At 39.8% G+C, this 144,179-nt stretch overlaps 6 protein-coding genes across 10 annotated transcripts in view; 3 read left to right on the forward strand and 3 right to left on the reverse strand.

Moving 5' to 3' along the window:
- Positions 1–21,280: 21,280 nt before the first annotated feature.
- Positions 21,281–33,471, forward strand: adad2 (adenosine deaminase domain containing 2). 3 transcript variants are annotated; one of them, XM_047378312.1, is made up of 11 exons: positions 21,283–21,707; positions 23,455–23,629; positions 24,860–25,001; positions 26,500–26,635; positions 26,891–27,019; positions 27,093–27,243; positions 27,717–27,887; positions 28,070–28,284; positions 29,913–30,147; positions 31,748–31,880; positions 33,166–33,471. In XM_047378312.1, exons 2-11 carry the CDS (start codon positions 23,475–23,477, stop codon positions 33,274–33,276), a joined length of 1,578 nt encoding a protein of 525 aa, XP_047234268.1. In that variant the 5' UTR covers positions 21,283–21,707; positions 23,455–23,474; the 3' UTR covers positions 33,277–33,471. The 3 variants fall into 3 exon arrangements, with proteins under 3 accessions (XP_047234270.1, XP_047234268.1, XP_047234269.1); XM_047378313.1 differs by lacking the exon at positions 21,283–21,707 and adding an exon at positions 21,751–21,882; XM_047378314.1 differs by lacking the exon at positions 31,748–31,880 and having other exon boundaries at positions 21,281–21,707.
- A 1,298-nt stretch (positions 33,472–34,769) lies between these two features.
- On the reverse strand, positions 34,770–58,580 carry LOC124875897 (adhesion G-protein coupled receptor G4). Of its 2 annotated transcripts, XM_047378310.1 has the most exons (22): positions 58,397–58,580; positions 58,239–58,312; positions 58,045–58,112; positions 57,915–57,954; positions 54,546–54,568; positions 54,139–54,284; positions 53,921–54,050; positions 50,815–50,915; positions 49,008–49,212; positions 48,754–48,919; positions 47,301–47,447; positions 45,442–45,567; positions 45,317–45,362; positions 45,130–45,230; positions 43,360–43,481; positions 42,910–43,178; positions 42,685–42,799; positions 42,251–42,329; positions 41,824–42,025; positions 37,820–37,921; positions 36,064–36,228; positions 34,770–35,739 (listed from the first exon to the last, which is right to left on the reverse strand). In XM_047378310.1, the coding sequence occupies exons 1-22, from the start codon at positions 58,578–58,580 to the stop codon at positions 35,639–35,641; spliced, it is 2,712 nt and encodes a 903-aa protein (XP_047234266.1). In that variant the 3' UTR covers positions 34,770–35,638. The 2 variants fall into 2 exon arrangements, with proteins under 2 accessions (XP_047234266.1, XP_047234267.1); XM_047378311.1 differs by lacking the exons at positions 54,546–54,568; positions 58,239–58,312; positions 58,397–58,580 and having other exon boundaries at positions 58,045–58,128.
- A 17,299-nt stretch (positions 58,581–75,879) lies between these two features.
- LOC124875922 (four and a half LIM domains protein 1-like) lies at positions 75,880–94,654 on the reverse strand. Of its 2 annotated transcripts, none has more exons than XM_047378346.1 (6): positions 94,499–94,654; positions 81,972–82,151; positions 81,711–81,885; positions 78,736–78,905; positions 78,023–78,209; positions 75,880–76,644 (listed from the first exon to the last, which is right to left on the reverse strand). In XM_047378346.1, exons 2-6 carry the CDS (start codon positions 82,125–82,127, stop codon positions 76,490–76,492), a joined length of 843 nt encoding a protein of 280 aa, XP_047234302.1. In that variant the 5' UTR covers positions 82,128–82,151; positions 94,499–94,654; the 3' UTR covers positions 75,880–76,489. The 2 variants fall into 2 exon arrangements, with proteins under 2 accessions (XP_047234302.1, XP_047234304.1); XM_047378348.1 differs by having other exon boundaries at positions 94,434–94,634.
- A 209-nt stretch (positions 94,655–94,863) lies between these two features.
- Positions 94,864–112,348, reverse strand: LOC124876500 (sodium/hydrogen exchanger 6-like). Its single transcript, XM_047379334.1, has 16 exons — positions 111,827–112,348; positions 108,172–108,371; positions 107,532–107,609; positions 106,504–106,580; positions 106,228–106,340; positions 105,899–106,004; positions 104,896–105,037; positions 104,026–104,131; positions 102,771–102,859; positions 101,774–101,887; positions 101,374–101,485; positions 100,902–101,055; positions 100,788–100,818; positions 99,074–99,162; positions 98,505–98,610; positions 94,864–97,775 (listed from the first exon to the last, which is right to left on the reverse strand). Exons 1-16 carry the CDS (start codon positions 112,104–112,106, stop codon positions 97,467–97,469), a joined length of 2,106 nt encoding a protein of 701 aa, XP_047235290.1. The 5' UTR covers positions 112,107–112,348; the 3' UTR covers positions 94,864–97,466.
- A 5,416-nt stretch (positions 112,349–117,764) lies between these two features.
- Positions 117,765–124,078, forward strand: LOC124876950 (cytokine receptor common subunit gamma-like). The gene is made up of 8 exons (XM_047380015.1): positions 117,765–117,921; positions 118,911–119,001; positions 119,351–119,517; positions 121,608–121,741; positions 121,838–122,000; positions 122,080–122,185; positions 122,840–122,900; positions 123,684–124,078. The coding sequence occupies exons 1-8, from the start codon at positions 117,786–117,788 to the stop codon at positions 123,936–123,938; spliced, it is 1,113 nt and encodes a 370-aa protein (XP_047235971.1). The 5' UTR covers positions 117,765–117,785; the 3' UTR covers positions 123,939–124,078.
- Positions 124,079–138,144: 14,066 nt separating this feature from the next.
- The window catches only part of LOC124875956 (cytokine receptor common subunit gamma-like), a 12,577-nt gene continuing 6,542 nt past the window's right edge, over positions 138,145–144,179 (forward strand). The window contains exons 1-3 of the mRNA XM_047378397.1: positions 138,145–138,212; positions 142,220–142,310; positions 142,660–142,826. Coding sequence (XP_047234353.1) covers positions 138,146–138,212; positions 142,220–142,310; positions 142,660–142,826 — 325 coding nt within the window. The 5' untranslated portion in view covers position 138,145. The remainder of the gene's footprint in view (positions 138,213–142,219; positions 142,311–142,659; positions 142,827–144,179) is intronic.

A 144,179-nucleotide genomic window follows, 5' to 3' on the forward strand; every position in this document is an offset into this window, starting at 1 on the left:
GATGTCTCTGGTATTTATTTCGAAAGCAATGATCCGCCTCAGTGTAAAAGCTGCATCAGATAAACTTGTGAAACAAAGTGAGGGGGAGAGAGGAAGAAGAAAAAAGGGATTATGATTCAGAGTGGATGAGAGAAAACTCTGTGTGCTTTACCTTCTTTACTGCAGGTGTGCCTAGAGAATATGAAGGAGAAAACATTAATCATTAAAGCATGTCATCTTTATTGAAAAACATTCAAGTTTGTATTTTGCAAATTTTGTCAAATAACCATCACAAACTTTGTTGGGCTTTTGTGTGATCCAAGAGCATAACAGAAGTGGAAAAATTTTTTACATTTTCTACTTTATTTCACAAATAAAACTCAAACAAGTGTTGTGTGCGCTGATATCGAAATAAGAAATCCACTTCTGGAAAAGCCACAGCTTTCCAAAGAACATAAAGGGAACACAGCAAACCTGTGGTAAAAAGTGTTCGTAGCATATCAGAAAGGTGGTCAAAGTTATAGAAAGGTGGATGGAGCAAATTAAATGGGGAATACTAAGAAACAAACCCTGCTTGTGCAGTGATTCTCAATCCTGGTCCTCAGGGTCCGCTGTAATTCATTTTTAGGTGTTTTCCTGGTGCCACACACCTGTCTTAAAGGGTTGAGTGATTAACAGGCCTCTGCAGCACTTGATGGCATCCTGAGGAGTTAGTGCTATCATTTGAATTAGGTGAGCTGGAGCACAGACTAATCTAAAACATGAAGGAGAGTATGACCTGAGGACCAGGATTGAGAACCAGCTTTTTGAAAGCTGCAAAAGACTCGAGACTGGGACAAAAGTTCTCTGTCCAGCAGGAAAAAACCCTAAGCTTACAACCATGGCTGCAATGGAAGGGTTTAAATAGTGTCCAACTCAAGTCCAAGAGCTTGTTGTCCCGCTCCAGCAGATCTTAATTAACTATGCAGGCTACTACCAAATCTGATGACATGCTCAGGAGGTAATACTGCCACTTAAAACACTTTTGTTGGAACAGGGGACATTTAAAACATTCAGGACATGCATTCTTGAGGACTGTAGTTAGAAACCACTGGTTTAGATCAAAGCATGTTCGTGTCAAAATGGGCTAGCCAAAGTCCAGAACAAATGTAGAGAATTATTCTCTACATGTGTTGTTATTAACCCAGTAAAACTTCAGAAAGAAAAGCTTTTATGTCTACTAACTATTGATACAATGCAAAGTGCATGTTTTTGCTTTTTGTTTTTGATCAAATTTGAAAACTGTCTACAATTTTTCTTTCCATCCCCCTAGGTATGCTGTAGCATGCTATGCTCTGGTTTCTGCTTACAGCATGACACAATGTAAAAAGGCTCAAGGGGTATAAATATTTCTTCAAGGTACTTTATGACAATGATTGCTATTTTTGACCTTTACTGGGTGTCCTCCATTGTAACCTTAGCAGCTCATTGTCTACAGAAAGATTTCATTGTGGTTAATCTGTGTCACTGTCTTACACTGAAAATAATGTTGGTGATAAGCCAAAAGGGAGACTATTCTTTGAGAACACAATGTAACAGGCTCTTTCAATACCTCAGACGTCATCTTAAACTGTCCTGTTATTTTATCTAATATTATAAATAAAAATGACAACAAAGTCCTGAGGGCCAAATCTGTCACCCGGCCCTCATTGATCTCAAGTAATGAAATACTGGAAGAGGTCACCACAAGGTCACTGTGGCCGTAATTAGAATGAGGAATGGTCCAATTAAATAAGAGGTGGGAAGAAAGGAAGATATTTTCACCACATAACATGACAATACTGTAAGAAAATGGGTGAAAATTTAGCTTCCATCCATCCATCCATCCATCCATCCAAACAGTCTGTCTCTCTGTCTGCCCTGTATATTAAATTCTAAACCAATGTCAGCTAGCTAATTCATTTTATACACTTTAAAGCCACAACCTTATTGGTTTTTTTTGGGGTAGACTAAAACAAAGTAGTGCATAGCTGCTAAGGGGAAGAACAAATTTTGAAAAGTGTGCATTCAGCCTGGCATACTACACCCTACAACCCCTAAATAAATTTCAGTGCAACCAATTGTTTCTGGAAGTCATACAATTTGTTAATAGAGCCAACCTGTGTGTAATATTATGTCAGTATAAATACAGCAGTTTTGTGCAGTTCCCAGGTGTTTGCTAGAGGACATTAGTTGAACCTTTTGTTTTACAAGCAAAACACAGCACATCACCCTGAAGAAACCATCCCACAGTGAAGCATGGTGGTGGCAGTATCGTGCTGCGGGGATGTCTTTCTTTAGTAAGGACTGGATAGTGTTGATGGGAAGATGGATAGAGCTAAATATGGTGTAATTTTGAAAGATAACCTTCTAAACGCTGCAAGCCTTGAGACTTTGCCAAGTTTCACCATCCAGCAAGACAATGCATATAAAGCTATAATGGAAAGGTTTGGATCAAAGCATACAAATGTGTTAGAATGGCCAAACAAAAGCTAAATGCAGCTCCTAAAATGTGACAACAATTGGAAGTAACAGTTCACAGATACTCTCCATTCATTTGACTGAGCTCAGGCTATTTTGCAAAGAAGAATGGGTGAAATGGTCTGTCTCCAGATGTGAAACGTTGGTACAGACATACCCAAAGAGACTTGCACTATAACTGCAGTGAAAGGTGGTTCTACAAAGGATTGACTCATTGGGGATGAATAGGTTTTTCTTCTGCTTCACAGTAATGCAGTATACACTGAAGCTTTGTGGTTTTAGACAAATTTGTGGGAACTCCAACACTTATATTTCTTTACATGGTTCCATCTCTCAAAACGCTTCAAAAAAAGATGCATACTGCATTCATCACATGGCGAGGATGCTCCTATCAAACTACAATGTTCACATTGACAAGATGGTGAATTTACATCAGAGCCACCATCTCCTGAGAGTCATTAGCTCCAGAGATTACTTTGCACAACATTAAGAAGAAAATGGGATTGTGTTACAGCAGCAACATAATTGAGTTATTTTTGCAAGCTTTTTCTTTGTGCCCTGTGATTAATGTCAACATTAAAAAATAGTACTTGCCACATTCTATATTTACTTTTTATGTTCACAGTGTGTACACTCAGCTGCATGTTGAGAAAAAGCAAAAAGCAAAATAACAATAGAACTGTTTTTGTCGTCATTATCGTCTTGTAACATCGTCTTGCTTTTAGTTATTACCAATAATCAAGATTTCATTTACATAATTTACATTAAAGCCAAGATTTCAACAAACATGTTACAAACAATATTGAAATTAAGAATAAATACATTAGGTGATCCAGTGTGTTTAAATATTTCCTCAATTATCAGCTCATTATTCAGATACTGAGCTAAAAATTACACATACAACTTTTGACTCTGCAGTAGGGATTTTATTTTTTTATTTTTCCACAGATTTGTGGCACATCAGATGAACAGGATGTGGCAGAGCAGGGAGGCTTGTAAGTGGGCGCGGTGGGAGGTGGTCAGGCTCTTCAACTATTGGAACTGAAGAGAAGGAAAAAAAGGATCCCAACTCTCAAGTAGGCAGAAAAAACATGGAGGCAAGAAGGCAGGAAACATATTGGTCTGCACTCATTACCCCGTCACCAGGAGCACCCTATCTGGGACTAGTTGGCATGAGTAATCTGGTCCAGCCCGAATATGTGAAGTTTGTGTGTATGATAATTCATTTTTGTCAATGGAAAGCAAGTTAATTCGCACTTGGGCTAACATCATTTCAAGGATTATACCAGAATAATGCTGCAGGATCGAGTCATGTGACCATTTCAGTGTCCAGTTCTTCGGTCGCTCTGTGTGTGGCCATGAATCTGCCACATGCACGCACTGTGACTGCTCATGTGATCTCTTGGTCATGCTGGTGCATATGCAGGCACATTCTGTATGTTCGTCCCTCTGCTCCTCCGTGGGTGCTTGATGAAACTATGCTCAGCCATGTTTATGCATGTGTGTGGAGCATCAAGCTCTTGCAGATCGAGGCTGCCATTTGTTTTCGTTTGGCCCAGAGAAGAGTAGCCATTGCCAAATCCTGGCTCAAGTAGAAAAGGGGTGTGGATGATGTGAAGGATCAAGTGAAAGAAACAAAAGATAAAAGTGTTTTTATTTACGCTGTCTTTTAGTATGAATAATAGCTTGAATTCTTATTTTCTATTTAGATTACAAAGATGCTAAATAAAATATTGGCTTTATTGCAACAGTGTGTTCCAACCTTTACATATATGAAGGCAACAATAAATCATTTAGCTTTTGAAAATGCACAAATGAATTCAGACTGCATTGATCTGCAAACGCCTCGAACCATTTATTAAAAGTGGTATTAATTGACAAAACATGCCACACTTTGAATACTGCAAAAACAAAGTATTTTCAGCATTAGCTTAGCAATATAGTACTATATGAAATACTTTCAGGAAGTAATTTGTTCGGAAATGCAACACAGCAGATATAAATGTGTAGACCAACTTGAAACATTGATAAATGTTGAAATAAATATATTTGCTCATTGAGGGTCATTGTATTAAAACACTTTTCATAAGTCAATACGAACAGAACAAACCTACCCAAGATAACCTAACTTACCATCTTACACCAGTCAGGTGTAACATTATGAAGCTTTATAGTATGTTGGTCCCCCGCTGTGCTGTCATAAGTTAAAGGGGGTATATTTCAGTTAAAGGGTGGACATTGTCTCCAACAATGTTTTTTCTAGGTTGTAAATGTCAAAGTGACGCTTACATGGACGGCAGAACCCAAGATCGTCCCAGCAGAACATGCCCCAAGTCATGACATTGCCTCCACCAGCTTGCCTTCCTCCAACTTCATGGTCCAGTTCTGAGGCTCACATGTCCATTGTTGGTGCTTTCAGTGGTGGACAGGGCTCAGCATGGACACCCTGGCTGGTATGTGCCTATGCAGCCCTGTAGGCAACAAACTTGCATTTAACTGTTTGTTCTGACATCTCTTTATCAGCACCCACATTCACTTATTCTGTGGTTAGATGAACCATAACCCATCTGTTAGAGGTTCACTCCTATTCCTTCCTTGGATCACGCTTGATAATACCGACCACTGCAGACTGGGAACAGTCCATAGGAGATGTGACTTGGGAGAGGCTCTGATCCAGGCTCTGATCCGTTTCAAACGCGTCAACTTTTAGAAACAGAATCAGAATCAGCTTTATTGCCAAGTTTGGACAGACAAACAAGGAATTTGACTTCGGTGCACTTTGCTCTCAATAATACAGATTTTCTATTTTAAATGTACATATATACACATTAATAGGAATATATACTACCCATTATCAGGTGCTATGATGGAGAGATATGTAACTAATTGTATTTTATTAATTGTATTTTATGACACATTTATACTTTTTTCTTCCCCAATTTTGCTATGTACATCTTAATAGTGAACTATTTTGCACCTTATTATTATTATTAGTGCTAAAAACTAGCAAAAATTCTCATTCTATTTATTATTTTTAGTTTTGAATTACTTTATTGTATATATTAATATAACATTTATATTTTATTCATATAATCTATACTTTATTCATGTAACAATATGTTATATAACACATAGTAGATTAAATATCACAGAAAGAATGAGGGTGAAGGGAAGACAGTTGGCCCACAGTGTGGTACAGACCTTGATCACTTATTCATTTAAACCTGAGGAGAGAGCCAGTAGGATCAGGTTGCCTAATGACTGTAAGACACACACATATAACTGCAGGCTGTGAATCCCATAGGCCAGGGCTCCCCTGCTCAATTGAATTACTGTTATCATACACCAAGGACTGAGACTGGGACCCTGTCTGCCCACCAGCCACACCCTCTCTGTTTTCTCTGTACTGAAGGACACACACCCGCACACACATAATGGATCAAATACCAGAGCTACACACACTCACACAGATGCCATCCATGTCAGTATTCTGCCACAGTTCCTTGCAAATGCATTCATACCTCTTGAACTTGCTAGATTTTGCAGAACTTTTGTTCTTTTATTCATATAATCTTCATCTGCATTATAATCCTACTTGGTGTCCTGTCTGCATTTCGGTTCTTCAACGTTAACAAACATGGCATCAATGGGTTCTTCCAGGATTGTCCAGCATTTAGCTTCATCCATGATCCCATCAAGTATGACCATCTTCCCCCTGCTAAAATAAAACACATCCCCACAGCATGATGCTGCCACCACTGTGTTTCACTGAAGGTGTGTTCCGGGTGATGCAGAGCATGTGTTTTCTTCCATTAAAACCTTTTACATGCAACCCAAGCTTTCTCTCTTCTGACCAGAACCCCTTCAATCACATGTTCACCATGTCCCCTGCAGGGACACCTACGCACTGGATTGTATGCAGGGGTAGCACAGTAGAATAGTTGAATACAAATACACTGCACACTTTTTAGATTTTTATTTGTGAAAATCTTTGAAAACCATCTATACTTTTCTTTCCACTTTATTAATGCGCTACTTTGTTTTGGTATGTTACAAAAATCCCCAAATATAAGTGGAAGTTTGTGGATGCAGCATCACAAATTCTGATAAAGTTCTAAGGTATTTCTAAGGCACTGTAGGTCCAACAACTTAGTGGTCTTTTTTGTTACAGCTGCACTGAAATTTGGCATAAATAAAAAATACAATAAATCTGGGTGACACACAAGATATTTAAACAAACACCAGAGTAAATATAATGCATCAACACACACATCGAGTCTGCACTCACTTTACCCAGATGCTGATTTCTACAGGGAATGTCAATCCCTACTCATCATCACACTGCTTCTGTTCTCTTTATCTTGGTTCTGATGAATGTTGATTTAGTGTGCAAAGTAGATGGAGAAGTCAAGATGCACAGATGAGGGGAAATATGCAAACCAATGTTTTGCTTCACTGAATCAAAGGAAACTGCAGCAAGAGTAAGTTACATTGAAACCACTGCAGTTGAGTGCCATATGCATGTATGCACAACAAATGAATAAAATTAAGGTTTCAATGAAAAAATACACAGGATATAAAACATGTATCATTAAACTGTAACACAACAGTCCCGGGGGAGAGGGGAGAGTCTCATTCTGAATGAAAATGCAGAAATTACCTCATATTTACAGAGAATTTGCTGATATTGTGGTGATTTGTATAACCTTTCCATAATTTCCACCTACAGTATATCTCCTTGCCAGAAATGAGGAGAGCATGGATCCGGACCAACTGTGCCGTGGTGCAAAGAATGCCTGGTGGCCTGCTTACTGTGCTGTGGGATGGAGGCTGCACAGAAAGAGGGAGCATGTGGGGAAATGAAGAGCACAGAGCGAGTAAAAGACAGGGGGGATAAATAAGTAGAAGAGTAAGAAGAAGAGGGAGAGATTCAGAGCTGGTGTTGCTGCCATGGTAACTGGCATCACCTTGGAGAAGAGCGGAACAGAACCGCTCTGGGGAAAGACCCAAAGAGCGCAATCGTACATGAAACTCACCAAACAATCATGGCCTGATTCATGTTTAAGCAACGCAGCTCTATTTTTGGGCTTGAGGCTCGGCTTAACATAAGAATTTTTGTGGGATTTAAATATAGGTTCAGCTCAGCCCAAGTGATCCCCTATTGGCCATTTATGTTTAATTAATGGGTCTTTGCCATACAATGTCATGTCGATGCCCCTACTTTCATGTCTCACTGTAACTAACTGCTCTTTTGTGTGCTGTACAAACCCAGTTTTATATGGATCATGGCTACATTTAATTTGCATGCTTGCAGACTCACACACTGTGAACATTTGGATTTTACATTCTATACAGTTCTGCACCTGCCCTTGAAACGTCTTGGTGCAATGTCCTGAACCTTATGTTGTCTTTACAATATGAATTTGAGCACAGCTCCCCGGCTGTGGTGGTTAGGAGGAGACCCCATCCCCCAATTTCATCTGAAGTGTAATGTAAATGTGTTCTAATTTTGCATGAAAGATTCCCTCATTGTGTAATGATATCAACCATTTGATTGATTTTGCACTTACAGGTCCTTCTCAAAATATTAGCATATTGTGATAAAGTTCCTTATTTTCCATAATAGCATGATTAAAATTTTACATTAATATATTTTAGATTCATTGCACACTAACTGAAATACTTCAGGTCTTTTATTGTCTTAATACAGATGATTTTGGCATACAGCTCATGAAAACCCAAAATTCCTATCTCACAAAATTAGCATATCATTAAAAAGGTCTCTAAACGAGCGATGAACCTAATCATCTGAATCAACGAGTTAACTCTAAACACCTGCAAAAGATTCCTGAGGCCTTTAAAACTCCCAGCCTGGTTCATCACTCAAAACCCCAATCATGGGTAAGACTGCCGACCTGACTGCTGTCCAGAAGGCCACTATTGACACCCTCAAGCAAGAGGGTAAGACACAGAAAGAAATTTCTGAACGAATAGGCTGTTCCCAGAATGCTGTATCAAGGCACCTTAGTGGGAAGTCTGTGGGAAGGAAAAAGTGTGGCAGAAAACGCTGCACAACGAGAAGAGATGACCGGACCCTGAGGAAGATTGTGGAGAAGGGCCGATTCCAGACCTTGGGGGTCCTGCGGAAGCAGTGGACTGAGTCTGGAGTAGAAACATCCAGAGCCACCGTGCACAGGCGTGTGCAGGAAATGGGCTACAGGTGCCGCATTCCCCAGGTCAAGCCACTTTTGAACCAGAAACAGCGGCAGAAGCGCCTGATCTGGGCTACAGAGAAGCAGCACTGGACTGTTGCTCAGTGGTCCAAAGTACTTTTTTCGGATGAAAGCAAATTCTGCATGTCATTCGGAAATCAAGGTGCCAGAATCTGGAGGAAGACTGGGGAGAAGGAAATGCCAAAATGCCAGAAGTCCAGTGTCAAGTACCCACAGTCAGTGATGGTCTGGGGTGTCGTGTCAGCTGCTGGTGTTGGTCCACTGTGTTTTATCAAGGGCAGGGTAAATGCAGCTAGCTATCAGGAGATTTTGGAGCACTTCGTGCTTCCATCTGCTGAAAAGCTTTATGGAGATGAAGATTTTATTTTTCACCACAACCTGGCACCTGCTCACAGTGCCAAAACCACTGGTAAATGGTTTACTGACCATGGTATCACTGTGCTCAATTGGCCTGCCAACTCTCCTGACCTGAACCCCATAGAGAATCTGTGGGATATTGTGAAGAGAACGTTGAGAGACTCAAGACCCAACACTCTGGATGAGCTAAAGGCCGCTATCGAAGCATCCTGGGCCTCCATAAAACCTCAGCAGTGCCACAGGCTGATTGCCTCCATGCCACGCCGCATTGAAGCAGTCATTTCTGCAAAAGGATTCCCAACCTAGTATTGAGTGCATAGCTGTACATGATTATTTGAAGGTTGACATTTTTTGTATTAAAAACACTTTTCTTTTATTGGTCGGATGAAATATGCTAATTTTGTGAGATAGGAATTTTGGGTTTTCATGAGCTGTATGCCAAAATCATCCGTATTAAGACAATAAAAGACCTGAAATATTTCAGTTAGTGTGCAATGAATCTAAAATATATGAATGTTAAATTTTCATCATTACATTATGGAAAATAATGAACTTTATCACAATATGCTAATATTTTGAGAAGGACCTGTATATAATTAGATGTTTGATTAGCTGTGGCTCACATTATCCAAATCTTGTATGTCTCTATTTGCTCTATCTTTTCTTGATTTTTCTATGCTTTAATGCTGTTTTCCCTAATATATATGCAGCATCTAAGAATGCACGTATGGTTTTTCGTTATATTGATGGCTATGGGATTGTCTCAGTAGTGAATTGCAATTCTTTAGGTCCATTAAAGCTCAGTTTCTTGCTAAAGTGATCTGAAGCCATTTTCCCACTTTGTTACTATATAACATTTTTTTGGCATACATGCAAAACACTGGGCATCAAGGAAAAGTAACACATAACCCAGAACATTCAATCACTACCTTGATACATGGTGGTGGCAGCATCATGTTGCAGGGATCCCTTTATTTTAGTAGGGACAGGGAAGCTCGCCACAATTGATAGGTAGATGGATGAAGCTAACTACAAGGAAATACTGGAAGAAAATCTGTTAGAGGCTGCAAAAGACATTCAGACTGAGGACGAAATTCACCTTCCAGCAGGACAGCGACCCTAAACATACAGCCAGAGCTACAATGATATGGTTTAAATCAAAGTAGGTTCAACTGTCAGTGACACTCCATCAAATCTGACTGAGCTATTTTCACACAGGAATGAGGAGAAACAAAGTATTTATATAGGTGCAACAACTTGCAGCTCTAATGGCAGCAAAAGGTGGATCTACACTTTCTGACAAAGAGCCTGCAGACTGGAAGAAGTGGGCTTCTTCAGTGGCTCTGCCTTTTTGAGTCTTGTTTTTATGGGAATGAGTATTTAAATTCTGACGGCAACTTGTTTTTTATTGACAGAATTTTGAACAATTATGTAATTGATTTATTGCTAAATCTAGTTTAGCATATTTTGTTCTGATGTTAAAGCTATCTTAGGCCCATACTCTTTAACCAAGAATGTGTTTAAGACCCCTTTGTTGCTTTGCTGTTGTTTAAACTAAGCATACAAGAAGAATAAAGTAATTACGGGGCTCATTTTGCTATTTAAAGATTTAGTCTGTGCTTAAGAAATGTGTTAGTAGATGGGTGTAAAATTAGCATAACGGCAAGATGTGAAGGTAAAGACGATAATGCTTCAGGATATAGGCAGAAGCTTTTATAGAGGCCTTATTATTATTTGCTGCTGTGCATGACTTAGAGACACATAGGGTGAAAAAAAATCAAACAATTAACAAGACCCACATTCAACTAGAGAAGGTTTATCTTTATTCAACAGTGCTTTGAGCTATATGCTAACAACATGACAATGACCAGAACATGCTGTGTTACATACCCCTCCTATCGCCACAACTGTAACTTACTGTTAATTAATTTCACTGAAAACTGAACAGCATGTTGGATCTGAAACTGTATTTAGCTGCAATTACAAAAGTCTATGTGCATGAAACATTTTCGCAGGGAAATGCTGAAATGTCCCTGCAACAATATTGTATTCAGGTTAAATGTTGGTATGGTGAACGTTTTGAATAAAAAAAAAAGTTAAAGTTGAGCTGATTGCAACATTTATTAGAAGATATTGGGATAGTTATATCATTAGGCGTGTTTGTAGCAACGAAAACAGGGCTAAAATCAACAAAAAAGCAAATACAAGTATCCAACATTTGCAGCTGTTTCATATATTTCAACTTTGTCCTCATCTGACAGCAGAAAGTTACATGCAGGCGCCAATACATCTCCCTTTTCAAGATGCCAACGCATGGCTGGTACCTATCTAAAGCCAATAAAAGCACATTTCAAATGAGTGAGTCATACTGATACAATTTCCAGCGGTGCCTGAGGTTAGCTATGTGTTGGCCCTATCTTCACACACATATTTATTATCTTAAATGTGATAATATGACGTCAGCATCTGTAGACCACATGCTTTGTGGAATGCAGTGGGATCTTGTGATAGGTGCCCGTACACATCTCTGCTTCAGTATTGATTGCATTAGGACATTTAAGGGAATATATGAGAGGTTTAACAGTGGTGGTAATAGTCTCGGAACCTCATAACACACTCCTGCCTGGATTCAGCAGGATGTGGAGTGGTCATCTTGTAGGAGCTGAATGTGTTTTCAGAACAATGATTTACAATCTATGACTAATAATGGGCACATAGTTGAATTAGGGTTGCTTCAGATCAGATACAGAATGCAAAGGTTTTCATTCAATGTTTTCACATTTTTTCTTGCTAAATCTACAAACTTTGATGTATTTTACAAAGACTTTTACCAAGAATTGTAAAACTGAAGGAACATTCTATTGTTTTTTCTTTCTAACTAATAAAAAGTGTGGTGTTTATATTTATTTATCTCTATTTATGTTAGTACTTGCGAAATGGAGGACCCCGGAATGCAAACTAGCAGGCAGCATGACGGTAAGGGAAAAAGGCTTTAATTAACAAAAAACTCCCTCATAAGAAGAGGCAGGAACAAAACAATAAACGGGAAGGCAAGACAGGCTTGGCAGGATCCAAAAAACTAGACATGAGCATGATCTAGAAAATCTTTCCGCGAGGAATAAACAGAACAGGTGTGTATATATGGAGTGTGAACCAGATGAAGCAAGACAGATTAACTAGGTGCAGGTGAACCGAATAAAGTTGATCAACAGAAAGGAGAGAACAAAACGTGACTGGAGCAAAACAGACTCTTGAATACAAACTAACAGAAACTAGAAAAACATGAAACTAAAGCATAACCAGATCCAAAAACCAAACTTGACAAAACATGAACAAGACTAAAACATGACCAGAAAAATAAACAGAAACATGATTCAAAACTTCAACTGTGAAATAAGACCCACAAATCATAACAATTTAGTCATCACCTGTAAAGTCCTCGAGTGTATAGCTCAATCATGGTGTTAATGCACCTGTTCTGTAAAGGTCCCTGGGGTTTGTTGGAGAACATCAGTGAGCAAACAGCATCATGAAAACCAAGGAACACAACAGACAGGTTGAGATAAGGTTGGAAAGAAGCTTAAAACAGGGTTAGGTTATAAACAGTATTTCAGGATTTGAATATCTCACAGAGCACTGTTCAATCTGTCATCCAGAAGATGACTGCTAAAGATGGAGCTAAATGCAGGACAATCCTGGAAGAAAACCTGGGAGAGGCCGAAAATGACTTAATGCTTGGGCGGCAGTTCAGCTTCCAACAGGGCCACAACCCAAAACATACAACCAGAGCTGCCACGAAAGACGTTATATCTTAGAAAATTCATGTGTTAGAATTGCACAGCCAAGGTCCTGACCTAAAGGCAATTGAGAAGCTGATTCAACTTGACTTATTTTACAAAGAAGGACAACCAAATGACTGGGCAAATTTTCAGTCATCCGGGTCATAGCAACTACAACAGGGTTAAATTAAAGGCATATTACAATATATGACCGAGGAATAAATACTTTTACAAGGTACTTTAGTTATTCTTGCTTCCTCAGAGGCTGAATACACGAGGAGTTGCAAACTTTTATTTGAAGAAAGCTTTGCAAACCATGTATCAATTTTACTTTTCACAGTAATGTAGTACTTTGTGTTGATAAAATCTCAATACAATATTGAGAGGTTTGTGGTTTTCTTTTGACAAAATGTGAGAAAGGCTAGGGGGATAATTACTTTTACAAGGTATTGCAGTTATTCTTGCTTCCTTGGATCGGTTAGACATCATGTCCCCACTGTGGAGCAGGTAAGGAATCCGAAATTGTTTGTATGACCTGATAAAATGTAAATGTGATTTTGTCATAAGGACATATTTTACATTTGTTTCCTTTTTTCCCTACTTGTTCCATTTATTCATTTATACTGAATATTTTAAGAATTCACAAAAACCAGTAAATGGGAGAGATGTTCTAGATAACAAGTAAAAGACTTGAGGAAGAGAGGGATGCATAGAAGACAAGACAGGTGAAGCTAGGAAAGGAAGCAAATGCAGTGGGTAGGCGAGGGGGAAGGGAGGATGTGGGGGAGGTAGGGGAGGTCAACAGAAGGAGAGGCAGATGCTCGTGCTTGGGATGCCTGTGCACGAATAATTGTCCTGATGAGATTCACAGAGAGCGACACAAAATGCGGAGGAATAGGAGGCAGGATCTGGGGAATGGGACCTCACGTTGAAGAAATAACAGAGCTGGAGAGAAACAAAGGATGATTCTTTCTTTTTTTTTACATAAATGCATTCTAGTAAGGTGATTGGAAGTATCTTTGTTGGTTTGCTGTCTTGCTACCTATTGTTTCTGCTTCATCCGTCTCGTGTTCTCTTCCATCTCGCCATGAATGTGCGCGAGAAAGTGGAGCCTCCCTCTCATCTTTTAAAAGATGCATAAGGCAGCTTCTACATTGAGTGGGCAGGAGACTCAGGGATAAAGAAAAAAGCAGCACAGGGCGTACTGGTCTTCTAACCAAAATTAACATATGCAGTTCCATTTAAACTCTCAATTTTTATTAGATCAGAGATTTAAAATAAATGCATAAACCATCATTTTTTCACGTTTTGAATATTACACCATCCAATATTAAAATTACTAAATGCATCCTATATTCAGCAGCTACCCATTGGCACTGTTGGATGGCACAAAGATGGCGATCTCACGCTTTGATCAAACAGTGGGATTTGTGTCTCTTTGTATCCCGGCCCCTATTCCGAGCATAAAAGCCAGCACAGGTGTTTCATGGCGTGCACCACAATACTATCTCCCTTTCTCTTCATGCATTCAGGTAGATGAGACACACACACACACCCTTAGAGCACCAGCACACACACTATATATCATGGTTTTTATCTGAATGGACTGTATTACAGATATGTCAGTAGTACAGTATTACATTGCCATACTGATAGCCTATCATGTCTGGTACGTTTTAATCTTTTTACATCCTGAGTAAAAAGCAAATTAAGTTAGAGCCCACCACTTAAAGAGTCTAACAGCAGCGAGTTATCTCCTCTGACACTTGTGTCTTCACAGTCATTTATGTGCAGCTAGAATAAACAGTTGTGATGCAGAGCTGGGGTTAGCAAAATTTACACTTTATATATTTTTGTATCGGAATGGAGTCACAAACCCATCACAGCATTGAGTAAATTGATCACTTTTATAATGACCTTTTTATCTCTATGCCTTGCAAAAGTATTCATGCAGCCTGGACTGGTCTACATTTTGTCATTTTACAGTCACTAACTTCTATGTAGTTTATTTGAACACAACTTATTGCATAATTGTCAACTGGAAGTAAAAGGAAACATTTGTGCATTTGTCAGGAGTCCATATTTTGCAATGAGTCAGTATTTTGTAGAACCACCATTTGCAGTTTTCTTGGGGTTATGTTTTTACTATCATTGCAGATCTAGAAATTTTTGGACATTCTATCTTGCAAAATAACTCAAGTTCAGTCAGATGAAGATCAGTTCAAGTATTACAACAGACTCTAAACTGGATAAAGGTCTGGGCTTTGACTATATTTGTTGTTTTAGCTTTGTCCACCTTCCCATCAACTCTGACCACCTTTCCTGTCTTTGCTGAGGGAAGCGACCCAACTGCATGATGTTGCCACCACCATGTTTCATGGCGGTAATGGTTTGTTCTGGGTGGAGTGAATGTGCATCATTTGAATAAAACCTTCTGGCATGATTCGTGGCACACTGCAAACAGGAACCAAACCCTGCTTAAAACCTCTCTACAATTTTATCTCAAAAAACCTCTGGTGTGTTACATGGTCTTCATGATGCACCTCATTTGCTGCAGTAGGTATGATATTTATTCTGCAGGATTGTGGCGTTACACCCTTCTATTCTCAGGTTGAGAAGATTTAAAGAGAGCAGAGCTGGATTATATAGACACGTGCACTGTCCATCCCTCTGCTCTCTCTCTCTCTCTGTTGACTGGTGATTTGTAGGTCATGAGTGAGCATCAGAAATAAACTCAAATTAAGGGCAAAGGAAAGGACTTTTACCCTCTAGTGGTGAACCTGGGGAATGATGTGTGAAATTGAAGGCGAAGGAAATAAAATAAAATAAATTACAAACGTTCGGTTATCCCTGATCAGTTGAGCATGGCGACAGTGACCCAGTTGGGAATTTGTTTCAAAATGTAGTTTTACAGATTTCATATTTTAGTCAACAGCATGTCTGATGTAGTTAAAGCAGAAGACAGGAATTTTGTAGAATAAGGTAAAATTTTATTTATAACATAATGCACAATTACCTGATCTTCTGTGACAGAATATAACATTTAATGAAGGTGAATAAATTAATAATCTCTTTTAACATGCATTTAAAGTCTTTAACCCCAAATTTGAGTTCGCTTGTGACTAATTAAAAATAAAAGTCACAATATGATGAGCATAATCTTTGCCTAGCCCATTTGCTTGTGGTTTAGTCAAAGGTTATACACACTCATTGTGGGCAGGAATGTTGTGTTCATTTCTGTCTTTTAATGATTCATGTGAGCTCTTCTTTTCGGGGGCAGATTAATTATTCGAATATGGGCTTAAGGTCACAAACTGAAAGCCGGATATTGTCCTTCAGGATTTTCTAACAGAAAGCAGAATTTATGTTTCAATTAAATTACTACAAGTCATTCATCGCTTGAAGTAGCAGTACATTTTTTGATTATACCGGGCAAGTAGTATAAAGGACTGGGTGTGGTTAGTAAAAGAAAATTAATAAATGCCAGTTATTCCACCACCAGTGAGCAGAGAACGAACAAATTGTTTTAAATTCAAGCTTCCAAATCAAGTGTTAATTAGCAGAATAGTGTTATCCCTGACAACCAGCCATCAATAGCAACCTTCATCGACAGCTCACTCACAAACACATACATACATACAAGTGCTTTGGCACAATCACAGCCACGCAATGACATATGCTAAGAGAAATTATCAAACAGGCTCAGGGTTTCACAGTTTTGCTTGTCCATAGTCCAACACTAAAACTGTGACAATGTATTCGGGAAGCAGTGTCCCCAAGCAGGAAAAAAAAAGAAAGAATAATAAATCAGGCACAGTGCTTCTCTATGTGTACTTCTTTTTTATGTTAAAAAATAAACAGGGACATTTCAGCCAACAAGTGAGAGTGTGGGTGTGAATGGAAAAAAAGGAGTGAAACAGAGGCACAGAAAGAGGGAAAGCAAGAAATAGAAAGATACAAAAGAGCAAGATCAGGGAGGGAATATTTGGTAGTTAAAGTGAAGATGACACATGGGGCCGTTACCGTCGCGAATCAGCAGGATCTCCTGAGATGGGCTTTGACTTTGTGCTACAACAGTCTTGTGTGAAACAGTCGCATTGAAAGCCTCCTCAGAACAAACCCTCATTTGGCTGGAAAGACATGCGAAGGCTTTCCTCCGAGGTGAGAAGGCAAACAGTGCTCAGTGTCGCGTTTTATGGCAATCAAGAAGATGTTTCTCTACAGCAAATGCACACTTGAGTAAAATAAGTGTGAGCAAGAGAGACAGAGAGGGGTCTAATTTTAACTCCAGTGTAATCATTACATCAAGAGAGATGCAGCATGATTGTTTCTAAAGTGTGAATGAGCAGGCATTTCTGTGTGTGAGCAGAGTTACATATTTAAAATTCATAGAAATTACCAAACCATTCTGTATTTATTTGCTTTATTGTTTATACATAAAACACGAGAGATCTGTGCTTTCTTTTTTCTTTTTACTGTTTTTGCAGCACTAGTGGCCTTTATTTTATCATTTTTTATAATAAGCAGGTGGAAAGTGGGAGGGGAAGGGTGTGCAGAGGTCGCCAGGGCTGTGATTCGATCCTGCAACAGCCTGCGTCAAGGACCAAGGCCTCCATACATGGGTCGCACACCTAAACCCCTACACCTACGGCGCTGCGCCCGGTGCACAGAGCAACTCAAAGTTGCTCCTAATTGTAAAGTAGTAGGAAAAGGAGACATGATTTAAAACAAATTGTATAAGTCAAATCTGAAAAGTGTGCTTGCATTCAACCCCTTTTACTCTGACAGACTCTGAATAATATACAGTGCAACCACAAGTCTCCAAATACAGTTCGCCTATGTGTGATTTAACCACAGTATAAATACAACTGTTCCATGAAGGCGTCAGAGCTTTGTCAGAGAACATTACAAAACAAACAGCATCATTAAGACCAAGAAACACAGCAGACAGTTCAGGAACAGGAAACATACCAAGACACTGTCATAAACTGACAGGCTGAGCAAGGAGAGCATACATTATGCAAGCAGCCAAGAGGACTAAGGTAACTCTGAAGGAGGTGCAGAGTTCAACAGTTCAGGTGGCAAAATCTGTTAGGACACATGTTAGGTGTGCACTCCACGAATCTTCTCTTTTTGGAATAATGGCAAGATGAAACCCAAATGTAGTCCTCTTTGAATTTTTTCCACAAGTCAGAGCACACATGTTGAAGATGGTGTTTTGGTAAGATGACACAACATTTTTATATTTTGGTCTGTAAAGCGCACACATCATTCTTAACACACAATTCTCTCAGTGACATACAGTATGGTGGTGGCAGCATTATGCAGTGGGAAAGCTTTTCTTCACCAGACACAGGGAAGCCAGTAAGATGGATGGAGCTAAATAGAGGAAAGTTAAGAGGCTCACGTGGGCTGTAAAGGACATAAGACTGGATAGAAGGTTCATCTTCTAGCAGGACAACAGCCCTCCCAGAGGTTCACTTTTTAACCAGGACAGTGACCCTGAACACAAAGTTAGACCATCGGTTTACATGTCCTTCTCAAAATATTAGCATATTGTGATAAAGTTAATTATTTTCCATAATGTCATGATGAAAATTTAACATTCATATAGTTTAGATTCATTGCACACTAACTGAAATATTTCAGGTCTTTTATTGTCTTAATACGGATGATTTTGGCATACAGCTCATGAAAACCCAAAATTCCTATCTCACAAAATTAGCATATTTCATCCGACCAATAAAAGAAAAGTGTTTTTAATACAAAAAACGTCAACCTTCAAATAATCATGTACTGTTATGCATTCAATACTTGGTCGGGAATCCTTTGGCAGAAATGACTGCTTTAATGCAGCGTGGCATGGAGGCAATCAGCCTGTGGCACTGCTGAGGTCTTATGGAGGCCCAGGATGCTTCGATAGCGGCCTTTAGCTCATCCAGAGTGTTGGGTCTTGAGTCTCTCAACGTTCTCTTCACAATATCCCACAGATTCTCTATGGGGTTCAGGTCAGGAGAGTTGGCAGGCCAATTGAGCACAGTGATACCATGGTCAGTAAACCATTTACCAGTGGTTTTGGCACTGTGAGCAGGTGCCAGGTCGTGCTGAAAAATGAAGTCTTCATCTCCATCTTCAGCAGATGGAAGCATGAAGTGCTCCAAAATCTCCTGATAGCTAGCTGCATTGACCCTGCCCTTGATAAAACACAGTGGACCAACATCAGCAGCTGACACGGCACCCCAGACCATCACTGACTGTGGGTACTTGACACTGGACTTCTGGCATTTTGGCATTTCCTTCTCCCCAGTCTTCCTCCAGACTCTGGCACCTTGATTTCCGAATGACATGCAGAATTTGCTTTCATCCGAAAAAAGTACTTTGGACCACTGAGCAACAGTCCAGTGCTGCTTCTCTGTAGCCCAGGTCAGGCGCTTCTGCCGCTGTTTCTGGTTCAAAAGTGGCTTGACCTGGGGAATGCAGCACCTGTAGCCCATTTCCTGCACATGCCTGTGCACGGTGGCTCTGGATATTTCTACTTCAGACTCAGTCCACTGCTTCCGCAGGTCCCCCAAGGTCTGGAATCGGCCCTTCTCCACAATCTTCCTCAGGGTCCGGTCACCTCTTCTCATTGTGCAGCGTTTTCTGCCACACTTTTTCCTTCCCACAGACTTCCCACTGAGGTGCCTTGATACAGCACTCTGGGAACAGCCTATTCGTTCAGAAATTTCTTTCTGTGTCTTACCCTCTTGCTTGAGGGTGTCAATAGTGGCCTTCTGGACAGCAGTCAGGTCGGCAGTGTTACCCATGATTGGGGTTTTGAGTGATGAACCAGGCTGGGAGTTTTAAAGGCCTCAGGAATCTTTTGCAGGTGTTTAGAGTTAACTCGTTGATTCAGATGATTAGGTTCATAGCTCGTTTAGAGACCCTTTTAATGATATGCTAATTTTGTGAGATAGGAATTTTGGGTTTTTATGAGCTGTATGCCAAAATCATCCGTGTTAAGACAATAAAAGACCTGAAATATTTCAGTTAGTGTGCAATGAATCTAAAATATATGAATGTTAAATTTTCATCATGACATTATGGAAAATAATGAACTTTATCACAATATGCTAATATTTTGAGAAGGACCTGTATATCAAAACATATTCAAGTGTTGGAAGGGCCTAGTCAAAGTCCTGGCTTAAATTCCATTAAAAATCTGTTAAAGATTTTAAAATTGCTGTTTATAGTCACTTCCAAAACCAAACTGACTTTTGTAAAAACAAAGGGAAAAAATTATTATTCTCTATCTTTTAACCAGTACATGCAAACACAAACATATCTCACCTGTTCTGTCATCTCTCCCGTGGCTGCCTGTGTGCCAAAGACGTGAATTTAAAATCCATCTCTTGGCTTTTAAATGAGTTAATGGTCTTGCTCCTCTGTACCTCTCTGACTTGCTTCCTCTTTATGTTTCAGCAAGGGCCCTTAGATCAGCTGGCCAGTTTCTGCTGGTTGTATTAAAAACGAGGCTGAAGCTCAGAGGAGATCGGGCCTTTTACAGAACAAATTGCCATTAAATATTAGAAGGGCTAATTTCCTTGCTGTTTTTAAGTGGTTTTTGACACTGTGTGAATAGGTTTGTTGTGTCTGTTTGTATATTACTTTTTGTTCTATTGTGTCTTGGTTTGACCTGTTATAGTACTGTACAGCACTTTGTTTATACAAATAGTTTTTTAAATGTGCATTATAAATAAAATGGTTTTGGATTCTGGTAAAGCCATAAATGACTTGAGGTTGTAATTGCAGTTTAAGGTGGTTCTGCAATTAATTGACTCAGGAAGGCTGAATACAAAGGCATCCCTAACTTCTCTGTTGCACCTTCACGACTGCTCTACTTTGTGATGATCTAACACATAAAATCTCAATGTGCGGCCATGCAGGCGCATACCAAAGGCACAAACATATATTACTTGTGCTGGGTTTCAAAATGCTACAGAAACTTACGTTTTAGGGTAAAAGTGACAGATGAAGGTATCAGAAAGCTGCATTTCCTCGTGCATAATTTGGTTTCAGTCTTTGATTTTTTACAGGAAAAAAAAGTTAAACCTAAAAATACCTTATTAAAAAAGCTTAATATGGTATTTCTATTGACCACGTACAAGCTGGCAACCATACAAACGTGCATTGCAAACATGTTGACTTTGAAATAACAACTGGACAAAATACTTTGTTCATTGGAGACAATAAATGTCCACTTTGACATTTATTTAGTATTACTGACATGTTGGGCGAATCCAAAGTATTTTGATTGTACTTTCTGTTAAGGCTTTTATATATATTTATGCTTACAGGGGTGAGTTATGTTGAAGGTCTCTTCCTGTTAAAAAAGGGATTTCTTCCTCTCCACTAGTGCCACATGCTTGTTCAGGAGGATTGCTGTGAAGTCAATAACTTCATACAATTGGCTGAGCTTCCTTAGATTTATCACAAAAATTTACTGCATTATTATGTAGCTAGAGTACAATTAAAATTTATTTAAATTAGTTTGAACGTGCAACATGATCAGATTGTATTTGTTTAATCTGATTATGTATTTCTGAATATAAATTGGACCAGTTTGTGTTGTATAGAGCATTTATGTCATTTTCTGTAAATGTATCACGTTGAGCTAAATTTAATATCTTGAATTTAAAGGTTGAAGGCGTTTTTAAATCATTTTAAATGTATCTTGAATACACATTTAAACGTGCGAACCGTTTCCTCCTCCTTTGCTTGAGGAAAGCTGCCATTTTGACCTTCAATACCAGCTCTGCCATTAACCTCGCAGAAATACAACTCCGTCTTTCAGTGAAGAGGAACCCGTGTTTTTGTTAAGGTAAAATTTGAGCTGTGTTACTGGTAGTTTAAATGTTTGCGGAAATCGTAGAGACATTAAGAGTTTAAACAACCGTGTAAAGTTTTAATGGAAGAGATGACCCCACGTCTGTGGGGGGAAAACAGTTAGCTTTTTACGTTAGCATCATCAGGAAGCAGTTTCAACGCTGTTACCGGTGGGAAACAAAATATATATATATTTTAATGATAAAAAAAAAAAAAAAAGTTATTATTTTGGTTTACCATATGTGAAGCGGTGAAATAATTATGTGAATATTTGAAATCTTTATCCTAACGTTTATCCTTGCATTAAACACGGCTTGTTTTTGGCTAGCTAACGTTAAAGCAAGCTAGCTAGGTGCACATTTACGATCAAGTTGATCAAAAACAGCTTCAATTAAGAACTGTTTTTATTTGCTGGTGTATGCTTAAAACATTTTAACGTTCTCTTTGATAAAATCGTGTTTGATTAATTTAACTGTCTCCTTATAAATTAGTTTGGGTTTACCCTTCATTTTAATGCGCTAGTTTCTTTAAATGATTGTTTAAAATGCTGGTAAAAAACATTATTTCCATCTGTTTTTTACTTTCCCTTTCTTTATTTCTTCCTTCATGTCTTTCTGTCTATGTTTGTAGTTGCGGGTACCATGTTTAAAACCTGGCAATATATTTACCGTTTTACATTTTAAATTGGTTAAATGACTGAGATCCCTGGAAATTGGGAGTCTAGAAAAGTATACATTTTAACATGGAAAAATATGTAGGATTCCTGTTTGTTTTAAAACGCAAACGAGTAAAGCTAATTACATGTGAAGTATTCACCCAGAAACTGACCAGTTTGTAGGTGTATACATATGTTAGCAACATTTTAAAAGGGTTTGAATCTCAAAACAGATTATTTCAGTTATGAACAAATTATTTCAGTTATGAAATAATCAGTATTTAAAACAATTGATGATTCTGAGGTAAATAATATCCTAAATTCTATAAAACAGGTAAAATGTTTTAACTTGGAAGAGAAGATTTGACACAAAAACTGGCCTAATTTCCGCTGTTGTTTTTATACATGTAAGCAAAGGTATTTTAAGTGATTTAAGATAAATATTCAATTCGTTTTTTGTGAATCATGTTAAAAGCATTTGGGGAAAATGCAGTTTGAAAGGTTAAAATTTAGCTTTGCTACCCCGTGGAGAGTAATTTGTAAATGGATAACTGGTAAAAACATGTGTTCATGTATGATCAACTCTAAAACTGGAGCTAAGCAAGCATTAGGCTGTTTTAAAAATCCTATTACAGGAAAATCCAGCAGGTTTTTGTTGAACTAAAATGTTATTTTGGTGCTGCAATCTTGCAAATTGGAACAGAAAATTGGAATTTGGAGAGCTTTTCCTCCATCTTGTCAACAGTGATTTTGAAAATCCAACTTGCTATTTCCAATAAAATGTTATTTTGGAGGAATAGCTCTGTCATTATGCAAATTCTCAAATCCATCACTGAAACTATAATGGCACCAGCATATGACTAATAGTAAAATGCTTATTTATGTGCTGGTTATGCAAGTAGTTCAAAAACAGAGTTTTGTTTTCTGCTGTACAGTGAAAAATACACAATGAAGGTTTGTCATTTATGACCATTTTGATATGTAAAGAATGTAAGCTTGGCATTGATGCTAGATTATGAGTCTTCTATCATTTATACTGTTATTCTGGCTGTTAAAATGTGTAACCCTAACACTTAACGTTAATCAGTTTCCTGCAGGTTCCTTGACATGGCAGATCAGGAATTATTTAAATTCAGTCCTAGAGGGGGCGCTGCAACTTTGAAAAACCTGAAACCTGTCGTTGAGCCAGATTTGCCCCATCATCATCCTGAAGTCCACCTAGAAGGGGATGCAGCTGTTTATGGCAGCAAGATGGGGCAGAGGTAAGAAATGAAAAGTACATTTTTATTTGGTACTTCATAGAAGTGCAGCTATTTGTCGACAGTTAATGTTAACGATTTTTGCTATATTTAATTACATTTATTTTTTTACACCAGTTTACTGGAGTACATTCTTTCTCTTGGGTTTTTCACCATAGTCTAGACCATGGGTTCCCTAACTTTCAGTCTGTGACCCCCAAAATAACACTGCCAGAGACTGGTGACCCCCTGAAAAATATTATTTAACTAAGTTAAATAATTACGGTATATGTATTTGTAAAAGAATTTCCTTTTAAAAAAAATTTACATTTGATTATTTGATTTCATCATATATTTAATTAATTAATGGGAAATTTTATGGTACATTTATGTATTTCATGATAAATACATTTTTTTAATTTGTGCTTTTTTTGCCCTTCATACTTCTCAGCGTTCACATCAATGATTGTGAAAATCATTTCGCGACCCCCCACTTGGTGTCTCGCAGACCCCCGGGGGGTCTCGACCCCTACTTTGGGAAACCCTGGTCTAGCTTGCCATCTGTATACATTTATTCAGAATGAAAAACACTGTGTTGAATCTATTAGGTTTTGTCTGTGCTTCATCTATTGTTCGTACCCGTTTTGCAGAGTTGCAGGGGGGCTAGTGCCTATCCCCAGCGGTCATTGGGGTACACCCTGGACAGATATCCAGTCCATTACAGGGCGACACACAGGGCAAACGACAATGCACCTCATGCTCATACCTGAGGGCAATTTAGAGTAACCAGTTAACTTTACAGTCATGTTTTTGGACTGTGGGAGGAAGCCAGAGGACCTGGAAAGAACCCATGCATGCAAAGAGAACATGCAAACTCCATGCAGAAAGGATTTGAACCCAAGACCTTCTTGCTACAAAGCAAAAGTGCTGCCAACTGTGTCACTATGCACCGCTGTATCTATGCTGATCAGCTTATATAAACATGGAGATTCATCTTAGAATCGAGTCATTGGCATACTTTTACTTTAACATGGAAAGTGCATCGGATTGGCAGCTATTGTTGCCAAAATGCTATTTAATTTCTAATTCAACTGTTACAAGTTGCATTAAGGAAGCAATCTGAATTTGAAAGCAATGATAGATTATTTAACCCAGTTGTGATTTTATGGAAGATTCATGTTTTTATTGTTTTATAAAAATAAAAAAAAAGGGGGGGGTTCAACATTGAATTTACTTCTTTTTGTTCACCTGTAGAAACTATGCACATGCTGCTGGAGACTCTGACCACAAACGGGAAGCTTTACTTTGTGAAGGTGGTGACGGATCATGCAGGACGTCTTCCATCCTTGTCAGAAAAGACCTGCTTGATTCTGATGACGTGCTTTTAGAAAACGAGGTAAATTAATAAACCCGACAACAAATCAGATGGATTGCTTTAACAGCTAGGGTCTGACAAAATTGGTCCACATCATTAAATGAAAGAAGAAAACACAAAGACACAAGAAAATCAATAGCAGACAGAACTATCTCAAAATATATAGACACTTGTTCCAATGTTTGTAGAAGTTAATGTATACCTTATGTCACCATCCGTTACAACAGTCAAGGCTCTTGCTATTAACTTCTTGACTTATTCAAATGGCGCATAAATTTATGCACATAGTTCCTTAGTAAGGCATGAAAAGTTGGAACATTTCTGACAAACGTTTGACCTGCAGATGTCCATCTTGGAAGGCTAAGCCTGATTCTAAATGCATCCTATAAAAAGCTTTTTCTTGATATCTTTAATGTAATTATCCCACAAGTGAGCAGTATAAAAAGTGCTACAAAAGACTTGAAATAGGGGCCACTTTTAAAATCATGTGTGCACATTTATAATTTATCTGCTAAAATAATAGCTTGCAGCACCGTCGCTTCACATCATCATCACAAAGATCACTTAAGATACGACCTAAGTATTTCACTCTGCTCACCACATCCACTACTTGGTCTGCTAAATAAAAAGAAGGAAATTGTAGCTTCTCCTGCTCCTTAGTAGTAGCAATCACATCGACACTCTTTTTAGGGTTAAAGAAAATGTCACACTGGACACCACAATTGGCACACAACGCCTCAAACCAGCTTCATTGTTTTGGGGATTTTGGTGCTTTGGATATCTTTTAAATTTGGAACATTAGCGGGAATGTTTTTTTTTTTTTATTTCTTCACTGAAAGCAAAGTGGAACCAAAGTCAAATTCCTTGTTTGTGTGCATAAACACAAGCCGATTGTGAATAAAAACATGATCTTTTCTGCTTGTTGTAAAAGCTGCTGCCAGCTTCATAAACGGTTGATTTCTACAGCAATGCTAGAAACAGAGTTCCTACACAGTCTGGAAATGAAAGGAATTTTCAAAAATAAGATTATGGAAAACATTTGGATTCCCACTCTTTATGCTGTATTCATTGTCAAAAAGTTTTATCAGTCTATCCGTCCTACCCTTTTTCCGTCCATCCATCCGTCTTTTTCTCCCTCCTCCTCTCTGTCCATTCATCTGTCATGTTTTTGAAGGCTCCACATATAAAGCCTGATCACTTTAGTAAAATCCTCCAGGAATTCAAAGGGAACAGTTAAGCTTCTGCTTTAAAAAAAAAAAAAAAAAGTATAAATGTGTGAGAACTTCAGCCATGAAGGAGAAAACATTACACATAAAATTTTATCTTTTCTGCAGATGAAGATGTTGCTTTAAACCTACTTTAATGTACCTCAAGTAATACACAGGAGAAGTACATCTTGAGTTTTTTATTATCGAGTACATATGGTCATTATTAACCTGCTGCAAAAGCAATGGACTCTAGAGAAAGAAGTAGGATAAAGACTGATATGAGAGCTTTTTGCTTGGATTTTTGGTTCCAGGAGGAAGGCTTTAAGGAAGCAGCTGTTCTCTCTCTTCGTGGTATGTCAACTACTAAGAAAATTACCTCAGATGAAGAGTTTCTAATGGACCAGATAAAGGACTTCAAAACTACAGATGAAAGCACAAAGACTCAAGGTGCACTGCTGTCCTTGTAGAAACGAATCTGAGGTGTCAGTCTGACCTGTTCAATGTTATCCACCAGAGATCTGCAGCCCGTCTAGAGTACTGTTGCCTCTCTTTGTCCTTTTTTCTTTTTTCTAGAACATATTTTAGTGTTTTTTTTATGTACTAACTGCTGCAAACAAGCTGTACATTACTTTTACCTGTACAGCCAAACTCATATTTAACAGTAATGATGTCTTACAGTTTTTACTTTGGTGTTTCTCATAGTTTGGCAAACTGAGTGGCACCAGAGTCACGTTGCGGCTTTAAGCAGCGAGAAATTTGACGTCCTCCTGAGAATGTGTCCAGATTTGTATGGCTGTAAAAGCCACATGGCCGCATTTGTCTTGATAAGAGGTGAGCTTCCCGAGCGCCATGGATTCAACCCTAAGAATGTCCTATTTATTTCAATTTTTTCATTTCCCCACAGAGGTCTTGGATACAGCAGGGCGTCAGTGTGAACAGTATAAGGTTGTGGCGATGGGAGCTGGCCGCTCATGCTGCAGCAGTTGTCTTTGCTACAGTGGGATGATGGTCCACGACGGCCACGCCATCATCATCGCCAGAAGGGCTCTCCTGAGGTGCTAAAAGCCCTTTATTAAATGAATAAGCACCTTATGTAAATCTTTGGAGTGCTTATTGTTAAATGTTGAATTTATAAAGTGCTCAAGAGGAAAACCGCCTTCTCTTAATGTACCAGGCCTCAACGCAGAGTTCCTACATTGTCTGGAAAAGTATTGGATTTGTTTTCAGTCCTTCTTCCCTATCCTGTTATCTGACAGATTTATCCATCCTTCTATCATTTATTTGTCCTCCGATCATCTATGTGCATTTAGTTCTCTATGATCCATCCATTCATTCATCCACCCATTCATCGGTTTGGCTGTTTCATCCAGCCAGCCATGCTTTCTGTCATCCTGAGATGTTTAATATATTTCTTTAATATTCAGAATGAATCCCAGACTGGCAGACTAGATCAAAATCCTCATTTTGGTACTGATAAGTGCATTGAAGACACTGTTGTGGAGAAATATTTTTTCTGGCTTTTGTTCAGGTTTCTGTACAAACAGCTTTTGCTGTTCTTTGAAGCTGATCCAACGGCCAAGGAGAGTTGTATATTTGAGGGTAGTGCCGACAGTCACCAGCTGCAGCTCAAACCCAAAATCAGCCTCCATCTCTACACCAATCAGTGCCCTGAGGGAGCTGCGAAGAACTTCTACTTCAAGTAAAGCTGAACATTTTGTCTTTTATATGTTTTATCATACTTGTAGCATTTTGAGCTATTGGAGCTGAATAACTAACATGTCTTTGTTATGAGACAGTAAGCACTCCTATGATTCAGAAAATCCTTAGCTCTTGTTTTGAACAGGCTCTGAATGACTATAATATGTCATTTCATATGTGTAGGAGCTCAGCTGACAACTGTTGGAGCAATTTGAAGCTACAGTATCACGCCAAGGGTCTGCTTGTACCTGTGGCTTACCTTGACCCAGGCTTGTGGGGCGCCAAAGTGTGCTGCATGTCTGGCAGCGACAAGCTGTGTTGCTGGACCATCACTGGAGTCCAGGGTGCATTATTGAGCCGCTTCATTCAGCCGCTTTACATCACCACCATGGTGCTAGGTAAAGTAAACAGGCACTTTGTATTTTACAGTTTTTAAACGGGTTATTATTTGTGCATTTTGCAAGTAGAGGTTTATGAACATGTTTTACTGTTTGCTAAATCTAAAGGCTTTATACTCAGGCACTTCAAAAGTATTCACAACCCTTGGATTTTCCCACCCTTAGGTGCATTACAGCCTCAAACTTCAGTTGATTTTATTGGATCTTATGTGACGGATGAACACAATTAGTAGGTTATCGGTGTTAACCCGTACAATAATAATTGTCAGTAAATTCTGAAACTAAACTGTTTATTGTTTTTGACAAAAAATCAATCTAAATTTGATATTACATTTTAAACATTTTGTTCTAATTTCATATTTTAAATTTGGTGTTTAACGCCAACAAATTGACTGAGTCATCCATGTGTTTTGCTCTCTGTCACAAATAGAAGCCATTCTAGTCGATGCGGTAAATCACACTGGCTCCGATGGCGCTGCTGCATGACGGAGAGCCCTCCTCCGTCGTTCGTCAGAAATGCAGATCCAGTCTATTTTGGACGGATGATGGAGCACAAACACGTGATTTTCATTAGGGGTGAAATTCACGGATGACAGAGCTGTTGACGGATGCATGAACGGATCCTAAAACGCATCCAGTGTAAATAGCAGCACATGGAATATAGTGTGAATCAGGTAAAACCTGCACTTACCCCCTGTAGTACTCAGATAGTCCACCAGAGGGAATAAGGCAAGTGTCCATCTCCGAAATATGAATATCAAATATGATAGACTTGGCATAAAAGGCAACGTCAAAACCTGCAAGGAGACCCATGCTAACTGCAGCTCAATTGGGATAATGTGTAGAAACCACAGATCTCTCCTTTTTGAAAGAGTGACAAGAAGAAAGCCATAGTTTTCTGTTTGTTTTTATAAGAGTTGTTTTTGGCACTGATGGCCTTTCAGCAGTGATGAGAGGAAAGAGTGTGGAGAGAGATAAGTAAGACTTCAAATAAATGGGTTTAGATAAGGAGTTGAACTCAGGGTCAAGGACTACAGTTTTGGCCTACATGCAAAATGCTGTGTGGCAGAAAGAGAGCACTGAACAAACCAAGCCCAAGGTGATGGGCATGGTGGTGGCAGCATCTTCTTGTGAGAAGGCTTTCCTTCAGCAGGGACAGAGAGCCTGGTTGGAACTGATGGGAAGAAGGACGGAGCTAAATATTCCAAGAAAAAAAACCCTTGGTGGCTGCAAAAGACTTGAGACTGGGATTCATCTTCCTGCAGCACAATGACCCTAAACATACAGCCAGAGCTACAATGGAAGGGCTTACATTAATGGATAGTCATGTATTAACAGCAAGTAATTACCCAAGTTTGCTTTGTAACAAAATTGTAAACATTTCATCTTTCCACTTCACAACCATGGAGTTTGTGTTGGTCTCCCACAAAGAATCCCAATAAAATATCCTGGGTTTGTGTATGCAATGTCACAAAACAAGGAAAAGTTGTAGAGTACGAGTCATTTTCAACGTAAAATACAGACAGTAAATTTAATTGGTAATCAAGCTACTTGGTGTATTTGAAAAATATTTACGCATTGATTAGATTACCGTTCTTTCCATTTATTCCTAAACCGCTGTTGTTTAGGAGGTCAGAAGATCTTTAATGAAGAAATGTCTGACATGACCAACAAGAGACTGGGTGATGGATGGGAAAGAGTTCTACCTCCATCCTACAAGAAACAAGACATCATCTTTCTTTCTGCCGACTGCGTGGGCCCTGCCGAGACATCCCGAATGCATGACCATCTCAGCATCAACTGGTGTTTTGGAGATAAAGACATAGAAGTTCTGGACAGCAGCAAAGGAATCATCGTTGAAGGGTAAGTAACTTCTACCTACGTTTGAAATGACCTGAGTACTTTCCTGCTTTCCTCACTTACATCCCTGAAGTTATTACCATCTATAAAGTGGAGCTGTTGACTGGTCCTGTACAGCCTGGGGCTCCTGCCATCTTTCAAGCTTGATGTCCACTGACTGGATGGGGGACATCCATGTCCTGCTCTTCTCTCACAATATTCTGCTGCCTGTCCAGCTTTTTTCCATTAGGTTGTTCAATTAACCTTTAGATGACACCATTAGGATGTGCTAGAAATCCCATGAAATTTCATACTATAAAAGCTTTTTTTTTTTTTTTTTGGTAATGCAACAATCAATTGACCAGTTATGGAAATCAGCCAATTTGCTCTTTATTGGTTTGAACTGGTGTTCGGCAGGTCAAATTCTGAAAAAGATTCTTTTTGTTAGGCTCACAGCATCAAACTGCTTGCTCTGTGATGTATTTTTGTTTAAGAGTTTCATAATTAGATGAAGGTTTGGTGCATTTATGGGGATACCGTCCAAGTGAATGTTGTTTTGAATTTAGCCACCATCTCTATCTAAAAACCTGCCCCACAGTTTCTCTTTAGTTTGTCTAAATTTAATTATTTGTGTTATGGGCCTTGGGGACTAGCACCAGTCGAAGTTGAAATTCAGATTCACTTGCAGCAAATAGGGACAAGATATCTAGTCGTTGATCCTGTTTTAAGTCAAGCTCCACAGGGTTCACTGCATACTCCTGTGGAAAGCTTTCTGCATGGGGCATTCGGTCTGAAAGCCACATTATGTTCCACTAGAATTGGCAACTCGGGCCTAAAAAAAAAGGAAAACCACATCAGTGTCAACAGGTAAATGCCTGATTGGTGTATCTCTAGGTTTTAGTGGGAAGGCTGTTAGTTGTTAATTTAAAATTTGGACTGATCTCCACATTTCATGGATTCCTGTATAAAGACTATATTGTATTTCAATACACCAGTTTAGATTTGAATATAAATAACAATGTATTAACTCTAAATGTAATAAAAAGGAAAATGCAAATACATGATGCATTAATAATAGTAATTATGACTACCATGAATAATTTAGAGTAATACACAGAAAAAAACAGGACCAAGCACTGGCATGTTCTTGAAACATTCTGCAATCTTCAGCATTTGTTACTTCCAATATATAGATGAGGTTTCTTCATGTTATTTATGTTGATAAAATACTGGTCTGCTCATAGGGTTCCATGTCATTTCTTCCATCTTTAAACAGCCCTAGTAAGTTCTTCCTGCACGAATTTTCCTTTTTTCTTATTTAGCTGGAAAGACGCTGCATGGTGCTTTAACACTGCAAAAACAAAAACACTCCGATGTGCTGAAGTAGAGGCAATTTTCTCTCAGTTGGAGGTAAAAAACATGCAAGAATTGTGTCCCAAATGTGGCTTTGCATTTCATGCAGCTATGATTGCAGACTTCAGGCAAGATCCAGCTATCATTTTTTTCATTGGGGCTTTCTATGCCAACAGCATTCAGTACAAGCTTATTAGAGGTATACACTACTACCCTGTGCCACTACCTGACTGGAAATATTAATATTTCTTATGCTGTAATTGTTTCCAAGCTCTCCTTCTGTGAGTGGGCCCAGCTTCTCCAGCAGACTTTGCAAGAGAGCCCTCTACAGTTATTTCCAGCAGGTTGCACTGTTGGGTGGACACAGCTACCTAGTGGAGCTTCCCACCTACCACAGTGTCAAGGTTCGTGGGCTCTGCTGTTAAAGTCGCAGTGTTGTGCCAGTTCATCTTTAGTAAGAGCTAGTTTTAACCAGGTTAAAATCAATGAATTCATGTTCATAGTTCACCACCTAAATATTTTTTAAACTAAGTTCACAGCTCCAGCATAAACTAGTTCTTGTTCATTGTTCATATTGTGTCTGAAATAAAGTAAAAAAATGATATGTAGGTTATGATGTCATTTACAAATTAGCATACGGATTATCCTGTTGTCTCTGCATAAATGAACTGCATTTTATAAAGGTTGAATTCTCTGAATAGCTGCCCTCACACGTTTTAATAGTTTCATGAACAGAAAATATATTGTAATTTTGACTGAAAAGTACTGCCTTCAGACTACATTTGTAACGGTCATCTATTTTAACTCTCTTATTAGCATTTGGCTAGTTTTATTTTTATTGTTGCCCTTTAAACTATTATTGCACAGTTCCAAACCAAGTGTAATACAGAATAAATGCCTACTACTAAAAGGCGAAGTTGTCAATGAGCAAAACATTAAAAACAAAATTTTAAAGCCATAAAACAACAAATCTTAGCTTGACTTTAGATAATTTTCTTCAATTGGGATCTAACCCACCCCACCTTTCCAGTTTAATAAAAGCACATTAGCAGATAAAAATCTTCAATCATGTACATTAAATACATCTCTGCTGTTCTTTCAGGTACTTACCTGCAGGATGGTCGGGGAGTGGAGTTCAAAGCTACACATCTTTGCTCCATCAACAAAAAGCACAAAACTCCTCTGTGTAACCTGATAGTTTCAAGGGTTGGCTTCAGTTAATGTCTACATATAAAGCAAAGTTAAAGGCGACGTAGTCAAATTTGAAGTGAGAGGAAACAAATAGGCCTGAATTACCAATATAGGTCGCCACAAAGCTGCCCGCAGGTGAACACAGTTACTCAGCAGACACTGAGGACACGCCTTGAGGGGAAACGCTTCAGCTATTTCTCTGTGAAATATCTAAAGTTGGCCCCTTTTTTAAAAAAAACAAAAACAAAGTCCATCTTTACTTCCTCCCTCAAACAGAACCTCATTAAATGACGGCAAGACTAGCTGCATTCCCTTGACTTTCTTCACCTAAAGAAACAGCTCTGTTTAGTTCAAAGTTCTCAGAAATGTGAGCTCTACTCTCACAGCACTGCAAACTGGTACTATTACTCCATAAATTCTGCATCTGCTTGAGTATTTTCTTATGCCTCCCAGCAGATATTTGCAACACCACTGAATGATTTCTGTTTTGTTTTACAGGTGGAAGCTAGCATGTACCAGACAGTCAAAGATCTGGTCAAACAGCACTTCCTGGTCCACCAAGCAGGGCCCTGGAATTCAAAAAAGCTTGTGGATTGCTTCAGTGCTTAACAGCTTTTCCACAAAAGTGGTTATGTAAAAGTTTAAGCTCCTCCTGAGATTTAAGTTACTGTTTTTTTGGGTTTTTTTGTGCTTTTACTCGCATGTTAATTTGAAAAGTAATTCCGTTTTGTTTATGGCACCGGAGCTTTCAGTTTGTGTAGGTGTTCGAGGAAAATAAACAAGAACCGACTGTTGCAGAAAAAATACGTTTGGATGATTTGTGGGTGGAAATGCTAAGCTTTAAAGGCTTGGAGACTTAAAATGGGGAACGTTTTCTCAGTCACGTCAAGGGGAATGAAACATTCCTCTGTAGATCTGCAAAAAAAAGCTTACATTAACAGCACAGCACATTGTCTCAGGATGACCAAGGTGTTCAGTCAGGGAAACTTGAGGAAGGAGATATAGTTAATTATTTCAAGTTTTGATGTAATATCCAAGACATTAAAACACAAGTTCAAGTATTTCAATGTTGTGGTTGTGAAATCAGTTCAACCATAAATATGGAAAACCAGTTGCAGCTCAATATATGAAAGTAAACACTTTTAGATGCATTACACAAACTGAAATATTTCAATATATTGCATAAGACCAGTAAAAGGATTTGGCCTATTGAAAACTATGTCCATGTAATGTACAGTTTATGCACTCAGGACCTTTGCATGGATTACTGCATCAGTGCAGCGTGGCTATTGGTGCATTTGAAGATAAGAACAGGAGCCAGGTTCTCCTGGAAAATGAAACCAGCCTTGTCATTAAATTTGTAAGTGGCGAAAAGCATGAATTGCTCAAATATTTCCTGGTAGATGGCTGTACAGACTTTGGACTTTATTAAACACATTAGACTAACACTAGTTGATGTCATGGTACCCCAAATTATCACCAGCTGGAAACTTCACACCGGACCTGAAGCAGCTTGTAGTCTGTGGCTCTCCAATCTTCATCCAGAATCTGGGATCTTGATTTCTATATAATTACTATCAATTGAAAAGAAGAAGTTGGAACTCTATGCAGCAATCAAGTCCTTTTCTCTGTAGCCCAGGTAAGACACTTCTGACTTACCTAATTCAGGAAAACCTTAACACAAGGGATGCAACAGTTGTAGTCCATGTCCTGGATATATCTGTGTGTGTGTTGGGCCACAACTCACACCTTGTGAATCTCACCTTAACTCCTGAATGATCTTTGCTTAACAGTGCAGTCATACATGTTGCTTATGCGCCTTTTTCTATTGCATTTTTTCCTTCCACTGAACTTCTCAGTGAAGTCAGCATTCTCTCCCATGATTGTGTGGGCCATAATATACTTGTGTTTTTAAAATGCTTTTCTTGGTCCTATGTAATGAAAATGTTATTTAAAAAAAAAAATTTAGGTTCGTTTGCTGTAAGTCATAATGATACAAATTAACAGAAATAAACACCTAACTCATGTCCCTCTGGCTGTAAATGGGTTTAGTTTCGCCATTTGAATTACCATTACTTAAAAAGAATTCAAGTATAATCAGGTTAACCTTTAAGCAATGATTTTATTTGAAGCTGAGATCGAAGGTATGTCAGATATTACACATTTACAAAGTGTGTTGATTACATAGCCACATGTCTTCCAGTTTGTATTCAATAAATGGAGATTGGTCTTTATAACATGCCAAAACTAAGCTGTTGCTCGCTTTTGTAGTACAAAATGGGCGAGACAATAGAAAGCAGAAATGAAGAGCTCTAGTCTGATTTTATGGTGCTTTAATTTCATTTGTCGCAGCTTGCAGATTGGTCTGTGAATAAACATCACTGAATTCTAACAGCATACAAACACATACATATTAACATATATTGGCAGACAGCTGTAGAAATACCTTTTAGGGGTGAAATCAAAGTGAGCAGCAGAGGTGGCCTCATTCTGAGAAGTGACTGAAAACCATCATATCCTGATCAAACAAAAGGTGTCCAAGAACAAAGTGGCACTAAAATCTGCCCTAACTGAGAAATGATCAAAACGTTTTACATAAATAAGAGCTTAACCTGTCACCTTAAATTTGGCATTTTATTATTATTTTTCCTTTTACTCAAAATGTTGCACAGTTCATTCTCACCATTGCTCCACTCACCAGTTGCTTGGCAACCAACTCCTCCTTGTTACTGATGCAATTGCTCGTCTCTTTGAAATTACAGGCTCTTTACCAATATTTAACGGAAACAAAACTGACAATAGAACTGTGTGGAAAAAATGTGCTGATGAAGCCAATGCTGTGTGCACTGCTTTTAACTAGGAAATCTGACAGCCTTGTTCTAAAACGCAGTAAGATTAAGATGCTGGTGGTAAGTAATGGGATGTGTGCAGGTCAGCACATTGTAATTGTTTCATTGTCGTGGCTGGTCGTTTAGGCAGATGTCAGGTTCATCCCCCTGTGGGAAGACGAAGTTTCTGTGTCTGGGGATCCAGTCTGGGCTCGAGGAAGAACCAGGCCGTTCACAAAAAGATCTATAAGATAGTTAAACATCTGTAAGCCATTTGAAGGTGTAAGGAACAAATTATTTTTATGTCGACCAGAAGGTTTGGAGTTTGGTTTAAATTGAACTGTTTGATGGAGAAGGAAATAAGGGGGTGTAATTATTTAATGTCAGCGCAGGGTCGATAATTTAAGCAGTGACCTTCAACGTGATTCCAGCTACAGGAGTATCATGACATCAAAGAAGATCTTGTGGCACGTCGATGCTTATCCTACATGTTTAAAATCAAATCTACTTTGTAAGTTTACTAAAACTGTAGCCGCATACTGTGTGAGATGCTGCTTTGTTTTCTCACCCAGGTTTGGCCTCCTGCAGGATGAGTCTCTCTGGCTGGAGTCAGAAGAAGCCGAAGTGCTGTCCGTGGAGTTGGACTTGACAGAACGGACCGATGGAATCGCTGTTCTTAAAACATGTTCTTTGGGCTTTGCGAGGACTCCAACTGATGCTGAATTGCTGCACTCTAGAAAAAGATGGCAGTGAGAGGTAAGGAAGTCAAGCCTGGCGTCTTGTTTTTGTTTTAATTCAGAGTTCCCATCCAGACTTGAAAATGATAGAATTTATATGCATGGATTTCCAAGTGTGGGTAAGTGTAAAAAAAAAAAAAAAGGCTAAGCGAAGATTAAAAAAGGTTTGATTATCCCAACTTTATTCATTATCTAAAAGACAAAAAAAAAAACATTTTTGAAATATAAAGGGTTTTTTAACGTTATCTATACTTGGAACAAAAAGTTAAATTTGTGTTTGTTCAACAATGTCTTTGTGGAAAGGATGCTTCTAGGCAATAAATCCTCTAGAAAGCCTGATCAATGTTCTTTAAATGGTGTCACATTTGTGGGTTGAGTATGCGGGTTTTGGCCATGAGAAACTCGCCAAATCCTCTGGGGATGTCAAACGGCTTATTCTGATACCGACTCTTGTTGGATCGGACCAGAGTTTGAGGAAACCAGCCTTATTGGTGGTTTAACAATTTATTCATTCAACAAACAGGGGCCTCAGTAGTGTGTGGAAGCATTGTGCACTACCACAAAAGCCTGGCACCTCCTACTCACGCTGGTCACCAGCTTGGTCACACACTGCTGTGGGATGGCATCTGATTCTTACGTGGCACGAACAGCACGCCCAAGCTAATCCCACCAGTGTTCACTGGGGTTAAAGTCAGGTAGTCTCTGAAAAACTCCACTCTGTGGAGGCGAGTGTTGACATCTTAGAGGATAGCATTCAGTCGCTAAGAGTAGAGGTAATGGTATTGCCACTGGTTGCATAATCTCATCTTCATATCTGTCTGCATTGAGATTGCTGCCATGAAGTTTTTCATGACAGCTCTTTCACTCTTTATTTTTCCTTTTGGCAGCATTTAAAGATAAATGGAACAGGTTTTCCAGTTGTATAAGATTTATTGCCAAGAAGTATTGTTGCAACAAAGAAATAATCAACCAAACACAAATTCCTCAGTTCTTAAGATAGTTCTTTGTCTCAGTCATTGACCATAGGAGAATGCACACTCATTCAAATGTCTAAAGGGAGATTTCACACCTTCCCTGTCCTCTAGACCCTCTTAGGTCAGGGTTTTTTAACTGGACCTTGGGTCTAATTGTAGATGCCAACAAAGTGTTTTCCTAACAAAATATAGGTAAAATGAATCACAAACTGTGGTTTAAAGAATCTGTATATAATGTAGAATAATACAAGCCAGATTATACATGCCTGAATATTATATTATACATTTTGAAAAAGAGCTTACCTAAGTTTGTACAGAAACAGACCTTTACCACACAGATCTGAAGTGTTTTCATGACACACAGAAGATGGAGATGAGTCCCAAATAGGTAGATTTGTTTTGTACTTACATGGCCAGAATTATATCAAAAAATCATCTGAATAATGTGCACATTTGACTTATGCAAGATACAAAACTGTTATTCTTAAAATAGTAAATTTGTAGGAACAGGGTTCAGTACGGGTAGGCACAAACCAATTGAGGCAAATAAAATTAGAACCAGTGTAGTTGAGTTGTTAGAACAAAAGTTAGTTGTTATGTTGAGTGCTAATACCAGAGTGCTCCTCAAGTCGAAATCGTCCAAAGCAAAGATGAATCCTCCACTGTTTTCTCACATTCTCCTTCATCAGACAGTGAAACAGGAAGACAAAAAGTCCTGGAAGGAACAACGTTTTGGGAAAGCGAAACATGAATCATGTACTGTCACCAGGTGGAAAAATGGACATGGTTTCAGCAGTTCACTGAACAATTGGATGGAGGTAACAATTTGTATATTCTGTAATGCAAAAACAGAACAAAAGAGCAAAGTGTACCAGAGTCAAATTCCTTGTTTGTATGCATGAACTTGGCAATAAAGCTGATTCTGATTTTAACATACACTATATATAAACTTTTTACCTCTTGGTGTAAACGTAGTTGCATATTGCTCGGATAACCAAATGATAACCAAGATGGGCCTTTGTGTTTTTTTTTGTTTTTTTTTTTCTTAATCAGTGGTGAACCTTTATGTTTATATAGATTTGAGAAAATAAAATATTCCAATTTTGAAGTTGTTTTGTTTTTATCTCTTCAACCACAAAGAAAGATCTGCTCAAATAAATAATCAAAAGCCAAAACTATTAAGATATTCACCCTGATCACCTGTATGTAAACCTCTGACCAGAACCTTTATACAGAGGATTATAAAGCATTGAAACATCAACATTTTTCTCCGTTTCAATATTTCTAACGAGGCCATTGACATAAAATTTTAATCAGATATTGGCAACAACCCGAGTAATCCACACGTGAAGAAATCCAAGCAAATTTAGTAATGGGTAAAACAATTGAAATGACACGGAATAAATTCATAAATATTAAACATACTGCTAGAAATGTATTGAATACTTTGTGGAAAAATGGACTTGTGTCTGTACTTGTCCTCTTAGATCTCAGTGCTGCATTTGAAAGATACAACAATACACATCATAGCTTCGTGTTGCTGTCACTTGAATCGGGAACAGCGCTAGGCTGGTTTAAATCTTATTTGTCTGACAGATTCCAGTTTATCATGTAAATAATAAATCATCTTTAAACTCCAGGGTTAATTGTGGAGTACCACAGGGTTCAGTACTTGGGCCAATTTACTTTACTATATATATGCTTCCAATAGGTCAAATTATCAGGCAGCATAAGATAAATTTTCACTGTTACGCTGATGGTACTCATCTTTACTTATCCATAAATCCTGATGAACCCAACCAGTTAGATAGACTACAAGCATGTCTTGAAGACATAAAAACTTGGATGACTTGAAATTTTTTGCTTCTAAATTCAGACAAGATAGAAGTTGTCGTCTTTGGACCGGAGTCTTTAAAAAAAGAAACTGCTTTGTCAATCATTTAACCTGGATGGCATTAAATTGACCTCTGATAATAAAGTAAAAAACCTTGGTGTTATTTTTGACCAGGACATGTCATTTAAATCCCATATTAAACAGGTTTCTAGGATTTCCTTCTTTCACCTCCGGAACATTGCCAAAATTAGAAATATCCTGTCCAGGAGTGACGCTGAAAAATTCAAATTGCAGCAGCAAGAGTTCTGATGAAAATTAAAAAGAGAGATCATATTTCTCCTATTTTAGCTTCCCTTCATTGGCTCTCTGTTAAATCCAGAATAGAATTAAAAATTATCCTCCTCACATATAAAGCCCTTAATGATCTAGCTCCATCATACAACAGAGATCTGATTGTTCCATACGTTCCTAACAGAGCACTTCGTTCTCAGACTGCAGGTTTACTGGTGGTTCCTAAAGTCTCTAGAAGTAGAATGGGAGGCAGATCCTTTAGTTATCAGGCTCCTCTCCTGTGGAACCAGCTCTCAGTTTTAGCCCGTGAGGCAGACACCCTGTCTACTTTTAAGGCTAGGCTTAAAACTTTCCTTTTTGATAGAGCTTATAGTTAGAGTGGCTTAGGTTATCCTGAGCTATCTTCCTTATTTTTTTTTACCCCCATCTTCTTCCCTCCCTGTTGGATGGAGTAAGGGGGAGTCAGGTTTAGCCTAAACCAGCTCAGTTATGGTTGAGGTGCAAACACACCCTCCATTTCTGGTACCTGTATGACCCCCTCTCTTTTCCAATAGTTAAGGTCAATCTGACAGAGAGAGGTATCCCAATCGTTGTGGTTTTTATTATAACAATGGCCATCAGTGGGCTCTAGATGGACACCCTGTCTACTTTTAAGGCTATGCTTAAAACTTTCCTTTTTAATAAAGCTTATAGATGGAGTGGCTTAGGTTATCCTGATCTATCTCTGTAGTTATGCTGCTATAGGCTTAGGCTGCTGGAGGACATAATGACCACTTTCACCCTCTTCGCTACATTCTCAAACTATTCTCTAATTCTGCATTATTTGCTGTTATTTCAGTTTTTAACTTTATGTTCTCTCTCTATTCTCTTCCTAGAAGCTACACCTGGCCTGACTTTGTGTCTACCTGTGACACCTTTCTGGAGAGGGGAATCGTCCAAGCTTCTGCTGGCAACAACTTAATGCTCACCCTCTACCGATGATCCACATGTCCCTGTCTTTTAGTGTTTAACCCTTTCTCTCTCCTAGACATGGCGATTGACTGAGCTTAACTAACAAACTCTATGTGCTCTCTTTCAGACTCTAACCTTGAAAACTGGCTCAGAGTTTATCTGTTCTTTCTTTCTAGGTGAAACGACTAAAGAGCTACATCCATTAACATTTACTTTTCCTTCCCATAGAAAGTACTCCTGGATCAGTGCTTCTTTGTTCTCTTTGTGTCTCTGCAGATGGCCGCTCACACTGAGCCTGGTTCTGCTGGAGGTTTCTTTCTGTTAAAAGGGAGTTTTTCCTTTCCGCTGTCGCTACATGCATGCTCAGTATGAGTGAATGCTGCAAGTCACTGACTGGATGCAATCTGCTGGGTTTCCTTAGACAGAAAAACTTTTAATCTAATTTGAATAAATAACTAACTTTGGCTGCACTGTTCAATGTTTAGGATTAATTGGAATGTATGAACCTGACTGTTGTGAAGAGCCTTGAGACAACATGTGTTGTGAATTGGTGCTATATAAATAAACTGAATTGAATTGAAAAACTTACTACAGGTCAGGTTTACTTAAAGTGTTCAGAAATAGCTGGGACTGTTTTTCCGATTAAAAAAAAGTAATGCACTTAACTTCAGTGACCCCTTTCCACAGTCATTGCACAAGACTCTACTGCTGAAGAAAATGGTGAAGTGTGTTTAAAGTTTGCTGCAGAGGATTTGGACAAGTCATTTGAAATACCGGCAGAATTTAGTCCAGTGAGATGAGGCCAAAGCTGCACTGTTTGGTTGTCAATGAACACTCCAGGTCCGGATGGTTCTGCAAATCCCTCCAAAAACACCAAGGCCCATGTATAGTTTGCTGGTGGGAATAATATAGTGTGGGCTGTCTTAACAGCAATTGATACTGACACGCTTAATATAAATAAAGAAAGGATGAATGGAGAAATGGACCAGGACATTTTTGATAAGAATCTGAAGATGATTGTTGGTTTCCAAGCAAGACAAGTCCCAAACACACAGCCAAATAAGCTTTTTTATTGCTTTTAGAGACAGAAAGAAAGAACTGGTGGAATGGCCCAGTCACCTGTTTCCCATGGAACATCAGTGGAAAGAACTGAGGATCAGATTCCATAGAAAGGACCCACAGAACCTTCAAGATTTGAAGACGGTTTATGTTGAAGAATGGGTCAAAATCACACCTTAGCAATATATGTGACCAGACTCTTCATACAGATGTGTTAAGACTCTTAAATATCCAATATTTTTCTGGGAGTGTGTTTAATATTAATTCCCTATGTAATTTCAATGTTTTTACCCATAACATAATTTGTGTACTAATTTGGTTAGATTTATTTGTATGTGTGGATTACTTGGGTTGTTGCTGATATCTTGTGTAAAATTCATGTCAAAGCTCCTGTAAGAAATATGTAAACAAAGAAAAATGTTGACGTCTTCAGTATTTATTTTACCACTGCATAAACTTCTCTGTGCTAAACAAAAACGCACCTTGCAGGGTGTTCAGTCCGGAGAACAAGTACAGCAGAACTACCCTTGCCGGTCCCCAGGTAAAGAAACCTACAGTCCATGTTAGTCCAAGTAAAAAGGTAAGACTGGCAACTCCCTTCAGGTCCTGCAGAAGCCCTCTCCGGGTCCCTGCGGGGCTGTTGAATCGCATGTGGCGAATTTGAATCAGAACCACCACAAAGACCTAAGGGAAGATCCATAAACATGTGTAAAGGGGTTACATTTCAGAAGAACATGCATGTATTTAAACACTGAAATATTCTATTTTAATTGGTAATTTGTTGTAGAATAGGCTCTGTTGGTTTTTGTGATCATTTAAAATGTAAACCTTCTGATAGTTTTATATAATTAAGGGTTTCTCGAATTAAAAGGCACCACAAAAATGGTCTGTTTTTAATATACAACCTACCCCGATGTTGAAGAGAAAGATCAACCCAGCATAGGCAACCACAGACACAAAAAATGTCAGATCATCCTTAAGCCAGCAGCTGTTAGAGCATGGAACATGGTGAGAAATTGGTCATTATGCCCTTTTAGTCCCACAATTTACTGTACATGTAAAAAAACTATTAGTATTTCTATTTACTTTGTGGCCTTTTTAAAGCTGGACTACAAACAGTGTCACGTTACTTAAATATAGTCATAGTAGTAGGATAAAGTAGCTGTCATAGTTGCAGTATGCACAGAAACATTTATCTTTTCTGCACCATTGATTGGTGAGTATATTTTTGCAGCTATGTTGCAGCTTTGTAACTCTGACAAGTTTTCTGATTAACTGCAACTTTAATGTTCTTAAAAATCTATCAAAACATGAAAGTTAGAAACAAAGCAAACTTGTCTTACAAGTTGTAAGAGATGTCCAAAGGCTCTAAAGTGTACTTGGCATCTGTGTAGAGGAGACTGCCATAGGCATCTCGATTCACCATGAGAACCGTGATGCAGATTACCAGAGGAATCCCTGAGAAAGAGATACAACGTTAATACGTGACATTTAAAACCCTTTACAACTGGATTTATAACTTATTTAGCTACTAATTTAAAGCCAGGCATGCTTTAATTCTAGCTTACCCCACCCGAGAGCACAGAACTTGAGGATATACGAGGGAACATAGACGTTGAAGACTTTAACAAGAGCAAAATACATGTTGACAGCCTCTAATCCCATCCATGTGAAGGATGCCAGGAGGAAGTAGTGCAACATGGATGCTGCTGCCACACAGAGGCCGTAGAGACCCCAGGAGGACAACCAGGAGTTGACCAGAAACATCAGGTTCAAACCCAGCATGGCCAGAGAGAGGTTTATGAGGATCTTGGAGGGGTAGTCTCTACGAAGCTTCCTAAATCGGACATGGAGATGAGCATTACAGAAGAAGAAGGATTATACACATGTAACTCTGCAGATTAGAGATTTGAACAATTTCTGCCCTAACCCTGTCTACATTGTAGGAAATGTTCATACTTTGATATGCAGTGATGAGATAAACTCACTTATATTTTATTTATCTTGAGACAACTTACTCAAAGGCTATATATGTGAGAACGCTGATTCCTAAGAACAGGGATGAGACTCCGCAACCAACATAGGTGATAATGGTCAGGATATGCTCATGGGCCGGGTCCAGCTGAGTCCTGGAGACATCCTAGGAGTAAAAATAGATGTATCAACATGATTGATTTTTACTACTTAGCGAATTAGAGGATTCTTGTGCAAAAATAAATATACAATGTTCTTCACACTTACTGACACCCCTGGTAAATATGTGTAAGTAGCCTTGACATCACCTTTTCTCTCAGGAGCAATCTTCCTCCTCTTATGCACTCCTTAGCTCCCCCTACAGGTTTTCTATAGAACTCAAGTCTGTGGACTGAGCTGGTTCTGAAAAATTGAGGTTTTATGTCTCCTGACCATTTGTTTTTTTTGTTTTTATTTAACCATATGTTTTAGATCAGTTTCTGCTATGAGGCCACCAGACTTTTATGTACAGTGTCCTGGTATAAGAGTTGATTATGACATGTATGCTAACAAGGTTCCAAAAGCCAATTGAAGAGAAGCAGCTCCACAGCATCACAGATCCACCACCATACAGTGGGTACGAGATGCTTTTCCACCTGTACCCGTTTTATGCGGGACTGACCCATGTGGTTTGTTGTTGGAAAGCTCCGTCTTCATTTGATGTTTTAAAAGTACTGGCATGAAGATGAACACATCTACCTTATTATAATGAAATGTTCTCTTGTCTTTCCTATTTTGAACCATGGCTAATAGAGAGGCTTCTGTTTCACATCATCTTGATACCACTGGAAAACCGATGTCATAAAATGCCAATTAAAGGTTTACAAGATATAGTTATCAATTAAACAAGGTAAGTATAAATCAGGAAATAGTTTAGTTACATGCATATATATTGTGAAGGGTGTCAGTAAATTTGTTAAAAACTATTGTTTGTTATTACGGGTGTTTTCTCCACACTGAATAAATACATACAAAGGTAAGACGTTTCCTTATTTTTAAGTGTGAGATTATGCTAAGGTATAAACAATGAATTAATTTTAAGGCTTATATACATCTATGCTGCTAATAACATCTCAGCTCATGACATCCAGTTTCTTGCCATTACAATTCACAAAGTTCTTATGTGGCTCTCATGAATCTCTGTCGTAGTGTTTTCCAGCAGCAGATTTTTTTTTTTCAGTCTAGCATTTAGTTCCACTCTTCTTCCTATTAACAATGGCCAGAAAAAAAAAAAAATGTTTCGCGCAGCATGATGCTGCCACCACTTTGATTTACAGTGGGAAAAGTGCCTTCAGGGTTACGCTTAGTGTTAGTTTTTCTCTTCACGTAGTGTTCTGCACTCAGCTCAAAAAGCAGATATCACTCATAAATTCCCAGAACAATATATTTAAGCCAGTGGTTGTTATGGGGTAAAACATTAGAAAAGGTTAAAGGGGTGTGAATGCATTTGCCAGGCACCACATATATCCCACAGAATATGAACTGCATAATAAACACTGTATTTGGCAGTTTTGGCGGTGAACAAAAATATGTCAAAGTTGTGTCCATTTAAACAAAAACTGGCTTTTGTTTTCCACAAACTGTACTCTGAGTGCCCTCTGCTGCCCAAATCTTTTGCTGCCTTACTTGGTTTTCATAACTACAATTATTAGAAAAATACCTTTATTCAAATCATTGATACTTAGTAAAATGTTACAAATGTTTAGCTCTGTCTCCCAAATCTGAGTGTCAGAGCTTTCCAGAAATAAAAATATCTGCACCAAAAGGATTTGTACCAGAAGAACTCCAAAGTGTGTGAGATGATCGCAGAGGCACGTTGTGTAGTAAGGAGTGCTATTGTATTTTCGGCAGCCATGATCATCCCAGCCTCCGTGTCCTAGATGTGGACAGATAAACAAAACACTATTTTGTTATCAGCTTCTGTTAAATACAAAGAACTGTGCCTTTTGAATAAGGACCTACCATTTTTACTGAAGTTCCAGTAGACGCAATGCACTTCTTTATCATGCTGGGAAATATAAGTAACTCATGTTGATCTACAGTGTTACTGGTAGGTGTAACGTTACTTTAATAAAAGTCTCCCCTACCGTGTTTGGCTGTAGATGGTGGAGCATGACTTTAACGTCTTCATTAAGGTCTTTGATCGGTGAGCTGGCGTTGGTCACACTGGCCGATACCACAAAGGTGTTGAGGACGGGCTTCTTTTGCTTGCTCTGAATTCAGAGACAATAAACATGAACCACTTTCTCTGCAAAGATCCATACAAGGCCAGTTTGAACCAAAATACAGGTCCTTCTCAAAATATTAGCATATTGTGATAAAGTTCATTATTTTCCATAATGTAATGATGAAAATTTAACATTCATATATTTTAGATTCATTGCACACTAACTGAAATATTTCAGGTCTTTTATTGTCTTAATACGGATGATTTTGGCATACAGCTCATGAAAACCCAAAATTCCTATCTCACAAAATTAGCATATTTCATCCGACCAATAAAATAAAAGTGTTTTTAATACAAAAAACGTCAACCTTCAAATAATCATGTACAGTTATGCACTCAATACTTGGTCGGGAATCCTTTTGCAGAAATGACTGCTTCAATGCGGCGTGGCATGGAGGCAATCAGCCTGTGGCACTGCTGAGGTCTTATGGAGGCCCAGGATGCTTCGATAGTGGCCTTTAGCTCATCCAGAGTGTTGGGTCTTGAGTCTCTCAACGTTCTCTTCACAATATCCCACAGATTCTCTATGGGGTTCAGGTCAGGAGAGTTGGCAGGCCAATTGAGCACAGTGAAACCAAGGTCAGTAAACCATTTACCAGTGGTTTTGGCAGTGTGAGCAGGTGCCAGGTCGTGCTGAAAAATGAAATCTTCATCTCCATAAAGCTTTTCAGCAGATGGAAGCATGAAGTGCTCCAAAATCTCCTGATAGCTAGCTGCATTGACCCTGCCCTTGATAAAACACAGTGGACCAACACCAGCAGCTGACACGGCACCCCAGACCATCACTGACTGTGGGTACTTGACACTGGACTTCTGGCATTTTGGCATTTCCTTCTCCCCAGTCTTCCTCCAGACTCTGGCACCTTGATTTCCGAATGACATGCAGAATTTGCTTTCATCCGAAAAAAGTACTTTGGACCACTGAGCAACAGTCCAGTGCTGCTTCTCTGTAGCCCAGGTCAGGCGCTTCTGCCGCTGTTTCTGGTTCAAAAGTGGCTTGACCTGGGGAATGCAGCACCTGTAGCCCATTTCCTGCACACGCCTGTGCATGATGGCTCTGGATGTTTCTACTTCAGACTCAGTCCACTGCTTCCGCAGGTCCCCCAAGGTCTGGAATCGGCCCTTCTCCACAATCTTCCTCAGGGCCCGGTCACCTCTTCTTGTTGTGCAGCATTTTCTGCCACACTTTTTCCTTCCCACAGACTTCCCACTGAGGTGCCTTGATACAGCACTCTGGGAACAACCTATTCGTTCAGAAATTTCTTTCTGTGTCTTACCCTCTTGCTTGAGGGTGTCAATAGTGGCCTTCTGGACAGCAGTCAGGTCGACAGTCTTACCCATGATTGGGGTTTTGAGTGATGAACCAGGCTGGGAGTTTTAAAGGCCTCAGGAATCTTTTGCAGGTGTTTAGAGTTAACTCGTTGATTCAGATGATTAGGTTCATAGCTCGTTTAGAGACCCTTTTAATGATATGCTAATTTTGTGAGATAGGAATTTTGGGTTTTCATGAGCTGTATGCCAAAATCATCCGTATTAAGACAATAAAAGACCTGAAATATTTCAGTTAGTGTGCAATGAATCTAAAATATATGAATGTTAAATTTTCATCATGACATTATGGAAAATAATGAACTTTATCACAATATGCTAATATTTTGAGAAGGACCTGTATTTCTGATTTTGTAAGCAGTCTGTTTTCTACTTCATATAAAATAATACCTTAAAGATCAGTTGGTTGGCGTAGAACTGAAACTGGATTCTAGGTTGGTTCTGGTCCAGCCTTTGTTGTGACAAGTTGTTCTGCAGGACAGATGGCAGGGAAATGAAAGCCACCGTGTCTTCTGAAGGATACCTGTTAATAAAAATCTACACCACAGAGAAAGAAAAAACTTAACCTTACATTGCATGTATAAATATATTCACAGTTATTGCTTATTTTGCACAGCAGGAGATTGTTAGAATAAATCAGGCTGCATAATGTTAAATGTCGTTCTAAAAAATCTTTAAAAACGCTTTGTCTTGGTTATTAAACATGGACTCTGTTTTATTATAATATCCTTTCTTTATTGCATGTTATTTTTGATTCTGATGCATCAATACCAAAGTATAATGGACATTTGGTGAATCTTATATGTAGTGTGTACTGTAGTATAAATAAAGTTAATAGAGTAAATAAATTGAATTAGGTTGTGTGCATTTGGGTTTACACTAGACTCATCTACCTTTTTGTTTGGATTTAGATTTTTGATGAATAAATACTGCACCTTTGATAATTGTTGGGACCCTTGTAAATCCATATGAAATCCAGTGAAATAAAAATATTTTAAGTGCGATAACCTCAAATGCCGCTTTTCAAAACGGGAAAGACAAGATGGTGTATTTGTCTAAACTTTTCTGGGACTTTAACTGAAACCACCTGGGATGATAAAACCTTTGAAACGTGAAGGTGTTTTAAGTAAAAATCTGTTCAACCCTGACAAAAAAACTGAAAACGGGTCTTTGCGTAAACTTTAGGCAGGCTAAATATGTGGCCAAATCATCAGAAACTGTAGATCAGACACAAAATCAACCTTATTTTGTGGAAATCTTAACCTGTTAAGACCAACCCACCAGCAGGTTGAGCTGTGTGTGGTGTGTTTGATTTCTTTGTTTGTTTTTTTTTTGTTTTAATCACAAGTAAATCAGACAGTAACAGTTGCAACAGTGCTTCCAATTGAAAAAAATATTCTGTCATGTCTTACCTTTACACAGGTACCAAAGGTTTGCATGTAGACCTTATAACTGTGGAGCTATACTTGATTTATTTCAGATACGTAATTTCAGACGGAAATTGCTTCTTAAATCCTTAGGGCTTAACGGGTTAAGTTCCCAGACATAAATCCTAGATATATTGGTTGAGTTGTAGAGAAAAGAACATAAGAGAGGACCCAGGACTCAAGATCCTCTAGAGGTTCCACCATACGCAACAAGGGGCATGAGACGCTTTTCCACCTAATAATCCTTTTTTTTTTTATCCCAGACCTACCAGGAGTGTTTATTATAGAAAAAGAAATCCCATAATTATTTCATATCATTGGCTTTTTACAATTTTTTACCAGTGGTCTCAATAACTATAGAAGGTGCTGTAAGTTAAACTGTACTAAATGTTCAGATAAGAAAGGTATTTGGCAACCTCAGCTTTGTTGCCGGTCCAATCAGACATAACTCCAAAGCTTAAGCTGCTAAACTGTCCAGGGACTACATCCACCACTGAGATAGCAACTGCTGGAGCAGATAGCGTGCAGGAGCCCTCGTAGCCCACCATCTTGTCTCCCACCTCCTCTGTGATGTTTAAAATACTGTAGATGAAGACAGATAAGGCGTTCACACACATTTGAGCTTAGCTGCAGATTAACTTGGATCTTTGAATCTACTTTAGATCCATACGTGTTTGTAAAAGGTCCCAGGTTGCTGTCTGATTCCAAAATGTTTGAGATGATGTTGATCAGAGCTTGGCCAAGATATGGTGTGACCATACTGACACTGATGATGTCCTTCAGCATGTTGAGGACTGTGACCAGCTCTTTGTAGATGAGAGTGGATTGATTTTTCAGTAATTCCTCGATCATCTCAACCACATCAAATGCGTTCCCTGGAGATAAATGACACAACAGGAAGTTATGTGTGACTATCAATGAATATAGGGCTTTGAAAAAGCATGTGTCAAAACTTATCTTAATATCAAAGACATCATATGTAAATATAAAATGCAGAATTTAAATGATAGTTTCATTTAAGAGGAAAAAAGCTATCCAAATCACTATCTTAGGTAGAAAAGTAATTACCCTCCATACCTAATAACTGTGCATCCCATGGCAAGGTTTTAAAGCATGAGCAGTTTAAGGAACTGGGTTTATGTCTAATCTTTGACTAGATCACAACAAAGCAATCTATTTTTTTTTTTTTTTTTTTTTTTTAGCATTTCTGTGGTGGATCGTTGCCGTGCTTCAGGTCATTGTCCTCCTCTGTAACCCAAGTGTGGACCTCCTCCCAGTGGGACATGCCATGAAACACCTCCCAAGGGAGGCGTCCAGGGGGCATTGGAAACAATTGCCCGAGCTACCTCAGCTGACTCCTCTTGATGTGGAGGACCTATTCCAAGCCCCTCCAGGACGGCCAAGCTCCTCTCACTATCTCTAAGGGAGTGCCAGACCACCCTGCGGAGGAAGCTCATTTCGCCTTTTGGCTGTGCTCTTTCTTCATCAAAACAGACCAGCACATTGTCCGCATTACCGCGGCAGCCGAACCGATCTATCTGTCGATCTCCCACTCCATTCTCCCCTCACCTGTGAATGAGAACCCGAGATACTTAAACTACTCCACTTGAGGCAGGAATTCTCCCCTGGCCTGGAGAGGGCAAGCCACCCTTTTCCGGTAGAGAACCATGGCTTTGGACCTGGAGAAGGTGATTCTCATCTCTGCCGTTTCATACTCTGCTGTGAACCACCCTAGTGCATGCTATAGGTCTTGGCTTGAGGAAGCCAACCCTAACCCTAACCCTAACCCTAGAACCAAATCGCCTTCAAAAAGTAGAGAGAAAGTCCACTGGTCCCCAAACTGGAGCCCCTCCGGCCTTTGGCTGCCCCTAGAAATCTTGTCCATGAACAGAACTGTTATGAACAGCACCAGTGACTAAGGGCAGCCCTGCCAAAGTCCAACATGCACTGGGAACAGGTCTGACTTAATGTTGGCAATGCGAACCAGACTCCTGCTTTACTTGTACAGAGACTGAATGGCACCAAATTAAGGGGCTGGGACTACGTATTCCTCGAGCACCCCACAGGGTATCACGAGGGACACGGTCAAATGCCTTCTCCAAGTCCACAAAGCACATGTGGACCGGTTGGGCAAACTCCCATGAACCCTCAAGCACCTTATAAAGAGTGTAGAGCTGGTCCAGTGTTCCACAGCCTTCTCTGCTCACCACCAGGTGATGATAGGTAGACAGCGTTCAGTGTCTCAGACATGCAACTAGAGGTCAGAAGACACAACTGCAAAGTCGATCGACCCCCGGCCTAGGGTGTTCTGGTGCCAAGTGCACTGATAAACACCCTTACATGGTGTTAGTTATGGACAATTTGACTGGTACAGCAGTCCAATAAGGAAACACCGGGTTCAGATCGTAAATATGTTTTTAAATGTATTCTAAACAATGAGGAATACACACAGAAATGTAAAAAAAAGGTGAACAGACCAGGAGTGACTTCAACATGATCCAGATCAGGAATAGTTTCTATCACTGGAGGGCAGTCTTCAAGGTTTGGCTTCTTCCAGTGGGTCCACTGGGACAGTTTGCTGCCAAATAAGAAATGAATAGAAAAATATGATGTATTAAGGCAGCTGATTTCTAGCTTCTCAGGCTAGGCCCAGCTTTAGAGGGACGGTCAGTTTTCATTTTAATTAAACAAAAAGAAGACATTCAAAATGTCCAATATTATTTGACCTTTTTCCATTTTCTTATAGAAGCAGTAAAGTTGTAACTGCACTTTCATATAAGAAAAATAAATACAGGGGTTGGACAATGAAACTGAAACACCTGTCATTTTAGTGTGGGAGGTTTCATGGCTAAATTGGACCAGCCTGGTAGCCAGTCTTTATTGATTGCACATTGCACCAGTAAGAGCAGAGTGTGAAGGTTCAATTAGCAGGGTAAGAGCACAGTTTTGCTCAAAATATTGAAATGCACAAAACATTATGGGTGACATACCAGAGTTCAAAAGAGGACAAATTGTTGGTGCACATCTTGCTGGCGCATCTGTGACCAAGACAGCAAGTCTTTGTGATGTATCAAGAGCCACGGTATCCAGGGTAATGTCAGCATACCACCAAGAAGGACGAACCACATCCAACAGGATTAACTCTGGACGCAAGAGGAAGCTGTCTGAAAGGGATGTTCGGGTGCTAACCTGGATTGTATCCAAAAAACATAAAACCACGGCTGCCCAAATCACGGCAGAATTGAATGTGCACCTCAACTCTCCTGTTTCGACCAGAACTGTCAGGAGCTCCACAGGGTCAATATACACGACTGGGCTGCTATAGCCAAACCTTTGGTCACTCATGCCAATGCCAAACGTCGGTTTCAATGGTGCAAGGAGCGCAAATCTTGGGCTGTGGACAATGTGAAACATGTATTGTTCTCTGATGAGTCCACCTTTACTGTTTTCCCCACATCCAGGAGAGTTACGGTGTGGAGAAGCCCCAAAGAAGCGTACCACCCAGACTGTTGCATGCCCAGAGTGATGGTTTGGGCTGCCATATCATGGCATTCCCTTGGCACAATACTTGTGCTAGATGGGCGCGTCACTGCCAAGGACTACCGAACCATTCTTGAGGACCATGTGCATCCAATGGTTCAAACATTGTATCCTCAAGGCGGTGCCGTGTATCAGGATGACAATGCACCAATACACACAGCAAGACTGGTGAAAGATTGGTTTGATGAACATGAAAGTGAAGTTGAACATCTCCCATGGCCTGCACGGTCACCAGATCTAAATATTATTGAGCCAGTTTGAGGTGTTTTGGAGGAGCGAGTCAGGAAACGTTTTCCTCCACCAGTATCACGTAGTGACCTGGCCACTATCCTGCAAGAAGAATGGCTTAAAATCCCTCTGACCACTGTGCAGGACTTGTATATGTCATTTCCAAGACGAATTGACGCTGTATTGGCCGCAAAATGAGGCCCTACACCATACTAATAAATTATTGTGGTCGAAAACCAGGTGTTTCAGTTTCATTGTCCAACCACTGTAGCTCCATCAGCAAATCCCAGCCTGGCATATTTCTGCATGGAATTGGCATCTTCTGCTCATTTGTGGGCTTTCTCCGGGTACTCCAGCTTCCTCCCACAGATCACATGACTTAGCTTAGCTGGTCTCTCTAAATTGACCTTAGGTATGTTCGTGTGTGTGCATGTTCATTTATCCTGTGTTTTGCGTGTTGCCCTGTGATGGGGTGGCGACCTGTCCCTGGTCTGCCCTGCCTCTCGCACAGTGACTGCTGAAGACGGCATTATAACCTCAGCAAGGTAAGGATCCTCATATTCTGCTTAATCCCTTTTTGTGTCCCCATCTCTGTGGGTTCACAACATTTATAGTGCATCAAATAAAGCAAAACACAATCGTTGTTTCTCTGACAGCTCCTGCACCTGACTTAAGGGAACCTTTCCTTTTCACAACCACTATTGAGGAAACAGTCTTCCACACCGGTAGTAGCATAAGGACTGGGCTGGATGGACTCGCCTAGTTAGAGCCAGCCAGCTGTGCTCTACCCGTTGCGCTGTCTACAGCTCTTGTGTGCCTGTTCATGCATTGTCCTGTCACCATGGCAATCCTAATGTGCTGCATGTGTTCTGCAGAAACAAGTCTGGATTGCAGCAATGACAACCATGCATTAGAATCAGATTACAACAGAAACAATAAACAAATGATTAATAGGAAGGTTTTTAGCCCACCCACCCCCCATTTTAAAACAGCAGCACCAGGAGGGGCTTCAAGCCACGCTTTGCGAATCTCTGACTTAAACAAAATATGTTGCTTAATATTGTATACCTATGTTGGCTTTTTTTAAAAAAAGATTAAGGTCCTCACATTTAATCTACAAACTCTGTTTCCAACCATCTTAATTTGACCAGCAAATGCTGTTCAAAATGAGTCATAGATTGATGTCATTAAAATAGGCGGCCTAATCTGGAAATCATTTAACTTATTCCCTTTATTACCTTTTACAACAGAGCCATTAGTAAAATGTCTGACAGTGAATCAACAGAAAGACTCTGGAACATATGGACTAAACAGAGCAAATATGTACAAATAAAAATAATCAATACTCAGGACCATACTTGTTGGTGCATATTAATGTTGATTGTTGTTCAGCTAAATGAATGATAAATGAATGAGTCAACTTAATATCATCTCTACATATTAGAGGAAGACGTTTTTTTATGTTTGAAGATTGTTTCCAGTGTAAATCAAAGGCTGGAAATGTTTCTGTTAATATTATTGGTTTCTCTAAAGTGATACCCACTGATTTTATTGATGTCATGATTTTTGTGGTCAACTAAGAATAATGTTGATGTTGCTGGATGGTTTTCTGATTCTAAGTAATACTCAGTTTTAATAACAATCAGAAGGACCTTTCAAGTTAAGACTTTTAACACGCCGTTTCTTTTGAACCCACGTGTGATTTGGATTTTATCCTCCATCCAAAGGTTACTGATGATGACTGAACACATGTGATCCCTGAGCTGCATGGGATCAGTTTTTTAAACATAAGAGCTTCCTATTCAGAGGTCTTACCAAGGTCGGATAGCAGAGTGCCGAGGGTTTTTTGGGCATGCACATGTAGCATTTGTGCCTCCTGTAGTGTTAGGCCACAAGAACAGGCCTTTTAGAGTCTGCTGGGCTTCAGCATCACACTGAAGAACCACTGAGATGGGAACACAAGTTGAAAAAGAGAAGACGCACTTTTCAGTGTTTCAACTTTTCAACTTTCAGAGAACCTCAGCCGTACTTACATATTGGACTTATCTGTACATCCTCCGTTGCTATGGAGACTGACCCATTGTCAAAGGGCATCAGCAGACAGTGCCGTATTTGGTTTCCTATTTCCTGCATGTCTGACTGTTGCATTGACACTTGGACCTGGAAAATGAACCTCTCTCTGCAGACAGTAACAGTTAATTATGAGTTGTGAAAATCTGAGGAATTGACATAAAAAGTATATCAGAATGTATAAGTGCTTATGAAATATCCCATATAAATGCATAGGTTTATCCATAAAAAAGGAATACATTTCATGTAAAACTGAATGAAAACGATCTAATATACACAAATGAAGCCCTGTGCATTTTTGTCCTGCCTTTATGTAGTTACATGTGAAACATTTTATTGTATTATAGCATTTCTTTCAAACAATCCATACCTTAAAACTCCATCTTTGAACACCTAGTGAAACAATGAGAAAAGAAAAAAACGCAGCATGTTCTTTCAAGATTTTCTTTTCTGTAGGGTTATTAATCTAGTGTTCAATTTCCATCTCACACAGTTTGCCATCTCAGATGTTTGCATGCAGTCATCATAGGAATCAATGTCACGTTCATTCCTGGCTTCTAATGATTTATTTGAACTGCTCTCTTTCCAGAGTGGAATGATTACACGACATACAACTGCTGGGATTTTTAATCAAGAGATTTTGGGGCTTGGGTATTAAATTATTGTGAATTTTCTCTAAACCAATTATGGTAAAATGTATAAATTTATACAGGCAACCCCACCATTATTAGTTTAATTGTCCCTTTAGGAGGTTGCACCTCAACTACATGCATTTTCTTTAGCCATCAACCACGTACTGGCACAATTCTGGCTGGATATTTGACCGATCTTATAAGTATTGGCATTGTTTAAGTGCTTGGATGACACAGACCCAGCTTTTTGGTATTGTCCAACATTTTTCTGTAGTATTGGAGTTGGGCTTTTGAAAGGCAGTTTCAGAAGGTCAGTCTTAGAATGTGCATGTTTGGGATCAATGTTCTGTGGGAACACAGAATTGTGTTCAAACTTGGATAAAGGTAAATTATTGATGAATTGCTTAGGGACATAGAATGGATGGACTGAACTAAGACTCAAGCTGGTGATGAACTAAAAGATGCACGAACACCAGTGTCACCGTCTACAGTGAAGTTTTGAAGCAGTAAAGAAGATGACACGAGCTAGGTTCACTCACCTCGTTTACTGAACTCCAACAATGAACTGCTTACCACAACAAAAACACGCCAAGAAACACACATCTGTAAATGTTAACATACTGTGGTCTGGGTGTGAGTGGAGCCCTCTAGTGGTCTGCTACAAGGTAAGTTTAATTTTGCTAGGGCCTGAGATGGTTACCACCAAGAAAGAAGCAACATTTTCAGAGTTTGTACCTTAAGGTACAACTGAAATTTGTAGCTGCCCACCTTCAAAAGCCAAATGCCTTCTGGAGCAAAATTTTACGGTTAGACCAGATATAAATGGGCCATAGTGTCAAGATTAGGCTTATAGACAAGAACACTATCATATGCCAAGCATGGTTGTGGCAGTATCATGATGTGAGGCTGTTTTCCTGTAAGGGGTACTGGTGCATTGCACAAAGGGGATAAAATCATAAAGGCAAAGGATTTTCTTCAACTTAAAGCCCAAAATTATTCATCCCCCCGGAGAAATTAGATTTGAAATTATTTGCATACAACCAAAACGTTTGGTTCTGATAAGAAAAGTGACAGGAATTTCTCAAAACATAATATTATAGAAGTATCGCTAGTATGATTTATCAGTTTATATTTACATTTTAATATAAAAAAAATAAAACATTTCAAGATGTATTTATGCCCAACTCAATAATCAAAGAAAATGCCTTTATTGGCATTCCAGCAATCAAACCCTTCTTATGATTGCTGGCCATGGACCACATCTAAACATTAATATTACTTCTAGTGAGAAGAAACATGTTGCTTAAACTGAAAGCTAATATGAAACCAAATTAATTAATTCACCAACCAGTTCTGCCAGAACTGTGGTTGAACATCCATCCAACATTTTAAACCAGGAGCTTGTTAATTGCAACTAAAGTTTTTGGTGTTTTTCCAAGTTGCTGACAGACTTTTAGCTAAATACTGATGTACACTCACCGGCCACTTTATTAGGTACACCTTGCTAGTACCGGGTTGGACCCCCTTTTGCCTTCAGAACTGCCTTAATCCTTCGTGGCATAGATTCAACAAGGTACTGGAAACATTCCTCAGAGAGTTTGGTTCATATTGACATGATAGCATCACACAGATGCTGCAGATTTGTCGGCTGCACATCCAGGATGCGAATCTCCCATCACATCCCAAAGGTGCTCTACTGGATTGAGATCTGGTGACTGTGGAAGCAATTTGAGTCCAGTGAACTCATTGTCATGTTTAAGAAACCAGTCTGAGATGATTAGTGCTTTATGACATGGTGCGTTATCCTGCTGGAAGTAACCATCAGAAGATGGGTACACTGTGGTCATAAAGGGATGGACATGGTCAGCAACAATACTCAGTTAGACTGTGCTCAATTGGTACTAAGGGGCCCAAAGTGTGCCAAGAAAATATCCCCCAGATCATTGCACCACCACCACCAGCCTGAACCGTTGATACAAGGCAGGATGGATCCATGCTTTCTTGCTGTTGATGCCAAATTCTGACCCTACAATCCGAATGTCGCAGCAGAAATCGAGACTCATCAGACCAGGCAACATTTTTCCAATTTTCTGTTGTCCAAGTTTGGTGAGCCTGTGCGAATTTTAGCCTCAGTTTCCTGTTCTTAGCTGACAGGAGTGGCACCCGGTGTGGTCTTCTCCTGCTTCTCCTGGTAGCCCATCTGCCTCAAGGTTCGATGTGTTGTACTTCAGAGATGCTCTTCTGCATGCCTTGGTTGTAACAAGGGGTTATTTGAGTTACTGTTGCCTTTCTATCAGCTTGAACCAGTCTGGCCATTCTCCTCTGACCTCTGGCATCAAGAAAGCATTTGCGCCCGCAGAACTGCCGCTCAATGGATATTTTCTCCTTTTCGGACCATTCTCTGTAAACCCTAGAGATGGTAGTGTGTGAAAATCCCAGTAGATCAGCAGATTCTGAAATACTCAGACCAGCCCGTCTGGCACCAACAACCATGCCACGTTCAAAGTCACTTAAATCACCTTTCTTCCCCATTCTGATGAACTGCAGCAGATCGTCTTGACCATGTCTACATGCCTAAATGCATTGAGTTTCTGCCATGTGATTGGCTGATTAGAAATTTGCATTAACGAGCAGTTGGACAGGTGTACCTAATAAAGTGGCCGGTGAGTGTAAGTCTGTGTTTCAACTCTTCAGTATAATTATGATCCTGTCTGTGTTAGACATAACCTACAAAAATATCTAACTTTTTAAAAAAAATCCTTGTATTTGTTCCCTCTGTTATCAGTCCAACCCTGAAACAACTGTTCAAATAAATCTTTTGAGGCTCCAAATTTATACCGGTGACAAGCAGAACTGTATGTACTCATGCTGAAGGTGGAACACACCAATCCCATGCTTTCCTGAGCCTTTAAAGACATTGAGAACTTTCAGGTAGGTTGTAAAAGTTTTCATTATCCCTTGATTTTGTTCATAACATTTTTTGTTTGTTTTGTTGTGTGAAGCCAATAAACAAAGAAATATGTTAAAGTTTTAGAAATTGGGCAAATGTCTATCCAGGATTACTCAAACTTTGGATTCTTAATCTTTATAAAGTTTTGTTTACTTACTTGGTTTAAAGTAGAGTGATATTGCGTTTCAGGATGACACCTGAAACAAAGACAGATTTTTGCTTATTTCTGAAAGGTGTTTTTTTTTAATGTATTTGAACAGTGTTGTATTAGCTTCCTCATAGCACACCTTCCTGCGTTGGGGAGCAGCTGCAGGTCCAGCACTCTCATTAGGTCATCAGGGAGGCTCATGTTAAGCTGAAATGAATTGATATATGCTTTAATTTAGCATTTATTTTCACATTCTTCTAGAACGTTTTTTTCCAGACTAATTTTAATTTTAGAGATTGTATTTGTTTAAATAAAACCTTGGCTGAGACATACCCAGATGGGGAGAATCTGTTGTGGGTCACACTCTCCTGTTATGGTAACATTCACCTTGACTTCAAAATAAAGTTCTGTTAGGCAGATTGAGAGAAGTCAGAAGCTTTTCTCAGGGTTTCAGTTAAAAACTGAACTGTAGAACATGTTACCAGACTGACTGGAGATATTTGCAGGGGTTCTGGTAATGGAGTGGGTAGTGGCTCCTCTGGCAGTAGAAGCTGAACTGATGGTCGATGTTTTCATAGTTAACTGGGTGAAAGTAGAGGCTGATGTGGTTTTAAAGGTCGGGGTTGTGACAGGAAGGGATCCGGTTGTGACAACCTGAGGGCTGATGGTTGTCATGGAAAAACGTTCTGGAAAAGGACAGTTTATCAGGTAATTTTTATGTTTCCCATACATATATATACATCCTATTACTAGTGAGTGTTCTTTCCTACCAACAGGGGTGGTGTAGATGGTGCTAGTGTCAGCTAGCAGCAGCAGCAGACCACTGGGGTCATTGTAGGTGATTGAAAGGTCAGTGTTCATCTCTTTCTGCACAGCTGCAACGTCGCACTTTGGGATGACGTTGGTATAAACCAGGCAGCGGAACCTGCACGGCAAGGAAAAAAGAGTTCCTACACAGGAACTTAAATATTTTTATGGTCTCTATGGCTCTATTTAATTGAAAACAGTAAAAACCTTCTTCCTGAGTTTAGTAATGTGTATTCAGAGTGCAGAACATGAAAAGGATCTGATGAGGTGCATGTCTGCCTGGCGGAGGATCAACTGCTCAAAAAGTTCTTGGGGAGTAAGAGGAGCTTTGTAGCTATAATCTTTCCTGCTGCCTTGATCGATCTTAAAATCGGAGCCTTAAAAATGACTTATTTATGTTACTGGTGTTCCAAGGAAGCCTATTATTTATGGGGATGTTTTTTTAATAGCTCTATTTGTGTTTGTGGGGCTTTGACTGCATGTTAGAATAAAAAAATAATAATCCTTCCCTTCTGTTCACCCATCTATCCCTTTATCCATCCATCTATCCATGAGTACACAATGTAACACTTATAAAATAATTGTTTTAGTTTGAGGGACAGTATCTGCTCATATGTAATAGCTCTTATAATTATGTGGTCAGAATATTCATATCAATGTAATAACAGGATCTATAATCCTTGTCAATTTGTTGCCTAGCTGCCAAAATTGAACATTTATAACATTAAATAAAGTTGCATTTTACCTGCCAATATTTCCAGAAGCCCAACGTGCCTACAGCAGGAAAGACACAAATAATTTTTCTAAAATTTCAAACACTGCTGTAAAATGTACTTTACTTAAAGCAGTACTGCCATAATGTAGGTTTGTGAAGTATCTCGAAAAGCCATTTGACATTTATGTCACCTGTTTTATATGTAGTTATATTTGCTTTAAGCAATCTTCCAGTGGTGGCTCCTGTGTGCTTACCAGCCTGTCTTCAGATGGTGTTTTCATATGTTCCTCACTGTTGGATCTGCATGAGAGATCACAGAAACTTAGCATATGGTTCATTGGTTCTGCTGTAAAATAGGGTTTAATTGACATAAACCAATTGGTTTTTTGCAAATATGCGCATTGTTGTAGTTGTAAACTCAGATCTTTTATCCCTTACCTGGTTACTTCAAACACAGACACTCTGTGTAAATACATGCCAGTCGGTAAAACCTTTCTGAGCTGCAAGAACAACAAATATCACAAGAATATAGTATTACCTTGTGATTGTCTTTGCAGTTGAACAAAGACAAAATATAAAAAATAAAAAAAAACACAAAACCCTCAATTGATCATTTAATTTGTATCTAAATTTGTTAATACTAATATTTATTAAAACCACTGGCTGTATTGTGTGACCCAGGGGTGAATCACTCTCTTTCTACTTCTGTTTGTGTATCTATTCTGTAACACATTTAGGCTTTAAGGAAACCAGTGGTTACATCCTGAAATGGTAAGTTTAGATTTGCTTGCATTAATCTATAATGTATAATGTATAAACGTGTAAAGACAAAGATATTTGTTCATTTTACCCAGTGATGTGCGATGTCTCTGGCTGTGTAGAGCTCAGTTGTGTTTTTGTCGTAACGCATGATCACAAACTGGAAATTGACCTCATAAAAGGACCATTCTGCCAAAATGTAAACCTCCAGTTATTTGAAATTATGAATTTGATATAAAAGCACACCTACATTTAACATAGTTTCATATCCCAAACTTCATACATACGGGTGTAAATCCTGGAAGCTTACTAGCGTTTTGTTTAACATCCTCCAGATTTATTTTATTACCTTTTTTTATGATAAACGTGTGTTTGTGCTGTGTAAAAGACAGGAAATCAAGCTACAAACTGTATAACTAGCTGTTTCTTCTCTCCATGTTGAACATCAGAGCTATAAAGCTTGAGTCAGTGTGACACACTAAAACGGGAGAGGCACTGAAACACGTCCAAGACCATCCACTACCATTACCATTACCAGTTTTCTTTATTTTCATGACTATGAATATTGTAGCTTCACACTGAAGGCATCAAAACTATGAATTAACACATGGAATTACAGGGGTTGGACAATGGAACTGAAACACCTGGTTTTAGACCACAATAATTTATTAGTATGGTGTAGGACTTCCTTTTGCAGCCAATACAGCGTCAATTTGTCTCGGGAATGACATATACAAGTCCTGCAGAGTGGTCAGAGGGATTTTAAGCCATTCTTCTTGCAGGATAGTGGCCAGGTCACTACGTGATACTGGTGGAGGAAAACGTTTCCTGACTCGCTCCTCCAAAACACCCCAAAGTGGCTCACTAATATTTAGATCTGGTGACTGTGCAGGCCATGGAAGATGTTCAACTTCACTTTCATGTTCATCAAACCAATCTTTCACCAGTCTTGCTGTGTGTATTGGTGCATTGTCATCCTGATACACGGCACCGCCTTCAGGATACAATGTTTGAACCATTGGATGCACATGGTCCTCAAGAATGGTTCAGTAGTCCTTGGCAGTGACGCGCCCATCTAGCACAAGTATTGGGCCAAGGGAATGCCATGATATGGCAGCCCAAACCATCACTGATCCACCCCCATGCTTCACTCTGGGCATGCAACAGTCTGGGTGGTACGCTTCTTTGGGGCTTCTCCACACCGTAACTCTCCCGGATGTGGGGAAAACAGTAAAGATGGACTCATCAGAGAACAATACATGTTTCACATTGTCCACAGCCCAAGATTTGCGCTCCTTGCACCATTGAAACCGACGTTTGGCATTGGCATGAGTGACCAAAGGTTTGGCTATAGCAGCCCGGCCATGTATATTGACCCTGTGGAGCTCCCGACGGACAGTTCTGGTGGAAACAGGAGAGTTGAGGTGCACATTTAATTCTGCCGTGATTTGGGCACCGTGGTTTTATGTTTTTTGGATACAATCCGGGTTAGCACCCGAACATCCCTTTCAGACAGCTTCCTCTTGTTGGATGTGGTTCATCCTTCTTGGTGGTATGTTGACATTACCCTGGATACCGTGGCTCTTGATACATCACAAAGACTTGCTGTCTTGGTCACAGATGCGCCAGCAAGACGTGCACCAACAATTTGTCCTCTTTTGAACTCTGGTATGTCACCCATAATGTTGTGTGCATTTCAATATTTTGAGCAAAACTGTGCTCTTACCCTGCTAATTGAACCTTCACACTCTGCTCTTACTGGTGCAATGTGCAATCAATGAAGACTGGCTACCAGGCTGGTCCAATTTAGCCATGAAACCTCCCACACTAAAATGACAGGTGTTTCAGTTTCATTGTCCAACCCCTGTATATACTGAACAAAAAAGTGTGAAACAACTGAAAATATGTCTTATATTCTAGGTTCTTCAAAGTAGCCACCTTTTGCTTTGATTACTGCTCCGCACACTCTTGGCATTCTGTTGATGAGCTTCAAGAGGTAGTCACCTGGAATGGTTTTCCAGCAGTCTTGAAGGAGTTCCCAGAGATGCTTAGCACTTGTTGGCCATTTAGCCTTCACTCTGCGGTCCAGCTCACCCCAAACCATCTCGATTGGGTTCAGGTCCAAGACTGTGGAGGCCAGGTCATCTGGCGCAGCACCCCATCACTCTCCTTCTTGGTCAAATAGCCCTTACACAGCCTGGAGGTGTGTTTGGGGTTATTGTCCTGTTGAAAAATAAATGATGGTCCAACTGAACGCAAACTGGATGGAATAGCATGCCGCTGCAAGATGCTGTGGTAGCCATGCTGGTTCAGTATGTCTTCAATTTTGAATAAATCCCCAACAGTGTCACCAGCAAAGCACCCCCACACCATCACACATCCTCCTCCATGCTTCACGGTGGGAACCAGGCATGTAGAGTCCATCCGTTCACCTCTTCTGCGCCGCACAAAGACACGGTGGTTGGAACCAAAGATCTCAAACTTGAACTCATCAGACCAAAGCACAGATTTCCACTGGTCTAATTTCCATTCCTTGTGCACTTTAGCCCAAACAAGTATCTTCTGCTTGTTGCCTGTCCTCAGCAGTGGTTTCCTAGCAGCTATTTTACCATGAAGGCCTGATTCACACAGTCTCCTCTTAACAGTTGTTCTAGAGATGTGTCTGCTGCTAAAACTCTGTGTGGCATTGACCTGTTCTCTAATCTGAGCTGCTGTTAACCTGCAATTTCTGAGGCTGGTGACTCGGATGAACTTATCGTCCGCAGCAGAGGTGACTCTTGGTCTTCCTTTCCTGGGGCGGTCCTCATTTGAGCCAATTTCTTTGTAGCGCTTGATGGTTTTTGCGACTGCACTTGGGGACACTTTCAAACTTTTCCCAATTCTTCGGACTGACTGACCATCATTTCTTAAAGTAATGATGGCCATTCGTTTTTCTTTACTTAGCTGCTTTTTTCTTGCCATAATACAAATTCTAACAGTCTATTCAGTAGGACTATCAGCTGTGTACTGTATCCACCTCCTGCACAACACAACTGATGGTCCCAACCCCATTTATAAGGCTTGAAATCCCACTTATTAAACCTGACAGGGCACACATGTGAAGTGAAAACAATTTCAGGTGACTACCTCTTGAAGCTCATCAACAGAATCCCAAGAGTGTGCGGAGCAGTAATCAAAGCAAAAGGTGGCTACTTTGAAGAACCTAGAATATAAGACATATTTTCAGTTGTTTCACACTTTTTTGTTCAGTATATAATTCCACATGTGTTAATTCATAGTTTTGAAGCCTTCAGTGTGAAGCTACAATATTCATAGTCATGAAACTAAAGAAAACTCTTTGAATGAGAAGGTGTGTCCAAACCTTTGATCTGTATATATATATATATATATATATATATATATATATATATATATATATATTATTTTTTCTTTTACAAATAGAAATCTGAAAAGTGTGGTTTGCATTTGCATTCTTCCCTTTTAACTCTGAGATGTAAAAGAGGCTTTTTTCCACTGAAAAACCAGATGCCTTCCAGCGTTGGTGTTTTGTTGAGAACTGATTTTCCACCAGTTTTGGGAACCAAGCATGCATCCTCAACAACATGTACTTTTCCTACCATGTCACACAACAAATTACTGCAAAGGGTAGATTTCTTTATATTTTTCTTTCTGCATATCTTTAACATGGTTGCCAATATGTGTGGAGGGAGCTGTTGATTGTTGAGGATTGGGCGGCGGACGAAGGTGGAGACCTCGGCGGCCCAATCCCCGGATGCTTAGGCTGGCTCTAGGGACGTGGAATGTCACCTTGCTGGGGAGGAAGGAGCCTGAGTTTGTGCGGGAGGTCGAAAGATATCGACTAGAAATAGTCGGGCTCGCCTCCACGCCCAGCGTGGGCTCTGGAACCCATCTCCTTGAGAGGGGCTGGACTCTCCTCTACTCTGGAGTGGCCCACGGGGAGAGGCGGCAGGCTGGTGTGGGTTTGCTTGTTGCCCCCCAGCTCAGCCGTCTTGTGTTGGGGTTCACCCCGGTGGATGAGAGGGTCGCATCCCTGCGCCTTCGGGTTGGGGACAGGTCTCTAACTATTGTTTCGGCCTACGGGCCGAGTGGTAGTGCGAAGTACCCGGCCTTCTTGGCGTCCCGGTCAGAGGTGCTGGATAGTGCCCCTCCCGTGGACTCCATTATTCTGCTGGGGGACTTCATCGCCCACGTGGGAAACGACAGTGACACCTGGAGAGGCGTGATCGGGAGAAATGGCCTCCCCGATCTGAATCCAAGTGGTGTTTTGTTACTGGACTTCTGTGCTAGTCACGGATGGTCCATAATGAACACCATGTTCAAACATAAGGGTGTTCATCAGTGCACTTGGCACCAGGACACCCTAGGCAGGATCGACTTTGTTGTCGTATCATCAGACCTTCAGCCGCATGTTTTGGACACTCGTGTGAAGAGAGGGGCTGAGCTGTCCACTAATCACCACCAGGTAGTGAGTTGGATCCGCTGAAGGAGGAGAAAGCCGGACAGACTTGGCAGGCCCAAGTGCATAGTGAGGGTCTGCTGGGAACGTCTGGCGGAGCCCTTGGCCAGGGATGTATTCAACTCCCACCTCCGCGAGACCTTTGACCAGATTCCAGGGTTTGTTGAAGACATAGAGTCCGAGTGGACCATGTTCTCCGCATCTATTGTCGATGCTGCTGCCCGTAGCTGGGGCCGTAAGGTCTGCGGTGCCTGTCGCGGCGGCAATCCCTGAACCCGGTGGTGGACACCGGCAGTAAGGGACGCTGTCAAGCTGAAGAAGGAGTTCTATCGACTGTGGTTGGCTTGTGGGACTCCTGAGGCGGCTGACGGGTACTGTGAGGCCAAGCGTGCAGTGGCCCGGGCTGTGGCAGAGGCAAAAACTCAGGCTTGGGAGGAGTTCGGTGAAGCCATGGAGAAGGACTACCAGTTGGCCTCGAAGCGATTCTGGCAAACCATCCAACGCCTCAGGAGAGGAAAGCAGTGCTTCGCCAACACTGTTTACAGTGGGGGTGGGAGGCTGCTGACCTCAAACGGGGACATTATCGGGCGGTGGAACGAGTACTTTGAGGATCTCCTCAATCCTGCCATCACGCATTCCGTGGTGGAAACAGAGGCTGGGGACTCGGCGTTGGACTCTTCCATCACCCAGGCTGAAGTCACCAAGATGGTTAAAAAGCTCCATGGTGGCAGGGCTTCGAGGGTGTATGAGATCCGCCCAGAGTACCTCGAGTCTCTGGATGTTGTGGGGCTGTCATGGTTGACACGCCTCTTCAACATTGCGTGGCGGTCGGGGACAGTGCCTCTGGACTGGCAGACTGGGGTGATGGTCCCCCTTCATAAGAAGGGTTGACCGGAGGGTGTGTTTCAACTACAGGGGGATCACACTCCTCAGCCTCCCTGGTAAGGCCTACGGCAGGGTATTGGAGAGGAGAGTCCGGCCGATGGTCGAACCTCAGCTTCAGGAGGAGCAGTGTGGTTTTCGTCCCGGCTGTGGAACACTGGACCAGCTCTATACCCTCTATAGGGTACTCGGGGGTTCATGGAAGTTTGCCCAACCGGTCTACATGTCTTTTGTGGACCTGGAAAAAGCATTCAACTGTGTCCCTCGTGATGCTCTGTTGGGGGTTCTCCAGGAGTATGGAATCGGGGGCCCTTTACTAGGGGCCATCCGGTCTCTGTACAAGCAGAGCAGGAGTTTGGTCTGCATTGCCGGCACTAAGTCAGATCTGTTCCCGGTGCATGTTGGACTCCGGCAGGGCTGCTGGTCCTGTTCATAACTTTTATGGACAGGATTTCTAGGCGCAGCCAAGGGCCGGAGGGCGTCTGGTTTGGGGACCAGAGGATTTCGTCTCTTCTTTTTGCAGATGACGTGGTCCTGCTGGACCCCTCTAGCCAAGACCTACAGCATGCGCTGGGGCGGTTCGCAGCCAAGTGTGAAGCGGCTGGGATGAGGATCAGCTACTCCAAGTCCGAGGCCATGGTTCTCAACCGGAAAAGGGTGGCTTGACCTCTTCAAATTGGAGGGGTCTTGTTCATGAGTTAGGGAAGAATGGAGCAGGAGATCGACAGACGGATCGGTGCAGCTGCCGCAGTAATGGGGGCGCTGTGCCGGTCCGTTGTGGTGAAGAGAGAGCTGAGCCGATAAGCGAAGCTCTCGATTTACCGGTCGGTCTACATTCCTACCCTCACCTATGGCCATGAACTTTGGGTCATGACCAAAAGAACGAGATCCCGGATACAAGTGGCTGAATTGAGCTTCCTCCACTCCCTTAGAGGTAGGGTTACCAGCTTGGCCATCCGGCAGGGGCTCGGAGTAGAGCCGCTGCTCCTCCACATCGAGAGGAGCCAGTTGAGGTGGCTTGGGCATCTATACCGGATGCCTCCTGGACGCCTTCCTCGGGAGGTGTTCCAGGCACGTCCCACCAGGAGGAGGCCCAGGGGACGGCCTAGGACACGCTGGAGGGACTATGTCTCTCGGCTGGCCTGGGAACGCCTTGGGCTCCCCTCGGAGGAGCTGGAGGAGGTGTCTGGGGAGAGGGACGTCTTGGCGTCTCTGCTGAGTCTGCTGCCCCTGCGACCCGGTCCTGGATAAGCGGAAGACGACGAGTACGAGGAGCTGTTGATTATAGAATGACTTTTATATTTGTTGACTAAAGCACAGCTGGCCAGAGTTTAATCAAAGGTGTGTGTGTGTATGTATAAATTAAATGGAGCAATGAGATGAGATTGGAAAAAGGAGTGAACAGTTTGATTATCCTGACAATATAACAATATCCTTTTCTTAAATTACGTAACTGGATGTAGATGTGAGAAACGAAAACAATATAAAACTCAGTTCTTCTTGCAACACCTGTTTAATACACGAGAAACAGGGGTTTAACATTTTGCAACAAGGCAAACTCACCACACTGCAAGCTGGTGTCACAAACTGGATCACAGTACACCGTGTCCCAGTTGTCCCACACCCACTTCACTAGATCCCCCTCTGTACAGCTCAGTGATGTCACTTCCTCTTCGCTTCGTTCTGTCCCCCACATTCGAAACAGGGAAATTCTTCCCAACATACCACTGTACGGAATGATGTTGATGTTCCCATCATGGATGGTGTGTCCCACCCCCAGTGTGAGAGATCCATTAGGGGCCAGTTGGCAACACTGCTGTTGAGTAACAGGACGGGTGTTTGTGTAAGCTTGAAGAGACAGAGAAGAGCATTCAGAAAAGTTGCTCTCAGGCAAAAATAACAGTGAAAGAATTCATTTTATCAGTTAAAGCAAATCCCACCTGCTGTGATGTTGATTAAGCTCCCATTGATGTAGAGGGCAGGCCTATCCCTTGTATGGGACCAGGTGAGGCACAGAGTGTACCACCTTGACAGCTGGAGGTTGAGCTGCTGAGAAGTCCATTCCTCTCCAAACAGCCAAACCACTAAGCGGCCGTTCTTTCCCCCCATGCCAAGCTCAGCATACTGAACCTCAGGATGACGATACATGAAGATCGTCGATGGTGTGGAACCCTGGACCTGGAGACGATTAACCGGTTATTCTAATGTCTTAAAGCATGCTGTTGGGCTGCTCAAAAGAATAGCTTTCATTTCTCTTCAGTACCTTCAGATTCACATTAAGGCAAACGGTGAGTTTCTGCAGAGCTGGGATGAAGACCTCAGGCTTTAATTTCCAGTGGCTCAATCCAGTGGTTAAATCAGCCACTTTTCCCCACAGACTAAGAGAAGTCTCTGACAGTCAGATACAAATATGTTAAAAGGGAAACGTTTAACATAACTAGAGGAACCTTGTCTTGATTTAAACATCAGCATGATCTTGGCTTTTTAAAGCCAGGGACTAAACAAAGTTTTGGATAAGACAAAACGTATCAGGTACATCCACCATAGAAGCTCTGTTGTTCAACCAGGATTTTTTGGTTTGTAAATGGTTGTCAACGAAAACAGTTTTAAGGAACTAGATTCTTTACTTCTATAAATATTCAGCAGCACGTTTGTCTGCTTTACATGTATTTGTTGCACATCTCTGGGCTAAAACCGGAATCTACACTGAAACCACAGGAACGATGCTTCATTTTCCATGAATGCTTAGGATGAGCAAATTTTCCCATGCAGCCCAAAGTGCGTTTAAAAACGTGTTTTTGACAGATATCTCTTCATCCAAACTCATCAAAATGTTAGATTTGTGTTCAGTTATGGTTATGTGTTTGTTTGATGACAAAAATGGTTTGTTGAAGCCCTTTAAAGATATTTTTATTAATCCTACTCAGTCTCACCAGAGAACTGTGGAGTTTGCTTTTACTTTTCTGGTCTGAATGGCTTAAAGTCTTTTTCTTTTTTCCATTTTTAAAAGAATAAATGTTTATTAATCCTTAATTAATGCTATGGTTTTACATTTAATGAACATTTATGCGTGAAATCCTTCTTGACACTGGCAGATCTGCAAGTTATTTCTGATAGGAAATGAGACATTTCTCAGAAGATATAAAAACAGTGTAAAGAAGTATCAATTTTAGAAAAACAAAATCTGTTTTTATTTACATTTTACTAAAAAATGTCAAACATTACCATTAAATAATTTACAGACAAGTATTTATTAGCATTACAGAAATGACGTCCTTCTTATAATTACTGACCAGCTTTTTGCATGTTTCTGCTGGTGTTTTGACAACTTATCTTTGGTGAGGAGGTTGGAAGGCCTCCTTGCCATCACCCTAATCTTTACCTCCCTCCACAGATTTGTGGCTGGACCACTCCAACATGTTAGTATTACTCATATTTAGAGAAAACATTTTGGTAAATTAAAAGTATTACTTTAAGCCTAAATCTGTCAGGTCTATAAACCATTTTGGGCTTCAATGTATATTTAATTAACACATTGCAGATTAATTTCAATCCTAAATTCACCAACATTTTTTTAACAAATTTTGTGAATCCACACTAGTTCAAAAATCAAAAAAGGGGCTTTTAACCCCATTGTTTTTACCTGTAGGAGTCTTTAAATATATTTGAACTGGACCCATGGCTCTTTAACCTGGTCTAAAAGGTTGGGGGAAAATATTTAAATTCCTAGTTTTAGGGTTTTTTACAAACTAAATAAAGATACCAAAGTATACAAAGTGTTCTGAAAACCATAACTTAATTTCAACAATATAATTCATTATTTGTGCAAAAAAGTGACTCTTCTTTGCACTGAAAATTTTCATAATTCAGAAAAATGCAGGAAACGTTTAAGAAGTTTGAGTGTGGAAAAGTAAGTAGTATTGTAATTTAAAAAGTGTAGAAACCCTGTCCAATGGAGATTTATGTAACAAATAGGAACAATTAAGATTAAGTTTGACCTTCTGTTAACCATGAGAGTTGCAGGAGCTACAACTGGAAAAGAAATCCTGACATTTTAGAGTAAGAACTTTAACAAATACAGGAGTTTCCCTTCGTATTAGTTTAATACGTTCCCACTAAAACTCACTATGATATACGGAGTTTAATTTTTAGCCAATGCTGTAAAATGCTTGTCTTGCTTGTCCATACCTGGCAAAATACATGTTTATAATATGTTTTTGCCTCAGTGGGTTTGGTCACATTGTGATGAGAGAAAACCAAATGAATAAATAAAATCCAATTTTGACTGAATTGTTTCTAATTTCCTATCTTATACCTATCCTCATAAAGTTGTAGCTGCAGTTATGTGCAAAAATGTACATCCAGAAACTTAAGTACACTAAAAGTCAGTAGATAATTTACTTGAACACACACAGATTGTTCCCATATTGTCTTCCAGAGTAACCTTTTACGTTTCTGATGTGCATGTTTGTTTTGGATTATTTTGACATTTTTACAGCCCAAACTGCAGCCTTCTCATGTATTTGAGTTCAGCCACGCAGAACTCATCGATAATAAACTTAAACAATGAAACAGCCTTCTGTTTTTCGAGATGCCAAAAAAACTTCATTATCTTGTTAGCTGAAAACATTCGTTATTGTAAAATAACTTGTGGTGTGTTTCTGTGGCGGCTGGCAACATTTCCTACTTCGCTCCTCAACCGAGGCTTGGCTCCTCAGCAGAGATAGAGTCACGAACACAGCCAGTTGGATTTGTAAGAAAATCATCTTAAATCTAAAAAGAATAAATAAAAATAGCAATTTGATAATAAGCACTGCTTTTCAAACTAACAGTAAAATATAACTGTAGAAAAATTTCCCCCCATAATGTAGTGAATGTTCTTTAACTATAGCAATAACCTAAAGATAAACCAGTTTAAAACAGAGGAAGTTCTTACCTTCAAAATGAATCACCTGGACAGTAAAAGAACCTTTCACATACGTTGTCCCTAAGGCTCTCAGTACAGCAGTGACTGTTTGTGGAATAAAGTGCTGCCTGGCTGTGATTGGTCCGGTTGTTTAATTATGTGTGCAGAGGACACAGAATAAAGAGAGAGGAAGGACAGGTGAATGTTTGGGCTGTCTCTTGGTGCTGTCATCATGGTTAAATTCAGAGAAAAGTTAACTAATGCTGCACTAAAAAAAGCATAAAGTGACATGTAATTAGTTCAAACAAACATGCATTCTGCTCTTGTAAACTCTGCACACCTGCAGTCATGCCCCTGCTAGCATGTTTTAACAGGGTTCCTACACTGTCTGGAAAAGTGTTTTGCAGGATACATTTTTAAAATAATTTGTATTTCCAGGGTGTCTTCACTGTTCCATTGTCTGAATGTTGTGCCTATCATCCATCCATCTTTGGATCTGTCATTGGATCCATCCATTCATCTGTTCATCCATCAAAAGGGCTTTACAAAGAGACATATTTTAGCTGCTGCGAAGTAAATTTGCCCTGCAATGGACTGGCGACCTGTCCAGAGTGTACCCTGCCTCTTGCCCATAGACTGCTGGAGATAGGCACCAGCTTCCCCGCAACCCATTATGGAATAAGCGGTAGAAAATGACTGACTGACTGACTGACTGACTGAAGTAAACTTTAGCACAACAGAAAATCAATTAAGTGTCATGTCCATTTCCTAAAGAGGATTCCCAGTGATGCTCTGTTGGATTTAGGTCAGGGGAGCGTGGAGGCCAGTCAATGGTATCTATTCCTTCATCCACCAGGATGCCTGCATACTCTTGCCAGATGAAGCCGGGCATTGTGATGCAGGAGGAGGAACCCACTGCACCAGTAAAGGGTCTAACATTGGGTCAGGGTGCCAACATTTATCTTGTTATAGGTCTGTGCATCCCTCCATGGATATGCCTCTCCAGACCAACATTGACCCACCACCAAATCGATCACGCTGAGCAATGTTGCAGGCAGCATAACATTAACTGCAGCTTCTCCAGACCCTTTCACGTCTCAAACGTAAGCTCAGAGTGAACCTGCTCTGAGCTGTGAAAAGAACCTGGCACCAGTGCAGAACTTGTTAATTCCAGTGTTCTCTGGCACTTATCTCCATTTGATCTCCACAGTTCCTGGCAGTGAGCACAGTCAAGTCAAGTTTATTTATACAGCGCTTTGCAGCAACAAGGCACTCAAAGCGATGTATATGAGGAAAAACATTACAATGATACAGAAAATCAAACAACAGTAAAACAAATCAAATGACATTAATAATCCTTGGTGGTTTACTGGTAAGAGCTGGTTTTGATCCAATGTTTCTAATAGAGGTAATTAGATAAGTCCTCTGTGGTGTTGGGGCTATCCATTTTGGTCGCACATTTTGACATGTGCAGCTCAACAGACGTCGCAGCTCTGACGTCACTGGGAGTATAAACCGGCTAGAGTTTCATGGCCATTTCCCGCGTGTCTCACAGGACAATGCAACGGAGGCGCATATCTGGAGAGACAAAAGCTCGCATGCAAACCTTTGCTCCACAAGGCCATTCCCGGAAGAGCTTGAAAGCTGGAAATATGTCTGATACAACAAGGTCAGCAGATTTATTTGCCGATCGAGGACCACGCCGACACCTGGCGCAGGTGAAAACCTACAGAGGTTCTATATCCAAGGAGAAGAGTTTCCTCCTTGTTATTCAGTCAACTAACGGTTCTTCATATTTTCACCTCCTGGACGGATGAGAAGTTACCGTTCGGTTTTTTTTCCTTAATTTGATTACAGGCGCGTGATCCCCGCCTCCACTCATTTTTTGTCAGACCTGATCCATCCTCAACCAGTGGAGAGAAGAAATCAACGTCAAAGTAATTTCGTTCTTTCATATTAAACCGGATAGGTGCATTTAGAGGTCTGGGCAGGATAAGGCATAGTGAAGGTGATTTATAATCACCAGTAGTTAATCTAAGGTATTAACCTGTTGCACACAATACTGATTGAAGTGTTTTATGCTGAGTGGTGTTTTGATTTGCTGTGCAAGTGCTGCTGAATCGTGCGTGGTTAATGTTTTGTCCAGCTGATCCAAAATCAGCCAGGAGTTAGAAGTTGGACTTTTAAAAGTTTTCATTCAGGTGAGGCGCTGATGGTGTAGGGGTTAAGCACGCGACCATGTTCAGAGGCTACAGTCCTCGAAGCGACCGTCCTGGGTTCGAGTCCTGGACCCAGCGACATTTGCCAAATATCTCCCCCTCTCTCTTGTCTGCCTACTGTCAAAAAATAAATAAATAAAGGCCACTAGTGCCGAAAAAATATCTAAAGGTTTTAATTCAAAGCAACTACGGTCTGTACCTCGTGGTCTGACCACTCTTTTGTTCCAGTTTTTATTACTGGAGTTTGTCCACTGAGTTCCCGCCTCAGAGTTTTATGACCCTTTGTCCAAGATTTTGTGCGATCAGCTGATAGTGGCTAAGAGCAACCAGCTCACCGTTTTATCAGCTGATTGCTGCAATCCAAACATCAACAGACAGGAGGATTTCTCTTCCATTTAACCCAAATTACACATTTTGTCCATAAAACTGCTGGTTTGATCTTCATAGACACTAAATGCATGTATATTTTTCTTTTATTATTATTGTTAGGTAGTCATTTTTATTCCCTTTGTGTAGAACAGTGCTTGTTAGTTAGGTGAAGGTTTTGGACCAGAATAATGGTATATCAGGATTATTTGGCTTCAATAAATCTTCATATATATAATTAAGAGAAGAGTTTGTGTTTATTTTTTGCAAGAATGATTCACCTTTGGTGAAGTGGTTGAATAAACAGTGAAAGTTTGTGGTTTTGGTTAATAATTTGTAATTATTAAAGAGCTTTGAGTCCATAATCACAAGACCAGAGGACATCTCTAATTTCTATTTGTAAGTAATGATTTTTGGTTAAGAAATAAAAAACAAATTCTCAAATTATGATTTAAAATTATAATTCTTGATAAATATGAATTAATCAATAATCATAATCCTTACAGTGGTAAGGAATTCATCCTGTGCTAGAAGAAAAATAATAATATTAATCCTTGAGGTCGCTGGTATAAATGGTAACAGTCATGGGCCCTCACTGAAGTCTGAGTAGAGAAGCTGGGTCACTGGTAGGTCCAAACTTTTTAAATACTAATAATGTTTGGCTTTCACTGGTATGAAATAGTTGTAATACAATCCTTCTAAGAAATCTAAAAAATCTATGAATCTTTCAAAGAAATCTAAAAATCTCTGGTCATTGGTGTCAGAAGAGCTGTAGAAAAATTTTCAAATACTAATAATATTTGGCTTTTGCTGGTAATCCTTCTGAGAAATCTGAAAATCTGAAAAGTAATGAAATCACACATTTAGGTAAAGTAAGATAGGAGGAAAAAAAAAATCATATTTCAGACTCTATTCTTAGCAGAATAGAGTCTGAAATAGTACAAAAAACCTCAGCAGGGGTAAGCAACACACACATAAGTAAAGATTTAGCAAAGGTACGGTGGAATCTTGAGGGTGCGAATATCTATATAAGTCTGAGTGTGTTTGCTAGAATTAGACTGTCAACGCTGATAGAAGCACTATTGTCCTTGAGAAGAGAGGTGGAAGTTTTATCAATTGGCCGCATGGTCCTATCAGCACACAGCTGGTAGGGGAGTGCTTGGGAAGAGCGTCGTGTTTATATAACATCCAGGAGATATTTTGTTGATAACCAGTTAGCAGAAGTTGCCAAGGCCACATCGGGGCGACAGATTTAGAAAAACAATAAATGTTGTGGTTCAGGCAGTTGTGAATTTCCAACTACCTTAAGAGTTTTACTGGTATGTCTTAATTGCGAATCCAAATAGCCAAATTTCTGGTACTTTCCATAGATCTGGAGCGTACGACTTCTCCAAGATTATATCCTTTAACCTCTGAGTCCAATCGCTGCCAGGCTGCGATTCTGTTCAAGAATTGTTTCCAGCTTGCGATTCTGCTCTCTTAACATTTTAGTCTGAGTGTTGATCGCTCTACAGACTCCATCCAGCATCGTAGGAAGCTTTGGAAAGCTTTGAACAGCCGCCCACGTTTTGTGAATCACTCGATAAACCAGGTAACCACCAACTCCAAAAAGCAGAAATCCTGTTATCAAAAGTCCAAATATGTACACATCTTCTACCTCGACCGACATCGTAGTTAGGTACACAATCTTCCACTGCTGCCAAGAATCCATTGTGTATCTAGAGAAGAACGTCCCGCCTGGACAAGAGGGTCTTCTTTACCATGTCTTCCCATCGAAAAAAAATGTATCAATTACGTTGAGAGTCCAGCTGACCAAATCCATAATTTACAAGTTTGGAGGATATGCAAAGCGAGGCTCTGAGAAAAATACAGACAAATAGCAGAAGCAGGGATCAGTAGGGAGGGAGGAAGAGAAAACGTGTGTCTTCCACCGTGAGTAAGAGCTCAGGGCCTGCTAGAGGACGTCGGGCCCTCAGGCCACCCTCATGAAGTCTGTTTCTAATGGTTTAGTCAGAGATATTCACACCAGTGGTCCACTGGAGGTCACTTTGTAGGTCTCTGGTAGTACTCATACTGTTCCTCCTTGCACAAAGGAGCACATACTGACCCTTCTGAACTGCCTGTGCAACCGCTGTAGGGTCCAGGTATCGCCTCAAACTACCAATTGTTACACTGACACTGATCAAATGCTGGAACGGAGTCAAGAAATCAGGAGAGAAAAATGTCTGGGGCTTCCACCTGCAAAACCATTCCTGTTTTTGTGGTCATCTATTTGTTGTCCCTTTAGTGCACCTGTTATTAATTTGATTAACACCACAACAGCTGACACTGATTAACAACCCTCTCTACTACCTGACTGATCAAATCAAGTTTAACTGACTTGAACTGATTTTACTCTGATTATAAAGTGTTCCTTTAATTTTTTTGAGTTGGAGTGACTTTACCTGCCCTGGTGGGGATATTGGAATGATGGAGACAAGAGAAAAGAATCAGGAAAATGTGGGTTAATTTAAATCCTCTTCAGCAATCATCTTCAGCAATAGTATCTCAGTTATGCTTACCTGATATCAGGCAGTCCTCAATAAAAGCTATTTGAATCTTTGTTGTTGAACTTCAATATAGACTTGTAACATCTGACAAAAAGATCTAACAATGCTGAATTCCCTGACTGTCTATAAAATGATATTTCTGTCAGTCTGAAGACTTTTTGCCATGACTGTAGATTTTATGGCTGCTTTAGTCACATATAGTAGACCTTCAAGAACCAAGTTCCCTTTGCCTGTTTGTCTTACTCAGGTTTTGGTATGGATTACTCTGCTGAAACAATAACAACAAATGCCAAATTGAATTTTGTAGAAAGTTTATTAAATTTCACTTGAGCAACACATCAAGACATACAGCAATTTCAGATAAATGTATCTCTTTTATTTGAGTGCTTTTTAAACTAGGAAAGTTTAAAAAGTGCTTTTCCTTTGGCAAATAACAAAACATGTTGACGCTGATACTGATTATTTGACACCAGTATGGTATTAATAAAATAAAATAAAAAAAGGAATACGCATTAAAGGCACTAATATGACCAGTTATTTATATTGTACAATAAAGAACTAAAACTGTTTAAACTATACTATGACAGTATATTTATTTGTATTGACTTCCTGCAAGATAGTAAACCCAGGATCTAAAACATAGGTAAACTTTGGCTTTATGTTGGTTGTGTGCTGAATAATAAAGATTCTTCATCAATCCTTTTTAATGGAAAACAGACCATTGTCAGACAATCACTCAGCACATTGTTAGTTTAAAGTATTATTTTAAAGCATCAGAAAGACTGAATATCTTTGCATCCTTGAGAAATAAATCACAGAAATATATAACACAGTAAGTTGAAATGTAGACTCTAACCATTGTGTAAAGTTGCGAGGTTAGAAAACAGAAACTAATAGCTGTCCATCACTCTTTGTTGCCGCAGTCGGTGCAGAGGATGTCTTTTTCTTTGGCCACAAAGCGTTTATTGGACAGACTGAGGGAGCATCTCTTGCAGTTGAAGCAATATTCATGCCAGGAGCTGCCCTCAAAGTTCACAACATTCACACCTTTACCAAAACCTGCAAGAACAGGAGAGCAGAGTTAGAGACTGAGCTTTGTTTACGTGTGTGTGTGTGTGTGTGTGTGTGTGTGTGTGTAACAGTGGTGTAATATGCTAAAACTGTAGGCTTTTCACATTTGTGTTAATACAGTTTAGTTAAGGAATAGATTTCATTAATGTTGGAACCTCACATTTGTTTTCATAATAGTGCCATGTAAAAGTATCCATACTCATGATCCATGATCTCCACAAATCTAGAATATGTGGAGGAGTGGCAAAAAGAGCCATAAAAAGTTCTGTTTGCATTTTGCCACAAGTAATGTAGGGGACTCACCAAATATGTGGAACAATGTAAGCCACAACTAAACTTTCTGGCATACATGAAAAAGTACCATTGTACATCAACCTGAACACACCATTCCATGAAAACATAGTGGTGGCAACATCATGCTGTGGAGACGCTTTTCTTCAAGAGGGACAAGGAAATTGGCCAGAGTGGATGGGAAGATGGATGGAGGTAAATATAGAAAACCCCGGAGAAAAACAGATGTGTTAAAGACTGCAGAAGACTTTAAACTGGTGCAGAGGTTCACTTTCCAGCAAGACAACCACTAAACATACAGAATTGGTTTAGAATGTATGTCCACGGACATTTTCCATCCAAGCTGACTGAGCTTTAGCTATCTTGAAAAGATTAATGAGCAAAGATTTCGGTCTGGGTGTTCCAACGTGGACCTGCAGCTCTGATTGCAGTAGAGACAGATCTACAGCGTATATACTCAGGGGGAACATAAATACATGGCATACTTTTTAGTATTTTGTTTGTAAAAAATCCTGAAAACTATGTACTGCTTTTCCTTCACGTATGAATACTTTTGCAAGGCATTGTGCAGAGACAGCCTGCTGCAAGCTAAGACGTTCACCACTAGATACCACTAGCTGCAGGTTATACCTGGTACTAACGTGGAAACGTTTACCCACACAGCTTTTTTAAACTTACAGGAACAATTTAGGTTTTTCTCTCTGGCATTTTGTTGTCTCTGTGACCAGTTTTTACTGGATGAGCAACCACAGGTTTAATCCTACCTCTTGTCTGTCAGGTTTCTTGGTAACCAGTGGATTGTTGAGAATTTAAAAAAACATTATTGATTTTACTATTTGGTTTTCCACAACTTGAACAGATCAGAAATTAGGTTTTGCAAAGGCACATGGAGCAAACTGTACTAATCTCAGATGGAGAAAGTTTCTAATCTTCTACAGGCTTTAAAGACCAAAGTATAAGTGGTTTTAGTCTTCAAATGTAATCTGTAAAAGCAGATTATCTTTGTAAATGGGTTTTTATTACAGAGTATTCTGTTCTGTCATGACCACCAGAAAGAGTTTTAACTTGATCAGACCTGTGATTGGGTTCTGGCAGCCACTGCACTTCTTCGCCACTGAGCTCTTGTAGCAGTCGACACAGAAGACCTGGTCCTGGTGGGTGGTGAAACTGGACCCGGCCAGAGGCTTTGAGCAGGAGCTGCACACAAAGCAATGGCTGTGCCACGGCTGCTCTTGGTAGTTCACTCCTCCAGAGGTTATTGGCTGCAGACAAAATTAACAGGTGGGCTATAGTAATATCAAACACAAAATAATATTTTGTTTAATAGAAGAGAACCTTCAGTTTAGTTTATTTAAAATTTTGTTCAACTTCAGTTCATACCAAACCTTTCCATAACAATCCAATCAAATAGTTCTGATCCAGAACATTTTAAATACAGATCAGTTCAGTTTTAATAATAATAAAATATATTCAAACTCAGATTTTCATTTAATGCCACAATGTTGTCCATCTAAGAAAGCCCAGGCCATGGCATCGAGTTGTTGACTTAACAGGAAGCCCTCATCCTGACTGCAGTGACTGTGGAAAGCAACCTCGCTCCGTTAGCAGGACAGATCCTTCAGCAGAACCAGGCTGCCTCAACCACATTTACTTATTGATATTAAGCAGAAAACTAATTTAAATGTATGACTTTTCTAAAAAAAAATATATGCAAACTTAAATAATTTTAGATGATAATTTAGTCAGATGAGGCACAAATGGTTAGTCCCCTGTTTTTAAATAAATTACCTTTTTGCAGCTGACGCAGCTCTTGACAAACTTCTCATCATAGCAGGGGTTGCAGTAAACAGCATCATCTTTGGAGAGGAAACTCTGCGATGCTATAGGTCGTTTACAGCTGCAACAGGTGAAACATTCATCATGCCATGAGTTTCCTTTGTATGCCACGCTCTCACTGCCTGCAGGAGATACGGGAAAATGTCACATTCTGGTACCAATAAACTAGAGCAGGAGAGTCCGACTCCGGTCCTAAAGGGCCTGTTTCCTGAAAGTTTTGGGTGTGTTTCTGCACCAATGAAGCTGATTCAAATGGCTAAATTAGTTCCTTAGAGTCGTGGTATGGAGTCCTCTTAAGCGGAGGGGGTAGGTGATGGCTAAGAGCTGCGAGTATGAAGTTCTGGGAAGAAAAGTAGACAGCTAATTAGTTCCTTAGCAGGAGCCTGCTAATGACCCATCATTTGATTTGGTTGTGCCAGGACCAGCTGCAACAAAACAACATCAGTTGAGTTTAGAGCCTGAAAGCAATTTCAGGTCACAAACCTTAGGAGATTAAGGGTGGGTGAATGATCTGAATCAGTACCTCATCTGGTTTTATCAGACACGCAAACCTCCACCAGCCCAGTCTCTCCTGCTGCAACCTCTCCTATCTTTGATAGCTGTCTACCTTTCTTCCCAGAACTTCATACTCTCAGCTCTTAGCCATCACCTACCCCCTCCGCTTATCCAGGTGTTCACCTGAACAATAAAGTGAACTAGAGTATAAACACTGGTGCTCTTTACAAGAAGGGTCAGAGCAGCAAAACAAAATCATTGCTGAACAATGTCTCCCACCCAACGCTTGAAGCTGTTGCCGAACTGGAGAGCTCATTTAGTGACAGACTGCTGCATCCTAGGTGCACAAAGGAGCATCATCTCAGATCCCTTCTCCCAGCAGCTGTTAGACTTTCTAACCATCGCTTCTACCAACAAATTCAAACTCAAAGGGATGTAAACTCAAGTGTATACATCCCTGCTGTTAATAGCATAGTTTTTTCCATTTCCTAAACAGTCTATTGTTGTTTTTAATGCTCAAATATGCATGCATATTTTCTACATTTGTTTAAGTGACCCTAATCTGTTGCACATTTCTTTTAGTTGGAGTATGGTATTTTTAATAACCTGTAAAGCTGTCTAGCTTTACATATGAAGCCAGCAAAAAATACAGACTAAAATGAACAAAAACAGAAGGAAGGGCACAAGGTATGAAGGAATAAAGAATGATGGACACAAAGAAAGAAGAAAGCACATGATTAAGGGTGGAAGAATGGAAGGACAAAAGGTAATGAAGGAAGGGCAGAAAGAGGAGCAGAAGCAGGAAAGGAGGGAGAGATAAAAGGAAGAAGCAGATGAAGGAAGGAAAGACAAAGAAGAAACAGAAAAATGAAGAAGAAAAAGATGGCAGAAAATCCAGTTCGCATTGGCGGCACTAAGTCAGATCTGTTCCCGGTGCATGTTGGACTCCGGCAGGGCTGCTGGTCCTGTTCATAACTTTTATGGACAGGATTTCTAGGCGCAGCCAAGGGCTGGAGGGGGTCTGGTTTGGGGACCAGCGGACTTTGTCCCTACTTTTTGCAGATGACGTGGTCCTGCTGGACCCCTCTAGCCAAGACCTACAGCATGCGCTGGGGCGGTTCGCAGCCGAGTGTGAAGCGGATGGGATGAGGATCAGCTACTCCAAGTCCGAGGCCATGGTTCTCAACCGGAAAAGGGTGGCTTGACCTCTTCAGATTGGAGGGGTCTTGTTCATGAGTTAGGGAAGAATGGAGCAGGAGATCGACAGACGGATCGGTGCAGCTGCCGCAGTAATGGGGGCGCTGTGCCGGTCCGTTGTGGTGAAGAGAGAGCTGAGCCGATAAGCGAAGCTCTCGATTTACCGGTCGGTCTACATTCCTATCCTCACCTATGGCCATGAACTTTGGGTCATGACCAAAAGAACGAGATCCCGGATACAAGTGGCTGAATTGAGCTTCCTCCACTCCCTTAGAGGTAGGGTTACCAGCGGATGGGATGAGGATCAGCTCCTCCAAGTCCGAGGCCATGGTTCTCGACCGGAAAAGGGTGGCTTGTCCTCTTCAGGTTGGAGGGGAGTTCCTGCCTCAAGTGGAGGAGTTTAAGTTTCTCGGGGTCTTGTTCACGAGTGAGGGGAGAATGGAGCCGGACATCGACAGATGGATCGGTGCGGCTGCTGCAGTAATGGGGACGCCGTGCCGGTCCGTTGTGATGAAGAGAGAGCTGAGCCAAAAAGCAAAGCTCTTGATTTATCAGTCGGTCTACGTTCCTACCCTCACCTATGGCCATGAACTTTGAGTCATGACCGAAAGCTCAAGATCCTGGATACAAGCGGCTGAAATGAGCTTCCTCTGTAGGGTGGCCGGGCACTCCCTTAGAGATAGGGTGAGGAGCTCGGCCATCCGGGAGGGACTATGTCTCTCGGCTGGCCTGGGAACGCCTTGGGCTCCCCCCAAAAGAGCTGAAAGAGGTGTCTGGGGAGAGGGACGTCAGGGCATCTCTGCTGAGTCTGCTGCCCCCGCGACCCGGTCGCGGATGAAGCAGAAGATGACGACGAAGATGGCAGAAAAGAAGAAGGGATACAGGGAAGGAAAGAAGCAAAGAAAGACGGATGCACGTAAGTACATAAGGAAGAAAGGACACAAGGATAAAAAGAAAAAATGAAGGAAGGGCACAAGAAAGGAAAGAGACATTGAAGACAGTGGGGAAAGAAGGATACAGTGAAAGGAGTGAACATTTACAAAGTGGGATGGCTCAAGAAGTCTTGAAATACAAATATTTTGAATTTCCAGACTGTGTAGGAACCCTGGACGCCACCGAACTGCAGAAGAAGTTGCAGAAAAAATGTGATTTGATGTTCCAATTTGTGGAAGTACAACTTTTTCCAAAGTTCCTCTATTTTACAGAAAAATTGCTTGCAGATCGATTAGTCATACCAGCCAGTATCGGTTTATAGCAGCTGTGGCAGCGGGGAGCAGCGTCTCTGGAGCAGCACTTCACACACATGATGCGCTCATCCTTGGTGTTGAACGGCTCCTTGGCCAGAGGCTTGTAGCACTTTGTGCAGCGGAAACATTCCTCATGCCAATAACGCCCTTTGTGGCTCAGCTCCTGATGGAGAAAAAACCAGACGTTTCTCTAGAGGTACATGGAGGAGTTTATGTACAGACTCGGTTAAATACATCTGGAGAACACACCTTTGTCTCTACAGAGATGGGTCTGTGGCACTCGGCACATGAGTTGGCGCAGAACTTGGTGTGACAGCGAACGCACACCGGCTTCCCCTCGCTTCGGACAAACCTCTTCCCACCGAGATCCTCCCGGCAGTAGAAACAATGCGAGCTGTCCGCCATCGTCACGACAATATAGTCTCGAGCCTACAGCAGGAAGAACAATGAAATAAGATGCTAACGTTTGTTATCATGAGATCAACTTGTTAAAAGTGATGCTAAAATTATCTCAGATACATGAATATTGTTTGTACCAAATAAAACAAATGACCAGTTTTAGCAGCAACGGTTAATTTCTGAGTGTTTTAAGTTCTGTGTGTTGCTTGCACTGTTTTTGTGAATATGAATTAGTTCTTCGGATCATCACAGCTTCAACTGTTCCTAGCTTTCTGTAAGGATAACATCAGGGATCTGAACCTTGAATGGATCTAAACCCTTCCCAAAACGACCACACAGGGGCGCTTTTTGCACTCCATGTTGCTGCACTGAGAGGAAAAGACTTTTTTTTTATAAGAAAGTTTTATAATTTACCCCAACACCAGAGCAATGCCCCTTTTGATTGATTTTTTGTTTTTTTTTCTGCAAATCTTTTGTGTCGAGGAGCTTAGATATGCTGCTGGTTCTTATCTTGGATAACTTATTACTAGAAACGCACATAAAAAGTAGGCATAAAAGGTTATGGATCACATGATGTCACAGAGGATCAAAAAGACAAGTTCCCACCCTTCGATTTGATAAAGACTCACTGAGCTGAAATAAAATTCAGTTTTTAAAGGATATGTCTATATAAACAGATAAAAGAAAGTTGATCCAACAAATCATTTATAATGCAACTCAAAGAAATCTTGCAGCAGCCAAAAGTGAATTAAGCCTTGGAAGTTAATGCTTAACTGTTGTTGCATTAACCTTTGTTACTTTGTTTTTGTCCAGTTTTTATCCAAAATCAGCTTTTTGTTGTTCTGGTATGAGATCTTTGGTGTGTTTCTTCATACTCTGAAATTTACGTACTCTGAAATTTATGTCTTTTAGGTGTTTTGTTTTTTTTGCTGCTGTTGTTGTTCTTATGTCCCAGCTTTTTGTGTTAGGTTCAGTGTTTAATGTTTCTACAAATTTTCCGTTTCAAAATTCCATATTTTTACCGGACACACTCTAGATTCTTCTGGCAAGATTCAGGAATACACAACACTTATTTTACTGCTTTTTTCTCCACTTGTATCACCTTTGATCAGCTCTAAAATCTACAACACAGATAATCTCACACTCAATACAGATTTTCAAAGCCACTTTTCTATTTTTGATTTGTTTAAAACAGGGTGCTTCACTGCTATCTTCAGCATTTTAACAAGACCCAGTTTAATAACCACAGGTTCCGGATAAAAAGCTGATCTAAGAGGGGCCAGAGGCTGTAAAATGGCACGTTTCTGATTTTGTGAATGCATTTATTTTCTATTTCTCAGTCAGTGTAAGAGCCAAAGTGAATGTTTGTTTTGTTTATATGTTATGGTGGCACAGGTGTTCAGATTTTTTCTACACCTCTGGTGATTGCTTGAAGGTGTGGTCTCAGTTAGCGGATATGGGCGTTCTCAACAGGTAGTTGGGTGAAAGGTTTTTTGCAAACCTTTCTGTTGATCGTCATCTCAACCACCGTCATTCTAGATCATTATTTTGAACGTTATTTCACAATTCTGATCAGAAGCGATGTATTAGTTTGATCGAACCAAAGTTTATTATCATAAGTTTTAAAATAAATACACAAAACGCAAATGGAATTTATGGCTTATTGGAGACGCGTCACAGTACAAAACCCTACTCAGCCAGCAGCGACTATTGTTTTGGATTGCAGTCGCTGCTGTCAGTACCTAAAAAACTAAAACCAACAAAAGAAATTTTTTAATATACAGACCCATTCAATAAATTACTATTACAATACAGTTGAAAAGTCCATTTATTTCAGTAACTTCATCCCTATTTGAAATACATTATATATTCATTACAAACAGAATGATGTTTTCAAGCCTTTATTTCTGTTAATTATTTTGATTTTCTGCTTGTAGCTATTGAAAACACGACATTTAAGATTAGAATAACGGACCAATTAAAAAATAATAATACAGAAATGTGGGCTTAATGAAAAGTGTGTTTAATACCTGTTTAAAGGTTGTTACTTTAAAGCCTCATCTGAACATATGTATATACTGAATTTAATATTTTTTCCTCTATATGTCCTGGAAAAATAATCAAATCAGATTCCAGTCTCTGTATCAGAGATTTAATCTCTCACTATGCCTTACTCTTTGAGAGTTTATCACATATGACTATCAAGTACAATTTTTTCCCAATTTGTGTTCATCAGCAGCAACATAACCATTTATTGTTCTTAGTTCTAGGCCCGACAGAACTCATTTAAGTACCACACAAATAGTTTTATGTACAATGCAAAAACATCTGTTTTTGCCTTTTTTTTAACTTTAAGGTTTCAGAGCAGATTTGATCTACTATGAAATATCTATCCAACCTCATCTTTATGGGAAAATATAAATGTTCCCCTCGTTAAGTTATGAACTAATGGCGATTAACCACATTTCTTTAAACTGTCACGGACCAATCCCAGGTCTGATCATAAAAATATACCATGCCTAACAACATGAAGTAGGCTAAGAAATCTCCAAAAACAAAACATCATGCCCCAATTTAAATAAATTTAGGAACAGATGAGAAACAACCTCATTGACATATCAGACTGGAAAGGGTTACTGAGCAATGTCTAATGCATGGAACAGTGGGGAACCTTCCCTGGAGCTACAGGTCTACCAAAATTACTTTAAGAGAGCACCGATGACTCATCCAGGAGATCACAACAAAACCCAAGAGAACATCGTAGAGGTGTCCAACTCCAGTCCTCGAGTGCCAGTCTCCTGCATGTTTTAGATGTTTTCTTGCTTTAGCACACCTGATTTCTATTGATGGTGGATTAACAGGCTTTTTCTGAACTGCAATCATCTGAATGAGGCGTGTTAAAGCAGAGAAACATTCTCTAGCAGAAAATCCTGAAGGAAATGCCTTGACCTTAAGTTCACTTGGGTTATGCAGAAAGACAATGATCTGAAGCACACCAGCAAGTCCACCTCTGAATGGCTTGAAAAAAAACAAACAAAATAAGGTTCTGGAGTGGCCTAAATAAACTCTACTTTATTTGAGATTTAGATTCTGTGGCATGACCTTAAACAGGCAGAAAAATGCTCGAAAACCCTCCAATGTGGCTAATTCAAAACAATTCTGCAAAGAAGAGTGGCCCAAAATTCCTCCACAAAGACTGAAAAGACTTGATGGCAGTTGTTGCTACCCAGGGTGACACAACCAGTTATTAGGTTTAAGGGGCACATAGTTTTACATATATGGCCAGGCTGGTTTGGATAGCTTTTTTCTATTACCGTAATAAAATACATCAGTCAGTCAGTCATTTTCTACCGCTTCTTCCATAGTGGGTCACAGGGGAGCTGGTGCCTATTTCCAGCAGTCTATGGGCGAGAGGCAGGGTACACCAGTCCATCGCAGGGCAACACACAAACAACCATGCATACACTCATTCATACACCTAAGGGCAATTTAGAGTTACCAATTAACCTAACAGGCATGTCTTTGGACTGTGGGAGGAAGCCGGAGTACCCGGTGAGAACCCACGCATGCACGGGGAGAACATGCAAACTCCATGCAGAAAGACCCCCAGCCAGGAATCGAACCCAGGACCTTCTTGCTGCAAGGCAACAGTGCTACCAACTGCACCACCGTGCAGCCATAAAATAAAATACATCATCATTTGAAAACTGAATTTTGTCTAATATGAAAGTTAGTTTCAATTCAAAGATACTTTATTGATCCCCAAGGGGAAATTAGAATTCCAGTACAACCCATCCAAAGTAGAGGGGAAAAATCATATTTCACACTTTATCCTTAGCAGAATACAGTTTGAGATTGCAAAAAACTTCAGCAGGGGGGACGGGTCACCGAGGTTTTGCTGCCCACTCACAGGCCCTTAATGATCTGAAACATTTGAGTGTGACTAAAAGCAGAGAAAATCTGTCAGGGGGCAAAAACGTTTTATGACACTGTACTCCATGATCTTTCTCAAAGTGGCATGACTCTAAAACTTTTATGTTTTTTGAGTGTTGCAGATCCTCTGACTAGATGACCAGTCACTGCTCTGCATTTCCCACCATTTTCCTTTAATAATTTATCACAAATATTTCTACAATAGAAACACCTAGTCTTTTTTATCTTTTTCTATGTGATTCTATTCTATTTACAGTCAGATCTTAAACTGTTTCCATCATTTCCTTCATAGTACTTTTTAAGCATTTTCATCAACATGTTTTCTCTCTAAATAAATTGCCTCAGTTTCCCACCATATAAAGTTCTTTGTGTTTAAAATATTGTGACAGTAATAAATTTGCTTGACATGGAACCAAAATCTCCATGTTGAGCACCATAAATCTGATCACAGAGTTGTGATTACAGGGGTTATGGCTTCAGATGGTAAATAAAACACTTTGAAATGAAAACCTCAGCTACAGAAAAGGCCAAATAAAAAAAAGAACAAGGAAGAGGAAAGAGATGCTTTCAGCCTGTTCCTTCAGCTATTTCCCGCATCAGGTTCACGCTGACTGGCTGCAAGGAATTCTCCCAAGCTGCTGCGAGAGAGCGCCGTGTCGACACAGTGAGCCGAACACATGAAGGAATGCCTGGTATGACTTGTGTGGGGAGATCTGCTGGCAGCTCTTTGATGAACCCTAAACACGATGCTACGCGTATTACATGAACCACTCCTATAATAGACACACAAACTATTAACTTCTTTTGGTTACAGCAACTTGGCTGGATCAGACCGAGGAGGAGATTCTGGTCATTTTGGCAGCATTCAGAAAGAAGTCATTTCTGCTCTTTTTCTGACTGCCATTGTAGCTCTGATGTGCGCAGTCACATTTGTCCTACCAAATCACCCATATAACCTCTTTGTAATAGCAAGCCATATCTGTGTTTTACCCATGAATGTTAAATGGGTAAAACACAACAATTAATAAATATATTCTTCAGATCTGCTGTAAGACAGACTGCTACAGGAGTTCCTTCCAGCTCACAGCCATCAGCATTTACAACAGCTCTTTGAAGAAACCTGCATAATATGAGCTTCAACAACATTTAAATTATCTTTGGGATAAATAAAGTTTTTTAGAATTTGAACTGAATTTGAATGTTTGTGGTTAGCCTCTGTGGTGAATTATAGGCAGACTGGGCTCATCACTGAGCACTTTAGAATCATATTATATGGTGCCGGTTTGTTATGTCTCAAACTACCGCTCTGAAACAATATTTCTCCGGGCATCCTCTTCAGTGGATAAACTGCTATATAAATCTTGTCTTTGTGGCTTTTCTATCGCTGCTTTTTTTTTTATGGACATTGTTGTATGCATTGATACATAGATCACTGTCCCAAACGTAAAGCTCTCACACTTTGCCAGCTTTTGCTGCGTTCTCAGATGCCTTGTGCACACCTAAATTCTTTATTGCTTTTTTAGGTATTTTTTCGATTACAATCATTAAATGAATAGAAGTGAGCTACAAGCCTGAGCACATTTGAAAGAGAAAGCTTGTGAAAATCTAAGGATGTAATCTTTAGGTTGTCAAACAACAGAAAATGTGTTAGAAAGCCAAACATTTTAAGCAGCTTCTTTTTATTACTGGATGAATTTTATATTTTTTATATGTATGTGTGCAAAAAATCCTTTGATCTCTATGCTAAGAGTAAATACTTTGCCTTCGCTAAGCTTCTTGTTACATGTACAATACTTGAAGGCCTGCTGTTAATGATTTTCTATCTCCATAAAGAATATGGTACAAAGCCAACAAACTCCCATACCTCTTGCTTTGTGATTGACTCATATCAGGTCATATAACAAGAACCCACTGTATAAAAAATCCTGGGTGTATTTTCCAATGGGCAGAGAAGGCCACAATCTACCAGTTTTAAACTCCTCCATAAACAGTTTCTCTTTCAGCTGATAATGACCTCAGTATGTTGACAAAAACATTGTAATTAGTGTCATGAGCTTCACATTTTTTACATTTGTCTTTCCTCCCTTGTTTTTTAACTGAGGGGCTTGTTGTGCGCATATTTAGCATTTCTGTAGACGCTTATAAAAGAAGCAGTTTAGTTGGTAGGTTAAATTAACTGTTTTGGTACCAAATGCAAACTATACATGCTGCATAGAAAAGATTCTGCAGCTTTGAAATTAAGTGAAATACTTCCAAGTGGTGATGGACATATTTTACACCATTTGTAGCCAAATAAAAACAATTTGTTTTCATTAGGACAAAAAACTATTTCTTTATGATGTAATGCATATTTTAGCAGAAACAATTAACCTGAGCTTTGGGAAGTTGAACATAAGTTCTGAATCATAAAGCTAATAAAATAATTATAGTTGATTAAATTTCACTGACATTTTTAAAAGCTCAGGCTTTAACAAGTGTCAGGTCGCCTTCAAACCTCTTTAAACCAGATTAAAACCACACTGCGGTCTCCTTGACGGTTCAAACATGGCTGGATAGTAGCAGATTTGGAAAAGCTCATTTCAGTTCATCTCGACACTGCTATTCTGTTAACAGTGCCTAATAGGTGCTGCTTTCCACTATAGCAATGCTGCTTTCTTGGGTATCAAGTCTGGACAAGAAAAGTTACTTGACTTTGTCACAACGTGCTTAATTTGCCCTTTATGTGGGTGGTTTCTGCACCACCACCATAAGTTTCCGTTTCACTAAGACAGAAAAAAAACGGCATCAGTAATTTATCTTGCATAATCATTTTAACCCCGCACTGTGTTATGTGGTTGTGCCTTTGTATAATTTAAGACATTTTTGTGAGGTACACTCTAAAATTATGTGTAAAAAAATAATAAAACTCCAACACAGTCAAAAAGTCAATTTTGTCTGTATTTATAGGTATTCAGGAAGTACAGTGTATCTTTCTCAGCTACTCCAAAGTCACAGTGCTGTCATTCACAGGTATGTGACAATGCCGTCTTTTGTGGCAATGTCTCATGAATAGACAATAGAGCTATAAACTGAAGCTGACATTATTGAGTGCACTTAAATATTTTGTGTAGTTACCAACTAGTTCATTACTTATTGATGGAAAAGTGCAGCAGACACTGTTTGTTTAGTAGGGTGAGGCACCTCAGCCATTTAGTCTAGACAGTAAATGCTCCTGGTTTCACACTCTTTTCATTTAGTATTCACTTTTACTAACTTAAAAATATGTATTTAGCATTATTTGTCCTTTTTACCCTGTAAAAAATGTGAAAATGTATAAAAAATTGTGAGCCTAAAATCTGCCACATGAAATACGGCATAGTTTTAAATACTGCAGCATGGATCAAAATGATGAATGGCTGTCAGTGTGAAAATGTTATCTGATGGGAACCAAACAATGGCTGACAGGAAGCCAGTATCCACACAGGTGGAGGCCATATAAATAGGTACGCCGTTGCTGCTTGCCTTAACTGACAAAATTAGAACTTACATGTGGTTTAAAACCCATTTTTTGTTGCCCACATATGGTAAAATCAGTAAACAGTCTATGTGAATCTATGCTTTCCTAAATGTCCACAAATCAGCTCAAGGCAGAAGTATAACGAGTATTTTTGGATACAAATCAGACTAAAAATAAGTTAACATTCTCTGAATATTGCTGCAAGATTTAAGACATGAATTTTGAGATTCAGAGGTATACGTGTGGATTAAGAGTGTTTTTTTACACCTGATTTTGGCCTTTTTCTGGATAAGAAATTATCATCCTCATCTGTTAAGACTGGATCAAGTTCTTAAAGGATAAACACTTTGTATGTTTAAGGGTGAAATCTATCTGAATTCCTGTAACCTTGTCCTTTGCATTTCCTCTTAAAATGTGACTGTACTTTGCCAAACTTAAAGTCTTGCATAAAAGACAGATGTCCAAACAGTTGACATCATGTCATGAATAATGTGTATTGTGCAAGAGACCGACTAACAGAGAATAAGGCTACCTTAACGTGACTGGACAAGGCGGTAGGGTGTGAATTATTTTAGCGTTCCTGAATGAACAAATTGTGTGTGTGTGTGTGTGTGTGTGTTGGCATGAGCAAATTCCTGAAAAATGTGGGGGAAAGCCAAGACAGGAAGTCTCCATCAGAACCTTAAGGCTGGCACAATCCAAGTACACACAAACTGAAGTGTTTAAGCTGACTTTTTTTTTTTTACTCACTGTTTGCATCCTCATGTCATTAACCCTGATTCTACATGGTCCATTAAGTCTGAGCTGCAGGTGTGACCGCAGAGGTTAAACAAAGACTTGGTGTAGAAACAGGCTACAGAAATTGTCCAATGTTAGGATTTTCTGGTGGTTCAAAAACACTCAAAGAACTAAGTGGGGGTTCACAACGTTTTACTCCAACTGTTTGCCTTATCTCTGCACTGGATTCACAAAGCATATTAAAGTGAAGTGCAGACGGAGCAAACACGCCCATCAGATCAGGCAGACAGGAGCCATTTGCATCTATTTTTGCCCAAAGTTACAGTTGTCCTCTCCTCTGTGTCCACAAACACAACAGATGCAGTTAAGTGAGAGAATTCCAGGGTCTGATCTGACGAGGAAATCTTCCAGACTTTAACAACATCATCATGCCAGAAGGCAATTTCTAAATAACAAATGATACAGTGGATTGTAAAAGAAAGAGGAGTGATAGATCTTTGTTACTTAGTAATATCGAAATTAAAACAAAAACATTGACTGAAGATGCGACAGACTCCTTTGGTCTATAAGACTACCAAGTGATCTTTAGTAATTTGCAAAAATATAAGGATGGGTTTTCCCCCTAAATTCACACATAATATGTCATGGAAATGTGGGCAAACTGATTTAGCACAGAGAGAATCTATTTGCTTGGTGAAACTGTTTTAAGAGAAGATCTGCCTTTGTCTTATTGTAATTCTCATTAAGTAGAATTTTAATTTTAGCAAAGCTGATTCAGTGTACTAAGCAACACAATCTTAAACCAGCAGAAGCACCAGAATGGACTGGAACAGCTTTCCATTCGTCAACGGAAAGAAGAATGACCAGGCAGTTCATATATTTAGCAGACTAAGATCTTATTTAATCCAAATTGTTTAATTGAAAATGTAGCTGTTTTTATTATAAACCACAGAGTATAAATCGCTGTAATTCTGCCTCATAGATAGCAAGTTAGCATTCTTGGCTGGATACCAAAAAAATGGTTTATTGGAAAATAAATATGTTTTAAAACTAAACAAATTATGTTTTAGGGAAATATATGTTTGTACAAATAAAATTAAACAGAATTTTTTTTTTTTTGCATAATGTGGTTAAACATGCTAAGCAGCACAATGGACCTAAACAACCAACATTCTGATTTCCCTGTGTCATTCAATCCAATAATTGAAATATTCAGGGTGCCTTTGAGGTTTGCAGCCTTGCTTTAACTGCCCACCATCACACTGAGAGCGTCCCCACCCTGATTCCAATCATGCTATCTTAAAAATAAATACAAAAGTGTTTGAAACTGAGCTGCAAGTTCAACTAACCATCCCACACTGAAAGGACTGAATAATTGTTTTTTCTGGCTCGGGTGAGCCCACATTCCAGTTAAGCTCATACATGAAGTTGGAATCATGTAGAAACACAGCATCCCTGGAGATAGATATGATGGCTTTAGCAGAAGTTTAAATCGTCCCACTTTGTCTTGAGTTACATTCTCCTGTCTCGGTTCCAGATTCCCCCATTTTAAGACCAAGATGTCTTTAAAAGCAATAGGACTGGTAAATCTATGTTTCTTTTATATTTTCGGAGAGAGATTTTGTCCACAAAAAGGGTTCTAAGTGTATGTTGAAACATAGTATTAACCATTCCTCCAGTTTTTATTTTTTTACCAGCTGAGCCACGTACAAACAAACTTTCCATACAAACATCTCCATGCATAGATAGAACGTTTGAGAGCATAAGATAAATTATAACTCTTTATGTAAAATACATTGTCCTTAAACATTTCGTGTACTTCCGTATTATTGATACACCTGTTTATTATTGTCAATAAGCTGAAAGGAAATGTGAAACGTTTCCAGAGAAATGCCAACAGTCAGGAAAGCGGATGATTGTTTTCATATTCTGATCTGTTGAGTATGAATTTACAGCCAGTAGATGATTATTGGAACTTGGAAAACAACCTGGTAAAAAATAGGCACAAAAATAAATCCTTGTCTCCATTCCTTTTCTTACAACCCAATTCTGAAAATAAATTTTAGTAACACGCAACGCAGTTATCCTTCCAGTCATTTTAATTTAAAAGTTAAACATTTTGTTGACGCATAAAACATTGCTCTCACCCTAGAAACATCAGACAGGCCTTGTAAAACAACAGTGCTTGTATTAAAATCTGGTTTTACTGAACATAAATGATTCCTTTTGACTTATAACGGTGATGCCGCCACTGATGGCAGCTACAGTTTAGCAACTGTGTACTTTTTAGTAGCATGTGTGCACTACTGTGATTTTGTGAAGTAGTTGATTTGATATTTGTAGGTTGATTTTTAGAGTGACATTTGTTTTTGTGAGGTCGTAAATGCATGCCGAGAGACAGACTGACAGCCAAGAAAATGGTAATAGATAAATACCACAAAATGCCTTGATAAAATTAAACTTAATTAAGTCTGTATCGTCCAACCCTAGCAGAGGATGTAATGCTTTCTCTGTTGAAATAAGAAGACTCTTCCTCATGAAAAAGGCTAAGCAGCAAGCAGAATGGCTCATTTCCTCTTTTGCATGTTGGATATGATGTATATGTTGACAAAGACATTATATTCCTCAGATCACAGGACCGTCCTATGTATTAGTCTCAGAAACTAATTATTTTCATGATCATCTGGAAATATATTTTTGTCGGGACAGTTTTTTTTTATTTGCATTTGAATCTAGTGTTTCCACTCAATGACCCTCCGGCCTCTTTCTTTATTGCAGTGATGGCCTTTTTTTTAATGATTTTGTCAAATATTTTCAGCAATAACCTGATTTTATTTTTCAACGTCACTCTGAAAAGTTTTTTGTTTTTTTTTTGTCTCAGCTAATAGTCAGCGCAATGGTGGAGCAGTTGCTAGCACTGTTTCCTTGCAGAAAGAAGGTTCCAGGTTCAAATCCCAGCCTGGGCTCTTTCTGCATGGAGTTTGTATGTTGTGCATGTGCGAATTATCTCCGAGTTCTCTGGCTTCTACCCACAGTCCAAAAACTGTTAAGACTGGCTAATAATTGATCGTGCAGCAACCTGTTACTTTTCCCCAGTTGCATAATACAGGGCAGAAAAAGTTGCCCAAATACACCAGAACAAGCTTTAATGGCTGCAAGTCAAGAGCAACAAACTGTAAAGGTCCTCAGAAGAAGTCTTTTAAGCTGCAGAAACCCATTAAAAACTCCACCAGTATATCATTTGGGCATAATAAAAAACAATCATATTTAAATTCTGCTCTGGTAACAGGGAGTTACCATCACATAAGGTCAGCCTATATACATAAAGTTTTATTAGGCTGCCAATGTCTTTTATAGCAATGGGAATTAGTCTGATATACAGACTCCAGCTATAATTTATAACACCCTGTGACCCTTTGGTGAAGGATCCTGGCTGTAAAGGGTCAAACTTGGTCGTTACTTAGTGACATCTCACAGTTTGATACGAGTGTTTGCCTCAACATTACTCACTAAATCTGGCCCTTTGTTCACCTTATTAAAAGTAACTAAGTTTCTGTCTCCAAAGGCATAAGGTTACATTCCTACTGTTCAACGCAGAGGAAAAACACATGTTGAATTAAGCAGCGGTGAGGCCACAGTGAGGTCATTTTCATCACTTAAATGCACATGGACTGCACACACGCGCACACACACACACAGTCAGGGGAATGGAAATGAAAAATAGCAGTGCAGGAATTTTAATTGACCTCTCTGAAGCATTTTTAGTTTTAGTGGTTCCATCATTGGATGGGGAAAAAAAGACTTCCTAACTGGAAACAGATTTCAGGAACAAGTCAGCACACACACACACACACACACACACTTACAAAGACAGACAGCCAACGCCCCAGACTTGTTAGTCTTTAGTTTCCTCTCTGGATCTCAAAATAATGCTTTACCAATGCTGTGTGCATGAGGTCATAACTAACTAAAGAGAATAAAAGTGCCTCTCATTATTGATCTGCTGTTACTCTCTACTGGATGCTTGGTAAAAAAATAAATAAGATACCACTTATTAAACTAATATTGAACAATAAATACTACATTTCCTCAAACATCTTGCAGACTCCTGTAACCACACAGCCTGCTGGTCTGCTCTGACAAACCTGTTTTAATTAAGGATGATGCACAGCTCCAGCAGGAACAACCAGCGGCGCTCTGCAAGTCTTACCCGGGTTCAGAGTGACGTCTGCGGCGGTGAACTAGCGGCTGTCCGGTTCCAGGGGCAGCGGAGTTCCGCTTCACCAAGGCCTTCACTCGTTTTTAAAGGCTGAGTCGGACCCCGAGAGCACATCCAGTCTGTGACCGAGGCGGACAGCGCGCCCTTCAAAATAAAAGACAACCTGACGCTCCTATTGCGATAGGGTTTTCAAAGTAAAAGCACGAAAATCCAAACTGAATGGATCAGTTACTTTTAGTTTCTAAAATAAGTCTATCTTTTTTTGATTCTACAATAAAATACAATGAAAAATCTGTTTGCTGCTACATTTTAAAGCTATAAAATATGAAAAGTTCAATAAGTATGAAACAACAATCTGTGCCAACAAATGTGATTTTATTTTCTTTCACACCTGCTGGGTGTTAAACTGATGAAACAATTACCTTAGGATTACAGGCTGTCTCTAAAAAAAAAAAAAAAAAGTAAAATAAAATACATTTTCCACAAACAGCAGAAAGATCAAACATTTTTCACAAATTCAGTTTTAGCTCTTCTTGTTTTCCCCCCAAAAAGTCCCAAGTAGATAAATGTAAGAGAGAAGATAGATGTAGAAACGCAGAAACTCAAAGCACATTGAGAATACTGCTTGATGAAACCAGAAACACATGCTCAACCTAACAGGTAACAGATTTGTTTTATGACATCATCAAGGAGTCAACTTTCACTTCAATAAAAATAATTTTAAAAAAAAGTTCTTATGGAGTTTTCAAATCATTTCAGAACAGAACAAACCAACTTTTTAAAAGAAAGTGCAGAGCGTTATGTTAAAAAAAAAAAAAGACAGAACTTCCCTTTAGTTCCTTTTCATCCACTGCCATGAAAGTTTAGTGCCTATTTTATGTCACGTCATTTTTTTCTTCTCTCCATATGAAAGCAGCTCAAAAAAATACTCATAACTGACGAGATATGAGTTTACGGTTTTGTCTTCAAATGTTCGTATGCAATTGTTTGGATTCACCAACAGAGATTTAACAGTAAAAGCAGAGACGGAATTGGACACCGGAGTACATGGCATCAATCAGGTGTAATGTGATATTTAATTAAAAGGATCATCTTACTGCACCTAAGCAAAACAAAATATGTACAAAAAACAGTTTCTGAATAGGCACTTAAGTTCAAAACAGTCCAGCCAGCGTCTTTTCACCCAAGATGATGATGAGAACACATTACTTTTTTCTTTTAAGACACTCCAACCAGATGGAAACAGTAAACCCAGGAACAAATAGTAGCCCTAAAAATCTGGCCCCACAGACACACACACACATATTCAGGAAATAAAAACAGACAGGGAAGATCTGGTGCTGAAGTATAAAGTAAAAGGATGTGCTACAGTATGGGTAGGAGACAAGCGCCTGGAATAAATGTGTATCTCCATCCTCCATTTCAAAAGGTACCATGAGAAAAATCGGAGTGCTTCTTATTTATAAAAATGAAGTGTTCACCACCTGGTAGTAATGGTTGAAAAGCTACACAATAAATAATAAATACACAAACTAATCATAGATATAAACAATTTGTCCTGTTTAATAAATAAATCAGTAGTTAAAAAGATTCAAACAGGTGGACAGTGCTAGAATGTGTCCCAGAGAAGATACTTGGCTCAGTCCTGCTCCTTTAAACTTCACTCAGATGTTTACATAAACCCATCATGAGCGTCACTCCTTTTGGCCTTTTAATAATGCATTTCAATGGTTTTCTTTTTAAGGGTGGAGTGAAAACACAACATATAACCTTAATGAGTACAGACCCTCAGCATGACACAGACAACTCCTTGCTTTACAGTGGGTACAGAGTTTTAAGGGTTGAACGCCTCATCTTGATTCCTCCAAACTTTATTCTTGTCATCGTGACTATTCTTTGTCTCGTCTGACCGTACGTTTCTCCAGAAGGCGTTTGACTTCCATGTGGGAAGCAGCAAATGTCAGTAGAGCCTGATGGCGTTAATTTTGGAGTAGGGGTTTTTATCTTGGTCGGCATCTTCTCAGTGTATGTTGATGTTAAACTGGCTTCCCTGTGAAAAGTGATGCCAGCAGGTTCTAGCTTTAGATAACCTTGAGTTTTACCGGTTCCTCAACCCTTCCTGAACATCCAAATCTATTTCCTTTCCTCTGAGGGGAGCAGTTTTGAGTCGGATGATTGAGACTTGGACACAATAGTGTTCCAACAGGAGAAACACAAATCAAAACTGGTTTTCAAATAGATAAAGCTGGCTATCATTAAGCTTCTTGAAAGGTATCCACCTTTATCTTATTAAAACTCATGGACTATGCTTTAAATGTTGGGTCCAAGCCAGGAAACCAACCAATTTAAATGATCTCTACCACTTCTGTACATACCAAATATTTGTACCGCTACCGTTGAAGGCTTCTCTCTTTTTATTTGTTCTTCCTGCTCGGAATCCCAACCTTGGTTTGAGGAAGTTAAAACTGACAGAAAAAGTTAATTAAGATCAAGCAAAGAAAACAAAAACTCTCTGAGGACATATTAGTGAGCTTTCCCAAACGTAGTGTGAATAATCTTCAGAGGGGTTGTCATATTTAAAACAAACATAGAAGAAATCATCAGGGGGGAACCAAACCCCAGAGAACCCCAACATTTACACCTGTTTTAGTGGTTGAACGACACACGCAGAAACGTTGGGAGCTTTTAGAGACCACAGTAGTACAAACGAATCAGCTCAGACGACAGCCACACATCTAAGCCTTCTGTATAGGGCTGACTGAGAGGATTTTAGAACCGTAGTCTACATGTAGTGCATTAATAATCAAGATCACAAAGTTCTACCAACATGGTGAGCTGATACTGATTTCAAACTGCTTCTTAGACACCATATTGGTCCAGACAACACTGAATTTTTAGTGTACTATTAAAGCAGTTTGATCAAAGACTGACTTTTTTTTTTCTCAACAGAATCACCATCTTACAGTCTGTGCCTGTGAGGTTCAGAGCGCGGGGGAGAGGGTGGAGGTGGGAGGGTAACGGTTGTTGGGGGCTCCACTGGGTCCTCCATCGGCAGGACGAGCCGCGTGCCGCGGATCGCCACGTCGTGCTCTGCCAGGTCGAGCTCGCGATCCCGGCTTTCATTGAACGGGCCAGCGCCGGACTGCTTGGGGTTGATGGTGCGGGACCCGGACGCGTCCGTGCTGACGGTGACGTCCGCGTACATGGAGCTCACATTGGCGTCGTTCAGGATGAAGTCAGAGTCGTCGTCGTGAAGCTGCCCTTCATTCTGGGAGAAGAAAAGGAATGCAGGGTAAAAGGGTAAAAAGGCCCGAGGAACCCAAGAACATCAAAGATCAACTAAAACGTTGATCAGTTTGTAGTCAAAACCTAACGATCAAAGCTTGTTTTTTAATAACAAGTACGGGCTGCATGATACTAGAAGCCCATCTGACTTACAATGATATTGGCGTGAGTTGTGACAACTATATATTGGTGATATATTGTGCAGCCCTACTAAGATGGGGCAGTTGCCAGCATCAAGGCATACCAAGTTTTCAAAACCACAGCATTTTCTGTCAAACGGTTCCTAAACTGTACTTCCCTTTTAATGGAAAGCCGAAGAAAGAGCTGGAGTGAACAGAGTTTTGCTGCTGGACAAGATTTCTTTTGAGGCCTAAGTCCAAGTTTGCTAAATTCAAGACGGACCCTGAAGAACCCTGAAAAAACCTTAATAATAACACATAAAACTACATAAGTAACATTATTAAAACTGCCAAACCAAAACTGCTATCTTAGCAGAATCAATGATTGTTGCTTTAATGTCGTAAATAAATTGGTTCTAGATTTATATTATTTATTTTTGTGTAAGTGCTATGGCACCATGCTATGTTTACTTGCTTATCAAATCTTGGTAATTTTATGCCTAATCTTTTTGCACCAGTGTAAATCTGAGATGTGCAGCTGCTTGAGTTTATTATGCTCCTAAACTGTGACTATTTAAGCATTATGTCCAAACCTCATAGGCCTGTGGACTTGTGAGGCAGCGTGCCAAGGGGCCACAACAAGCCGGCAGAGTAGCAGTGAGAGGGGGCCCGCTGTGGGTCAGGAGGGGCTTCAGGTAGCTGGTGGAAAAGCTTTGGTCAAGGACATAATTCATTAAAACCGATGAGTGTCTATATTATTTATTTACTTATAGTTTCACCAATACTTCAACTTACAATGCTTTTAGCAATGGTAGTAAATAGAATTAATGCCTCTATAATGCTGAACATGACTAGTTTTCTTTATTTTTAAAAAGAATAATTTGTGCAAACTTTCAAGATCCAAATTGCAGTTTGAATTCATGATCCAAGTTTGTAAAATAAATAAAAATAAAGTAGGGCCAATATAAAAGATGTCAATACATAGATGTAAAAAAATAACATATCAGAACCAAAAAATCCCTTTAAACGTTCAATACCAATAGAAAGAGTTGTAAAAACCCTTAAAGTTTGTAAAGAGCTCCCTCTAGTGTTTGAATTGGAGGTCATCAGCACGAGCAACTCCGACATGACTTCAGAAAGGGACCCGCAGGTTAAAGGATACTTGTGGTCGAAGTTATACCAGATCCTGAAGGGCCAGGCACTTTCATGTTTGGTGCTTCTCCTCTGTGACCCGTCCAACACAGTTGAACTCTGGAGAGCAGAAGGCTTCACTTTAGTTAAAATTGATCTTTTCATATGATAGATCTCAAACTTTTCAGCCTGAGCTCCCCCACCCCAAATGAAGAACATTTTCTAGGCTCCCTACCTCAGTATTAGAAAAAAAATGGTCAAACTTATTTGACATTAAATGAATGAAATAAACAGATCTACATAATTATTCATTTCCTTCAGTTCTTTTATTACTTGCTCGTTTGAGCGTCAAAACTGAGAAGCATTTATTTTTGGCTTTGTTAGCTTTCAAAAGCAAAAAAAAAAAAAAACTACAAGCTTAAACAGCACCCTGTACTTAATAACAATAGAAGTAAAATTAATAATGATGATAATAATAATAATAATAATTGTATGATGAAATGAATTGTGCAAAGAAATAAAAAAAAACATTTCACAATATTATTGGCTGCATAGAGTTCAATTTCATTGTATACAGTGCGTTGCAAAAGTACCCTAAAACAAATAGCCTGTGATACAACAGAATGGTTTAGTTCAAAGCATTTTCATGTGTTGGAATGGCCTAGTCAAAGTCCAGGGCTAAAACCAATCGAGTGCCTTTTGCCAAAAGGTGACTCTCACAGATGATCTCCATCCAATATGGCTGAGCTTGAGGTATTTTGCAAAGAGGAATGAGCACAAAAAGCAGACGTGAAATGTGCAAAAGACTTGCAGTGAAAGGTTGTTCTGTAAATAAACGACTCAGATGGGCTGAATACAAAAGCACATTACATTTTTGGGATTTGTATTTGTAAAAAATCTGAATCATGCATCATTTCACTTCATAGTTATTTGCTACTTTGTGCTGGTCGATCACATAAAATCCAGATAAAATACATTCAAGTTTTTAGGTGTAGGAGATGAACATGTGAGAAAGTTCTAAAGGTATGAATACTTTTGCAAGGCATTTTATATATATATAAAATAAAAAAAACTATACACCGGAAAAGAACAAAGTTCAGTGAAGTTTTTTGGTAGAAATATCCACGAGCTTTTGATGTTGATGTGACTTTATCACAGCTTGGTGACTTGGTGATTCATTCACCACTGAGACTTTTCTCCTTAAACTGGTTTACATGAAGTCTCAGGCTTTTAATATAACTTTTTCTCAGCTTTATGTTTTAAGCTGGCAGACACGGCATACAAACAAGTCTCTGCTTATGTATTTCCTTTTACTGTAGCTCCAAAACACAATTTCCACCTGCATTCTGTCTTTTCCTGTCCGCATCTATCAATAGGGGCATAACATTACTATGCTGCTAAACATGTGTCGTTGCATGCATCACAGTTTCTCACATTGGGAAACACTTCGCACTATTAAGCTTATAAACCTCTCCTGCACCGCTCCTCAGATGTTGGTGCACCAACAGGTGCTCTGCTGAACATGCTTGCCTTGCAATAGCCAGTCACCACTGAATGGCTGGTTTGTTTGATCACCTAATGCTAGTTCTCCTTACAAAAACAATAAAAACTAAGTGAATAAAAAAATATCACTAAATTTAGATCAGAAATGATTTTCAGCCGCCCCAGTCATGACACCGGTTCCTCCCGTGTTTAAAAAATACAAAACAAAAGACACTGGATTAGACACTGGAATAATTACTTACAGAGTGCTCTTGATCCGAATCCACTCCCACTCTAAAAGAAATCGCAATAGTTATAAAGAGATGTAATGAAAGGTGCAGAAACAGAAATGCATGCAAACGGGTCGCCAGCCTTACGGTATGCTCATGAAAGACAGCATGGGTGTAGTGCCCCCTCCACAGACCCACACTGTGAAGAAAACAATCAGCAGGGTGGTAGAAAACATCATCTGACGGGCGTAAGTAGCTGTGTCCCGGATAGACAGAGCGAAGGTCATCGCCCCACGCAGACCTGGAGGAGGCATGAGATGAAACAGCGTCTGTTTTTAGGAAACTGTTACTCATGTTCTTGGTACAGATATCTGATAAAGTCACACTTCAGGAGGCCTGCATCATCACCTTAGTGTGGAATAGTACAAGTCCCTACAATATGTATATTCATGTAATTTAACCCAAAAAGCTATGTCTAAAAAAAAAAAACACTGTTCATCGAAACAAAAACCAAATCTCTGCACCTTATATGTTTGTCTTTTTATTTAATTAACTACATCCTAGAAATCTACACACACAGTTGTTTTGCTCCATTCAAAGACTCATATTTACCACTTACCTGCAAACATCATAACATGTTGAAAGTTCATTCCAATCTTGTTTCTTCGGCCAAAGTTGAGAAGGAAGGACAAGGGGTAGATGTTCGCAGCCCTGCCCAGAAACACAGCCAGCTGCACAGAACAGGGTCAAGGACGCAACTCAGTGAAGTAACAATACAACAGGTGGAGAAAGGCAGAGTGAAAAGAATTTGTGAGTAGAAACGTCACTGATCTGTCCTTTTATGTGTGCTTTCAATTTCCAATTTGGTTTCAGTTAACTGTAACTTCAATTAGAAACTGACTTGTTTTACTAATTGCTTCTGGAAATGATCGGCGCAGTTAGCTTATCATTTCACTGCGTTTTCAGCAAGGGCTTTTTTGCGTGTGTGCTGATCCAATGAAAAGCAGAGGGAAGGATACGAAGGCTCCAATGATGAACATCGGGTTAAAGACGTGTGACTGAAAGGAGAAGAGCGTCAGACCCATGTAGGAGAAGATGAAGTTTTCTGCCAGGAAGTTCAGCAGCTCAAACAACTGAAACAAAAAGAGATGAGCAATTTGTCAGAAATTAAGTTTTATCTAAATGTCAGCATGCAAATCCTCAACAAATGATGCTTTGGAAGCACAAACTGCTCATTTTTTCTTTCAACCTTTTAGTTTAGAGTGATTTTTATTGTTTTTTAAAAGCTCGCCAACTCTACAACTGAAAACCTTTTCTATTAATGAATTTATCCAGTGGACTGAATCTTGCAGCGAATATTCTAAGATTTTTTTCTTCTTTCAGTTGATAGTCGTACCTACTAAATAATGGAAATATCTTTACTGCCAAGACTTTTTCATTATTGTCAAAAACAGCTTGCACTCAGAACTTATGCTCCTAGTTACCCAAGTCATTGCCATGTTTATTGTTCCACAATCTTTGAAGACTTCAAAGCTATTTGACACATTGAAGAGAAGAATTATATTTTTATATGCTTTGCCATATTTGTGTATGTATTTTGTGAGGCTGTGCATCTGAAAACCTCAAATTGTTCTGCAGCATCAATGAGATGAGGTGATATTGTAGAAAACGTACATGAAATAAGCCCATCAGTTCTCAGGAATTACATCGCCCACTGGACTTCTGAGAATTTGCTGCAGTAAGTTCAAATCTGCATCCTCTTTTCTGAGTATTTGTTCAAGAGGCACGCAAGTTTTGCAATAATTTTTTTCTCCAATATCTGTTTGCTTTTAGTCACTGCAGCATTTTGTAAAGTAGTTTTCTTTCTTAATATATGCATAAGGTTTGATGCACCACACTGTATAGTGATTACATTATTGGTTGAGAAAATTCAGAAATTGCTGAGGAAAAAAAAAGCCTTAAAAAAAGACACGAATAATGATCTGAACACAACTGCGATGTGAAGTGTTGTTTTACCTGTTTAGTCCTGTCTTGAGATTCGCAAGAGAGATTGTTGTAGGTATAATGAGCCTGAGTGATCCCACAGAACAGCACCGCCACAACACCTTAAAGAAACCAAAATATGATTTCATCCTCTAATAGTAGGAGCAGATAGAGGGTTCACTACAGCACAGAGAGACTGAAATCATATATATTTATGATTGCTTTATACACACATGCAAAAATAAACACACACTCTGTTGCAATGAGTGCACTGAGAAATAAGCTATTGATCATGTTTTTGGACAGTGGAAGGTAGCTGGAGTACCCAGAGAGAACCCACACATGCACAGGGAGAACATTGAAACTCCATGCAGAAAGACCCCAGGCCAGTATTTGAACTCTTGTTGCTGCAAGGCAACAGGCGACCAGACCAACTGCACCGCTGGTCAAAAATTAGGTCCAGGAAAAAATGTAACTGCAATATTGTTTCTGAAAATTGTAATTGCATCATCATTTTGTTTGACTTCATACCATCACACAATGGTCCTACCACTCCTTGTGAGCTTTGTATTCCCCCAGTAAAACTACACATTCATGTGTGCATTAGGAGCAGTTACAGTCTATCCAACTGGTCAAATATGCTCTCAATATGCAGATCCTGAGTTAAGGACATTTGAAATATAATATCCTATCAAATATTGCAGCCAAGTAGCAATTTGCGATAGCAATATTACGCACACTAATTATGTGACTTCATGTACTGAGCAGCACTGAAGAAAGGCTCTAAGACTCACTCGCAACAACCCTCCTTGGTGTGGAAGTTGTTGCTCAAGGATAAATATTAGTGAGGTGTTTGAAAATGAAGTCAGAGAACGTACAGAGGGTGTAAGAAGTTATTTAAAACAGAAACTGTTGCTCCATTTTAGGGGCTTTCAAACCTGTTTCTGTTGGTAACATGCTGGATCCTGAAATACTTTTAGTCTCAGAGATAAGTTAAATATCTACTTTCTGTAGGACAGGCGGCTTCAACTAAAAGTCAGAAAGGTCTGTAAAAGCATTTTTTTTTCTTAAGCAAAGGTCCAGAACAAACATTTTATGTAATATTATATTTTCAGTCTTTGTATTGCTCTTAATTATACATCTTCAGGAGAACTCGAAATCAACTTAAAGACTTCAGAAATCAGCTACAAAACTCTAATCAGGGCCTCTGTACTTTAGAAATATTTTAGGTCAGGATTTAATTGTCTGCTATTGAAACGGCATAAATGCTCTATGGTTGCAGATGTACCGGTCATCCCGCAGGCCTCTGCCAACAGAAAGGTGCTCCAGGACATCAGGAAAAATAGACCAGTTTCCAATAAATGGAAGTCCCTCAGCTTGGTAAACTTTGTCACGTGAGGACAACTTCAAGTTAAGGAACAAAGCAGGGAAAGTCTGAAACAATGAAAAACAAATATACAGCACCCTGTACTTTTAACGGTGCCCTTAGTGAAATCAGCGTAAAAGGCAATAAAATAAATCAATATTTTACTGCAGTAGAACAGTAGCTCATTTCAGGGGGGAAACAAATAAAGGCTAAGACAGTTGCCCCACAGTTATTGGCATTCTTGACTTAAATGACCATGCATAAAGGTTTATTTTGCATCTGGCGAGAGTTTCAGGAGCATTACAGATCCTCTAACCTATTTAAAAGTGAGGATCGGGGGCTTTTCCATTTGCTAATCCTTTGCTTTACGCCAAACCCATCTGGAGTGTTTGTTGTCGATAAGTTCAAACTTAGCCTCATCCGATCAAAACACTCAGATAAAGTGTTACTAGGAAACTCCATAGGTTCATATTTGAGATATTTGGACAGAAAAGGCTTTTTCTTGGCATGTAGATATCATTTAATGGTTGTTTGAGAGGCTTTATGATGCCACTCTTTGCTGTAGCTTTGGAGGTTTTATTTATTTCAAATATCCCTTACCATCAAATCAAACCAGAAGTAATAATGCTACAGATGTAGAAGATCCTTTTAGTTCAGGCTTTTCACACAGTTTTTCCAGGTGGGCTATTTGACATGGAGGGCATTGTATGTTTAACAATATGTGAGAGCTTTGCAACCAAAAAAAAAAAACATTTAAGGTTACACTTATTTAATCATTAAATAAAAGGATATGAGAGCAGTCATGATCCCGGTAGCCACACCAAGAGAAAACGATCCACTGAAGACACCCAGGAAGACGCCGAAGGATTTCACCACAGCCATGGCTTCAAAGCTGTGGCTGTTGTCCCCTGCAGGCTGATACGCCACGATGGAGCTGAAGGGCGATTAGAGTACACGGAAACATTTACAAGGAAAATAGAGGTTGAGCCCTTCTGGGAATACAGGAAGAGAAAGTGGTCAAACACATGCTCGTATTTCCTTAGAATCAGAAACACTGTCAGGCATTAAACCAGACTTGCAGCAACTGAAACACAGCTGGGTCTTAGAAAGAAAAACAACGTATGTGAGGTTTGCATGCTGAAGACTAAGTTGAAGCAACAGCTCCACTTGATTTCCATTAAAAAAATTGATCACTCACTTTTACAAGTTAGTAAAATTATAAAAAAGTCAAATTTTCTTATTTCAAGCATGGTAACTGGAATATGAAGCAAACTGAGGATGAAACATAAAAAGGGGAAGAAGGGGCTGCAGTGGCAAAGTGATACTGAGGAGGGGAGTGATTATCCTAAAGGTGACTTGAGTCTACATTTTCATTCTAATGCTGTACCACAAGCAAATGCACGCTGTCCACCCAGCCCAAACCCACCCACCGAGGACTAAATGTCTGGTTTTCTCCCAGCCATTCTTCAATCTCTGCAGGCATAACTGAGCTGTCCTCTCCAGTGGAGGGAACAGCTCCAGCTCCCTGCCTGCTCTGCTTTTCAAAGCGCAGGAGAACGCTACATACAGAGATACATACATACGTACGGGCAGGCGGTCAGTGACACAGATGGGTGGAGAAGGGCAAGCAGTGAAATGACAGGGATGTGGATGTTAGTGTGGTTCATTTCCACATGGAGAGTCACAATTAGCTTAAAACAGTACTGCATATGGGCACTGAAAAGAATCCTTTCCTAATGCATTTTTAAACCAAATTATCAGGGCTGCACAGTTCTGCAGGGTGTTTGCTACTTACGACGAGAGGACAATGGCCACAGCATCGTTGAGAACACTCTCTCCAAACAATAAAGCATACAGGTCCACGTCTACCTTCAGCTCGTTGAAGATGGCCAGCACTGTCACTGAGGCAAACACAAACAAACTGTACAACTTCAGAACAGGATAAATACACAGGAAGCCCTCAGACACGCTCTCCAATGAAGCAAATGCTTACATGACATCACTGCATGCAAGAATTGTGAGTTTGGGAAACCGTGTTTCATGCATTTTTCATCAAGGAAGTCAAATGCCTCCTTTCTTTCATAATTACATATTAGTAACTAAAGCTTCGATGGCACTCCCTACCTGGGTCTGTTGCTGAGACGATTGCCCCAAAAAAGAGGCAGTCGGTAAAGAAAAAATCCCCTCCAAGCTGACCCACAACTTTCATGAAGGACACAAGGCCATACATGATAAGCCTAAAAAGGAAGCACAAGTTATTACACATGTTCAATCTTTTAGCCATTCAACAAATAAGCTTTAATGTATTTATTTAGGTTAGTGGAACAGGTTATATAACCTAGTGGTTAAACAGTAATTCCTGCCCTTTATAGTTATATCAAAGAAATTCGGCTGACCTACCCAATAACAAAGCAGGATATGACTGTTCCCATGAAAGCATAAGCCAGGATGGAGCCAATGTTTCGGAAAAAATGTCTCTAAAGAGAAGGAGGATAAGCCAGGACATCAAAATCGATAAACTAAACAATTAAACCAGTTATTTTACAGAGTTATTAATATTCTTACATAACCTCAACATTTTCAAAGCACATTTACAGTTGAAACCAGACATTCACATACACTGTATGGATTAAGAAACCCATTTATGTTTTCTTAATATTAGAATATCCATTTCTAATATTTTCTAATATTAGAATAATGACAGAATTTTTCTTGTTTTTTTATTCAAAAACTTACATACACCACGATTACTATGAATTAAAAATAAAATATGGGAAAACCAAGATGTCTCAAAGCTGTATAGGATCCTGATAGGTTTGTTCACAACATTTGAGTTTAATAGAGGCACGTCTGTGAATGTATTTAGCAAACCTCAAACACACTGCTTCCTTGTGAGAATAAAAGAGCATCACAAGTCTGGTTCGTCCTTGGGTACAACATCCAGGTTCATCTGTTAAAATGATTATATTCAAGTAAAAACAACATGGGATTGTTCAGCCAACATACTGTTCAGGAAAAAGACTGCTTCTGGATCCCAGAGATGAACGTGCAAAACGTTCGTGTCATTATGCACAGTGAAACAAGGCCTGTACCAACATGGGCTGAAAGGCCACTCTGTGAAGAGGAAGCCATTCCTCCAAAACATAAAAGGCCAGATTACAGTTTGCAAATGCACTCTGGAACAAAACCATCATTTCTGGAGACATGTCCTATTGGTGTGATGAACCTAAAACTAAAGTGTTTGCCCATAATTAACATTGTTACATTTGGAGGAAAAACAGAACAGAGAAATTTGAACTACTTTCTGAGTTGAGTCGTTTTTAATGTCAGACAGTAAGAGAAAAAAAAGGCTGTGTGTTTTTATACACTGCATGTATATTTCTGATAAAATAGGCCACTCATTTCCTGAAACCTTTAGAATCTCTTACCCTTTTTAAACTGTAACCTGCATGGAAGATTATGGGAGGCAGCAAAATGTTGAAAAACACCTCTGGGTCAAAGGTCACCTATAAAAAGAGAAAAAAGTTATAATGTTTTACACCTATTTCTGAATTCTCTTTACTTTTCTCTGTGCATGTGCAAGGAGTCAGATTTTACTACAGCAGCCAATTGAGTCTATGGAAATCTCTGTTCTGTCACATCATTTACTTAGAATTAAATAATGTTCAATAATACATTTAATTATAATCCATATTCTGGGTTAGCATAACTCCTAATAATCTGTCTATTTGTATCTAGATAACAACTAAAAATGACTACAGCCTTCCAAAGTGGGCCAGCCCATCTTCATCTTATCCTATTGCCCAGAGATTCCCAGATTTAGGGTAAGAACCCTACTCTGGGTTTTGAAACACAAAGCAGAGGCAAGATGATCTCCAGAAATCAAAATAAAATCTAAAAATCACTGCTAAAAATAGTTGTTAGTTAACAACAGCTAAAAAGGGGATTAAAAATGTATAAAAACATGGTTACATGTTTTTTCCAAGTTAATATACTTCCGCTATACATCACTGCTACAGTCATTTTGTGGCTCAGAAGCTAAAACGTTCAGGAAACACTGCTTCTTGCCTTTCGTAGCATCTCATCATCCTGCACTTGGTGGTCTTTGGCCCGGCTCACTTCCCCCTTAAGCGTGTACTCGTAGAACCTTCCGCTGACATTGACCAGTAAAGTGGCGGGGCTGGCGTTGACGGCACACTCGAGGACCACGTCGCTCGTGCTTTGGGGCACGTGGATCCCAAAGCGCAGGATTACACCCACCAAGAGACCTTTGAGTAAACATGAGGGTAAAAAATGAAGACGTCCAGCTTTGGAAAAATCATGCAATCGCAATATTTTTTTAACCTTGCGTTGACAATATCAAGTTCCAATGAAACCACTTTTTCCTCATTCCTTTGTTCTTCATGTTACATTACGATGCTTACAACTCTTTGTGGTAACAAGACCACTCTTCAAGGAGGAAGTGATTACTGAGGGAAGACACTAAGTTAGCTCTTTTCGGTGCCAGTGAGGGGCTTTAAATTGAATTCAGATGAAGCACAGAAATGTGTTGGGACCCAGCCATGGATTTCAACATTAAACTCCGGTACAAACTCTTCTGGAACTTTTCAAGATAAAGTGCATTAACCTTCTTCCGGCACAGCCAGGAAACGGGATAACTGCGGACTTCCTGTTGCTACATCCGCCCTCTTCCACCGGTGATCATCGGGATAGGGGAGACAAAGCGCGCTGATGTCTCTTTGCTGGCAAACAGACATAAACTCTTCAACTGGATCCAAGGATGTCATATGATCATCGATCATATGCAAAGTTAAGTACGAATGAAATACTGTCTGTGTATCCGGTATTTTCATTCATGAACGGGGAAATTAAGGTGTAAGAGTTCCTTACTTTTTCCTCTGAGCCCTGCAGAAGCAAATTGTCCCAGAGAAGTTCCCTACAGAGAAGCGGTCTCTATGAAGCCGAGCGGAGCGGCCTCCCAGTCTGGAAGGAAGACAGCAGAGACCGCACCACCGTGCAGTGTGGTTGGCGGACACAACGAGCCGTTTTCATCCACAGCTGGAGGTTAGCGGGAAGCTAACCCTTTGTTCACAGAGCACCTTCAACTCCCCCCCCCACAGCTAAGGAGGTCAGCTGTGGCTAACCTTTGTTCAATGTGGATACCTTCTTCAAACTTCATCGTCGCTTGGACAACATTCCTCACCACAATTCATGAGGTTAGGTTTGGGCAGATTAACAGTTAGGATGAAATGATCTGAACATTTTAATTTTTGTGAAGTTTGGTTTTGTTTTTGTGAAACTCGGCTATCTTAGTGCTAGCAGGCTATCTGCAGCACACATGCCCCGTTTGTGTTCTGTGTTTGTGTGTTTTTAAAGTTAAGTCAAACTTTACTTGAAGGGTGATTTTAAACAAGATTGATCATAACTTTTATTAACGGTATTTTAAAGGTATGTGTTGATTCTGGTGCTAAGCTATTAGCTTCTTTTGTTAGCTCAACTGCTAACCGGTAAGAACACGTGCTTGCTACTAAAGAGTATTTAACAGAAAGGTTGTTAAGTTTTCAATCCAGTAAATAATGTGTCCCTAACATCATTTACTAGAGTTGATAACTACGTAAACATCATTAAGCCCCATTTCTCCAGAAAGATTTGGCTCTTTTCCAAAATACTCCCTTAATAATATTTCTTCAAATATTATTTGAATAAATAAAGGCAGTTAATTAGACACCGTTGAGAAATGGTCATCCAGAAGGTTTGTTTTATTCAGCAGATCATTATTTAAAACATTGTTTTATTAAAATAATATTTTATCTGATCTTGCATTGTGAAGGGTTGTCTAAACGTTTGCTGATTATTGCTTAAGTTAGTTCCAATACTAACTTAACTTTATTTCCAGATTCTTCAAGATAATCCGTGGTTCTCAAACATAAACATTGCATGGTAATGTTGCATCATTCTTTTGGTCATGATTTCCAATCATCTTTAATCAACTTGTTTATATTGTACATAGCCCATTAGTCTTCGTTATTCTTTAATTCTGCTTGGTAGTTTAGTTGGATTGTTTTAGCATAGTAAAGAGTTTGTTGATTGAAATATGTTTGACTTTGAGTTGACTTATTTTTGTTAATAAATTCTTGTATTTCAAGAAATTGTGTGAATTCATTCCATATATGTGCAGAGTTTATGCTGTTCAATAATGTCAGAGCTCGCCTCATACCTTTCTATTTTGTCCTAATACCATCGCCTTACTGGGCTGGTATTCACAGGACAACCCTTAACAGACCGAAATATTATTTGATAAAATATTAATATTAAATATTAAATAATCTCAGATTCATAATTCCAACAAATGTATGATGCTGTTTAAAAAGGAAACCTTCTCTATGATAAATCAACATATCCGTGGTTCAGTCATGGTAGGAGAGAGCAAGACTTTCAAGAGATAATAGAAAGGCTGATCAGCATACAGCAAAGTTTCTCGGTTTTATTCTTTTAGGTTTTCAACCTCTTGGTCTGTCGTGGAACATGCTAGCTTTGAAAATACGCATCTACAGTCCTTACGGTATACATAAAGAGACTGCAGTTTATATATAAGATGCTAAAGACAGTTCTAAATGTCAGCTGCACCATTTTGTCTTTTTAAATAGTAAAACCATGTTTTTACAGCACAGATCTCTCAAATACAAGTTATGATGTTACCTCTGCTCCTCATCTAAATAATCGACTGCTCACAGAATGAAGGCTGGAAAAACTGATTTTAAATGTCCCTATGTCTTCTAATATTAGAGCTCATAAATAAAAATAATACAAAAAATACAAAAAGGCCAGAATGGGGCATGTTGGCAGCTGTTTTGGATGTAATCTTGTAGACCATTTTTTGTACAGTGGAATGGCCGATTTCAAATTCTTTTGGGGCCTCTTTAATGCCCTCGCCAGACTAATAAACTGCTACAGTCTTTGTTGTAAAGGAGCTCGCCATGGTTTTCACTCTCCTTCAACAGTCAGGAGGACACCAAATGTCGCAGGTTGACACTGGGCGACTTTCCTGTAAAATGCTGAGTAACAATGTTCTAATAACCTGTACCTGATGTGATACTGTTTGTCATTTTAAGGGGAAGTACATATGCGAGTGTTTGATTCATTTCTCAAAACTGCATCTTTTAACACATTTTACAGAAACATTTACAAGGTATTATTTATCTAGCTTTTTGAATTTTTCAGTCTCCACAGTATCCCATTACGGTGTAACTTAGTCACTTTTACATTTGCCATTTGTAATGAGAGAATCTATAGATGTAGTTTATATGCCTTTGGTGGATCAAAGGTTCACATAACAGCCCTAATATGGTCTGTTAATAATTCATTTTTAATTGGAAAAGATAAAAGAAACAATAAAAAATAAAAAAAATAAAAGATTTCCAAGTGACCTGCATTTATATGTCATCTGGAGACCCGACCTCTACATAACTCTGTAGGAAATGACTGCCCAGTTAAATGGTTTTTTTAAACATAAGAAGTATAACATCATTATTCACAAACTGTGAGTAAGTCTGAGATGCTCCATGTTCCCTGACACGTAAGGAGAAAGCGTTTAATTGGCTTACAGGTCAGGTTTAAGCAGCTGACTGTCTCCGTCACAGGCGGCCAGTCATGAGGTGTCTTTCATTTCGACCTGATTCGTTAGCTGATTGACACGACGGTTAGCTAACGTGAATGTTCTTACCGTAGATCATAGCGAGCCCCGTTTCATGGAGGAACCTGAAGCGGCGGTGCTTGAACAACCATATGGTGAGGATGGTGAGCGTTAGCAGCATTATGAATATCAGCAGGTAGGCACTGTCCTGTCGGTGGCTCTCCTCAGCCATCCTCTCGGTAACGTCATTGTCCAGAGCAGCGTTCCCGTCGCCTTGGCCGCCGACGAGTAGGACCGGCAGGAGGAAAGGCAGCAGAAGGGACGCTTTTGGCGGTTTGTCACCAAGGAAGCGCCTCATTGTGAATCCCATTTTGGCCTTGTGTTGGGGAAGTTACATGTGTCGCTTAAATTAGCGCCGCTTTAGCTGAAGAAATCGCCCCTCTCAGTGAAACGCAACTGACAGCTCCTTCCGCAGCCGATACCAAAACACAGAGACTTCCGGATCTTCAAAATAAAAGTCCCTCCGTGACCAGTTTTTATTAGGAGACCAACAGCGACTCGTTACGGTGCAGCTGGAAGAAAATAACAGTTTCATAATAAAATTATATAATTTCCTTCCCCCCAAACAATTGTTAAATCAACGATATATTAAGTGTGGAGGCAGATATATAACAGCATTTTTTGTTCTTTATTAATGTATTTCCTGTTTTGTTTTTCGAAAGTATTTTGAAATTTATTGGTGGTGGTGTTATTGCTATTGTAATTGTACTTTAATATAATAGGTGTTTTCTGTGAAATTGTTAGGTATTATTTAGTAAACTCAGAGGCAAGAACGATACAATCAAATTTACTTGCAAGGGTAGGTCACACTCTGCAGTGCAGACTATAAATTGTTGGCACCCCTGTTTCTTTATTTATACAGGTCCTTCTCAAAATATTAGCATATTGTGATAAAGTTCATTATTTTCCATAATGTCATGATAAAAATTTAACATTCATATATTTTAGATTCATTGCACACTAACTGAAATATTTCAGGTCTTTTATTGTCTTAATACGGATGATTTTGACATACAGCTCATGAAAACCCAAAATTCCTATCTCACAAAATTAGCATATCATTAAAAGGGTCTCTAAACGAGCTATGAACCTAATCATCTGAACCAACGAGTTAACTCTAAACACCTGCAAAAGATTCCTGAGGCCTTTAAAACTCCCAGCCTGGTTCATCACTCAAAACCCCAATCATGGGTAAGACTGCCGACCTGACTGCTGTCCAGAAGGCCACTATTGACACCCTCAAGCAAGAGGGTAAGACACAGAAAGAAATTTCTGAACGAATAGGCTGTTCCCAGAGTGCTGTATCCAGGCACCTCAGTGGGAAGTCTGTGGGAAGGAAAAGGTGTGGCAGAAAACGCTGCACAACGAGAAGAGGTGACCGGACCCTGAGGAAGATTGTGGAGAAGGGCCGATTCCAGACCCTGGGGGACCTGCGGAAGCGGTGGACTGAGTCTGGAGTAGAAACATCCAGAGCCACCGTGCACAGGCGTGTGCAGGAAATGGGCTGCAGGTGCCGCATTCCCCAGGTCAAGCCACTTTTGAACCAGAAACAGCGGCAGAAGTGCCAGACCTGGGCTACAGAGAAGCAGCACTGGACTGTTGCTCAGTGGTCCAAAGTACTTTTTTCGGATGAAAGCAAATTCTGCATGTCATTCGGAAATCAAGGTGCCAGAGTCTGGAGGAAGACTGGGGAGAAGGAAATGCCAAAATGCCAGAAGTCCAGTGTCAAGTACCCACAGTCAGTGATGGTCTGGGGTGCCGTATCAGCTGCTGGTGTTGGTCCACTGTGTTTTATCAAGGGCAGGGTCAATGCAGCTAGCTATCAGGAGATTTTGGAGCACTTCATGCTTCCATCTGCTGAAAAGCTTTATGGAGATTAAGATTTCATTTTTCAGCACGACCTGGCACCTGCTCACAGTGCCAAAACCACTGGTAAATGGTTTACTGACCATGGTATCACTGTGCTCAATTGGCCCGCCAACTCTCCTGACCTGAACCCCATAGAGAATCTGTGGGATATTGTGAAGAGAACGTTGAGAGACTCAAGACCCAACACTCTGGATGAGCTAAAGGACGCTATCGAAGCATCCTGGGCCTCCATAAGACCTCAGCAGTGCCACAGGATGATTGCCTCCATGCCACACCGCATTGAAGCAGTCATTTCTGCAAAAGGATTCCCGACCAAGTATTGAGTGCATAACTGTACATGATTATTTGAAGGTTGACGTTTTTTGTATTAAAAACAGTTTTCTTTTATTGGTCGGATGAAATATGCTAATTTTGTGAGATAGGAATTTTGGGTTTTCATGAGCTGTATGCCAAAATCATCCGTATTAAGACAATAAAAGACCTGAAATATTTCAGTTAGTGTGCAATGAATCTAAAATATATGAATGTTAAATTTTCATCATGACATTATGGAAAATAATGAACTTTATCACAATATGCTAATATTTTGAGAAGGACCTGTACATGCTGGTTCACACACAGTTCAACAAACATTCAGGTTGTGTGTGTGGGGTCAGAAAGGTTAGGGTTCATGTGTCTTGATCTTAAACACAGAGGGAGTGAGGACTCGGTACCAGTCCGTAGATGTTGCTGATAAAAGCATAACTCACTCTTGTCCCCATCTCCCTTCCTGTGGCATGTAAGAGGGAAAGGCACTTAGAGCAGACATGAGTGATAAACAATACAAAAGTTTTCAAACCCTAACAGAAATACTTCCCTTTCTTTCGGGTTTCTTCAAGTTTTGTGTTGTTGCTTTGCATTTGTGGTGTCTGTTTCAGATATGATATTTTACAACCAAAATCCATGTATTAATAGAAAATAACAGGAATTAAATCAAGTTAAAGACATTAGTGTATGATTACAATAAACAGATAGATCCATCCATTGTCAATAAAAAACAAAACAACTAATTAAATAACACAACATAACTAATATAACAAGTGCTTTTTTTAAATTCAACACAATAGACAACTTTAAATGACTACTATAGTCTTGAAATTATTCAACCTCTTTATAAAAAGCATCTTTAGTGACTAATAGAGGAATAATGTAATTCATAGCCAGAGTCCCGCTTGTGGCAACATTTCTAAGGAATCCTAACCCACTTTTCTTGAGAAAATGCCTCCAGATAATAATATTACATGTAAATCGACACAAGTATGAATGTAATATATGTATCATTATGTAAATTATGAGGAGCTGAACCTATTCTTTGCTGAAGCAAAGAATAGGTTCAGCTACAGCATCTCAATGACATTTAAGGATCGACTTTAACTAGACAACACTCCTCATTCTCCTTGATCTGTCAGTTGCTTTTGACACAATGGATCTTGCGATCCTCCTGGACCGCCTCCATGACACTGCCGGGCTGTAAGGCAGCACCTTAGCGTGGTTCAAATCATACCTTTCTGACAGAACCGAATATGTTTTGTTGGAATCATGTAAGTCCAGATCCCTCCCTGTTACGTTTGCTGTCCCCTAAGGATCAATCTTGGGCCCCCTGCTTTTTGTCACCTACATGCTTCGACTTGGTCATGTCATCAGCAGACACAATCTGTCATTCCACTGCTACGCTGATGACACACAATTATATATTCAGAACTGCTCCCAACCCTTCCATAGCCCTGTCAAGTGCAGCTGCTTGTCTTCAGGAGATTAAGGACTGGATGAACAGCAACTTTCTTCTGCTCAGGAGTAGTAAGACTGAGGCACTACTTGTTGGCACAACTCACCAGATCACCAACTCCTTTGACAGCCAGGTCATTGCTCTCTCCCCCTCAGTAACTAACCTAGGTGTCAGGTGTGACCAACAACTCACCTTTGACGACCACATAAAGAATGTATCAAAGACTTTGTTCCACCACCTTCAGAACATCTCCAAGATCTGCCCACTTCTTTCCCGCTCCGACGCAGAAAAACGTATTCATGCCTTTGTTTCCTCCAGACTGGATTAATGCAATGGACTATTTATGGGGATCTCCTCCAAAAACATTTTAAAATTACAGTATATTCAGAACAGTGCCGCAAGAGTCCTCATGCAAGTACGCAAGTACGAGCATATCATACCCATCCTTTAGTCCTTTCACTGGCTCCCAGTCTCTTTTCGCATCCAATATAATATTCTCCTGCTCACCCATAGATGCATCAACAGTCATGGTCCGTCTTATCTACAGGAACTCATTCCACTCCAAACCTCCACCCGCACCCTCTGATCGTCCAGCGGCCGCCTCCTCCAGGTCCCCTCTACTAGGCTCAGAACCATGGAGGACAGAGGATTTTGCTCTGCTGCACCCCTGCTCTGGAATAGCCTTCCTTTAGCACTGAGAGAAGTGCAGAGTCTGGATTCTTTTAAAGTTGGACTTAAGGCATTCCTGTTTAGGAAAGCTTTTAAGTGCTAAATACTTGTTTCACTCTAGTGTTGTTTTTATTCTTGTGTTTTAATTGTAGCACTTTGAGATTCCTTGAAATGAAAAGTGCATTCTAAATAAAATGTATTATTATTATTATTATTAGACCACTTCATAACCGTCTCTTTGTTTTTTTGAGCCATTCAAAAAATGGGCTTGCTGATGTGCCCTGCAGCATAACCAAAGTGCGCTAAAACTTAAAATCACAAACTCAGAGCAAAACATTCTCCTTTAGGATTTTCTGCTGGAGAGAAATGTATGGTTCAATCAACTAAGGTAAGATGCCCAGGTCCTGAAGCCCCAAAACATCCTCAGAATGTCACAATACCACCACTGTTTGACTGTAGGTATTTTCCTTTTTGAAATGCTTTTAGCTTTATACCAGATATAAATGGATGTACACTGTAGATTCCACTTTTGTCTAGTCAGTCCAAAGATTATTTTCCCAAAAGCTTTGGGGATCATCAGGATGTTAATATGCAAATGTAAGATGTGCCTTTGTGTTCTTTTGGGTCAGCAGGAGAAAACAGCAGAATGGATGCCATTTTGCCCTGTCTCTTTCTTATTATAAAATCATGAACACTGACCTTAACAGAAGCAAGTGAAACCTGCTGTTAGGAATAACCTTTATTAATATGACTCATAGCTGTTTTTCCCTTTTATACTATAGTGAAATAAATATAAGTTCCAATGTTCCCCTTTTGTTACAATAGGATAAGAATGCTCATAGACATACAGTACAAGGATAAATGGCACAAGGTTTGTCATAAATGACCTGAAGCTGGGGCACTGGGGTTGATAGTGGAGCAGCTGGTATAACTGGGTTGATTAGAAAGCTACAGCACACTTAGATTAAGGATGGACACCCGCTAAGTCACAACCTAACAGATAGACACCACCATGGTGATACATAGTCTACTGATAATCACTGAGGGAGAACACATCCATTGCATTGGAGTGCCAGATATAAAACTACATGTGACCTTCTATCGAGGCTCTTCATCATCCTCTAACAGACGGCGACGGTCCGAGACGGGAGCCTCAGCGCTGATCTCTGTAATAATTCCTCTGCCTTAATTTAGATTAAAAAGAGCTAAAAGTTAGAAACTGGTTGAGAGTCGTTAATTTAAGAGTCTTTAGATAGAGTGGGTAACTGTTTCCGGGGTCCAGGTACCAGAGGAGCTCCAAGGCGTCTGACCACCAGCAGGGTGCAGTAGCTCGGACACTGCAAAGCTCTAGATGTTCTGGAAGCTTTTGTGACCTTCTGGATATGTTGTGAATGTGGTATTGGAGTTATCAGGCCTTACACTTTAGTTGTGTTTGCATATTACAGGGAGATGTTGTGTCTATATGTGGCAGCTGACTTAGGAAGTGGTTAGAGGAGAAAGCTTAGGACAGCGCTGTTACCTTTCCACAAAAAAGGTTTTCAACACAACCATTTAGAGTCACAAAGCATGGTCTCTGCACCTTGTCCTGCTGTTTTCACAACCAAGCATCTATCAGAAGCCAAAAACATAGATGCATCAGACATCTAAAGTGTTTGCTGACAGGAAGTAGAAACCCACAATGGTAAAATGTGCAACAATGCGGAAGAGCAAAGCAGAAGTGAAGTGAAGATGGTGGCAATCAGACATCGACTCGTCATGATGTCAACTCGGTTGTTTCTGCTTCTTTCTCTTGTTGGGCAAATACTGGCTAAAAACCCTCCTGGTAAGAGTTTTTAAATCATTACTCTACGTAGTAAATCATAGGTGTATGTTGTATTAATAATAATGACTTTAATAATCAAGTTTGGATGCGTTTGAACTATCAGGCCATCTGATTTCCTGAAAGACTTTTGGCAGATCAAATCAAAATGTGTTAAACAAAGTTCTTATTTGTAACTATCTACCTTTTTTATTAACCCATCCTGTGTAAAGCACAACATCTACATTGGTATTAATGATTTTCTAATTTTTTAATTTTAATCAAAAACCAAATGTTTCCAAAGGTAAATAAAACATTAGATAGGAAGTGTGGATGTCCAGAAATATTTTCAAACTATAGCAAAGTATTTATTTTTTTAGTTAATTTCCACACTTTACAAAAGGAGAAAATCCCCTCTGAGGTCATTTCTCAGTCAAGTCAGTGGGTGCTTCTGTTTGTTCATGTCCATACCGCAGTCAAATGGCGTCTAAATGTCAAATGATTCAAAGCTGTATCTCTGTATTGCTTACATAAGCCAAGTTTTTTGATTTACATTTCTTTAAACTCTAAAAAAGACGTACTTCCGTAAAAACTGAATACAGCAAAGATTCACACAGTGGAGAGAGGTGAAGACATTCAGCAAACGTCAACAGCCCGGTGTTGTGCGAAATTCTGTTCCCCTGAAATATTCTGTTGCCTTTGTGTCGGGAGCGCGCACTGCAGCCAGAGAGGCGGATGTGACCGTCTTCACAGCTTTTCTGATCAATTTGTCAGTAAAACGACGAAACGTATTCATGTCAATGTTGTTACTTAATTTTTAATCAACAGCTCCTAGAAAAAAGAAATAAATACAAAATGAACCTGGTCTTGTGAGGTTGTTTTTGCACAGCTTCGTGTTGTTTCGCCGAAAGAATCCATGTCTTTTCCAACTTGTGTCATGTTCACTTTAACCTGACGGACATCAGTCTGTGGAAGCAAATCGTGAAACTGTTAAATATTTTTATTTGTGATAGACATGAAGTGCCTGGTGATTAACCTGGAAAAAGTTCGCTGCACCTGGAACTCGCAGGGGACTCCAGACGTCAATTACAACTTTTCCAGCTGGTTCGTATTTAGTGGTAATAATTTATTTTACAGATGTTAAGGAGTAAAACAAAACCATTGAGTTGATTGTTTTGACTTCGTTAAAAGAAAGAGTGCTGAATGTAGGAGTTGTCCAAAAGTATTTTTCAAAGTTTGTACGAGTTTGCATTTTGTCTTTGTTACTCTGAAATCGCAAAATAAAATCCTGTACAACTAGCTGCATTTGGAAACCACCTAATTGGTAAATAAAGTCTGCCTAGCTGTAGTTTAAACACACCGTGATGATTTGGAATTCTAAATAAATGATCTAACTTTAGGGAGAATTATTTATGAATGTAATTTAGTTGAGTAACATAACATCTTTACACAGGTTCATAAAAGAGAACGAAACGAGCTGTGCTGAATACCTGACTGATAATGGAACAAATATTGGATGTAATCGTCCTTACACCAAACTCCAGAGATTTTACGCATTTTACACTACACTGAGATATGGCGGGGAGATGAATGTGAAGAAACATGACCTTAGAAGAAAAGGTATGTAGTATAAAATCTCCCTGATAAATAATGGCAAGGCAGTTTCATCCAAAGAACCTTTGTGTATTGCTTTTTCAAAATGGCACCAGTATGTGTGGTGGGCCCTCTATCACACCCTGCTTGGATTGTGTTTTTTTCTGTTTTCATGCCTTTTTTCTAGCAATAAGTCTCTATTAGCATATGATCACCAGTTTCACATGGATATTTAATGTAAAGTCAGAAATTAAGAAGCATTTGATCATGGTGGACAAAAAACATTGCCTCCACACCAATCGGGGATCCTGGCTCATCTCTTCTGGAAACCGACTTTGCCCTCCTGGCAAAATCATTGCCGTCATCGTGATATGGGAAAAGAAAGTTTACTAATTTAAAAATGATGAAGAGACTACAGGTTTCCTCTCAAAGCCGACGCGGGGGACCTTTTATTCAGAACACATCTCTGAATACATCTTCATACAAAATCCCAAAGAATCCCAGCCCTCAGTTCCTACAGAGCGTTTTTTTATACAGATACAAAGCATTGGTGTGTATGGGGTCCTCTTGACCAATTGAAATCATCATACTCATTTACATAAAACTTTTGGCATCCACAACATTGATTCTCAATCACAGTTCCCGGAATACAATCCAGTAAAACATCTGCAGGAAATCAGACTGGTCTATGTAACAGTTTGCACCATAACAATTTCATCACTTATCTGGACTGCTGAACTCTAATGTCAAAGCGACGTGGCAGGATTCAGGATATCATAATTCTTTCCAGCCTACAAGTTTGCTTCTACAATAACAAGTCCATCAGTCATTCCTCACGCCAAGAACTTTTTCTCTTCACAGAATTCATTTTACATATGGTAAAAATAATAATAACACTTTTAATCTAATAAACAAAGCTTTAAGCTTCCACAGCGGTAAACTTGGTGGGGGGCTGGTGAAAGTGTGCTTGCCAAGACCCACTACCATTTCCCGGACAGGAGATGGATTGTTGTTTTCCTTTGTTGTGCCCTGGAGTTTCATGGATCCTATTGACACCTGCCTGATAACTGTCACCAGCCTCGATGTGGGCGTTCTGCCCCACCCTCTTGCTTCTCTCGGCTCCATCAGCTTGGAGAAAATCTCTGGAGCTTGAGAACGATGCCCCGGGCTCCTCAGACTCCTGAATCGCAGGCCACGGTTATGCTAGGGTTGGCCTGGTGAATCCTGATGGGCTTTTTCAGTTCCAGTGGTTTGGATTTCCTCTGCTGGACTGAGGTTGGTGATTCCAGCATTTTTGTAGAACTTTTACCGGCTGAGTGTTCTTATTTTAGCTCCCTTCGGACCGACTGGAGGAGGAACGGTGGTAATTTATAAAACATACTTTAAGTTTAAGCTGTGCGCTGCATCATCTCCGCTCTCAAGCTTTAAGGTGACTTTATTCGAGGAGATCTGAACTACTGTTATCTGCTAAGAACCCTGTTTTTAAGGCACAACCCTAACCCACAACCTGTCTCCATGGAAGTTTCCTTTGAGCTACACTATATACCCAAAAGTATTGGGTCCCACCACCAAATCAATGAATTCCAGGTGTTACAATCTTTTCGATGGCTACAGATCTATAAGGTTTGGTGTGGAGAAACTTGACTGACCTGCACAGAGTCCTGACCTCAACCTTCTTGAACACCTTAGGGATGAATTAGAGGGGAGGCTGCAATTTGGTTTTCTCAACTATGAACACACTTCTAAACCTAGTGGAAGATGTATACAGAATAGTTAAAGTTGCTACTGCTGGTAACTGTGGGATCATCAACAAATTGGACCTTGTAGATTAAGTATAGGATTTCTTTAAAGTTCATGTACGTGTAAAAGTAGACAGACAAATACTTCTGGCAGTATAGTGTATGTAATAACTTTTTGCAATTTTTATTGCTAAGGCTGTTACCAGTTTTCATCTCAGACCCAACTTGTGACCCTATTGTTAGATCCCTTGTCCAAGTGTGTTTGATAAATTTGAACCAGTGAGTTTCAATTTGTTAAATGATGTAGTGGGCCACATCAACACTTCAAAGTATAAATGTATGAAGGTTTCTGTCACTTTGTGTCTTTGTGGTCACCAGTGATGTTAAACCCACCAACCAACCTGACTGTAAAGAATGGATCCGACTTTAACCTGTGGTTTTACTGGAACCAGACTGATAAACATTGTGTGGAATATCAAGTACGAGTCAGAATAAACAACAGCAGCTGGGAGGTATGCAGTGTTTTTCTTTTTATTATATATATATATATATATATATATTTCAATGTTAGAATATCTTGTCTCATTAGTTTTTTATATATATCCTAGCGCTCGCTAGTGTATCTCGGGCAGAGTTACTCCCAAAACCTGCCTTCCAGCACTGCCAGATATGAGCTGCAGGTGAGGAGCAAAATAGAGCGTAACTGTGGAGAGTCTGAGGTGTGGAGCGACTGGAGCGAGCCTGTAGTCTGGGGATTCAATAACACCACAGGTAAGGCTGAATACAGAGTATGTTCACATGCAGAAAGAATTAGTGTTAACGGGGCTTTAAACCTTTTCCCTCCTCCCAGACACAAATAAAGGACACGAGGCAATGCCAGTGTGGACAGCAGTGCTGTATGTGGCAGCTGCCATCACCCTCCTTCTTCTGGTTATGATCTTACTGCACAATGAACGGTGGGTCATATCATGATTCATGACTTTTTTTTTATCCTGCTCACTTTTTTATTTTACAATCAGCTGTCCTAAAATTTACATCCACATCAGTTGTTGCTGTTGGTTACCATGTTCACCTCAATTGATCTGCCTTCACACCTGTTTGTGTTTACATTGATCAATATCCAGTGAAAAGTTTAAAAAAGAGCTTGTGACCACACACAAGGGATCCTAATTTGCATTTAAAAGGAAGATTGTGTTTTTATAAATACATTAAATCTTTTATTTTTGGAGTTTCAAAGTTTCACTTGCTTCGTGCTTCTTTTTTTACTTTACCTTCCACTGTTGCGTTTTTAACTTGACACCTGTAACCACAGTCCCCTATTGGAAACAAACTATAACAGGTGTTATTGCAGTGCAAAATTTTTAGTATGTTAGTATGATGAATCACACTTTTTCACTTCAAAAATGTAGTCAAATAATGTAAATTTATGTGGAGAAAAATCTTCATATTCTCATTCATTGGACATTTTACATGTCCAATGTGGGTGTTAAGACAACAAAAGTCAAAACCTTCTTTTCAGAAATCTACCTCAGTCAATAAACTGCTCAGAAACTGACATGTACTTGGATGTGTGTGTTTTTTTTTATTTATTGTCTGTAACTCCTACACAGGATTAAAATCATCCTGATTCCTCCTCTTCCCAAGCCCGTACTGAACTCTTCTGATGTCGAGGTTAGTAGTATCCAGAGACTCATTGATGCCATCCTACTGTTTTCTTGTCTTGCCATGTTCAATGATGCATAGAACACCATGTCATATGTGGGTGTTAAGCTGAGGAAATGAAGTGGAGTTGAATAGGGGTCCGCCTGGATATGTTTCAGTCTAAACATGTATAACTTTTCAATTGCTTGTTGTGTTGACACCAGACTGGCTACAGCTGTCACTCAGATGTTGTAGTTACAATTTATTTTGTTTATTTCCTTCTTTACAAGAAGAGTAAGAGGTGTAAACATCTGGGGGTTTTTTTAGGCGGAAATTATTTTTTGGGCATTTAAACCTCATTTACTCAGGTCCAGAATAATTTCCTCTCAAATTTTCACATCCACATCATCATCTAGGACCTTTCTGTTAGCTGATATCAAGATTAGCAGTTTAGGCATTTTACCAGTTGAGAAATCCCTGGTAAAGTATGAGTATGCATTTTTGGGAAAATAGGCTTAAGAGGTTAAAATGTTGTTTACTTAGAAAAAGTTTTCTTAATATATCACAGAAAGGCAAGGCCAATACACAGCAGGGAAATGGGGGCATTGAACTCATCAAGCATATTTAAATTTGGCATTTTACCTTACTGAAGATCATTATACAGGCTTCAGCGTACACTGTCAGGCAAACCATAAATTTCTAAACAAAACACGGATATGTTCAAAATGGAACTCAGTAGCCCTTTTTGATGCATTCGTTTTGGAATATAAATGGGGAAGTAAGAAAACTGACCGATCTTTCTTTTTCTTTAAGGATTGGTTTCATTTCTCCAAAGGCCTTATTAAAGAAGGGTTTAATGCCAACTTCAGTGAGCGAGCCTGCACCGTGCGTGAGTATCAACCTGTCTCGCGTTCCGACAGCAACAGCTCTGACAGCTCCGTCCTTACCACCACCACCGATCAAACCGACTGCTCTATTGCCATCGCAGTGAATGAACCAGAGGACACATCTGCTCCTTTTTACACCCATGTGATCGCCTCTGAAGAGGGCCAGCAGGTTTCTGCGTAAATGTTGCCTAAGGCAAATTTAGATTTGTCAAAAAAATCCTCCTTTTTATTTTTTGACAGATGTCCTGACTTACTGTAGGAGTAGGAAAATGGGTGGAGTTGAGAACATTGAAAACAATTAGAAATCAATAAAGTAAATTAGGAATAAAAGGTTGTGGATCAAGATTCTAAACTCCAAACAACATTTCAGGAAATTATGGCCCACCTACAGTTACATTAAGAATAGTTTTTGTTATACCGAACTTCAGTACATTTTATTACACTATTCTAAAGGTTTTTTATAAAGGCTATATATACACGTATGCAGTGTAAGGCTGCTGTCTTACTTGCAGTCAGACATTTTGAATGAAACTACTTTGGGGTCTTTACGGTTGAATGAACCACAACACAAAAGGAGTACATCATCATAATACCAGTTGTATATATCTATTGATCCATGTAACAGAAGTTATTTGATTTGAAATCATTAGCTTATTGTGTCAAATATTAATTATAAAGTCTCCAATTGAGAATAGATTTATATTGACCATTTACATTGTACGTAGATTCTCAACGAAGGCATCAAAACAGTAATTAAAACATAGGCAATTATGTAGCAAACCAAAAATTGTCAAATAACTTTAAATATGTTATATTTTAGAATCCTTAAAGTAGCCGCTATTTGCTGTGATGACTCAAATATTAACCTCTGGCCGTCTTCTTATGAACATCTGGGAAGTTCTTTCAAGACTATTTTGAAACTATTCCAGGTGACCACCTCATGAAGCTCATGGAGAGAATGCCAAGAGAGCAAAGCAGTCATCAAGGCAAAGGGTGGCTATTTGGAAGAATCTAAAATATAAAAATGTTTAGATTTATTTTACACTTTTTGTTTACTACATAATTCCATGTGTGTTCATTCGCAGGTTTGTTGTCTCTGGTGAGAATCTACAATTTCAATAGTCATGAAAATAAAGAGACCAATTAAGTGAAAAAAGCTTTTTACCAGTAGTGTGTGTGATATATATATATATATATATATATCTACGCTCCCTAATTTTATAAGGTTTGAATGCTTTAATGGGATTATCATTTTAAAACAGCAATTTTTAATTATTCTCCAATTATTTTACATAAATAATGTTAGTAGCTGTGAGAAACTGACAACCTTGCAGACTCCATATATTAATACCATGTGCTGTCAGTATTGTAAAATTACCGCTGTATCCCTCAAACCTTTGCTCTTCCAGTGTTTGAATGTCATATTAATGTACAAATTTGACTTGGTTGAATCTTATTTTAGTGCTTGTATCCTTTATCAGTATTGACCATTGCTGACCCATGTTTGCTGTCATTTTGCTATTTTTCTATTTTTTACAATAAATGTTTCTAATATCATAAGCAAGGTTTGGTGTTTGCTAATTCATCTTCTTGCAAGACAACAATATCAACAACTGCACCATCATTCAGTCCATCTTAATAATTGCTTATAATCTTCCAGCAGAAAAATAACCCTAAAAAAGTTGAAAATTGAATTGTGTAGATTAAGGCCTACTCATGTGTTAGAATGGTCAAAGTACAGATCTAAATCCATTTGAGAATCTGTAGCAACCCTTATCACAACAGTTTTGCAACAATAATGTTCTGCAAAGATCTTGACATAATTCTTTGCTTTTACCCATCGTTAAATGCTCCTTGTGTAAAACCTTGGTAATGACAAACCTTTCTATAGGCCATCAGTAAATCACTGATTTCATCACTAAACCAGACAATATTAATTGACACTAATCTGGACCAGGATTGCTTTCTAAATATTTAGATTTCAATTGTTTTCTTCGCTTTCGCTATGTCTTTTTGCACCTCTTTTTCTTCATGTGTTTAATACTTATTCCCTGGGTCACTTAATTTATTTGTTTTGATTTCATTGTATGCATGAATTTGTATGCATGTCAATCGGTCCATTACAAATCTATTTACTAAGAATTCTGTTAAATGCATTAAATCCTTATTTCCCCCGTTGTCCACATCAATATAATATTTCTTGAGATAACCCCACCTTTTGGTCAAGGCATAATTCTTAATCTGATGTGGGATTCATCATATAACACCTGCAAAAATAAAACGTATGTACAAATACAATAACTCAATATACTTTACCCAGTCTTTCATTGGAAAAAGAAGTGACGGTTACACACTGACACAGTCGGGATGTGCACAAGTCAACGTTTTTTCATCCTACTACTTTAGGAAATATCTTTCTCAAATTGCGGAGACTTTATCAAACGTCTACAGAATTTAATGAAAAGCTGTTGACATTATTCATTCTTTGGAAACAGATATGCTAGAGCAGCAACGCATTTTAAAACATACCACTGAAGTTTTAAGAAATTTTGGGTTTTATGTCTACTCAGACAGAAAATTAACATGGAAATGCAATTGTATATTATTATATGATCTTAATCATATAATATATGATGATATAATAGTCTTATGATTAATTCTAGTCACTTAAACTAAACCAATGAACATAAATGAACAGGGTTTTTAATTGGATTGTAATGCATGGCAATGAGTTCTTTGTTTTAAACTATATATTTTTTGTTGATTCTTTGTTAATTGTATTTGTTATTCATATATTGTTTTGTATGCATGTGTCAGTTAGTATCTAACAGCAGCCAAAAGAGGAGGCACGTCAGATATTTAGGTGGTCTGCTGGAAGGAAAGCCAAACCCACAATGGTATCTTTGTTACAGTGTTGACGTCTGACACAGAAGCGAGCTAAATGCTGAAGTCATTTGGTTTCTGTTCCACGATGTTGAAACAGTTGTTTCTCTGTCTCATCTGGCAAATACTGGTCTAAAGATTTCTGGTTGGAGCTTTTAAATAATAAGCTAAATATTATTTGATCCTGGTACTATTACTACTACTAATCAGGGGGAACAAAAGGATTTATAAAACGTTTGAATTACTTATATTTTAATGATTTTACTCATTTTTAATGATTGTCCTGTATTAATTGGATTGTTGAATTTTGACCATCAGTTGGAAATATTTCAGTTCCGCTACCACTTTCCTTCTACTGCAGTCAGCAGATAAAAAATTAGGAAAGTTACAGTGTTTAAATCTCATTTTATGATCCCATCAAGCGGTCAGAATGATTAGAATTCATATGTGTGCTCAGTTTTGCCTCAGAAAGTTTCCATGATATTGTATGTATTTTGCCTCTGCTTCAAATTAGTTCTTCTTTCTGATTGTGTGTAGAAAGTTATGCAATGTTACATACCTAGACATCATGAATCAATTGGAATTCAATGGATAATACAGGGATTAGATTAATTAATTAATTAAATTGTAATGTATGTACCTGACATTTGTGAAGTGCCTTGAGACAACATGTGTTGTGAATTGGCACTATATAAATAAACTGAATTTAATTGAATTCAGGTGAACACCCAGGTACTTATAATTCCCTGGATGTTCACCGGAGTCAGTGTGGTGGGTCAATGCCTGCGGACATCCACCAACAGCAAATTTGAATGTATGTACCTGACTTGAAATCTGCATGAATGGATTGAATTGACTTTGTAAAGTGCCTTGAGATGACCTGTTGTGAATTGGTGCTATGTAAATAAACTGAATTGAATTAAAACAGAAAGAAAGGAGCTGTGCTGCATACCTGTCTGAGTATGGAACAAAAATTGGATGTATCTGAAGGAACATGACCTTTAAGAAAAAGGTATGTCTTATAATAGGATTTGCTGAGAAATAAAGATAGATAGATAGATAGATAGATAGATAGATAGATAGATAGATAGATAGATAGATAGATAGATAGATAGATAGATAGATAGATAGATAGATAGATAGATAGATAGATAGATAGATAGATAGATAGATAGATAGATAGATAGATAGATAGATAGATAGATAGATAGATAGATGTGCGGTGGGTCATATGATGATCTGCCTATTTCCGAAGAACTTTTGTTATTCTCTGCTCTCCGTTTATTTCGTGGCAGCTGTGCTGTGTTTTTACATTTTATCTTAGTGTTCATTCCTGTCAGCTTCCAGACTTCAGTCTTGCTTTCACTCAACTCCATAGAAAATCTCAGGCTTTCCCTTTTCAACATTACCATAGTTCCCTCATTGGTGGTTTTAAAGAGCTAAGTCGTATTTCCAGATTTCTCATCTAGTGTACGAGGTCCATTTGAAATCATTTTCTTTATTTGCACTGGTTATTAGGGATTAACTTGGTCAGGTCTCTACTCTAGACTGAAAAGATGGTAAAACATAGTACTGATGGTTTTAACACAATAATTATTGTATTTTCTTAACAGAAGCTCATGCACAATACAAAACTCATTGAACTTATTAAACTATTTGATCAATTTGTTTTGAAAGGATAAATGGTGATGTTATAAAACTGTACCAACTTTCTAATTTTTTTAGGGATTGGTTTCATGTCTTCAAAGGCTTGATGAAAGAAGCATTTAATGACAACTTCAGCTTGCATTGTGCATAGACAATAGCTCTGGCAGCTCCAGCCTTACCACTACTGATTAAACGACAGCTCCATTCCCATTGCAGTGAACAAATTCAATTCAGTTTATTTATATAGCGCCAATTCACAACACGTCGTCTCAAGGCACTTCACAAAAGTCAGGTACATACACTTCAATTAATCCTAACCATTGAACAGTGCAGTCAGACTCAGTTATTTATTCAAATTGGATAAAAAGTTTTCTATTCAATGAAACCCAGCAGATTGCATTGAGTCAGCGACTTGCAGCATAACCTAAGCCACTCTAAGCTTTATCAAAAAAGAAAGTTTTAAGCCTAGCCTTAAAAGTAGACAGGGTGTCTGCCTCACGGACCAAAACCGGGAACTGGTTCCACAGGAGAGGAGCTCGATAACTAATTTTCATCAGAACTCTTGCTGCAGCATTTTGAATCAGCTGAACGCTTTTAACTGCATTTTGTGGACATCCTGATAGTAAAGAATTACAATAGTCCAGCGTTGAAGTAACAAATGCATGGACTAGTTTTTCAGCGTCACTCCTGGGTAGGATATTTCTAATTTTGGGAATGTTCCGGAGGTGAAAGAAGGAAATCCTAGAAACCTGTTTAATATGGGATTTAAATGACATGTCCTGGTCAAAGATAACACCAAGGTTTTTTACTTTATTACCGGAGGTCAATTTAATGCCATCCAGGTGAAGTGATTGACTAAGCAGTTTCTTTTTTAAAGACTCCGGTCCAAAGACGACAACTTCTGTCTTGTCTGAATTTAGAAGCATGCTTGTAGTCTATCTAACTGGTTGGGTTCATCAGGTGTTGGAAGATTTGTACATGAATTATCATTACAGTTTAAAAAGGTTCTTTATCCTTATGATTTGCATTTAAAAGACATTTTCATTTATTTAGTTGGGTGAACTTTGATAGAAGGGGTTTGAATACTTTTCACATATGCTTTTTAATCTTTACTTTTATGAACTATTAACAGAATTGTCATCTTGTCTTAGAGTTGCATTTGGGTGGTTGCTAGGCAGACTGAGCAGGAACATGTGTGTGTGGAGGAGTTCTGGGAAGCAGTCCGTTGGCACCCCAGCTAATCTTGGTGTCCTTGGATGCCAAATGTGGACGTGTGGGCTGTATCAGTATATGGACAAAACCAGTTTTATTCAGTAGGACTTGTATTTGTGAAACTGTGTGTTGCCACACCCACAATTCTGTAACATGAGTTCTTTTTCTTTCCTTAATAAAAGGCTGTGACACAGGGCAGCTCCTTTGAGAGAATTAACTGTCTCTCCCTGGCCAGCCAAAGATAACTTTGACTCGCTTGTGTCTTCATTGCATACCTTCTCTGAGTTTATCATTATGTCTAACTCTGACATCAGGATTTATGGATAAGTAAAGCTATCATCAGCATAACAGTGAAAATGTATCCCATGCTGCCTGATAATTTGACCTATTGGAAGCATATATATAGTAAAGAGAATTGGTCCAAGTACTGAACCCTGGGGTACTGCACAATTAACCCTGGAGTTTAAAGATGATTTATCATTTACATGAACAAACTAGAGTCTGTCAGACAAATAAGATTTAAACCAGCCTAGCGCTGTTCCCCTGATCCCTACAGCCTTTCTAAGGGAATATTATGATCGACTGTATCAAATGCAGCACTGAGATCTAACAGAACCAGTACAGACACAAGTCCATTATCTGAGGCCATAAGAATATCATTAGTGACTTTCAGCAGAGCTGTTTCAGTGCTATGATGAACTCTGAAGCCTGACTGAAACTCTTCAAACAGGTCATTGTTGTGTAAATGCTCACACATTTGAATAGCAACTTTTTTCTCAAGAATTTTAGATAAGAATGGAAGATTGGATATAGGTCTGTAATTTATTAAGTCATCTCGATCAAGCGAAGGTTTTTTAAGCAAAGGTTTAATTACAGCTACCTTAAAAGCTCGTGGTCCATATCCATTTACTATGGATAGATTAATCATATCTAAAATGGGGCTGGTAATCAGAGGGAACACTTCCTTAAATAATTTGGTTGGGATTGGGTCTAACATACAAGTTGAAGGTTTAGATGAAGCTAATATTTCTGATAACTCAGGAAGCTCCACAGGATCAAAGCAGAACACAGATGAGGTTCTACAGTTACTTCCAATGTTGTCTCACTTGCTGAGGATGAAGTAATCGTCTTCGGGAGTATGTCAAAGATTTTATTTTTAATAGAATCAATTTTATTTTGGAAGAATCCCATAAAGTTATGACTGCTGAGAGCTAAGGGAATGGATGGCTCAACAGAGCTATGACTGTGTAAGTTTAGCAACTGTTCTAGCGAGAACATAGGATTATTCTTGTTCTCTTCTATTAATGATGAGAAATAAGCTGTTCTAGCTTGGCGAAGTGTCTTTTTATACAACAGTAGGCTATTTTTCAAGATTAAGTTGGAATCCTCTAGGTGTGTAGAGCGCCATTGTCTCTCCAATTTTCTAACATTGTGCTTTAAAGAGATAGATCCATCCATTGTCTCTACCTGCTTTTATCCCCGCAGGGGGGCTGGTGCCGATCTTCAGCATGAAGGAGAGGCAGGGACAGATCGCAGTCCATCACAGAACAAACAACCATGCACACACACTCAGACACAAGGGAAAATTAAAAATACCAATTAACCTAACATTTATTTTTTGGCCTGTGGGAGAAAGCTGGAGCACCCCAAGAAAACCCATTTATGCATGGGGAGAATATAAAAACGCCATGCAGAAAGATGTCGGGCTGCGATTTGAACCCAGGACCTTCTTGCTTCATCATTCAAAATATACAAACAAGCAGCTGTTTGCAATAAAAAACAAAACAACTAATTAAATAACACAACATAACTAATATAACAAGTGCTTTTTTTAAATTCAACACAATAGACAACTTTAAATGACTACTATAGTCTTGAAATTATTCAACCCCTTTATATGAAGCATCTTTAGTGACTAATAGAAGAATAATGTAATTCATAGCCAGAGTCCCGCTTGTGGCAACATTTCTAAGGAATCCTAACCCACTTTTCTTGAGAAAATGCCTCCAGATAATAATATTACATGTAAATCGACACAAGTATGAATGTAATATATGTATCATTATGTAAATTATGAGGAGCTGAACCTATTCTTTGCTTGCTTTATGTTTTGTATTTGAGGATAAATTAGAAAGCAGATTTTAATGAGTTATTCAGGCAAGACAGAAAACTGAAAAATGCAAAAAACGTTCTGTGTGAAACCAGAAAGGGTGCAGTAAGATTAGTTTTTTCAGAAATGTGCTCAGAAAATACCCTTGTCAGGATCTGTAGAAGTGAAGTAAATAAGCGGACTACGAGCAGAAGCGTGAAAGGTTAAACACTTGTTACGAAAAAAAAGGATTATTGACAGGAAAGAAAAATGGTCTAGTATTTGTAAAATACTTCTAAATGTAGATCTATTTGTATTGTGGTTTTACAGTTTGTAAAAACATTTTTATGTACCATGTTAGCATGGCTGCTATTCTATGCAACTGCACATAATGACTTTAATGTAATATGACTTTTAAGGATGTTGTATTTTTGATAACTTTATCAGCCTAAAAATCAACTAAAATAATAATAAATGTTTGATTTTAATAAGATCTCATGTGCTAATACATGTGGAAGATACCAGAGCACATGAAAATATCCACATCATAATTTTTGAAGAACGGTTTCCTGTAACAGGAAACTAAACCCACAGCCCTTGCCTTGGAACAGAGCACACATAAACATTAGATAATGTATCATGGATCTGCCGTGCGAAAAAGTAGAAATGCAGAAAATAATATTTGTAGTCAAAAAATGAGTAGACAAGATATTATAAAGACTGCATCTACTTAGTAATGTAACATGTTTTTATTGTTTTCAGAAATGCTGTGGGTGTTGAAACATTTTATTCTCAATTATGTGTGACATTTTTTTAATATCAGAAACACTAAGTTTCATATTGGTTACAACCCAAGGAATCAATATTGGCAAAGGGAAATTAATGCATAAACTACATCATGTGTAACAAAGTGAAATGACACAGTGCTAAATTGTTGAAATAAAATGTATTATAATGTCCTTATTACCTAGTGGAAACTGAACTTCTTTTGAAATGACAACAACACCCGTATGAAGAACCTAATCAAATTTATTCCTCAGGTGTAATTTTGAACCTGTCCACTTCAACACAAACTCTTTAAATCAAAGGCCTCAAACACCAGTCCTTGAGGGCCAGTGTTCTGCAGCTTTAAGATGTGTCCCTGGTCCTACACACCTGAATTAGATTTTAAATTGCCCCCTTATCCAGTCAAGCACTACTCTGCTAATGACTTAATCATTTGAGTAAGGTGTGCTGAAACAGAGATGCGTCTAAAAGTTGCAGGAACTCAGCTTCTTTTCTGCACACTGAAAAGTCTACTCTCTTTTTATCTTCAGATTGTTATCAAGAATGTATCAGTACATCTCTTCATCAATCCTTCTTTCACTTACATGGAGCGTGCCAGTAGCATATGCTGGGCCCCACACCATGATGTTTCTGCCTTCCACCATTAAGGACTTGCAGTAAATGGCAATGCATCTTGCATCGCTGTGGAGGAATTTTGCCCTACTCTTCTTTGGAGAATTGTTTTAGGTCAGCCAAATTAGAAAATCTTTTACCATGAGCGGTCTGATTAAGGTCATGCTACAGCATCTCAATGATATTTAAGGATCGACTTTAACTAGACAACACTCCTCATTCTCCTTGATCTGTCAGTTGCTTTTGACACAGTGGATCTTGCGATCCTCCTGGACCGCCTCCATGACACTGCCGGGCTGTAAGGCAGCACCTTAGCGTGGTTCAAATCATACCTTTCTGACAGAACCGAATATGTTTTGTTGGAATCATGTAAGTCCAGATCCCTCCCTGTTACGTTTGCTGTCCCCTAAGGATCAATCTTGGGCCCCCTGCTTTTTGTCACCTACATGCTTCGACTTGGTCATGTCATCAGCAGACACAATCTGTCATTCCACTGCTACGCTGATGACACACAATTATATATTCAGAACTGCTCCCAACCCTTCCATAGCCCTGTCAAGTGCAGCTGCTTGTCTTCAGGAGATTAAGGACTGGATGAACAGCAACTTTCTTCTGCTCAGGAGTAGTAAGACTGAGGCACTACTTGTTGGCACAACTCACCAGATCACTAACTCCTTTGACAGCCAGGTCATTGCTCTCTCCCCCTCAGTAACTAACCTAGGTGTCAGGTGTGACCAACAACTCACCTTTGACGACCACATAAAGAATGTATCAAAGACTTTGTTCCACCACCTTCAGAACATCTCCAAGATCTGCCCACTTCTTTCCCGCTCCGACGCAGAAAAACATATCCATGCCTTTGTTTCCTCCAGACTGGATTAATGCAATGGACTATTTATGGGGATCTCCTCCAAAAACATTTTAAAATTACAGTATATTCAGAACAGTGCCGCAAGAGTCCTCATGCAAGTACGCAAGTACGAGCATATCACACCCATCCTTTAGTCCTTTCACTGGCTCCCAGTCTCTTTTCGCATCCAATATAATATTCTCCTGCTCACCCATAGATGCATCAACAGTCATGGTCCGTCTTATCTACAGGAACTCATTCCACTCCAAACCTCCACCCGCACCCTCTGATCGTCCAGCGGCCGCCTCCTCCAGGTCCCCTCTACTAGGCTCAGAACCATGGAGGACAGAGGATTTTGCTCTGCTGCACCCCTGCTCTGGAATAGCCTTCCTTTAGCACTGAGAGAAGTGCAGAGTCTGGATTATTTTAAAGTTGGACTTAAGGCATTCCTGTTTAGGAAAGCTTTTAAGTGCTAAATACTTGTTTCACTCTAGTGTTGTTTTTATTCGTTCGTTCGTTCGTTCGTTCGTTCGTCGTCTTCCACTTATCCAGGACCGGGTCGCGGGGGCAGCAGACTCAGCAGAGACGCCCAGACGTCCCTCTCTCCAGACACCTCCTCCAGCTCCTCCAGGGGGAGCCCAAGGCGTTCCCAGGCCAGCCGAGAGACATAGTCCCTCCAGCGTGTCCTGGGCCGTCCCCTGGGCCTCCTCCCGATGGGACGTGCCTGGAACACCTCCCGAGGAAGGCGTCCAGGAGGCATCCGGTATAGATGCCCGAGCCACCTCAACTGGCTCCTCTCAATGTGGAGGAGCAGCGGCTCTACTCCGAGCCCCTCCCGGATGGCCGAGCTCCTCACCCTATCTCTAAGGGAGTGCCCGGCCACCCTACGGAGGAAGCTCATTTCAGCCGCTTGTATCCGTGATCTCGTTCTTTCGGTCATGACCCAAAGTTCATGGCCATAGGTGAGGGTAGGAACGTAGACCGACCAGTAAATTGAGAGCTTTGCTTTTTGGCTCAGCTCTCTCTTCACCACAATGGACCGGCACAGCGCCCCCATTACTGTGGCAGCTGCACCGATCCGTCTGTCGATCTCCCGCTCCATTCTTCCCTCACTCGTGAACAAGACCCCGAGATACTTAAACTCCTCCACTTGAGGCAGGAACTCCCCTCCAACCTGAAGAGGACAAGCCACCATTTTCCGGTCGAGTACCATGGCCTCGGACTTGGAGGAGCTGATCCTCATCCCAGCCGCTTCACACTCGGCTGCGAACCGCCACAGCGCATGCTGTAGGTCTTGGCTAGAGGGGGCCAGCAGGACCACGTCATCCGCAAAAAGAAGAGACGAAATCCACTGGTCCCCTAACCAGACCCCCTCCGGCCCTTGGCTGCGTCTAGAAATCCTGTCCATAAAAGTTATGAACAGGACCGGCGACAAAGGGCAGCCCTGCCGGAGTCCAACATGCACCGGGAACAGGTCCGACTTAGTGCCGGCAATGCGGACCAAACTCCTGCTCCGCTCGTACAGGGACCGGATGGCCCCTAATAAAGGGCCCCCGATTCCATACTCCTGGAGCACCCCCCACAGGGCATCACGAGGGACACAGTCGAATGCCTTCTCCAGGTCCACAAAACACATGTGAACCGGTTGGGCAAACTCCCGTGAACCCTCGAGCACCCTGTAGAGGGTATAGAGATGGTCCAGTGTTCCACGGCTGGGACGAAAACCACACTGTTCCTCCTGAAGCCGAGGTTCGACTATCGGTCGGACTCTCCTCTCCAATACCCTGGCGTAGGCCTTACCAGGGAGGCTGAGGAGTGTGATCCCCCTGTAGTTGGAACACACCCTCCGGTCCCCCTTCTTATGAAGGGGGACCACCACCCCAGTCTGCCAGTCCAGAGGCACTGTCCCCGACCGCCACGCAATGTTGAAGAGGCGTGTCAACCATGACAGCCCTACAACATCCAGACACTTGAGGTACTCAGGGCGGATCTCATCCACCCCCGAAGCCTTGCCACCGTGGAGCTTTTTAACCACCTCGGTGACTTCAGCCTGGGTGATGAAAGAGTCCAACCCCGAGTCCCCAGCCTCTGTTTCCACCACGGAATGCGTGATGGCAGGATTGAGGAGATCCTCAAAGTACTCCTTCCACCGCCCGATAATGTCCTCAGTCGAGGTCAGCAGTCTCCCGCCCCCACTATAAACAGTGTTGGCAAAGCACTGCTTCCCCCTCCTGAGGCGCCGGACGGTTTGCCAGAATCGCTTCGAGGCCAACCGGTAGTCCTTCTCCATGGCCTCACCGAACTCTTCCCAGGCCCGAGTTTTTGCCTCTGCCACAGCCCGGGCCGCAGCACGCTTGGCCTCACGGTACCCGTCAGCCGCCTCAGGAGTCCCACAAGCCAACCACAGCCGATAGGACTCCTTCTTCAGCTTAACTGCATCCCTTACTGCCGGTGTCCACCACCGGGTTCTGGGATTGCCGCCACGACAGGCACCGCAGACCTTACGGCCGCAGCTATGGGCAGCAGCATCGACAATAGATGCAGAGAACATGGTCCACTCGGACTCTATGTCTCCAACATCCCCCGGGATCTGGTCGAAGCTCTCCCTGAGGTGGGAGTTGAATACATCCCTGGCCGAGGGCTCCGCCAGGCGTTCCCAGCAGACCCTCACTATGCTATGTTTTTATTCTTGTGTTTTAATTGTAGCACTTTGAGATTCCTTGAAATGAAAAGTGCATTCTAAATAAAATGTATTATTATTATTATTATTAGACCACTTCATAACCGTCTCTTTGTTTTTTTGAGCCATTCAAAAAATGGGCTTGCTGATGAGCCCTGCAGCATAACCAAAGTGCGCTAAAACTTAAAATCACAAACTCAGAGCAAAACATTCTCCTTTAGGATTTTCTGCTGGAGAGAAATTTATGGTTCAATCAACTAAGGTAAGATGCCCAGGTCCTGAAGCCCCAAAACATCCTCAGAATGTCACAATACCACCACTGTTTGACTGTAGGTATTTTCCTTTTTGAAATGCTTTTAGCTTTATACCAGATATAAATGGATGTACACTGTAGATTCCACTTTTGTCTAGTCAGTCCAAAGATTATTTTCCCAAAAGCTTTGGGGATCATCAGGATGTTAATATGCAAATGTAAGATGTGCCTTTGTGTTCTTTTGGGTCAGCAGGAGAAAACAGCAGAATGGATGCCATTTTGCCCTGTCTCTTTCTTATTATAAAATCATGAACACTGACCTTAACAGAAGCAAGTGAAACCTGCTGTTAGGAATAACCTTTATTAATATGACTCATAGCTGTTTTTCCCTTTTATACTATAGTGAAATAAATATAAGTTCCAATGTTCCCCTTTTGTTACAATAGGATAAGAATGCTCATAGACATACAGTACAAGGATAAATGGCCCAAGGTTTGTCATAAATGACCTGAAGCTGGGGCACTGGGGTTGATAGTGGAGCAGCTGGTATAACTGGGTTGATTAGAAAGCTACAGCACACTTAGATTAAGTATGGACACCCGCTAAGTCACAACCTAACAGATAGACACCACCATGGTGACACATAGTCTACTGATAATCACTGAGGGAGAACACATCCATTGCATTGGAGTGCCAGATATAAAACTACATGTGACCTTCTATCGAGGCTCTTCATCATCCTCTAACAGACGGCGACGGTCCGAGACGGGAGCCTCAGCGCTGATCTCTGTAATAATTCCTCTGCCTTAATTTAGATTAAAAAGAGCTAAAAGTTAGAAACTGGTTGAGAGTCGTTAATTTAAGAGTCTTTAGATAGAGTGGGTAACTGTTTCCGGGGTCCAGGTACCAGAGGAGCTCCAAGGCGTCTGACCACCAGCAGGGTGCAGTAGCTCGGACACTGCAAAGCTCTAGATGTTCTGGAAGCTTTTGTGACCTTCTGGATATGTTGTGAATGTGGTATTGGAGTTATCAGGCCTTACACTTTAGTTGTGTTTGCATATTACAGGGAGATGTTGTGTCTATATGTGGCAGCTGACTTAGGAAGTGGTTAGAGGAGAAAGCTTAGGACAGCGCTGTTACCTTTCCACAAAAAAGGTTTTCAACACAACCATTTAGAGTCACAAAGCATGGTCTCTGCACCTTGTCCTGCTGTTTTCACAACCAAGCATCTATCAGAAGCCAAAAACATAGATGCATCAGACATCTAAAGTGTTTGCTGACAGGAAGTAGAAACCCACAATGGTAAAATGTGCAACAATGCGGAAGAGCAAAGCAGAAGTGAAGTGAAGATGGTGGCAATCAGACATCAACTCGTCATGATGTCAACTCGGTTGTTTCTGCTTCTTTCTCTTGTTGGGCAAATACTGGCTAAAAACCCTCCTGGTAAGAGTTTTTAAATCATTACTCTACGTAGTAAATCATAGGTGTATGTTGTATTAATAATAATGACTTTAATAATCAAGTTTGGATGCGTTTGAACTATCAGTCCATCTGATTTCCTGAAAGACTTTTGGCAGATCAAATCAAAATGTGTTAAACAAAGTTCTTATTTGTAACTATCTACCTTTTTTATTAACCCATCCTGTGTAAAGCACAACATCTACATTGGTATTAATGATTTTCTAATTTTTTAATTTTAATCAAAAACCAAATGTTTCCAAAGGTAAATAAAACATTAGATAGGAAGTGTGGATGTCCAGAAATATTTTCAAACTATAGCAAAGTATTTATTTTTTTAGTTAATTTCCACACTTTACAAAAGGAGAAAATCCCCTTTGAGGTCATTTCTCAGTCAAGTCAGTGGGTGCTTCTGTTTGTTCATGTCCATACCGCAGTCAAATGGCGTCTAAATGTCAAATGATTCAAAGTTGTATCTCTGTATTGCTTACATAAGCCAAGTTTTTTGATTTACATTTCTTTAAACTCTAAAAAAGACGTACTTCCGTAAAAACTGAATACAGCAAAGATTCACACAGTGGAGAGAGAGGTGAAGACATTCAGCAAACGTAAACAGCCCGGTGTTGTGCGAAATTCTGTTCCCCTGAAATATTCTGTTGCCTTTGTGTCGGGAGCGCGCACTGCAGCCAGAGAGGCGGATGTGACCGTCTTCACAGCTTTTCTGATCAATTTGTCAGTAAAACGACGAAACGTATTCATGTCAATGTTGTTACTTAATTTTTAATCAACAGCTCCTAGAAAAAAGAAATAAATACAAAATGAACCTGGTCTTGTGAGGTTGTTTTTGCACAGCTTCGTGTTGTTTCGCCGAAAGAATCCATGTCTTTTCCAACTTGTGTCATGTTCACTTTAACCTGACGGACATCAGTCTGTGGAAGCAAATCGTTACCATATTTCAAATGAAAAAGCATTTCCAGAAATGCTTTTTCATTTTAAGAATGTGGCTGCATTGTTTGACTCATAAATGAAATTAGTAATCAATAATCTTGTTTACATTTTAATTTTCTTCTTCAAGACTGCTCATTCTTTCACTTAATTAAAATGAAAAAGACATTTGAGATTTATTTTTCAAAATATGCCCCGGCAAATAGATACCAAAATTCAATTTGAAATGTAAAATTTGAAAATGAAAAAGCATTTCCAGAAATGCTTTTTCATTTTAAGAATGTGGCTGCATTATCTGACCCATAAATAAAATTAGTAATCAATCATCCTATTTGCATTTTCTTCTTCACCACTGCACATTTTATGCCATAATCAAAAAGAAAACAAAGCAGACATTTTTCGTTTTCGTGGTCTGCCCGCAAAGTACTGCCCAGAACTCGAAAACGAAAAAGCATTCCGAGCTGCGGGCGCAGCAGAGTGACGTCAGCAGCCGCTCTTCCTCAGCTCCCTGCTGACCGAGCTACCCATCTTGTTCGGTAGGGGGCGCTGTGCACGTCTGTATTGCATTACATTGCAAACGTGCCGAGAAACTGGTTGAATTGCAGCAGGGCTGAGCTCAATTTGTGGCAATGACAGGCAGAACTGGTAGTTCCGGTGGCAGCCTTATGGCCTGGGACATCCAGCGTGTTTTTAAGCATTTATTTATAATTTTCTGTGAGTGACAATTCAGAATAGCCGCTCGTGCTCTACAGGTCCTTCTCAAAATATTAGCATATTGTGATAAAGTTCATTATTTTCCATAATGTCATTATGAAAATGTAACATTCATATATTTCAGATTCATTGCACACTAACTGAAATATTTCAGGTCTTTTATTGTCTTAATACGGATGATTTTGGCATACAGCTCATGAAAACCCAAAATTCCTATCTCACAAAATTAGCATATCATTAAAAGGGTCTCTAAACGAGCTATGAACCTAATCATCTGAATCAACGAGTTAACTCTAAACACCTGCAAAAGATTCCTGGGGCCTTTAAAACTACCAGCCTGGTTCATCACTCAAAACCCCAATCATGGGTAAGACTGCCGACCCGACTGCTGTCCAGAAGGCCACTATTGACACCCTCAAACAAGAGGGTAAGACACAGAAAGAAATTTCTGAACGAATAGGCTGTTCCCAGAGTGCTGTATCAAGGCACCTCAGTGGGAAGTCTGTGGGAAGGAAAAAGTGTGGCAGAAAACGCTGCACAACGAGAAGAGGTGACCGGACCCTGAGGATGTTTGTGGAGTAGGGCCGATTCCAGACCTTGGGGGACCTGCGGAAGCAGTGGACTGAGTCTGGAGTAGAAACATCCAGAGCCACCGTGCACAGGCGTGTGCAGGAAATGGGCTACAGGTGCCGCAATCTCCAGGTCAAGCCACTTTTGAACCAGAAACAGCAGCACAAGCGCCTGACCTGGGCTACAGAGAAGCAGCACTGGACTGTTGTGGTCCAAAGTACTTTTTTCGGATGAAAGCAAATTCTGCATGTCATTCGGAAATCAAGGTGCCAGAGTCTGGAGGAAGACTGGGGAGAAGGAAATGCCAAAATGCCAGAAGTCCAGTGTCAAGTACCCACAGTCAGTGATGGTCTGGGGTGCCGTGTCAGCTGCTGGTGTTGGTCCACTGTGTTTTATCAAGGGCAGGGTCAATGCAGCTAGCTATCAGGAGATTTTGGAGCACTTCATGCTTCCATCTGCTGAAAAGCTTTATGGAGATGAAGATTTCATTTTTCAGCACGACCTGGCACCTGCTCACAGTGCCAAAACCACTGGTAAATGGTTTACTGACCATGGTATCACTGTGCTCAATTGGCCTGCCAACTCTCCTGACCTGAACCCCATAGAGAATCTGTGGGATATTGTGAAGAGAACGTTGAGAGACTCAAGACCCAACACTCTGGATGAGCTAAAGGCCGCTATCGAAGCATCCTGGGCCTCCATAAGACCTCAGCAGTGCCACAGGCTGATTGCCTCCATGCCACGCCACATTGAAGCAGTCATTTCTGCAAAAGGATTCCCGACCAAGTATTGAGTGCATAACTGTACATGGTTATTTGAAGGTTGACGTTTTTTGTATTAAAAACACTTTTCTTTTATTGGTCGGATGAAATATGCTAATTTTGTGAGATAGGAATTTTGGGTTTTCATGAGCTGTATGCTAAAATCATCCATATTAAGACAATAAAAGACCTGAAATATTTCAGTTAGTGTGCAATGAATCTAAAATATATGAATGTTAAATTTTCATCATGACATTATGGAAAATAATTAACTTTATCACAATATGCTAATATTTTGAGAAGGACCTGTATAATAAACCGGCTGTTTGTGCAATATATCGTCGTCATCCTTTCACATACACATAGTGCTATTTATTTTCCATGTCAAGTAAATACAATCACCTTATGTTATGGTTCTAAAGCTGTTTATTAAATAATAATCAATAATGAAATCATTATTTAAAGGTAACAGGCTATAACAACAACAACATCCCGTTTGCCGATAATCAGCATTGGCATCACTTCCGGTGGCAGTTCCATAGACACTATTAACAATAATGACAACCCATTTGCCGATAATCAGCATCAGCTTCCACAAAAACAGCGGCAACCGCATTGGCAAGCTTTTACGGCCGGCCTGGCACCTTCTGGCATCCTCGCGGAATCCCCTGCCACTGTCTCTATATAGTCATAATGCAGACAGTGGACAGTAGTAGATCCAAACCTGAGAACATTATAATTTTTACATGTCATTTTATGATCACCTTCAAGCTGACTAGACATTTCAGGTGTTTTCAGTTTATAAAAAGTTCTTGTTTCTGGTTGTTTATAAGAAATAACATAATTCTCATGCAGTTTAACAATATTAATCGATTGGCATCCAAATTATATTACTGGAATGTACATAGTGATTTGTATTTATTTACACAGCTTATATTTGTTACTAGACATATTTTTGTCTAAAATCATCATGAAACTGTTAAATATTTTTATTTGTGATAGACATGAAGTGCCTGGTGATTAACCTGGAAAAAGTTCGCTGCACCTGGAACTCGCAGGGGACTCCAGACGTCAATTACAACTTTTCCAGCTGGTTCGTATTTAGTGGTAATAATTTATTTTGCAGATGTTAAGGAGTAAAACAAAACCATTGAGTTGATTGTTTTGACTTCGTTAAAAGAAAGAGTGCTGAATGTAGGAGTTGTCCAAAAGTATTTTTCAAAGTTTGTACGAGTTTGCATTTTGTCTTTGTTACTCTGAAATCGCAAAATAAAATCCTGTACAACTAGCTGCATTTGGAAACCACCTAATTGGTAAATAAAGTCTGCCTAGCTGTAGTTTAAACACACCGTGATGATTTGGAATTCTAAATAAATGATCTAACTTTAGGGAGAATTATTTATGAATGTAATTTAGTTGAGTAACATAACATCTTTACACAGGTTCATAAAAGAGAACGAAACGAGCTGTGCTGAATACCTGACTGATAATGGAACAAATATTGGATGTAATCGTCCTTACACCAAACTCCAGAGATTTGACGCATTTTACACTACACTGAGATATGGCGGGGAGATGAATGTGAAGAAACATGACCTTAGAAGAAAAGGTATGTAGTATAAAATCTCCCTGATAAATAATGGCAAGGCAGTTTCATCCAAAGAACCTTTGTGTATTGCTTTTTCAAAATGGCACCAGTATGTGTGGTGGGCCCTCTATCACACCCTGCTTGGATTGTGTTTTTTTCTGTTTTCATGCCTTTTTTCTAGCAATAAGTCTCTATTAGCATATGATCACCAGTCTCACATGGATATTTAATGTAAAGTCAGAAATTAAGAAGCATTTGATCATGGTGGACAAAAAACATTGCCTCCACACCAATCGGGGATCCTGGCTCATCTCTTCTGGAAACCGACTTTGCCCTCCTGGCAAAATCATTGCCGTCATCGTGATATGGGAAAAGAAAGTTTACTAATTTAAAAATGATGAAGAGACTACAGGTTTCCTCTCAAAGCCGACGCGGGGGACCTTTTATTCAGAACACATCTCTGAATACATCTTCATACAAAATCCCAAAGAATCCCAGCCCTCAGTTCCTACAGAGCGTTTTTTTATACAGATACAAAGCATTGGTGTGTATGGGGTCCTCTTGACCAATTGAAATCATCATACTCATTTACATAAAACTTTTGGCATCCACAACATTGATTCTCAATCACAGTTCCCGGAATACAATACAGTAAAACATCTGCAGGAAATCAGACTGGTCTATGTAACAGTTTGCACCATAACAATTTCATCACTTATCTGGACTGCTGAACTCTAATGTCAAAGCGACGTGGCAGGATTCAGGATATCATAATTCTTTCCAGCCTACAAGTTTGCTTCTACAATAACTACAATAACAAGTCCATCAGTCATTCCTCACGCCAAGAACTTTTTCTCTTCACAGAATTCATTTTACATATGGTAAAAATAATAATAACACTTTTAATCTAATAAACAAAGCTTTAAGCTTCCACAGCGGTAAACTTGGTGGGGGGCTGGTGAAAGTGTGCTTGCCAAGACCCACTACCATTTCCCGGACAGGAGATGGATTGTTGATTTCCTTTGTTGTGCCCTGGAGTTTCATGGATCCTATTGACACCTGCCTGATAACTGTCACCAGCCTCGATGTGGGCGTTCTGCCCCACCCTCTTGCTTCTCTCGGCTCCATCAGCTTGGAGAAAATCTCTGGAGCTTGAGAACGATGCCCCGGGCTCCTCAGACTCCTGATTCGCAGGCCACAGTTATGCTAGGGTTGGCCTGGTGAATCCTGGTGGGCTTTTTCAGTTCCAGTGGTTTGGATTTCCTCTGCTGGACTGAGGTTGGTGATTCCAGCATTTTTGTAGAACTTTTACCAGCTGAGTGTTCTTATTTTAGCTCCCTTCGGACCGACTGGAGGAGGAACGGTGGTCAGTCA

Source organism: Girardinichthys multiradiatus, chromosome 11 (assembly GCF_021462225.1).
Source record: "Girardinichthys multiradiatus isolate DD_20200921_A chromosome 11, DD_fGirMul_XY1, whole genome shotgun sequence".
In the NCBI taxonomy this organism is placed as follows: Eukaryota; Metazoa; Chordata; class Actinopteri; order Cyprinodontiformes; family Goodeidae; genus Girardinichthys; species Girardinichthys multiradiatus.

Coding starts and splice junctions, on each gene's coding strand:
- adad2 (XM_047378312.1), top strand. CDS start 23,475: ATGGCAGATCAGGAATTATTTAAATTCAGTCCTAGAGGGGGCGCTGCA. Junction 26,636..26,890: donor TGAAAGCACAAAGACTCAAG/GTGCACTGCTGT, acceptor TGTTTCTCATAG/TTTGGCAAACTGAGTGGCAC. Junction 31,881..33,165: donor CCACCTACCACAGTGTCAAG/GTTCGTGGGCTC, acceptor TTTGTTTTACAG/GTGGAAGCTAGCATGTACCA.
- LOC124875897 (XM_047378310.1), bottom strand. CDS start 58,580: ATGACAACCATCAGCCCTCAGGTTGTCACAACCGGATCCCTTCCTGTC. Junction 58,313..58,396: donor AACCCCTGCAAATATCTCCA/GTCAGTCTGGTA, acceptor TCTGCCTAACAG/AACTTTATTTTGAAGTCAAG. Junction 45,363..45,441: donor ACCATCTACAGCCAAACACG/GTAGGGGAGACT, acceptor TATATTTCCCAG/CATGATAAAGAAGTGCATTG.
- LOC124875922 (XM_047378346.1), bottom strand. CDS start 82,127: ATGGCGGACAGCTCGCATTGTTTCTACTGCCGGGAGGATCTCGGTGGG. Junction 78,210..78,735: donor GCTGCGTCAGCTGCAAAAAG/GTAATTTATTTA, acceptor TTTTGTCTGCAG/CCAATAACCTCTGGAGGAGT. Junction 76,645..78,022: donor CTGCCAGAACCCAATCACAG/GTCTGATCAAGT, acceptor CTGTTCTTGCAG/GTTTTGGTAAAGGTGTGAAT.
- LOC124876500 (XM_047379334.1), bottom strand. CDS start 112,106: ATGGGATTCACAATGAGGCGCTTCCTTGGTGACAAACCGCCAAAAGCG. Junction 105,038..105,898: donor GTGGCCATTGTCCTCTCGTC/GTAAGTAGCAAA, acceptor ATCGCCCTTCAG/CTCCATCGTGGCGTATCAGC. Junction 101,486..101,773: donor TGTTCATCATTGGAGCCTTC/GTATCCTTCCCT, acceptor TGTTCTGTGCAG/CTGGCTGTGTTTCTGGGCAG.
- LOC124876950 (XM_047380015.1), top strand. CDS start 117,786: ATGTGCAACAATGCGGAAGAGCAAAGCAGAAGTGAAGTGAAGATGGTG. Junction 119,518..121,607: donor ACATGACCTTAGAAGAAAAG/GTATGTAGTATA, acceptor TGTGGTCACCAG/TGATGTTAAACCCACCAACC. Junction 121,742..121,837: donor TAAACAACAGCAGCTGGGAG/GTATGCAGTGTT, acceptor TATATATCCTAG/CGCTCGCTAGTGTATCTCGG.